Source organism: Ovis canadensis, chromosome 11 (assembly GCF_042477335.2).
Source record: "Ovis canadensis isolate MfBH-ARS-UI-01 breed Bighorn chromosome 11, ARS-UI_OviCan_v2, whole genome shotgun sequence".
Classification (NCBI taxonomy): domain Eukaryota; kingdom Metazoa; phylum Chordata; class Mammalia; order Artiodactyla; family Bovidae; genus Ovis; species Ovis canadensis.
Window position 1 is genome coordinate 40,128,227 of NC_091255.1, and position 144,179 is coordinate 40,272,405.

At 44.2% G+C, this 144,179-nt stretch overlaps 1 protein-coding gene across 1 annotated transcript; it reads right to left on the reverse strand.

The window, feature by feature from the left end:
- Window positions 1–29,858: 29,858 nt before the first annotated feature.
- HS3ST3A1 (heparan sulfate-glucosamine 3-sulfotransferase 3A1) lies at window positions 29,859–114,674 on the reverse strand. The gene is made up of 2 exons (XM_069603585.1): window positions 113,259–114,674; window positions 29,859–32,593 (listed from the first exon to the last, which is right to left on the reverse strand). The coding sequence occupies exons 1-2, from the start codon at window positions 113,855–113,857 to the stop codon at window positions 31,972–31,974; spliced, it is 1,221 nt and encodes a 406-aa protein (XP_069459686.1). The 5' UTR covers window positions 113,858–114,674; the 3' UTR covers window positions 29,859–31,971.
- Window positions 114,675–144,179: the final 29,505 nt, after the last annotated feature.

Consider the following 144,179-nt stretch of genomic DNA (forward strand, 5'->3'; position numbering starts at 1 on the left):
TGAAGTTATTCATGAAACAGAAGTAGAGTCATGGATGTAGAAAACAAATGTATGGTCACCAAGGGGGAAATTGGGGGGAGGGATAAACTGGGAGATATTGGGGCTGACATATACACACTACTATGTATAGAATAGATGACTGATAAAAAGCTACTGTACAGCATGGGGAACTCTACTCAATACTCTGTAATGACCTCTATGGGAAAAGAATCTGAAAAAGAGTGAATCTATGCATATATGTAACTAATTCACTTTGCTGTACAGCAGAAACTAATGCAACATTGTAAATCAACTATATTCCGATAAAAATTAATTTTAAAAAAACAGAAAGATTTCCAAACAAACATGCAAAAATACACAATGCAGAAAAATCTGTGGTGCTGTCAAAATCTGAATTGTTGATCAGATTAATTCCAAATACACTTTCGCATCTTCTGAATCTGTTTCTTAGGAAACTCTAGCCTTATCTTGACTGTTTCCTACGAATGTTTTCATCTATAACCTCATCTTGTACTGTTGGTGGATACAAAGGTAATTCTTGCAAATTTAGAGTTGATTTTTTCATTTTGTTCATTTGGCCCCTAAGAGAAAGAGCTTCAGTGGAATGTGAGATTTCTCTCCTTTTGACAGAACTCCACATGTCAAAGTGGAATCAAACTTTTGACCCCAGAATCAGAAAGCGAGGGCAGATGGTAACCAGTTCCGTCCCTGGTAGCTTATGAAAACCAGCTTCTTCTTTGCATTACTTTTGGGAGGTAGGGCATCAAAGAGGAAGTTAAGTGGACTCCCGGACAAACGAGTGTGATAGGATGGAGGCCTTGAGGGGCATTTGGTGTTCATTAGTGGGAATTCGGTAGCTGCTTTGTCATTTTTCTTGTTTGTCATAAAAAATAAATAGAGTTTAATAGATGATCTAACCTAGCAGGTTTTGGCAACAAAGTGGACTGTGTCCCGTTATGAGCTTGATGTGTATAATTTAAAGTAAGATGGAACATAAAACCATTTCCAGCATGCACAGGGCGGGTGAGTGACATAGATTTAAGTCCTGATTGTGCAGAAATGAAAACCAGTGCTGTCTTGGATGGGGTATTAAATCATGAATCCTCTTTTATGGAGTTTGTGCTGTAAACAGCATTTTTCAGAATAATTAACCCTGTCATTTTTTACTTAAAAGTTTGTTTTTAAAAATTGGAGTGTTTTATGTAGAAGGCAGAAGCTTAAGTGCCTTAATAGATTGCACGGAGGCCAGAAGAAATTCAGAGGGCAGTTCCTGTTAACTCACGGGTCAGAAGTACCATCTCTTAGCAGAAATGAAGACAGCTCAGCCCACCCAGGGGGAATCCTGCGCTTGGTGGAAAAGACCTGGGCCTGGGGACCTGGGCCTCTTGCCTGGCCAGGCGGTGAGGTGAGCGGCCTGGCCTGCAGGAGCCATGCCTTCAGCAGGACACATTGGATAATTGTCTGCTTTTCCACCGAACAGCATCAGGAACGGATTAACCTCTGTGGTGACTTGGGGGGATCTTATCAGTGAGCTGCTCAGATTTTCCGCCTGGTGGGTGAAGCGACCCGATCATAGTCACCCCCGGGGGATTTTCCTTGAGATCTGTTTCTTGATTTGTTCTCAGATTTGTGGCATACACTTGGTTTTCTTTGTTCTCAAAATACGGAAATTCTCTCCAGGCAAGTTAAAGAAGCCGGTGCTTAGCTGTGTCTCCGAAGCCCCTGAAATTCTCCCCAAGACCAGGACTCAGAAGAGCCTTCCACTTCTGTCTCCCCAACTTCTTCCTCCGGTCACACATGGAGAGATACTTCCTCCTCCTCTGTCTTAAGAAAAACTCCGGGTGATAAATGCCTAGTCAATAATACATCTGGACAATGTTTATAAATGCACTGTTTTCTTAAAAATTTTACCAAAGTGTAGCTGTTTTACGATGTTGTGTTAGTTTCTGCTGTACAACAAACTAAATCAGCTATAAGTATACAAATATTCCCTCTTTTTTTGGATTCCCTTCCCATTTAGGTCACCGTGGAACACCAAGTAGAGTTCCCTGTGCTGTGCACTAGGTTTTCATTTGTTGTCATTCAGTCACTAAATCGTGTCTGATTCTTTGCAACCCCATGGACTGCCCCATACCAGCCTCCCCTGTCCTCCACTATCTCTCAGAGTTTGCTCAAAATCATGTCCATTGAGGCCGCGATGCTATCTAACCATCTCATTCTCTATCACCCCCTTCTTTTCCTGCCCTCAATCTTTCCCAGCATCAGGGTCTTTTCCAAAGAGTTGGCTCTTTGCATCAGGTGGTCAAAGTATCAGAGCTTCAGCTTCAGCTTCAGCATCAGTCCTTCCAATGAATATTCAGGGTTGATTTCCTTTAGGATTGACTGGTTTGATCTCCTTGCTGTCCAAGGAACTTTCCAGAGTCTTCTCCAGCACCATAATTCAAAAGAATCAATTCTTCAGTGCCCAGCCTTGTTCATGGTCCAACTCTCACATCCATACACGACCTCTGGAAAGACCACAGCTTTGACTAGGTTCTCATTAGTTACCTATTTTATACATAGTATCAATAGTGTATATATGTCAATCCCAATCTTCCAATTCATTCCACTTCCCTCTTTCCCCCCTTGGTGTTCATATGTTTGTTCTCAAAAACAAGACACAAACAAAAAAAGTCAACTAGACCTTCAGAATGTATTCAAAATTCTTTTTAAACACACCTTGTATAAAACTTTGTCTTAAAAAGACATGCCTTGTGTTAGTGTTGATGCAAATATCCTCAAGGTCTTGCAAGAAGAGGTATACCTAGCCAGCCTCATTCGTGCATCAGATCAAAAGACTGGATGACGGGCTGAAGGGTCCCAAAGGGAGGGGCAATCTTGAAAAATGGGACGCCAACATCCCTCTCTTGAGGACTGTGTTTGGGAAACTTCTCATGGCATTTTTTCCCTTTCAGTTTCCGTGATTCTGTCCTGCTTACCTTTCCACATCATAACCCCAGTCATTCCATCAGTCAAGCCCAAACATTCATAAAATTTATTTCATTAGGTGTTTATGAATATGACCAGTATTTACTCTCTTACAAATGGTCTCTTATGAAATGGAGAGTTTTTCTTGGGAGTTCAGTGAGCCAGCAAGAAAAATCAATATTTGTGCTGGAAAAAAAAAAAAAGGCATACATACAAACACTGACCAAACAGCAACATTCACTCTTCCAAAGAAAACTCAGAGGACAAAAATTAGGAAAGTTCGTCCAGGGCCATCCTCCCAAGCCACTCAGACAACCAGGGGCATCTCTTATCTGACCTGTTGATTGAGTAAAAATAGATTTCACTCAAACTGGGGCTCTGTAACACCTAGAAGGGTGGGAAAGGGTGGAAGGTGGCAGGGATGTTCAAGAGGGAGGGGAGATATGTATACTTATGGCTGATTCATGTTGATGTTTGGCAGAAATCAAACCATTATTGTAAAGCAATTATCCTTCAATTAAAAATAAATATTAAACATGAAAAAATAGGTTTTGTCCTTTCTATACAATCTTAACACATTCCTGTGACAGAGACAGTTGTTCTTATTTTATAGGTGAGGCAACCATGGTTTGAGAGGTAGTCATTTGTCCAAGGTCTCACGGCCAGGGAGGAGCAGGGCTGGGACTTCTGCTCAGACCAAAGGCAGCCCCTCACTTTCCACTACAGTAGGGAAGATGCTAAACAGTCATTGTTGGTTGGTTGCTAAGTCATATCAGACTCATTTGAGACCCCCTGGACTGTAGCCCGCCAGGCTCTTCTGTCCATAGAATTTTTTTCTGGGCAAGAATACTGAAGTGGATTGCCGTTTCCCTCTTCAAAGGATCTTTCTGACCCAGAGATTGAGCCCGGTCTCCCAGGCTGGCAGTTGGGCTTTTTACCACTGAGCCACCTACCTGGAAAGCCCTTAATGTCTATTAAATTACTCAACTCTGCCACTGTATCATGAAAGCAGCCATATGCAATGGCACACACGTGATTGTGACTGTGTTCCAATAAAACTTTATTTATAAAATAAAAGGGCTGCTGATGTTTAGTTTAAAAGACAATTGTATGTCAGTTGCTTCATTTGCTATTATTTTCTCCCATTCAGAAGGCTGTCTTTTCACCTTGCTTATATTTTCCTTTGTTGTGCAGAAGCTTTTAATTTTAATTAGATCCCATTTGTTTATTTTTGCTTTTATTTCCAGAATTCTGGGAGGTGGATCATAGAGGATCCTGCTGTGATTTATGTCTGAGAGTGTTTTGCCTATGTTCTCTTACTAATCTCAAAAATATACAAGCAACTTACGCAGCTCAATTCCAGAAAAATAAACGACCCAATCAAAAAATGGGCCAAAGAACTAAATAGACATTTCTCCAAAGAAGACATACGGATGGCTAACAAACACATGAAAAGATGCTCAACATCACTCATTATTAGAGAAATGCAAATCAAAACCACAATGAGGTACCTCTTCACACCAGTCAGAATGGCTGCGATCCAAAAATCTGCAAGCAATAAATTCTGGACAGGGTGTGGAGAAAAGGGAACCCTCCTACACTGTTGGTGGGAATGCAAACTAGTACAGCCACTATGGAGAACAGTGTGGAGATTCCTTAAAAAATTGCAAATAGAGCTACCTTATGACCCAGCAATCCCACTGCTGGGCATACACACCAAGGAAACCAGAATTGAAAGAGACACATGTACCCCAATGTTCATCGCAGCACTGTTTATAATAGCCAGGACATGGAAACAACCTAGATGTCCATCAGCAGATGAATGGATAAGCAAGCTGTGGTACATATACACAATGGAGTATTACTCAGCCGTTAAAAAGAATTCATTTGAATCAGTTCTGATGAGATGGATGAAACTGGAGCCAATTATACAGAGTGAAGTAAGCCAGAAAGAAAAACACCAATACAGTATACTAACACATATATATGGAATTTAGGAAGATGGCAATGACGACCCTGTATGCAAGACAGCAAAAAAGACACAGATGTGTATAACGGACTTTTGGACTCAGAGGGAGAGGGAGAGGGTGGGATGATTTGGGAGAATGGGAATTCTAACATGTATACTATCATGTAAGAATTGAATCGCCAGTCCATGTCTGACGTAGGGTACAGCATGCTTGGGGCTGGTGCATGGGGATGACCCAGAGAGATGTTGTGGGGAGGGAGGTGGGAGGGGGGTCATGTTTGGGAACGCATGTAAGAATTAAAGATTTTAAAATTTAAAAAATTAAAAATTAAAAAAATTTAAAAAAAAGACAATTGTAAATATGTTTTAGGATCTAAAGGAGGAAGACCAGCTGTCCTCTTTCCTTTTTTTATCAGAGTTGTAAGTTTCTTGTTTATGTTGGAAGAATAGAAAATCTGATGGGGAATAGAGAAAAAGCCAACAGCCCAGCTCTGGGTGGCCAGGACTCTACCCACACAGGCAGAGGTACCAAGCACAGAGGCAGGTTCCCTTCTTCCCCTCTGTTCTCCCATCACTGTGAAAGTCACTCAGTCACGTCTGACTCTTTGTGACCCCATGGAACAGTCCATGGAATTCTCCAGGCCAGAATACTGGAGTGGGTCGCCTTTCCCATCTCCAGGGGATCTTCCTAGCCCAGGTCTCCTATATTGCAGGCAGATTCTTTACCAGCTGAGCCACCACTAGAGGGACTGAATTACAGGCCTTTGGACAATGTTTTTGATGCTGAGTTTGTGCAACAACTCCAGCACAATCCTAGCCTCACACCATCTCCCCGTCCCACCCTCTAGGTCATCGCAGAGCACGGAGCTGTGTTCCCCATGCTATACAACAGGTTCCTGCTGGTGATCTGCTTTACCCGTGGCAGGGTATATATGTCAGACCTACTCTCCCAATTCATCCCACCCTCCCCGTCCCCGAGGCTTCCAGCGTGGTTCAGACAGTAAAGAATCTGCCTGCAATGTAGGAGACCTGGGGGTGATTCCTGGATTGAGAAGATCCCCTGGAGAAGTGAAAGGCAACCCACTCCAGTTTTCTTGGCTGGAGAATTCCAGGGACAGAGGAGCCTGGGGGGCTACAGTCCATGGGGTTTGGAAAGAAACAGATATGACTTAGGGACTGTACAACAACAATAAGACACGGAGTGAGTCGTTAAGGCAGGGGATTGGCACTGGCCTGCTGAAGTGAAGCCTCAATCTGTTCCTTGTTTCCAGCTATGAGGGTCCCCAACACTCTTCCCAGAAAATCGTTGACAAAAATTTCTCTTCATTTCTGTTTCATCTGTGATCCACAGCATGCGAGCTGGAGTGATCAGTTACATGGATGAGGCTCAAAAAGGCAATTGAGCCGACCGCAGTGTCCGAATTCCTCCGGGATTCCTTCAGGAGCTCAAAGGTTGCAGGCAGAAATAATAACTAAATGCTCTCTGCCCCTCGGCCCCATGGCGTTTTTCCATCCTGGCTGGGTAATTTGCCAAAGTAAACTCTGGTGGATGAATGGGGCTTCTCCCCGTCACCCGTCACTTTCCCTGCAGCTTTAGCCCATAACGTAATTGTCGGACAGATCACAGAGATCCAACCCCTCCAAGGAAGAAGTCCTTAACTGAGTCCAGGATCAGCCTGTATTGTTCGAGTTGCACGGTATGTATTGAGTGTGTGCTCTGTCGCTCAGTAATGTCCGACTCTCTGCAAGAGAGTAATAGCCCAGTGGGCTCCTCTGTCCATGGAACTTTCCAGGCAAGGATACTGGAGTGGGTTGTCATTTCCTTTTCCAGGGGATCTTCCTGACTCAGGGATCAAACTGGCATCTCTTGTGTCCTGCATTGGCAGGCAGATTCTTTACCCCTAGAGCCACCTGGATAATACAACCCAATACAGAGCAGTCTTCTCATTCCCATCACGACGTGGGCCTGATATTCCACATGGCTTCCAGTTTCCATGAAGCATCGACTGTGTTTTTTCAATCTTACTAAGGGTTGGAGGGTTGCGCAGAAAGGAGTCTCCACCTTTGCTGACTTTTGCTTAATAAATTGAAGTGATACTGTGTAGAACTCTGAAGAGAAGAGAGCTGTCTCTTCTAAATCTATCTGGAGGAAATTGTTCCCCAGGTTCCAATGATACCCAAAAAACTGCCTAATTAGACCCAAATGGAAATAGCCTCCTGAGTGCTTGCCATTTGATTTTGCTTCCAAAAATCAATGATTTTACACATGGCATCTCCTGCCTCTGTGGTTATTATGGCTTCCAAGAAATTCTTCAGTGTTTGGTTATGAGTTCCTTGATGTTTATAATAACCTGCTTCTTGCATGTTTTGTCAACAAAACATTGTCTGGGTTTTGAATCTAGAGAATGGGGGTTTTATCAGGGTGAAATCTCCCCAGACAGTCTAATGAAAAACCTTTCCCACCAAATCAAATTTGCCAGATGATTGACTCTATTATTTAAATTTCATGTGGCTTTTGATACATGAGGAAGGGTGCTCCGAGAAACATAAACTGATGATTATCGTATCAGATTTAAATATCCTTGTGCTGAGCAGACGCTGGCTGTTTTCCATCTATTTCCATAACTGCATTGAAAAGGCATTAAGTGTTGTGATCGTGGGTGATTTTTGTTTGGCTCTCGTCATCAACTCGATATATAGTGTCATAAATTTCAAAAATACGTTTTATAGCATTGCATTTGGGAACGAGAAAGTTATTGTTTGACGTGAGACTCGCGGAAAGGATGATGTCGTGTTAATGATAACGACCGTTCGAAATGTTCCGCCTTCAAGAACATTCCCATCCAAAGCTGTGTGTTTGTCATCTCTCTTTCTCAGCTTGCATCCTTGTTTTAGGAAAGCCATGCATTCGTCTCTGTGACTGTTACGGTCACTGGTCTCATTTTCTCTGAGACTCTCCCATACTCATTTAGAATTCACGAAGCCCAGGAGGCAGAATGACAACAGTGTTGAGTCTCACTTTCTTAGCCAGTTTACAGGGGCTTCCATGACCTGCTAGGTGAACACTCCTTTAGTCCTGGGCTCTGAGTAGAAATTCCTGAATTGGGCTGCGAGACTCTGTGTCTTCATTATACAGAAACACCAAATAGAGCTTGAAGTCTTCAAGCCTTTCCACTGTGGGGCCAATCAGTTCTGTGGAAAGGATAGGGTATCTAGAACAGTTGTTTTTACTAAGGAAGCAACAGACACAGTGCAAAAAGCCCTACTTCCCCTCCCGCCCAAGCCTTGAAAGACCCACAGAAATGGAAACATGCTTTTTTCCCCCTCAGCTCTATATCTAGAATCCACACTTTAAAAACTCACCAAGAATGATTCTTTTAATTTTTGGTGGGAATGTGAAATGGTGTAGCCACGTTGGAAAACACATGGAGGTTCCTAAAAAAGCTTAAACATAGAACTACCATGGGATCCAGCCATCCCACCTCTGGGTGTTCATCCTGAGGAAACAAAAAACAGTAACTCAAAACGACATATGCTCCCCTTTGTTCACTGCAGCGTTATTTTTGTTTTGTTTTAAAATGTGTTTATTGTAATTGGAGAATGATTACTTTACAATATTGTGGTGGTTTTTGTCATACATCAACATGAATTGGTCATGGCTGCACACACGTGCCCCCCCCCCATCCCTGCAATGTTATTTACACTAGCCAAGAGAGAGAAGGGAAGGAAGGGAAGAGAAAGTCGCTCAGTTGTGTCCGACTCTTTGCGACCCCATGGACTGTAGCCTACCAGGCTTCTCAGTCCATGGGATTTTCCAGGCAAGAGTACTGGAGTGGGTTGCCATTTCCTTCTCCAGGGGATCTTCCTGACCCAGGGATCGAACACAGGTCTCCCGCATTGTAGGCAGATGCTTTAACCACTGAGCCACCAGGAAGCAACCTAAAAGCAAACCAACTTTTAAGAATTCCTTTTTTTTGGAGTTTGGGAACAGAATTCAAAAAAAGTGTTTCAGTAAGTAAGTGATAAGTTCTTCAGAGAGTCCTGAGTTAAATTTGAGTCCACCCCACATCCAGAACCTCAATCTTTAGGATCAATAGAATCTGATTTCAGAGTGTGCTCAGTCACCCAGTTGTGTGTGACTCTTTTGCGACCCCACAGACTGTAGCCCACCAGGCTCCTCTTTCCATGGGATTCTCCAGGCAAGAATACCGGTGTGGGTTGCCATTTCCTCCTCCAGGGGATCTTCCTGACCCAAGGACCACATCCGCATCTCCTGCATTGGCAGGTGGATTCCTTACTACTGAGCCACCTGGGAAGCCCCTTTGAATTCAGAAGATAATATTTAAATGATGCTAAATCTCAGATTCTTATTTTGTATATCTGTCATGTGTCTCCCTTGAATGTGGTAAAAACCTCTTAGGAGCTGAGATCAGGTCTTTTCTTTGGGTTCATACATCCCTGATACTCAGGGTGGTGGTACCTGGTATGGTATTGACACTCGGTGAGTAACTGTTGAGGGAGTGAATAAGCGTGTAGCCTGGGGGACTGACTATTAGCGGCTTAGCAGAGTCACAAATACTGAAGTTCAGGGGCTTGTGAGGAAGACAGAAATTTCAAGCCTAGGTACATCGGGTCACCCCTGCTCTTTCTAGATGTGTTGACACTGGGGCTTGGCAGCAGAGCATCGTCAGTCATTGAGGTCAGGGAGTCAGCAAGTGCACACTTGAAGGGCTGCTTGGTATTAACACAAAAGGCAGCTACTTGTAATAAAGGAGCTGCAAGCAGCCAAATAGAACAGAGAAAATTCACAAAACCAACAAACAAAACCATGTTCCATCCAGCCATTCCCTCCAGGCAGATTCCAGCTTCAGCTCTGGTAAGACTTCTTATATTCTAGTTTAAATTCGCTGCTCCCTGACCTCTCAAATCAATGATTAAAATTAGACACATGTCTAATATTTCTTAATACGTGCACATTGTCCTGCCTGTTTAGTTCGATGCATGCATGCTAAGTCGTTTCAGTAGTGTCCGACTCTTTGCAACCCTATGGACTGTAGCCCTCCAGGCTCCTCTGTTTCTGGGATTCTCCAGGCAAGAATCCTGCAGTGTGTTGCCATGCCCTCCTCCAGGGGATCTGCCTGACCCAGGTGGCAAAGAGTTGGACATAGCTTAGCAACTGAACAAGAACACATATTATGTACTAGATTAATTACTTAAGAAATAATCCCTCCTTTTCCAGGAGTATATCAGAAGGATTATCCACCATCACCAAGTGGGACTTATTTCAGGAATGCAGTGCTTCTTGGTCCACACTGGTTCTCTCCCTCAGATCCAGTGGACCCGCCCCATGCTCTTCTCCCCTCAAGAATACCCAGCAGAAAGGACAACTTAGAACAGACATCCTTTGATTCAGCTATTTATATCACCTCATATGAGAGACTCCAGCCATTCCAAGGGCTTTTCGTCTTATTTCCAACATGCTCTTTCTTTTAGACCACAATAACCCCGGCTTGTTATTTGTCTTTCAAAGGCCTTGGGAGAACCTATTTGATAGCTTCAAGTTTCGCAGAGAGTCTTATTTTATTTTTAATTGGAGGATGATTACTTTACAGTATTGTAATGGTTTCTGCCATACATCAACATGAATCAGTCTCAGGTATACATACGTTCCTTCCCTCTTAAACTTCCCTCCCACCTCCCTCCCCCTCCCACCCCTCTAGGTTGTCACCAGAGGGTGTTTTAATTTCAGTCTCTGCATCTTAGAGAGGATGTGTTGGCAAGGAAAAAATTTCATCACTTCCATTTGCTTCACTTTATCCAACTAGTAAGCTTCCCAGGTGGCGTTAGTGGTAAAGAACCCACCTGCCAATGCAGGAGACATAGAGACATGAGCTAAAGCAAAACTGTGCACTCAGCAATGAGCAGAACACCGGGGAGCAAATGATGACCTTCTTGAGTCCTGCATTTGCAACCCACATAATACAAAGTGAGAATTTCACAAAACAAGATGACTCCCAATATAAGTATATAAAACCCATCTCCCAGAAAACAATGTTCCACTTTTCTTTGTGTGAAGTTTAAGAAAATGCCATAAAACATCATCTGATTGAGGCCCCTGCAGTACCTGTGGCTGACACATACTTGCTGTTATCATTTGTTTGAACCATTTCTCCCATCCCACAGAGCAGAGAGCAAACAGCTGGTTAGCCCTTAAATGAACATGATGGTGTAAGAATGATGTTTCGTGTGCACCCAAGGAAGTCTCACCGGATAAATAAAAGGTTGCTCATTTATTTATGATGCAAAAAATCCATTGTGCATTCAGCGAAAAGAAGCATCAATTATTTATTCAGAACTCCCATCTCCAAGAACAACTTTTTGTGTTCATGAGGCATGACTGCTTTTATTCCTCTAAAACATGCAATTTTCTTTCTGACAGTACTGGGTGGTACTCTCAGAAAGCACGTGGCATTGTGGCAACTTGTGCATTTGATAAAGGATTTCTAGCTGGTCATACCCTTTTTATCTGATTCCCCCCATTGCCCTCAGACACCCAGGAGTCCCAAACAGATGCATAGAGTTCATTCATTCATTCATTCACTAGCAACCTTGTTTCTTCTCTCACCCTGAGACAGACCTACCGCATCACTAAATCATTCATTAAACTCTGGGGTCAAATATCTTCCCATGCAACACTACTTACCCTAACCCTAGTGAGGGCGTGATTAAAGTGACATCATTTCTCAAAGGCATTTAAAAAACAGTTCCTTGGAATTGTATTATTTGTTTTTGTGTGTGTGCTCAGTTGTGTCTGACTCTTTGCAACCCCAGAGACTGTAGCCTGCCAGGCTCCTCTGCCCATGGAATTTTCCAGGCAAGAATACTGGAGTGAGCTGACTTTTCCTACTCCAAGCTACACATATACATACACATATATCCTTATTTTTGGATTTCCTTCCCATTCAGGTCACCGCAGAGCCCTGAGTAGAGTTCCCTGTGCTATATAGTAGGTTCTCATTAGTTATCTCTTGTATACATAGTATCAAAACTGTATATGTGTCAATTCCAGTCCCCAGTTCACTCCATCACCACCCTTTCTCCCTTGGCATCTGCGTATTTGTTTTCTATGTCTTTGTCTCTATTTCTTCTTTGCAAATAATATCATGTTTACCATTTTTCTAGATTCCATGTAGATGTGTTCTGACAGATGTGTTATGAAACCTAATAAAGCAAAGAAAACAGTAAAAATCAAGTTGAACTCTGTAAAAGATAGCTGAAACACTCATATTCCACTACATCTGAATTTTACTTGATGGTGTCTTATTCATCTTTATATTCTTATCACCTATGCCTAGAGCAGTGCTCACATAGTTGTAATAACTGTTGAATAAAAAAACCCACAGAATTTATCTCTGCTATTTCCCCACTCATACTCTAGTACCTCCTAGTAGCCGGGGACTTTAAGCTTCCTTCTGGTATTTTCTACAGCCTTAACATTTACACCCAAATTAGAATTCTCACCACTCATATTCATTCCTGGTTCTCATGTAAAAGCCATATTAAAATGCTTATTCTATTAGCACCCATTATTCCAGCGACCAGAAATCTGATTAAACTCATTAAGTGGGAAACGGAATCTCCACAGACGTCAGTCTGCTGCTTTTCCCTAGCAGAACGTTTTGGATGAGTAAGTCCCTTTTCCTTGACTTCAGTTTTCTCACCCAGATTACCTGGTTTGTAATGTCTACTTTACATTCAAGGTATTTTCGGAGAAATGAGTTCAGACAACCATCTCACGCTCATGTTTAGCTGTGTCTGACTCTTTGCAACCCCATGGACTGTAGCCTGCCAGCCTCCTCTGTCCATGGGGATTCTCCAGGCGAGAATCCGGGAGGGGTTGCCATTTCCTTCTCCCATTAGAGGAGAGGAAGGAGGTTAGAGCCAGGTTAGGAGTGGCCCAGCTCTCCCCACCTGGTCCTTAGGCAGGTCAGCAGGATGACCACTCCAGTGGGGCTGGAGACGTACGGTGGTGACATCTGTGTCTGTCTTCCCTGTGGAGCTTGGGGAGGTTAAAACCCCTTTCCCTGATGCTCTAGGGAAGAAATGGCCATGATGGGTGTCTCGAGGACTCAGAGTCCTTAGGCTCAAGAAGGGCACCAGAGGGTTGCCTTACACGCTGTCCCCTGTCCAGAGAAACACAGAAAAGGCTAACTGGGAGTTAAACAGGTGTGTATGAAGAGACCTTTGTCTGCAGCAGGAAGGATGAAGCAACACACTGGATGGGCAAATAACTGCAGAAAACGGCGGGACAAGGAAGGAAAACCCAACAAATGCTGGCTCTACTGAGGACCAGACACTCCATCCCCCAACACACACACACGCATGCGCGCACCCTGCCTGGGCACTTGGCAAGACACTGAAACACAGCGCTATGCGAACTGAAAGATCTTAAAATTTACACACTCAAGAACTTATTTCTTGAGTTTCTATACATAGTGTTAAGTTCCTGGGGATAGGAAAAAAGAAAACAGTGGCATAGGATCTTAGAAGATAAAAGAAGATTAGCTGGAGAAAACAAGATGTCTGAGAAGGTGAGTTTGTGGCCTGAGATGAGTAATCATTCCTCAGGGATCTCAAGGGTAGGGCAGGAGTCGGGAGACACAAAGAGAGAAACGTTGATGTTTTGCTCTGGTTTCTTAGCCCAGTGGCCTGCCTTTGCCAATGTGATGTAGAGTATGCTTCACCTCTCCTGGCTGGGCATCCACAACCAAATTTCTGGTAGTTTAAACAGGTCAGAGGACAGATAGTATCACCGACTTGATGGTCGTGAGTTTGAGCAAGCTCCAGGAGTTGGTGATGGACAGGGAGGCCTGGCATGCTGCAGTCCATGGGGTCACAAAGCACTGGACATGACTGAGCAACTGAACTGAACTGAACCTCAGGGCAAGGAAGAAGCATTTTGATAGGTGACTCGGGATCGAAGCAAAAGCTGAGGGACTAAATCAGCTTTCTCTCAGCCCTAGACTCTCCTTTTGGGGAATTAAAAAAAATTATTGGCGTATAGTTGATTTGCAACATTGTGTTAATTTCAGGTTCACAGCAAAGTGAATCAGTTATACATATACATATATCCTCTTTTTTCAGCTTCTTTTTCCATAGAGGCCATTACAGACCATTAAGCAGAGTGTCCTCTGCTATACAGTAGGTCCTTGTTAGTTACCTATTTTATATATGGAGCTTCCCTGGAGGCTCAGTAAAGAATCTACCTGCAGTGATGCAGGGGATGCAGGTTCAATCCCTGGGTCAGGAAGATCCCCTTGAGAAGGAAATGACAACCGACTCCAGTATTCTTCCTTGGAGCATTCCAGGACAGGGGAGCCTGGTGGGCTACAGTCCAGGGGATCGCAAAGAGTCAGACACAACAGCAACTAACCCACACACGTCTTATATATAGTAGTATGTATATGTCAATCAGAATCTCCCAATTTATCCTTCCTCCTACCTTACCCCCTGGTAACAGTAAATTTGTTTTCTACATTTGTGACTCTCTGTGTTGTAAATCAGTTCATTTGTACCATTTTTTTTTTTTTTTAGATTCCATATGTAAGTGACATCATATTTTGTCTTTCTGTGTCTGACTTACTTCAGCCAGTATGACAATCTCTAGGTTGGTCAGTGTTGCTACAAATGGCAGTATTTCATTCTTTCATATTCTCTTGATCTTGCCACCTTGGCCCATGCTCACTCTCTTGGAGCTTGTGCATTGGTTCTTCCAAAAGGACTCAACTCCTGGCCCCGAGGCCCAGACACCTTCCAAGTGCCCAACCTCTCACTATGAGAGCCCACACCCCCACCTAGTTTCTAAGTCCCTGGATCCCAGAGGCTGATGGAATAGAGCCAACTCTGTTTTGATGGAAACCATATGTTTGTAACTTCACGTCAGTGTCAGATGGCAAGACTCAGAGTAGAAGCTCTGGCTTCTTGTTCCAAGGGGTGGCTGCTTGCCTTAGGCTGGTAAAGATCTGTCTACAGTTTGCTGGAATAACCCAGTGTCCCCAAACTCCACACAAAAAGCCCTTTGGCTGGACATGCATTCGCTCTTGGTTCTTCCAGACGAGGAGTCAGAATAGCCATCTTGGATTTGAAGCATCGTGTTGCCCACCCGACATGGCTCCCTGCAGAGATGTGGTTCACCTAGGAGGCAGTGAGGACAAATCCCAGCTTTGTTGCACAGGGTGGTGGAAAACATGAGTCACTGAACTCGAAAGTCACACTAGTGCCTGCTGCTGATTACAAACCAAGATGAGAGCCTGAGATGGGCAGAGTCCAGGGCCAGGACCACCCTCTCAGGCTTAAACTCAAGACAGAGGGGTGGGACACAAAGACTCCTATTATTTACACTGGGGCTGTGTGATGCCCTGTCAGGAAGCCCCCTTCACAAACTGAGTTGCCTCTGCCAGCCCTTAGAGACCTGGGGAATACACTCGCCCGGCCTTTGGTCTGCATGTTTAGACTCATGCCACACTGAATTTCATCTGGGAGGAAAAGCTGTTTCAGATTACCATGAATAGCAGCTTTCATCAGCTGTCACTCCCCATTAGGGCCGGCATGACGTGGAAATGTACAAGAGGCTGGGGTGGAAGCAGCTCCTTCTATCCTAAGCATTCACTGACTTCATTTGAACTGTGGTGCTGGAGAAGACTCTTGAGAGTCCCTTGGACTGCAAGGAGATCAAATCAGTCAATCCTAAAGGAAATCAACCCTGAATATTCATTGGAAGTTGAATACTAAGGCTGAAGCTGAAGCTCTAAAACGTAGGCCATCTAATGTGAAGAGCCTACTCACTGGAAAAGACCCCGATGCTGGGAAAAGATTGAAGCCAAAAGAAGGGGGCAGAAGAGTATAAGATGGTATCACCAACTAAATGGACATGAATCTGAACAAACTCCAGGAGACAGTAGAGGACGGAGGAGCCTGACGTGCTGCAATCCATAGGGTCACAAAAAGTCAGACAGGACTTAGAAACAGAAAAACAACAACAAAATCATTTTTAAAAGTTAAACAGTCCATTTGACTTTCCCCCCTCATCTTGCTTAGCCTCATCTGACTCTGGGGCAGAAAAAATGTGGTACCTTAAGGCCAGACCCGGGTGGAACTAAGATGCTGATCTGGATGGGGGCTCCATTCAGTGTTCTTTCCCTTGGAGAAGTCAGCTGCAAGCCCCAGCTTCCTCATATGGACTTGGCCTCGAAGAGATAGGATACAGTTTCTGTTTCAGGAGAAATGGGATAACATCCCTGTGGGCAGGTTTCCTGTCTTATATTTGTCTTTAGGAGTAGAGATGGACTTGCTTCAGTGGAACTTGGTAAACTAGCTCTCTTAGGAAACAAAGAAAAGAAAGGCCATATTTGTAGTGTTTGCTAATTTCCACAGTGTAAATACTTTCATCATGGTTGAGTTCAAGCTACCAACATTGTAACCGAATGTGGGGTCTGACTGCTTGCCTCTCAAAAGCCAGTAAAAAAGACCAGGTGGATGGAAAAGAGAGTTTGCTTTATTTTGGATGCTGGCAACAGGAGGGGATGTGGGGGGAGGGTGGACTCCTGTGCAAAGATCATCTCCCCCATCCCTAACAATCAGAGGGCAAGATCAACATCAAAAGAATATATTAAAAAAGAGAGAGAGATTGTCAGGTGTCAGTCAGAAGAGGCTCACTGAAGAGCTCAGAGAAGGGTAGTAGCTGAAGTCATGGAGTGATTGGAGGAAGAATTATGAAAAAAAAAAAGCATTGCAACAGGGTCATGAAAGGGTCAGAGTGTGACGACCTGCAGAGAAATTAGGAGGAAGGAGAACAAGAGTAGAATATTCCAAAAGGCATGAGCCAGACACTTGGACTGTCAGATGGGTAGCAGGAAAGGAAGAAAGGAATCACAAAAAATAGCAACTGAAAAAAAAAATCCAGACCAATTATGGGAAGATTAATAGTGGATTAATAAAATTTTTTGAACAGGAAGTTTCTAGAACATTACTATAGTGGTCGGGTGAAGTCAGGGACATAAAAGAAACAGGATCCTTTTCGTTGATCTGTCCTTGGACATCAAGGAGATCAAACCAGTCAATCCTAAAAGAAATAAACCCTAAATATTCACTGGAAGAACTGATGTTGAAGCTGAAGCGCCAATACTTTGGCCACCTGATGCCAACAGCCAACACATTATAAAAGACCTTGATGCTGGGAAAGACTGAGGACAGGAGGAGAAGGGGGCGACAGGATGAGACGGTTGGATGGCACCATTGACTCAATGGGCATGAGCTTGAGCAAACTCCAGGAGATAGTAAAGGACAGGGAAGCCTGGAGTGCTAAAGTCCATGGGGTCACAAAGAGCTGAACATGAGTGAGCAACTGAACAACTCTCCAGAAAAAATCTGACATTGAAACTTCTGACCAGGATGCTGTGTGCATTAAAAGATGACAGTGGATGGACATCTGGCATGGATGAAAAGGATACACGAGTTGTACAACACTAGCTTTGGAGGTCAGTTGACTTGGCCCAGACAGCCTGCCAGCGCCCCAGTACTTGCCACAGAGAAAGGTGGTCCCCATAGCTGTATGAATGAGGGATGAACAACCAGAGAAAGAGGAGACAATAGGATTCACTCATGAAACTTTCTTCGTGGTTTTCTTTACAAAAGTGTGGTCTCTAGGGAGCTTCCCAGGAGGTCCAATGATTAAGACTTCTAATGCAGGAAGTATAGGTTCGATCCCTGGTCAGGGAGCTAAGATCCTACATGCCTCTTGGCCAAAAACCCAAAACATAAAACAGAAGCAATGTTGTGACAAATTCAGTGAAGCCTTTTAAAATGGTCTACATTAAAAACACTTTTTTTAAGTTCTTTTAAAATGGTCCATATCAAAGCATGCATGCTCAGTCATGTCCTACTCTTTATGACCCCATGGACTGTGGCCTGCCAGGCTCCTCTACCCATGGGATTCTCCAGGCAAGAATACTGGAGTGAGTTGCCATTTCCTCCTCCAGGGGATCTTCCCAAACCAGGGATAGAACCCTCATCTCCTGCATTGGCAGCTGGGTTCTTTACCACTGAGCCACCAGGGAAGCTTGACTGTAGCCTACTAGGCTGCTCTGAGAGATACAGACCAAGAGGCTTTGACAATGGCCTTCATTATCTTCATCCAGAAAATGTGATAGAAACCCCTGACCCCCCCCTTTTTTTTTTGCCTCATGGCTACAGCTTTACCCACTGAAAGGGCATTCATGGCCAAGCCTGTGATGACAACATGGCTTTTCTTGGTTGCTCTCGAACATAATGAAGCAGAGAAGAAAAAGCAGGCCTTTGGATTCCTAGCTTCACCAGTGGCTAATGAATCAAGCATGGCATCCCAGGATTCCACGGGTATTAATGAGCAGTACGTGCAGGATTTATGGGGGCATATGGTGGTGAGAAGGGACTCAGCTATGAACTGTTCCCCTGGAGTCGGGGTGCTGCGTGCCCAACGGGGCAGTTGGGTGCCAAGGAACAGATGTCTTCCTGCCCTGGTTACTCACCTGGGTTCTGTAATGAAGGAGGTCCTGGCTGACAAGTTCCTCCAACACTTTTAAAACCACATTTCCTGTGAAAGTCTCTTAGAGGAGAAGTAAGTTAATGGAAAGCATAGTGAGGGGCCAGGATCAGGTTGCCTTGGGGAAATATATTCAAATTCACTCAAGACTATAGACCCGGCTGATGTAGCTATTCTGACATGACGTGGTAAACTTAGAGGGAGTTTTTCACTTCTTTCACATGCCTTGTCCCTATAGCAGGGGTGATGTTCCCCCGAGCCCACACAAGAGAGGCCCCCCAGACCTCACTAGGAGGGGAACTGTTTCGTCCTGAGTGATGTGAATATCAGCGACAGCTGCCATTTATCAAGTACCCATCACTCGCCAAGCCCTGCTCTCAGAACCTGATGCACACAACTTTACAGAATCTTTACAAGGATTCTAAGGATCTGATGTCATTGATATCTCCATTAACATAGGAAAGAGAAGCAAATTAAAAGCACCATCATCTGACTCTGTGCTCTTTGGAAACCCAGATGGAATACCCTCTGGGCTCTGGTATTCCAGATGTAGGTCTGAGGAGCTGAAATGTGATGAAGCTGAACATACTATCAAAGAGGTCTCATACTCTTTGAGACCCCAGGGATCTTGTCCAGCTTTCTTTCTAAGCCCCATTTCCCCATTTGACCCCTTGAGCTCATGCCCTGAGGTCTACAACAGGGATGCAGACAGAGTCATCATGTGCAGCAGCTTTGGCCACTTGGTAGCAGGTTCTCTAAGCATGTCCCTGGGGAGGATTTTCCAGGGATTCAGGGTTCGATACATCATTGCACTATGAACAGAGAATGGCATCTTCTGTGAGTGTGGGAGGCAGTGGACAACACAGGGGAGCCAGGTAACGTCCATTCCCCCACAGTGGTGCCGTTGGGCCTCCACTGACCCTCAGTAGAGACCTGGAACAATAAACCGGCTCATTAACTCCGGCGCTCTGAGACGCTGCTCTGTGGCGGCACTGTGCTGTCTCGCACCTTCACATAGCCAGCAACAATCCCATCCATCCTGGGAGGCTCGGGTCAGACATACTGCCCTGAGAGATGGTCCACGGTGATGAGGCTGGAGACTCAGAGAGGAGTTTCGCCAAATACTGGCCCTTGGTCAGAAGTAATTTACTTGAATCTCCACGTAAAATAAGACAGACTGTCCCATAAGTAAGCGCCAGTGAATGCCAGCAACAGACCTTGTATTGTATGAAATGGGTGCCGTTTGTTACACACAATATAAAACACAAACAAAATCTATTTTGTTTTTAAACAGGAATAACACGGAACAGAAAGTGGCCAACAAAGTACATACAAACAGATGGTTTTAAACTCTTTAAAGCTCTATCACAGAAGACATACACATTTCATGTTACTAGAAAGAGATAGGAAACCTGGTATAGTGATGCAACTTAATAAATATATTTAAAATGGGATTTTCCAGTTTTAAGCTTAATTTTATTTATTTATTTTTTTGCCATTCCCAGCAGCATTCAGGATCTTAGTTCCCTGACCAGGGATCAAACTCGTGCCCCTTGTAGTGGAAAGATGGACTCCTAACCACTGGACCATCAAGGAAGTCCCTTAAGCTTAAAATTTCAATTTATTATTATTGCCTATAATATTCTTTTTTTAACTTTATGACATCAAATGTACACTTAATACATTAAATGTAATTAACACATTAAACATTAGTGTCTAGTTTAAATTACCAGAGTAGATAAGTTAAAGAATTAAGAAAATTCTCAGAGAAACATTTTGAATAAAAGACCTCAGCAGCTTTGTAAGAACTAATCAAAAATTATGGACTGAAAACAGAAGAAAAATTGTATTTGCTCAGAGAAAAAGAAAAGGTCAATTGTCTCAGATGAAGCAAAATTTGCAATACTGAAAAGAAAATTCAAAGCACATAAAAGCTACCTTTTTGATGATTTAGTTATAGAAAAATATTTTTAAGGATCTTTGAAAGGTTTTTTTTTCTTTGTTAATGGTCATCAAATACAACCAAACAACTTGGAACTTCAAATAGAGTGCCCTCTTAATAGCATATATGTAAATATAATTTCTACTCCAACAAATATGAGAAAATAAATTACATTGAACCAACATCCACTACCACCAATGGTCTCCTTTCAGTTGCCTTTGCAATCCAGGGGGAATAAAGTAAATAAACATGTGCCATCGGCTTTAATAAAACCCAACCATCAAGGCAAACGATTAATTTGCTTGTTTTTTATGAACCTTGATACATTTACAAAAATCCCTAGGAAGCCTAGACGTACCCTTGAAAAATTACAACTTTTTATTTCAGAAAAGGCAGCGAAGCTAAAACTCTTTAACCAGTTTGATAGATATATAAAATGCTAATAGTTCTAGTCTGTAAAGCTGGGAGCCTTGTAAAGTTTTATTTCATAGCACATAAGTCCTATTTCATGGTAAATATCTTCATTTTATAGAAGTGCTACTAAAGAGCACTTGCGTCATGCTGAGGTTTTGCAATTGTAATCATGAATTAATTCCATGCCCTCAAAACAGTCTGATAAATACAACTTCTCAGTTTGATTAACCTAGTTTATATTTGGAGAAGTTGAACAATACCCTTGCCACTATATGAGTTATCTTCTCTCATCAGGCTTTTTTTCCCTAAAGTTATCACTTGAAGAATCAATATATTCTAAACTTGCAAACCATCATCTTTCTTCCTCTCCTTTTTTTCCCCTTTTGACCACAGTGTGCAGTAAGTAGGATCTTACCTCCCTGACCAGGGATCAAACCAGAGACCCCTGCATTAAAAGCGCAAAGTCTTAACCACTGGACCCCTAAGTAAGTCCCTTCTGCTTCTAATAAAAATAGGAAATGTGAACTTATATTGTCTCCATACCTGATGATTACAGAAGTGGGATGTGGTATACACTGGTATTAAGTCTGCTCAATCCCTGTGCCAGTGACAAGAATTCTTAAAATAAAGACAATACTCTGCCATGTGGTTGCAAAGGTCTTAGAAAGGATGTGCCACTGAACTTAGGGGCTCCAAGGAATAGTCTGTGATGAACATGGAAAGATCCACCTTCAGGGGTGCTGATGAAAAAAAAGTTAATATTTGGCATCAAAAGGCTTGAGCAAACTTTAACATGGACACAATTAAAATGTGTCATCATTAGGGTTCACCAAGCCATCCTATTTTCAAGTTTGACAAAAACAAGTGTTTATCCTTATTGAGAGCTTATGGGAACATTTAAGACCATCTCACCTACTCTCTGAGGAGCCAGGTGAGCCTCTAAGAACTTTAAGGATTTATGGAAAGTCACAAGAGAGAATGGGGACATGAGGCCATGGGGGCTGCTCCTTGTGGCTTCTGACAGCCCTTCTCTGGCGAGACCCATGGTCCCTCCACCACGTAACTCTGAGGGTTTTCTTCCTGCTGGATGATTTAGAGTCAGCAAGCCTAGGTGGACTCCCCGCTGCCCGTGATTTGTTTCTGCAAAATAGGGGGTTGTGACTGTGGACTCTCAAACACGAACTCCGTCAGTGGGTTTATGCTACTCCTCTCGCCTTCCATCTCTGCTTTGAGAACTTCAGGATTCAGAAGTTTCCAGTGTGTGTTTGAGCAGTCTTCTAATTTCAGAGTGAAATAATCTTAAAATGGAGAGCAGTTATCCCAAGTTGCATAATCTGTGTGGAGAGGCCAGGAAATGCATAGGAAGATAAGGATATACCTGTGTAAAATTATTCATACAAACAGTCATGTCCTAAAAGATAGAGAGGGAGTCTGTAAGGCTTCTAAACAATAGCTACTAGAAACGCTGAAACTTACATCGTATTTGCTATGTGCCAGGCTGTGGGCTTCCCTGGTGGCTCATATAGTAAAGAATCCACGTGCAATGTGGGAGACCTGAGTTCAATCCCTGGTTTAGGAAGATCCCCTGGAGAAGGGATGGCAACCCACTCCAGCATTCTTGCCTGAAGAATTCCATGGGCTGAGGAGCCTGGTGGGCTACAGTCTGTGGGGTTGCAAAGAGTCGGACACGACTGAGTGACTGGGCACACACGCACTATGAGGTGCCATGAGGAGCCAAATTTACAGAGACAGAGGGTAGAACAGAGGCTACCCGGGGTGAGGGAGGGGAGACGGGGAGTTATTGTGTAGAGTTTTAGGTTTAGAGTTTCTGTCTGGGAGGATGACTTTCTGGAGATGGATGGTGGTGATGCTTGCCCAACAACATTGTGAATATGTTTAATGACACCAGATTATACACTTCATGGTTTAAGATGGTAGATTTTAAGTGTATTTTATCAAAGTATTTTTTAAAGATCCCTTTTTAAAAAGAGAGTTCCAAAGATCCCTTGGAAACTAAGTAAATTCCCACGAAATTTAAGCCAAGTGGATTCAACTATTAAGACCTTAGATGTCAGGACATGAAATAATAGATATTGTCTTTTTGGGTCACTCAATTGTGATCTTTGGGCAAGCAAGAGGCAAGAAGCAGAGTCCTCATTTCTAAAAGGTTATCAATGGTGATTCTCTCAGCAGTAAAGGATTCACAGAGTGAGGTTCTATCTCTTTCTCAAGCAGGGAATGGATGGTGCAGTTGGTAGAAAAAGTCAGAGTAAAAAAATCCACAGAAAATAGCATATGTCAGTGGAAAAACATGGTCTGTCTGGACCAGATCAAAGTGATGATGGAGGCAATGATTAACACAAGAATGAATAAGTTTCTTCATAGCTATATTTTACTGTTCAAGGTGGGAGGTAGTCTGTAAATTAAAGGGCCAAAAATGGATGGATTAAGAAAGTCTCAGTTTAGAAACTGTTATTAAGGACTTTTTTTAAACAGATTTTTTTCCCCCCAGAATCCAGAAAAGATATGGCCGTAGAGTCAAGGATTGAGAACACCAGGGCAGCAGGAAAAAATGGGAAGTAACTCACAGCTCAAGGGTAGTCGTGGCTCCTCTGACATTGACACATGTGGCCAAGCAAGAGAGGAAGGAAATGTCTGGTGGCCAAGCTAGCACTGATTCTTATTAATAAAAGCAAATTTCAGTCACAATTTTTAAAAAATGTTTGGTGAGTTGGACAAATGATTGGACAGATATAGAAACTGTATTTTATTTTTTATTATTTTTTGACAGTGCTGCGCAGCATGTGGGATCTAAGTTCCCTAGCCAGGGATTGAACCCATGCCCCTTGCAGTGGTAGCCCAGAGTTTTAACCCCTGGACTTCCAATAAGTCCAATTGGTGACAGTCTTCAGTGGACTATGGCAAATAGTTAAAGTGATGGAAATGATACTCATTTTAAGAGACAGAAGAAAAATCGTTGTGACAGCCCCAGCCATAAAATGCTTCCAGACATTTCAGTTGGAATAAACTTGACAGTACAGTTTATCCTGTGCATTTAAAGAGAAAATGAGAAAAATTGAGGTTTAGTGGTACTGAATGATTCATGCAAGATTTCATCCTTTCTGGTCAAATCAAGACTATTCACAAAATTATCCACAAGTCCTGGGGTTTCATCATGAAGGCACAGAAAGAGCTGATGAATTGGAACATCATTAAAAAAAATAGAGAGAGAGGAAGAAGATAGGGTTAAGAAAATGGATGGATTGGACAAACCACGGATTCCTTTCATGGTCTATTTAAGAAGGAAGTGTTCCTTAGAGAAGGAAATGGCAACCCACTCCAGTATTCTTGGCTGGGAAACCCTGTGGACAGAGGAGCCTGGTGAGTTAAGTAAATCTAATGACTCTAATGAAGTGTTAGTTAAATCTAATGAATGTATAATCCTATTATTTATCAGCATGGCTATATCCCTGACCTGAAGCAATGAATGGGGGAAAATTTAAATAATGTAGGAAATGAGAAAGACTGGTTAGAAAGGTGATAAAGAGTCAGACAAAGGTGGGCAGCACAGTTTTAGACACACAGCAGACATCATGGTAACAATACTAGAAAAAAAGCTGGTGGTAGTGGTTTAGTCATGCAGTCATGTCTGACTCTTTGCGACCCCATGGACTGTAGCCCACCAGGCTCCTCTTTCCATGGAATTTTCCAGGCAGGAATACTGAAGTGGGTTGCTATCTCCTTCTCCAGGGGATCTTCCCGACCTAGGGATTGAACCCTGAGTCTCCTGCATTGCAGGCAGATTCTTTATCAATCCACCAGGGAAGCCCAGAGAACAATTAAAATGATGACGATAAAGCTGGAGAAACTAGAGTGAGAGTCAGTTAAATAATGAAGGTGTCATTGGAACAAACTGGCCTGAAAAAGAGGGAAGAGACTGCGGAGAGAGCTAAGGACACACGCTGAAGGACTGATGAGGGAGACGGACTCTGGACATTTTGATCACGTGCGAGATTTGCAACTTGAGTTAGGAGACAGGATGAGGCTGGTCAAAAGAGATCTGCTTCCAATTTTTCTGTGTATTCATTATATATGGCTCAGGCTAGTCGAGTTTTCCATTCTGTTGATACAGAACTTTTTATTAATGGCCTCATCAAATAGCAGGGGCCAAACAGTCTGAAGAGGAGCTCATTATTTATGGCTGGGTGGAGGAAGAGCTGGATGTGTTGAGTGCAGAATAATTTTACAGTTGAAAGCCGAGGCTGCTTGGTGCTTTTGCATCTTTGTGGATAAGAAGGGATAAGAAAGCTGCATCCTCAAGAAAGGTTTCAATGCCAGATGCTTGGATACTGGAGGGAAGGGTGTTTTTCTCTAAAAAGAACTTTTCCTAAAATGAAAAGTGTTAGTTACTCAGTCATGTCTGACTCTTTGCAACCCTGCCAGGCTCCTCAGTCCATGGGATTCCCCAGGCAAGAATACTGGAGTGGGTTGCCATGCCCTCCTCCAGGAGATCTTCCTGACCCAGGTATCGAACCCATGTCTCCTGCATTGCAAGCAGATTCTTTACTGTCTTAGCCACCATGGAAGCCCAAAATGAAAAGACAATTTCTAATAAAAGGGGAAGAGCATCAAAGAAGGCAGAATAAAGGCCAAGTTTAGAAATAAAAAATAACATGATTTTGGGGCCAGGTGGTTACCAAAAGCAAAAAGTAACAGTAAAGAGTCTCAGTGAAAACAAAGGAATGAATCTAAAAAAAATAAGGATGAAAGATAACTTTTGGTATAGGATTTAGATGTAATAAAATGTTGAGGGGTAAGAGGTCACCTAGAAGAGAAATGATATGGAAGCAAGAAGGGTGGAGGGAGAAAAGGGTGCAAAGATATTTGTAAGTTATTCAGTTGATGGGACATGTGGAGTTTGTTGGAAATGCTGAAGAGCTATAACAGACTAAACTTTTTTTTTTAATTTAGAAATGAAAGAAACTATTCAGACCTAACTACAGTATAAATATGCTTTGAATCATTCTATATAAAGGTAAGTTATTATTATTCTAGAATATTTACTGGGAGTCTTTGTGACAAAGAACAATTGATCTGAGCTTTAAAGGGTAAGATCAAGTGGTCTGAAATAAGAACTAGGTTTGGCTCTAGAGGTATCAGTTGATGGTAACTCATCAAGAACTCTTGTTCCCTCTGAAAAACTGCAGGGAAATGACTGTCAAGTTTTCTCACTTCCTACTGTTCCTTGGTTGACCAGCTGTTGCAGGCTTGAAATAAAGAAATCCGAGCTTAGATAAGGATTTGTGGGAAAACAGGTGGGAGAAACATGCCTCTGCCCAGACCAGAGGCAGACGACCTTTCAGGAGTGGAATGCCAAGTCGCTGACCCTGGCCCTTGAGGTCAAGGATGAAGGGTGGGACCCTGGAGGCCTGGGAAGTGTCCTTCCAAGAACACCTCCAGCTCTAGTCAAAGGCGTGCCCCCAACGTTCACCTCTGTTTCATCCATCTTCCTGTGGGCCCTGTTTTTCCTAATGTAAATACCACTGGGGAAATTGAAATCCATCTGACCTTCATCTCTCCTGGTGTCTGTATCAGATAAACAGACTACTTTCCCTAGAGCTGAAGCTGAGAGCAGCTGCCTTAGGGGGACTGCAAGTATCTGAAGCGTGGAGTGGACAGCACGTAGCACGGTGCCTTTGAAGAGCGGGTAGAACTTAGACCAGCAGGTGAAGCCCATGAGGACACCAGGGATCCGTGGACACAGGTAGGTGAAGGCGGAGAGAAGGTACTTGGAAAGTGGAAGGGAGCAGGGAGCTTGGAGGTAAGAGGGGAAAACCTACATCACTTCTCTTTGCAATGAAAAGAAGCCCCCAAGGATGATAAATACTTGATGTTTACTATAAGAAACATGTGGACCATAGTTTAACAATGTGTGGACTAGACAGTAACCTTGACGCCTTAGAAAGCTAGAAATCTAGCCTCATCACATACCAGCCAGCCAGAGCTAGCAAAGGACGCCGTTTCATCCTGTCTGACCCTTTGTACCTAAAAGATCAGACCCAGGATGATGGGAATGAAAAGGGCTCAGAGCAGAATGTATGACCCTTCTTTCTTATTACCTTTTGACAGTGAAATTAGAGGAGAGTTAAGATGTTGAGCATATAGCTATTAAAAGAACACAGCCAACAGTTGGAAATTTAACTAGAAAATTAGGGTTATAGCCTGAAACATACTCACTAAATATCTGAAATGTCCCACAATGGATTCCTATATTAGAAGCTATTTCTATTTTCAGCTTTATTTCCTCCTGACTTAATAAAAATCCATTATTTTATTACTCTGTATTTGAGGTTGCACTGCTTTATAATTTTCCCCAATTCATTTTTTTTTTTAAGTTTTAAAGGTTCTAAAATGTCATGATGTGACAAACAGGTTTGTGCTTTTCCTATCCACTGTTCTTACCTGTGTAGCTGAGACTCTGAATGCAAATCTGTTTTCACATTGATGAAGGTATTTCAAGGACCATAAACTCCATGTAACACTGATGCTTCTTGATGTTTGGGTTTTGAAAGTCCCATTCTTCCACACAAGCATAGGTGGGGGTTTTTATTTCTATGCTAAGACATTTTAAAAGATTTTTTTCTGATGTGGACCATTCTTTACAGTCTTTACTGAATTTGCTACAATATTGCTTGTTTTATGTTTTGGGTTTTTGGCCATGAGGCATGTGGGATTTTAGCTCCCCGGTTAGGGATTGAACCCAAATCCCCTACATTGGAAGATGAATTCTTTAAAAAAAATTTTTTTTAATTTTTTATTTGGCTGCATTGTTTGTTAGCTGCGGTGCTCAGGCTTAGTTGCCCTGTGGCATGTGCAAACTTACTTCCCCGCACCAGGTACTGAATCATGTCCCCTGCATTGGAAGGTGGATTCTTAACTATTGGACTACCACGGAAGTCCCCGAAGGTGAATTCTTAACCAATGGACTGCCAGGAAAGCTCCTACACTAAGACTTTCACTGGGCTGAAAAACTCCATATTTTCCTAATTTGGGGAACCATACGTTCTCTGTAGAAAATGTAGCAGTAAGAATTCATCTTCCTTTGCTATTACTCATCCACTAGGGGTCAATTATAAACCATCGCAGGTCCATCTGAATTTAGCAGACTGACAGAAGCCTAGGCATTTACTTCTATTTCCTGACACTTGGTTGCATCAGGTGACAAGAAATACTGTCAAGGCACTCTCGTGGAGGAGGACTGAAGCTGTAAGCCTTGAACTTGAGAAATACTCTAGAAATGTTTAATGATATTTTTTCATGTGAAGCTGTTTCCACTTCTCAGAAATGCAGCCATCCGTTTGTTACAAGCTGCTTCTGTGTCTCAGTTGTAAAAACCCAGCTCAGTAAAGTTTCTCTTTAGTACTTCTCTTGACAAGGCACACCCTTAAACTCTTATCTGCTTACTATAATGGAGTCATTTATAGAGTGAGAGAGAGAAATGTTTTCAAGAGAAAACCTAGAGTGCTGAGTGAAAGAATTACCAGTCAAGCATTAATTAAAATCTGTCTTTTTAGATCTGGTTGGGACACACACTAGCTGTAACTGGTTTACTTCTTCAGCTGGGAACCATCATTGGAACATCACTGGACATTTTGGGTGTGATGATTCTCTGTGATGAAGGCTCTCATGTACATTATTAGATATTTGGCAGCATCCCTGGCACTGATTCACTAGGAGTACCCTATACCCTACCATGCTTATTTAGAACCCCGAAATATCTCCAGACATCACTTGGGATGAAAAATTGTTTTGAGAATCACTGTCTTCAATCTTAGTTTTCTTATCTGTACAGTGACAGAATGTGAGTGGAAATAGGTGTTGATTTAAGGAGAAAAGATGCCTTTATGGGTAATCTGCTACATTCACATAAACTATTATATTATTGCTTTACAGGCAGATTTTATTTATTCACATATTAAATGCTGTTTATCTTCATAGGTATCAGATTTGGCAGATCTCAGCTGACAGGATAGAAGTGTTTGGAAGAAACGTATCCTCTTTACCAGCCAGCTTCCCTGGTGGCTCAGATGGTAAAGTATCTGCCTGCAACACAGAAGACCTGGGTTCAATCCCTGGGTTGGGAAGATCCCCTGGAGAAGGAAATGGCAACCCACTCCAGTACTCTTGCCTGGAAAATTCCATGGACTGAGGAGCTTGATAGGCTACAGTCCATGGGGTTGCAAAGAGTTGGACACGATTGAGCAGCTTCACTTTCACTTATCCTCTTTACAACTGCAAAAATCAAGAGTTAATTGATAGACACATCAGTGTTTTAAACCCCTGCACAACCAGCAGAAGAAAGGATTCAAGTGTCAAATGGGGATTTAATCCTGATCACTGTCAAGGTTTACTCTAACTTTGAGGATCTTTGAAAATAAGATAATTGGAGTGGGATTAATACTCCAGGAATAATAAATATCCATTCTCTAGAAGCTTATTGATCTCTAGTCAATAGACTAAAATTTATTTCTCTTAGAATTTACTAATCAGAAGAATTTATACACTGTAGACATGGCCTCAAAAGCAAACAATTCAGAATGAAGCTGCAGACCTCTGGTTGTTCTCTACATCTGAGAGGAGAGCAGCAGGTCAGTGGACATGACTGTGGAGCAGACAGCTTGGAGGAGGGGTGACTAAGAGGCTCAAATCAAGAGCACAGCCTATGACTTAGGTGACGTAGCCAAATGGACATAAGAAATCTGAGTCCAAGTCCACACACAGCAAGGGGAAATATCACATAAAGGCAGAAATGCAAAATTCCTGTTCTGGGGTACACTGACCTGAGATATTCATACACTTGGTTAGGATAAAGAACTTCTACCATTCTTATGAAATCTTGGAAGGTTTTCCTGGAATGCTCTGTAGTCATCCATTTAAAAAGTCATATGAGAAAACAAACAAACAAAAAATCTACATTCAAGAAGAAGTTCTTTGCACTCAAATCTGTTCTTTTATTATTTCTCAACACAAATAGATGAAGGCTGCTGAATACAATGGTTAGATGTGCTTGTTTCCTTGTGCGAGCCACCTTTGGGTGAGGCCAAGCAAATGCTTATGAGAGAATCGGAAGCACAGACATAAGAGAAAAGATGAAAAGAGTGTAAAATGCATTTCTTGTTGCTGGTAGTGATGATTCAAGTAGAACAAAAAACAGGCTGTAGCGTCAGGAAGTTGAGGGCACAGAAGGGAAGGAGATCAGCTGGGAAAGGGGACCTGGATTTGGGGTCTACTTAACCCCCATAAAAGAGAATTAATAAATAAATCCAGAGATTTAAAGCAAGAATAGGATACCTAGAAACTTGTTTTTTTTTTCTTTCATTTTAATCCTGTGTTAGACTTCTCAAGAAATACATAGTTCACTCAAGAACAGCATCTCTGTCAAATGCACAATAAAACTTTATATTTCAAAACAACGTTATGTTCTTTTGATTGACAAAACTGAGAAGAAAAAAGAATACTGTTTTAGAGTACTGGAGTGTCTGGTCCTTTATGTTTTGGCAGACATGGAACACTTCCATGAGATTGGAGACATTTTCCTCTTGGGTTTAAACCTGTAGTAAAGTGTTGCTGACAGACTAATTATAAATGTTTTATATAGTTTGTGCATATGTGCTCTTCTCTAAACCAATTTAATTCCCATTAATGCTAATCTGGTTAATGCCCACTCAGAGAGGAAAGGAACACTCTTAATAAACTATTGATTTATTTGAGCTATTTAAATGGGGAACAGGCAGAAACAGATGGGAGAATAGAAAAAAAAATCAGTTTTACCCATATCTGCATTTCTTAGAGTATTTTCCAAATATTAATGAATATTATATTATAATTGGTATAAAGAGGAAATGGGGAAAAATAAAGTGACAAAGTGACAGCCCTCCCTCCACCCATAAAAAACTGAGGGCCTTGTAAATAAGATTTTTTTTTTTAGTTCTAGCTCCAAGGTTAGAAATAAGATGTTATAAACAGAGGCAGACTTTCTTTGTTACAAAAGAGGTTAAAAACTGAGGTTGACATTTGCAAACTCTTACTGAAGTGGGTTTTTCTTTAAGAAAAAAAAATAAGGTAATCAAAACAAGAATAGGTAAATTCTGCCCCTACCACAGCTTGTCCTGCTCCTAGTGTGGGTAGCCACCTTGTTCTCCATGCAACAATCCAGTAATTCCCCTCACTTCAATTCAGTCGGGATTTCCACCTCTTGGGGTGCTTTAGCAAGCCAAGACTGCCTCTTAAAAGACGTTGTGTCCAGGACAGAGCAGTTTCCTTGACCACAGCTGTGTAAGATGTCTGAAAGCCATAGGCTTGCCTAGAATTCAAAGCAACAGGAAACCCTCCCCAAACTAGCCAAGCATTTCTAAAGGATGTCTGTGCCTTTTCCATTCTTCCTGGGAAGAGTGGCACAAAACAGGGAATAAGTGGAAGATGGAGTTTTGTCAAGGGTCCACCATCTGGCAGTAAGATACATCACTTAACCTCCCTGATACTCAGTTTCTTTATCTGTAAAATGGGGAAAATAGCCTTCCTGATCTATGTTGTTAAATCACAGCTGAGTATAACGAACAAGAAAGCTGTAGTTGAAAACACTGTGATATCCGAGAAGTGATGGGTAACCATACAGAATTATTAATCGGGGAAAGGTTTAAGAAAAAGTGGCACAGGAACAAAATTAAAGGGAGGAAAAACATCAGGAGAGATATCAGTTTTATCTGGGCTGTGTTAAAAAAGAGAGTGAGCTATACTCTCAGGAATTTCTTGAAAGTTTTAACGGTAACTGACACTCATACTTCATAACTGTGCACGTAAAACATAAAATAAAGATGGAAAATGGAGATTCGTGCAGGTTTCCTTTTTTATCGAAACCTTTGCGGTTGGTTGTCCATGCCAATGAGGGTGGAGAGGAGAACAATCTCTTTAACATTCATGGGGAAAAAAAATACTGAAACAAAATATCGGCAGCGCAAATATTAAACTGCTTTTTCTCTACCGATTGGTAAAAAAATATATTATCTTCTGATATTTTCTTTTTCTTTTTAAATTATAAGTTCATCCGTCCCAGCCGAAGTCGTGGCCCGTCATCTGGTAGAACCTGCGGTTGAAGGGCCGGTAGAAATCCCGCAGCTGCCGCAGCACCTGCGCGTCGATCTCGGGGTGCGGTCTGCCCTTGGTCTTGCCCAGGCAGTGGGGGCGGCCGCTGCCCTCCGCCTTCTTGAGGCAGGGGAAGCCCTTGGTCTGGTTGAAGTAGAAGTGCTTGTCCGAGATGATGCGCTTGAGGCCCAGGAAGTCCTGCACGCGGCCCAGCTCGCCGGCCGGGTCGCGCACCAGGCGCTCGCCGCTCACGAAGAGCATCTGGCGGGCGGGGAAGTGGCGCAGCCAGCGCTCCAGGTGCTCCGCGTACAGGCCGATCTGGATGGCGCTCCACGAGCGGTCCACCAGGCCCGCCGAGCGGTTCCGGAAGGCCAGGCTCTCGAAGCTGGGGATGTCGGGCCGCTTGGAGAGCGTCTGCGTGTAGTCCGACACGGCCCGCGTCACCGGGTCCCGGACCACCACCAGGAGCCTGGTGTCCTTGGACATGGCCGAGATGCGCGCGGGCGCCTCGCGCGTCACGAAGTAGCTGGGCGTCTTCTCCATGGTGATCTGGCCGTCCAGGGTCCTCGGCATCAGGTCCCTGCGCGGAGCAAACAGACCAGGGCGGGTCAGAGGCCACAGCTCTTTGGCCACACGTCTCCAAGTCAACACTTATTTAAAAATTGATTGTTAATGGGAGGTTAATTGCTATACAATGTTGTGTAAATTCCTAGTGTACAACAACGTGAATCAGCTATAGATATACACATACCCACTCCCTCCACCCTCCCCTTCATCGCACCCATCGGTCCCATCCTACCCCTCTAGGTCATCACAGAGCATCAAGCTGCAATGTCAACACTTTTAATCCCGGCTCCATCTAATTACAGTTGTAGAAACATGAAAAAAAGCAAGCCGAATTTCAGAGCTGAGAGATACAGGAACGTCCCTCTGAAGCTTGGAGGTCAGATATTCTCTTTCCACCTAAGATGTGAAGGCACCTCAGTTCAGAGTACAAGGAGTAGGATTCGACCTTCCCTGAGATCCTCTCCTGGTGTCACCTCTCCCTTACTTTCTGCCGCCTCCAGCTTTTAGAGGGTCCTGAACATCTGACCTGAGAACCTCAGGTCCCTGGGTGGAGCAGAAAGGCACATTAGAGCCTGGAGCCTGAGTGCCTTCCCCAAATGGGCTCTGTAAGCTTCTTTCTAGGAGAGCAAAAGTCTTAGGCACCCAGAGCCAGGCAGCCTGAGTTGAGGTACCAATCGCTCCCCTTACTAAGTATGTGACTGTGGCCTCGGAGAAGCTGCACAGACACTCTGCACCCCTAGATCCTCATGGATGTACTTTACGGGAAATAATAATACTATTTTGACCTCCTACGGTTGTTGTGGTGTTGTATAATATTAAAGGTATTAATATACCTTGATAGGTTAGAAAAGTGCCTGGCACAAAATAAGTGCAATGTAATTTTTTTATAATCATCAATCCACAAGGCTGTAAGAAAATAACCTTGATCAAACTCTTTTAGGTGAATTAGAATATTGTAATAAACACAATTATACAGCAGTGAGATGGTGTTAAAATACCCTGAGCCCTTTTTGTGGTTTTCTTATAAACAAATAAATTATAATCAACATAATATCATTGTTAGTACACAAAATATTTCTCTTTATAATTTCTGAGCTTTCCTATAACAAACAAGACTTATCAAATAATCCATCTTTTATCATCTAATAATTTGAAATGCCACTGTTAGAATAGTTTAAATATCGTGGTCTCTCTCTATTGTCATGTTAAGTTACTATCATGTTATAGTAATATATTTTAATGTACATCAAAGTAAATTCTGACTCTGTTGTTCAAAACATTCTTGATGATTCTTGTCTGTTTATTCTTCCTGACAAATGTTAGAATCACTTGTCATGTGGGGGAAAAAAAATTCCTGTTGGAGTCCTGTTGGAGAGATTGCTACCTAGTTCAAGCATGAGAAAGGATGGGTTTCAGAGCCAGTCCAAAAGTGTAAGCAGGTGAAATAAAACCTATGTATTTTTTGAAAAGTGTACTGCCATTAAATCCACTATTTATCATAGATTTGAAATATGTATCTGTATGTTGTTGTTTAGTGGCTAAGTCATGTCCAACTCTTTTGTGACCCCATGGACTGTAGCCCACCAGGCTCCTCTGTCCAGGGGATTTTCCAGGCGAGAATCCTGGATCCCTGGGATCTTCCTGACCCAGGGATCAAATCCAAGTCTTGCGTCTCATGCACTGGCAGGCAGGGTCTTTACCACCAGCGCCACCTGGGAAGCCCCAAGTCATCTAATACTGGTGCTTTTGGGGGTTGAGGATAAGAAAGGGACTAGAATCTTCAAACACATTTACAGTGTCTTCTGTGGTCACTGTTTTTTTGTAATGATCTGCTTCATCTTTGGTGAATTTTGTCAATTAATACTTTTCTAAAAATCACCCAGTTGAGTAGTTGCAGTTCTATGCCCTGTCTCAACTATAATTTTGTGAAGTTTTTTCCTTCTTCCTTTCTAGTTTGGTAGATGACTTTTCAAATTTACTTATTTGCATTTTACTTTTTTAATGACATTTATTATTTTTCTATTCATGCTTTGCTCTTCCAATTTAATTAACTGAATGTTTAGTCATCTCAAGTAATAAAAACATTTTGAAGCTACTATTTTCCCTTTAAGCACAGACTTGATCAGATTCCCCAAACTTCGACATGTACTGCTGGCCATTTGCATAATTTCACAAACATTTAGTAATTGCACTTGATACTTTTCCCTTTTGGTCCAGGCATTAGAATTGCTTTTACTTTTATTAAATTCTGATGCTTGACTTGCTGGTTTCATTCATAATTTTATTATTAATTTCTATTTTACCTTTGTAATAAAAAATGCACTGTGTGTTACCTGAGTCTGCTTTTGTTTGATTTCCTGTAATTTTATTCCTCTTGTATACTTGCTAACTGTATATTATGAAAAATTTCAAATATACCCCAAAGTAGAGAGTACTATAACATACATCTCACATAACTTACATCCAACTTCAAAAAGCAACTGACTGCCAATTTCATTTCCTTCCTAACCCTCTGTGTCAACTCCCCCATCACCCCAAATGAATTACTTTGACATTTATCTCAGACATCATGTCAATTGCTTCACAAACAATCTGTTGCCATGTGCATTTATACCTGGCACAAATTCTTCAACATTCGTGGCAATAAGCCACTGATGCTGGCTTAGTTTAGTGATACAGATCTCCTCACCATTTGCTTTCTTTGATATTCTAGTCAGCTTATCTTTACTTTTCTTTTGGAGGAGAAATGATAATTAGATATCTGATTCCTGTTGCTTTTTTCCTTGTTGATTTAAGAAATCTGCAATTCCTTTTTCAGAACTTTTAACTGTGCCCCCATCCCCCATTTCTTAGACACAGCCGAAGGTCTGGGTAAGAAAAAGCAAAGACCAGGGAGGTCTGTGTTGACACAAGGGAGACACAGACGGTCAACTGCCTGTGTAATGCTGGGGCCACACAAAATCCAGATTTTGTCACTATGTACGTGTGTATATATGTGGATTCGTCACATATATACACACACATATGGGCTTCCGTCAAGGCTCAGCAGTAAAGAATCTGCCTCTAATGCAGGAGACTTGGGTTCAATCCCTGGGTCAGGAAGATCCCCTGGAGAGGGGAAGGGCAGCCCATTCCAGTGAAAGCCCAGTATTCTCGCCCAGAAAAGACTGGAGGGCTACAGTCCATAGGGTCACAAAAGAGTTGAACAGGACTTAACAACTAAACAATGACGACAACAACAACAACAACACCACCACACACACATATATATTCCCCTTCATGGAACTGAGAAGTCCCCTAGACCAACCTACTTTGGAAGCTAAGTTACACTTTTATAAGATGAGCCAGGAGATCTATACAGAAACTGTTGGACTATCTCAGGGAAGAAAATTGGATCAAATGTGTGAAAAAGTTCTGGACTGTAAAAAAGCACACATCAGACACCACTGAAATGATAAGGAGGAGTAGTCCATGATTTTTTTTAAGAGTCAGCATTCTTGCCTCCTTTCCTATCATCTCTGACTTTTAACCACTCGACCTCATATTTTGCCAGTAGAATAGAGATAACACCCTTCAGATGGGAGCTGCTGGTGGGCAATCTCAGTCTTCCTGCCCTCCGGCCCCGGGGAGAAGTAGACTCCCCAGCGGCCTGTCAGCAGAGATTACAGTCATAGATTGTGCCAGCCCAGAGGAAATATTATCCATATCCCTGAAAAAAAGAAATGCTATTTTAAATTATCTTGATAGGGTAGGAAAAAGAGCTATCCAAAGTAGGAGGAGTTTGAAGAGGAAACAGCTAAAATAGAATTTCAGAGGAAAAACACATTAATTACTGTCATCTTCAAGATGAGGAAAGTGGACGGGATGGGGAGTCCGAGGGAAGCAGGGGCTGCCTGCCACCTACTTTCTTCATAAAGGAAGAAATGCAAGTGCAAGTAAATCCTTGATGAGGCTTATATTGCACAGAATTGTTGCTTTGTAAAAGGACTCATTTCAGAATTCTTTAAATAGCCATCTCCCTTTTAAATTCTTAGATTTGTTTTCATATTGCAACTTGAATTTTAATGCTCAGAAAAGAGCTCCTTTATCACACAAAGCAAAATGCACATATATGTTGGAATATAGTATTTCAAAATGTTTAGGTGAATTTAGACATCTTCCTTCCTTACCCAAGTGAAGCATGTACTACGACTGTTCTGTATCAGGGCTCAGCCTGGGACACACAATAGAAGAGCCACTCAAGCATGATGAGAGCTTCTCAGAAACACTGGGCAAGTGAGGGGAGCAGAGAGGTGAGTGCAATGAGAAGACATGTGGGTTTGTCCAAAGACCAGAAAAGCTGGGGTGCAGGGTGAGAAATTCCAGTGAACAATGAACAGGGTGGGTCCTCAGTTCAGTTCAGTTCAGTTCAGTCCCTCAGTCATGTCCGACTCTTTGCGACCCCATGAATCGCAGCATGCCAGGCCTCCCTGTTCATCACCAACTCCAGGAGTTCACTCAGATTCATGTCCATCGAGTCAGTGATGCCATCAGCCATCTCATCCTCTGTCGTCCCCTTCTCCTCCTGCCCCCAATCCCTCTCAGCATCTAAGTCTTTTACAATGAGTCAACTCTTCACATGAGGTGGTCAAAGTGCTGGAGTTTCAGCTTTAGCATCATTCCTTCCAAAGAAATCCCAGGGTTGACCTCCTTCAGAATGGATTGGTTGGATCTCCTGGCAGTCCAAGGGACTCTCAAGAGTCTTCTCCAACACCACAGTTCAAAAGCAGCAATTCTTCGGTGCTCAGCTTTTTTTATAGTCCAACTCTCACATCCATACATGACCACTGGAAAAACCATAACCTTGACTAGACGGACCTTAGTCGGCAAAGTAATGTCTCTGCTTTTGAATACGCTATCTAGGTTGGTCATAACTTTTCTTCCAAGGAGTAAGCGTCTTTTAATTTCATGGCTGCAGTCACCATCTGCAGTGATTTTGGAGCCCAAATAAATAAAGTTTGATGCTGTTTCCCCATCTATTTGCCATGAAGTGATGGGACCAGATGCCATGACCTTCGTTTTCTGAATGTTGAGCTTTAAGCCAACTTTTTCACTCTCCTCTTTCACTTTCATCAAGAAGCTTTTTAGTTCCTCTTCACTTTCTGCCATAAGGGTGGTGTCATCTGCATATCTGAGGTTATTGATATTTCTCCCGGCAATCTTGATTCCAGCTTGTGTTTCTTCCAGCCCAGCATTTCTCATGATGTACTCTGCATACAGGGTGGGTCCTAGGATGCCTTAATGTCCAGGCAAACAGGATTGGCTATTCCATTCACTTTGCAGGAGTGAAAATAATTTGGAGACATTTTATAGTAGAAATGGGTAGGATAAAAGGGTAGAAACTAGAATTATAAAGAAAAATTAGAGATGCTTATTTGTTTTCTCCTGAAGATGTCAAGGAGAAGGAGTTTCACAAGGAGTTTCACAAGCAAATGAAGAATTATTACCAGGTGCGTGGCACACTTTCGTTCTTTGTCCCCAAAGAAAAAAAGAAGAATTCACCATAGCCAAAGAGTAGAAGCAACTCAAGTGTCCACAGAAGGCTGAATGGGCAGACAAAACGCAATCTAGCCATACTGTGGAATATTATGCAGCCTTAAAAGGGAACAAAATTCTGACACCTGCTGCAACATGGATGGGCCTTGAGGCCTTTATGCTGAGTGAAATAAGCCAGGCTCGGAAGGATACAGACTGAGTGATCCCACTTGTGTGAAGTTCCTAGAGGAGCTGAATTCACAGAGACAAAGTAAAATAGTGATTGCCAGGGCTGGGGACAGGGGGAGGGGGAGTTTGTATTTGATGGGGATTTTAGTTTTGCAAGATGAAAGGAGTTCAGGAGAGTGATCACTTAGCAATGTAAATGTACTTACTGCTACTGACCTGGGAAATGGTCAGTTAAAAATAGCTAAGATGGCAAATATTATGTCTATTTTAGCCTTATTTCTTTTAAAAAAAGAACTCACCCAGAAGACAAAGACATCAAATAGTATCGATAGAGATGAATCAGATGGCCAGTTACAAAAACGTATACACTAGATGATTTCTCCTACGAAAAGCTCAAAAACAGGCAAAACCCACCTCTAGTGTTAGATGTCAGCTCAGCTGTTTGCCTTTGGTCGAGGGGCAGGGGCAGGATTAGTGACTGAAAGAGGCCACAGGGGCTTCTGGAACATCAGGAATACCCCAGTGCAGGATCTGGGTGCTGGCGACATGAGTGTACCCATGCTGTGAAACATCACCGAGTCAGATCCTAGGATCTGAGTCCTTCACTGAACGGTGTTATACTTCAATAAAAACTTAGAGCACATATAAAAATAAATGGACCAGTTTTCTACAATTCTCCGAGGAACACATGGATTTCAAGAAGGGCATTTGCGAGACTTCTTTGGTGGCTCATTGGTAAAGAATCTGCCTGCCAATGCAGACGACAGGGGTTCAGTCCCTGGTCTGGGAAGATCCCTCATCCAACTACTCTGGCCTGTACCCTGGAGCCCATGCTCCACAATAAGAGAAGCCACTGTAATGAGAAGTCCATGCATTGCAACTAGAGAGTAGCCCTTGCTCGCTGCAACTAGAGAAAAGCCAGTCAGCAGTGAAGACCCAGCACAGCCAAAAATAAGTAAATAATTTATAAAGAAGGGCATTTGCTAAACCAACTACATCTCCAATGAGTGGAAGTTCAGTAAATAAAGGGACAAGGTTTGAGCTCCCATCTCTAGGAACCAGTGGTCCTCCCAGGGACCCCTTGCCCCTCACTCTGGGTAAGTTATCAGAACAGGAGCTGCCTTGCCTCTGTCCCAGATGAGATTCTCCCAGCACTTATAAGCACCTCGGAGTTCACAGTGTCACGGAGGATGTGTCTCTACAGTGTGGACACAAGCACAGAGATAGCTGAAGAATGTGGTATGCTTGCAAAACATTTATCAATGGTTTTCTCCTGTAAGATAAGCTAGACATTATGCTCCAGTTTTTCGGAGGAAGAAACTGAGATTTAGGCAGGAGAAGCAGCAGGTCCAAGCTACCATGGTTGTCTATGGGAGATGATGGATGGTCCTCCCAGTGCCCGTGGCCAGGTTATCCCTGTCGCACAGGATGAGAGAAAAGTCAGCAGACAAGAGCGACAGGAAAAGGACACGCAGAAGGTGACTTGGATGGAGCCAGTTCGATGGATGCAGACCCAGAAAACGTGAGAAAGTTACCCCATAGGGTGGCTGTGAAGAGGCTGAAAGGCCCAAATTGAACACAGATGAAGGAATTTGTCTGTTTGAAACAGGGGAGCTGCGTGAAATTAGACTGAAAAGGGGAGGGTGTGATTAACGTCAGTGAGAGATTAAATCTGAGTCAGCGTACAAGTCGGGATGGATCAGGAAAGCCCTGCAGGTAGTTAGATATATCTGGGGAGGCTCTTCCAGTGTGATCCCAGCTTGAGGAGCTGAGGACCTGGGTTAGGGGCTGATCGCGAGGAAGGAAAAGGTGGTGAGAAAGGGAGGAATACTGATGGGGGGACGTAGGGGGCCACACAACTGACTTATGGAACGAACAGAGGAGATGTTTTCAAGGAAGATCCCGAAGTTTTACAGGTGGAAAATGATAGAAACTTTACTTTTAAAAAGCCCCCCAAACAGATAGCAAAAAAAAAAAAAAAATGCAGTTGTGCTGCATAGCCAAAGGAACTCTGCTCAATGTTATGTGGCCTCCTGGATGGGAGGGTTTAGGGGAGAATGCATGTGTATGGATGGCTGAGTCCCTTTGAGGGTCACCTGAAACTGTCACAATATTGTTTGTTAATTGGCTATACTAAAAAAAATTTAAAAAACGAGACCATTGCTACACTCATTTTTATTTAAAAAATAACTAATGGAAGAAATACATCGCTTAATTTATATAATGAATAAATAGAAGATACTAAAGAATCTTTCACATGAGGAAAAAAAAAAGATTTCTGCCTAAGAATTCTAATGGAGTCAAAAGACAACACATGATTGCTTTTATCCTAAAACATGGCTCAGATGGATCATACATCTCCATGAAGAAAATGGAGTTTCATAGGAAACTCAAAACTGGGAGTAGAAGTGTGGATTCAGCTTGGATTCTGATGTTAAAAGCTATGTGACCTTAAGTGGATCACTTCTCTGGGCCTTGGTTTCTTCATCAGTAAAATAAGACCACCGTCTCCCATGTCTCAGAGGCCATCCCAGCTCTAAGGTTCCATGTATGTTCAGGGCTTCAACTCATTAGTAACCTGTCAGATTGAAAGTTCCGCCCAGCCTCACACTTGCTGATCTCTTCTGAAGTGTGACTACCAATCAAATAAAGAGATTTTTGCAAATCATTAAGCAGGGCAACTTGGCATCAACAGAAGTGATTTCAGAATCAATGAGGTTGAAGAGAATGCAGCTCCAGTAACAGACACCAAGGCAAAGTGCTGAGGCTGGTTCAGATGGAGGCTGTCCTGGCATCTCCCTGGTGCCTGGAGGCAGCAGAAAGACCAACTAGTCCAGCCACCAGCTGAGTAATCTTTCTGCCTTCAGGAAGACAGGGACAAAGGAGACCCACCTCTGTACCTGCTTTTTTCTTTTGTTGGCCGTACCATGCAGCATGTAGAATCTTAGTTCCCTGACCAGGGACCAAACCCTGGGAACCAAGGGAAACCCATCTCTGCACCTGTCATCCTCTGTGGCCAAAACAGCAAAACAAGATGTCACTGCTAGAAAGTCAGATCCACAGAAAAGGACAGTCAGGAATGACCAATAACAGACCAATAACAGGCACAGGACAGTCAGGAATTCAATTCCAAGTGTCTTAGGAAGAATATGATGAAGACAGAAGCAAAGGAACCCATACTTAGCATTTACTGTAGACCAAGATCTGATATATTCTTTCTTGCAACTCACAACAGCTAGAATTACTGGTGTAATTTCTCAGAGGAGGAAATGGGCTCAGAGAGGTAACAGGAGTTGTCCAAAGACAGACAGTAATGAGTGAAAGGAACAGAATGAAAATCCAGGTCCAGTCTGCCCCAAAGCACACACTCCTTCCACCTTCCTGGACCTGGGCAGCCGACCTGGGCAGGGGTCTGCTGGCAGATGGCAGATCCATCGCTGACCTTAAGTCACAATGAGGGAATATTACAGGCACTACTTCCCTATCCACCTCAAGAGCGTGAATCATTCTGCCTGGAATCTTGCGAACAGGTTGCAGACACTGCCTGTTTTTCAAAGGCTTTCTTCTGTAGGGGAAGGACCCGAGCTGTAAGGCAAAGGCAATTTACCTTGAGAAATAAATAAATCTGGCCCATGTACACATACATTTTTTTTTTCCCCTTTTAGTCTCTGCAACCAAACAGAACTGTGTGTCTGTTTCTGGAAACCTCCGGCAGCAGGAAATTCTAGGGAAAACATGCTCTTTTCATGGCAATGGAGTGAAGGTGATTCCCAGGGGACCCCCGATGGCGTGAGCCAGGAGCAGAGGAAGCAGAGTAACCCCCGTGCCGCCGGGCCTGTGTCCCCCGGGCCAAGGGCAGCTATGGCAATATTTCTTTTCCTGCTGGCATTATGTGGGACCTCCACTCCAAACGTGCCTTCTGAGGCTGGAAAGAAAACTCTTGCTGATTTTTTTGAGTTGGCTTCTGTAGGAAAGGAAGATGTATGGTTTTGGAACCGGCTCCCACAATGATTGAATCTCGATGTGCAAATCTGATAAGCAAACTGTCGTCGAGATATCCAAGCATCAGACTTAAAGGCGGATACATTTCCCAGTGCCCTGAAAGCCAGTGTTCCTTCTAAATATCTGAACAATCAAGTAAAGAGACAGAAAGAGATGGTTCTCATCCTCCATGGGCTTATGGACAAAGGAAACCAGCTTATTTCAAGAAAGCAACACAATGTTCCTTGGCACTACAGGGGAGGAGAGCGAAGTCAAGGATTCTTGGTTGATAATGTGGGGGAGCCTCGTGAAAGGGCAGAAAATACATCTGGATCCAGGTCATGGAGAAGGGCAGTCCTGAAGGGGAAGAGGCAAGGGTTATCTGGGATCATAAATTAAATCCATAATCCTTGATGTCTGTGTGGGATCTCAGAGTTTCCCAAGCAATTCTATAATTTTTCTCATTTATGGACTCATAGGAAATACAAAAATAGACCAGATTTTACAAGGCTCATTGCTTCACCCTCTTATTTTCTCCTTCTAAGTTTACTTCATTGGGAAACTCATGTGTTCATAAGATTGAAAATATCCTTTCTAACCTCGTTTACAGCATCCTAAACTCTGTTTTATTTCTTTTTAAAGTTTTTTGTATGTGACCCATTTCCAAAGTCTTTACTGAATGTTACAACATTGCTCCTGTTTTACATTTTGGTTTTTTGGCCACGAGGCATGTGGGATCTCAGCTACGGGACCAGGGATTGAACTCACACTCCTGCATTGGAAGACGAAGTCTTAACCACTGGACACCAGGGAAGTCCCCTAAACTCTGTTTTAAAATGGTGTCTGGCTCTTGGGAACTGATGTACCTCTTCCAAAGTCCTCTCAAAATATCAAAGAATACCCAGAAAGAAAGCCCTAACGCCATTAAAAGCTAGACTTAACAGACCACCTAATAATAGTGGCAGAATCTATAAAGACAACCAGAGTCTAAGAGAGGACCTGGAAAAAGATAGGGACTTTCCGCCTGTCCACAGTGGGTCTATCTCTGAATATCTGGTGTTCTTTATGCATCAGGCTAGGAAGGGATGATCATTATTCTGTCCAGGTACACAGGTTTCAACACTAAGGGAGACAGTAAAGGAAGGGAAGCCTGGCATGCTGCAGTCCATGGGGTCACAAGGAGTTGGACATGATTTAGTGACTGAACAACAGAAATGTCTTAACGTTTCTAAATCTAGTTATAAAAAATGACCATAGAAAACAGTATTGGAGCTGGAGTTATTGCAAAGAACTGACTCACTGGAAAAGAACCTGATGCTGGGAAAGATTGAAGGCAAGAGGAGAAAGGGACGGCAGAGGATGAGATGGTTGGATGGCATCACTGATTTGATGGACGTGAGTTTGAGCAAGCTCTGGGAGTTGGTGATGGACAGGGAAGCCTGGCGTGCTGCAGTCCATGCGGTCGCAAAGAGTTGGACACGACTGAGCCACTGAACTAAACTGAACTGAAATTAAATTAGGATCTAGAGCCTAAATAATATTTATAAACTCTTAGAAGTGTGTGTGTGTGTGAGAGAGAGAGAGATTACAGAGAGACAGAGAGATCAAGAATAAGCTGAAGAAAGTCAGAAAAAGACAAAGACAATGACAATTTGATATCACTTATAGGTGGACTCTAAAAAAAGGACACAGATGAACTTATTTACAAACAGAAGCATACTCACAGACATAGAAAACAAACTTACGGCTACCAAAGGGGAAAGGCTGGGGGAAGAGGGATAAATTAGGTGTTTGGGAGTAACATCCAACGCCTACTATATATAAAATAATCAGCAAGGACCTACTGTAGAGCACAGGGGAACTATACTCAATATTCTGTAATAACCTACATGGGAAAAGAATTTGAAAATGAATAGATATATGTATATGACTCATTTTGCTGTACACCTGAAATGAACACAGTATTGTAAATCAGCGATACTCTGAGTGCTCAGTTGCGTCAGTCGTGTCCAGCTCTTTGCTACCCTTTGGGACTGTAACCCAGGGGAAACATGCCTGCAAGAAGAGAGTCAAAATACAATCTCTCCAAGTGGATGGACAGCAAGGTCCTGCTGTATAGCACAGGGACTGTATTCAGTACCCATGATAAAGCATAATGGAAAAGAATACATGTATGTATAACTGAGTCTCTCTGCTGTATCGCAGAAAGTAGTACAACATTGTGAATCAACTATATATCAATACAGACTTTTAGATATATACAGATGCATCTGTATATCTTAGCCCTGAAGCATACTAACTTGCTTCAGTTGTGTCCGTCTCTTTGGGACCCTCTGGACTATAGCCCACCAGGCTCCTCTGTCCACTGGATTCTCCAGGCAAAAATACTGGAATGGGTTTCCATGCCCTCCTCCAGGGGATCTTCCTCACCCAGGGATTGAGGCCAGGTCTCCTGCGTCTCCTGCATTGTAGGCGGATTCTTTACCTCTTGAATCACCAGGGAAGCCCCCAACCATATTCCAATATACAGTAAAAACCAAAAAAAAAAAAAAAAGCTGGAGAAAAGGAAGTAAATAGACTGTGCTCTTGTGGGGGCAGCATCACTGAGGGATAACTGGAGGGAGTCTCAAAGCAACCCCCCGACCCAGCCTCGTGGTTTCACAGAGGCAGGAACCTCTGAAAAAACCCAAAGCTAGACAGACCCAAGACTTGGCTTAGACCCTGCTCACCTGAGCCCTGGTTCACTGTTGTCTCCACGATTCAAAATTCTTCTCAAATTCTAGAAATACAACGAGCTCTGGGTTTGGCCATGCTGAGGTTTCAACTCCCTAAACAATAAAGTTCATCCCTGCAGGGGAAAGTCCCTTGTGGTCCTTTTGAGGCGGGAATGATGCATTAAATATGAGCCTCGATCAAAGGAAGGGCTGTTCTTCATCCTATCTGGTACTTTTAACCATGTTCCAAGATCAACCATCCAGAGGAGATGTGGAATTCCTCATGGGGTGGGCAGGGCCGGGGCTGAGGGTGGGGGCAGCTCTCCTAACTCTATAGCCACAGCCAGGGCTGCAGCCACGGCCAGAGGCACACGCACCCCCAGTTCAGCTCATTTTGGCTCCAGACAGGCTTTTATAAACGACTTGTCTGAGGGCTGTCAGCTTCTGTGCGGCTGCAGACAGATCCTCTCATCAGCCTGGAATTATCAGCCCTTCGCATACGTGCCACTACAGATAAGGCAAGAAATGTGCTTTCGTGGCTTGAAATTGACAATCTAAGGACAGTAGAGCAGCGAAGACACGTGGGGGCAGGATGAGAAAAACCTTGACATTTTAGAAAGCCTCTTTGTTACATTTCGATAAGGATGCATTTTTTTTGTTGTTGTTGGTTTTGGTTTCCTTGATTTCTGTTTGTTGGGTTCTGGATACAGAGAGGGTGCTCCGCAATATGCCTGCCAAGTTTATTTATTTGTATGTATTTTTGGCTGCTCGGGGTCTCCACTGCTGTGCATGGGCTTTCTCTAGTTGCGGCGAGCAGGCTTCTCACTGCAATGACTTCTCTTGTTGTGGAGCACGAGGGCACTCGGACTTCAGGAGTTGCAGCACATGGGCCCAGTAGTTGTGGCATGTGGGCTCTCGAGCACAGGTTCAGTGGTCACGGCACATGGGCTTAGTTACTCCTTGGCATGTGGGATCTTCCCAGACCAGGGATCAAACCTGTGTTTCCTCCATTGGCAGGTAGATTCTTTACCACTGAGCCACACCATAGAAAGTGAAAGTGAAAAGTGAAGTCGCTCAGTCGTGTCCGACTCTTTGCGACCCCATGGACTGCAGCCTCCCAGGCGCCTCTGTCCATGGGATTTTCCAGGCAAGAGTACTGGAGTGGGTTGCCACTTCCTTCTCCAGGGGATCTTCCTTACTCAGGGATTGAACCCAGGTCTCCCGCATTGCAGGAGGACGCTTTACCCTCTGAGCCACGAGGGAAGCCCACACTATAGAAGTCCCTGCCTTTAAAGTTCAAAGCAGGAAAATCAACGTGAAGCTGTAATTTTTCAGGGTCTGGGGCCCTGGCCTCCCTGGATGTTCTTTCTAAAGTGTGCCATCAGGACCTGCCATCTGCTTCCCTGGGTTTGAGCTGCAAAAAATGACCTACGTTCTGTCTCACTAAGAGAACTTCCAAAATAATCTCACTCTGGTGAGACGAGACCAATCTCCAAAATCATGGTATCATTGTGAAGTGAGGCAAATGGACAAAACCAAGTTCGGGAGAGCGATCAGTGAGGGTCCACAGATCCACTCCATTGACAAGGTTGCCACTTGTGCGGCCCAGGAGGAGAAAATCATGGCTCCAACAGGGACCAGGCAGCCCGCGGGTCAAATCCAGCTATTTGTCTCAGTAGCCAATAGTGAACACAGAGCCAGGTCCTTTGCTTATGAAGAGTCTGTGGCTGATTCTGAACTTGGACGGCAGGTTGAGTACTTGTGACAGAGACCAGATGGCCTGCAAAGTCTAAACTATTTATGATCTTGACCTTTTCAGAAAATGTCTGCTGACCCCTGCTTTAGGTCATTATTGCCACCAGAACAAAATTATCATAAAAATCTTGACGGTAATGTAATTAGTATTTTGCTGAAATGAAGCATGAGAAATGAATTGTACTGCAGAAGATGTAATTGCTCATGATGTGTGTGTGTTTCCATTCATTACTCACCCACACATCGCTGGTCCATCCATAGATCCAACTGAGCAATAACAATTAAATCGAGTTACCTCTGGTATTTTGCCTAAACTTTCAGACACATAAAAACAATAGATTTACGCATCATTGTTTTTTGTTTTGTTGTTATTAAGCAGTATTTCAAATTCAAATATTTCTTCTATCAAAATAGAAGAACAGAATATATTTTGTTTAACCGTTTATTAGCTTGGTTTATCACTTTAGGAATGTTTAGATGCATAGGATGTTTAGATGTTGTCTAGGGACCTGTTAAGCACACAAAGAGGATGTACCAGGCCTCAGAGAGGTCATCACAGAGAAAAAAGGCAGACAGACAAAGCTTTGACTCCAAACAAGCCTGAGGGTCCCCAGGAACTGGACTTTCGAAATGAAGTGACTCACAGGGAGGCTCTCCACGGCACAGATGCTGCAGGCGTGTCGCCACCACCTTCGTGTGATGGAGCAGGAAGGAATCTCCCTCCTATCAGTTCAGGGACACAAACCACCGCAGGTTGCAGGGTGCGATCCCAGAGGAAAACAGCAGCTTTTCAAAAGACTTTTTTTTTTTTTTGAACTGCACTGGGGTCTTAGTTGCAGCATTCAGGTTCTTTAGTTCTGGCATGTGGGAGCTACTTCCCTGACTAGAGATCAAATCTGGGCCTCCTGCTGTGGGAGCACAGAGTCTCAGCCACTGGACTGCCAGGGAAGTCCCCAAGGCCTTGTTTAAAAATTAAATTAAAAAAAAATTTTAATGTACACATTGAAAAGGTTCATTGTGGAAAACTTGGTTTAGAGAAGCCCCAAATTCTTCTACATTCAGATGTAGTATCTTGAAGTCTATCCATCCAAGGCTATTCTATGCAATTCTTTGTTTTTTAAATGCAATTCTTTATAACACTTGTGAAGTGAGATCATTATGTGTGTAAACCATTCTGAACTGCTTTTGTGCACTTAGAAATAGGAAATTCCTGACCTTAAATACATACTGACTTAATTTTAAATGACCGTGTAGTATGCTATGATATGAACTGCCACGAGGCATTCAGCGAATTCCTTACTGTTGGCTACTTAGGTTGTTTCCAAAGTTAAACATTTCATTCATGTTTAATTATTTCCTTGAAGTAGAAGGGAAGGTGTGTATATTTTAAAGATTTTTGAATCATACAGCAAACTGGCCTTCTATGAAAGCATTTAAACTTAATCTCTGAATTTTAATATATTATTTTAGATATCTCAGTTCTACTTCAATATATTAAAGTATGTCTTCTAATGCATTCATTTATACTGCATATTATGAATATTGTATAATTAATGCCAATAAATATATGGAAATAATTTTAAAATATTTAATACTTATGTTTTAAGCCAGTGAACATCTTCCCAGACATTTATTAAGAATGCTATTTCTAAAGACATTTCCTGGTTATGTATTTTGGCCTATTATTTTCTACTGAGATGCCTTTTTCTTAGATTTTATTTCCTTTATATTGATATAAGGGGTCTTTCAAACACCATCTGATGTCAAGAAATCACACTGACATTCTTGCCATCTTCCCATTTCAAACACATGTAATTCACTGCACATGTTCAAAAACTATTTGTTAAGTGAATGAACAAGTAAGTATCCATTGAATTATTATTGTATGGTTACCTTTAGTTTTGACCCCAAGTGTAAGATTTTTATTTCGCAAACCTTTGTCAAGTGTCCACTTGGGTCAAGCACCCCACCAGAAAACGAAACAATGAGAATCAGAAAGACAGCAGCCCTGCTCTCAAAGAGCTTACCCTCTTGACAGAAAGACAGAATAGCAAAGGGGTTTGGGACAATGACTGTAATAGGAGTGCTTAGATGTTCAGCAAAAGACCGGATCTGCCTAAGGGATTTAGAGAAGGCTTCACAAACACAGTGGTGCCTCAGTGAAGACTGGAGTAACAGCACAGTTGCACACAGTATGAACGTGAGACCCTGCAGGGTGGGGGTGAAGGCAGTCATCAGTGATGTTACATGCTGCTGCTGCTGCTGCTGCTGCTAAGTCGCTTCAGTCGTGTCCGATTCTGTGCGACCCCATAGACGGCAGCCCATCAGGCTCCTCCGTCCCTGGGATTCTCCAGGCAAGAACACTGGAGTGGGTTGCCATTTCCTTCTCCAATGCATGAAAGTGAAAAGTGAAAGAGAAGTCACTCAGTCATGCCTGACTCTTCGCAACCCCATGGACTGCAGCCCACCAGGCTCCTCCGTCCATGGGATTTCCCAGGCAAGAGTGCTGGAGTGGGGTGCCATTGCCTTCTCCAGATGTTACATGCAGATTCACTTTTTCATGGGTTTCCCTAGAGCTTATCAGTCAAGTGGACCAGGGAGCAGGATTTTAGAAGAAACAGGGTTTGAAGCATGGAGGCGCAGAAGGTGGTGATTCAGGGAATTACAAGTGGCTCAGTCTTGCTGGAGGATAAAACAGGAGGGATTCCATAGGTTCAATTTACTGAAACAGCAGTGTCAGTACAGAAAACTTTATGCAAATGTGTGTCTACGGCAGCACCATCTCAAAATACCCCAAACAAGAAACAATTTACATGTCCATCATTAGGGGACTAGGTAAAAACTCTGCATATGCTATCCAAAAAACACTGTGCAAGGTTAAAAAGATATAACTGTATGTTTCAAATGAAGAAAGATCTCCAGTGTCGTATAAGCCATAAAATGAAGATATTATCTCATATGTGTAAAAACAGATGATAAAAAAACACTCGTGTGTTAAAGGATGTTTCAGTGATTATTGGTCTGAGTGTGTTGATGGCCCCGATTCTTGGTCCCTCGAACTTTCCTCGCCAATTGCCATGACTTTTACAGCTTTTTCATCATGAACATGGAATCTATTTTCCCATGACTGGATACTGAGTTCAGCCAGGTGGCTTGCTTTGGTCAATGAGCATTAACATTGTATAGTTATAACATTATACAATGTTATAGTTATACAATGTATAACATTGTATAGTTATTTCAAGAAGAGGTTTGAAAAACCTCCTGCATATTCCACTCATTCGTCTGGCCACCACTGTGAGGTCATGTCTGGATGAGAGCCTTCTGGAGGGTGGACAATAAATAGAACAAAGTTCAGTCACCCAATTATCCTAGCTAAGCCTACCCAAGACCAGCCTTCAGCCAGCTGATTCCCAAGTCATGTGGGTAGACCCTGGCAAGATCAAGACAGTCATCTGGTCAACTCACAGCTGACCACAGACACGTGGACATGTGAACAAGGCCAGCTGCAATCTCAGGCCAGCCCAGACCAGAAGAACCCTGCAGCCTTGTCAATAAGCATCCATATGTCTCTGAGGTCTTGTGGTAATGTTATGAAACATAATTTTAGCCATAATAACTGACATGATATACTGGTATATAATATGGGCTTACCAAAAATCTGGACAGATGCTCACCAAACTATTAACAGGTTAGTGAGTGGAATTACTGATCAACGTACATGTCCCAACACGAAAAGTATTGCTGTACCCTCTAAGAAATACAATTGCTCCTTCTGTTTTGACTCATCTTCCTCAACTCATTCATTCTTAAAATACTTTTATTTATTTATGACTGTGCTGTGTCTTCACTGCTGCAAGGGCTTTTCTCCAGACGAGGGGCTACACTCTAGTTCCAGCGCAAGGTCTTCTCATTGGGGTGACTTTCCTTTTTGTGAAGCTCGAGCTCTAAGGTGTGTGAGCTTCAGTAGCTGTGGCTCCTGGGCTCTAGAGCGCAGACTCAGTAGTTGTGACGCACGGGCATGGTTGCTCCGCAGCATGTGGGATCTTCCCAGCCCAAGGATCGAACCCATGTCTCCTGCATTAGCAGATGGATTCTTTATCACTGAGCCACCAGAGAAGCCCTAACTCAGTCCTAAAATGCCAAAAGCAGAGTAAATAAGAAAATAGACCCCAATCCCAGATGTCTTAAAATGAAGTCTACATGGTGACAGCACTGGTTTGGTTTGCAAAATGTTTTGAATGGCCAGCATTGGTGCCTGTCTGCAACACTGATGGTCTGGACATGAGTGAAGGAGCCATTTAACCTTTATTTTAGCCTATTTTTTGGTAAGGATGTGTGTGGCTCCTGTTGGGGGTGGGTAAGGCCATCAAGATAATGCTTGTGTCTCCTAGGAATGGGAAAAGCCATGATGAGAAACTGTTAGAGCTGCCTAAGATGCTGCACGCACGAGCAAACAAGCTGAAGGCCTCGGCATGGGGAAGCTGATGATGTGATGCTGATGCGATGAGGCTACTTTTAGCCACAGAAATGGCCAACTGCTATATGATCCCTCAGTCCATCCTAAAGGAAATCAATCCTGAATATTCATTGGAAGGACTGACGCTAAAGCTGAAGCTCCAATACGTTTGCCACCGGATGCGAAGACCCGACTCATTGGAAAAAGACCCTGATGCTGGGAACGACTGAAGCAAAAGAAGAAGGGGATGACAGAGGATGAGATGGTTAGATAGCATCATCAACTCAATGGATAGGCATTTGGGCAAACTCCAGGATATAGTGAAGGACAGAGGAGCCTGGTGTGCTGCAGTCCATGGGGTCACAAAGAGTCAGAAATGACTTAGCGATTGAACAACAACAATAATATGATATCTCAAACTCCTTGAGCTTGATTTAGTTTGGACTTTCAGATGATGAAAATGAGAGAGATCTTTTGTAAACACCTAGATACTGATGTATATAGTTATTTCATTCCCTTCATGCTGACCGTCTGGGAGAAGATATTATTATTATTTAACCTTCATCAAGTCTAGAAAAAGAGCAAGTCACTAGACACTCATTGATTGGGCTGGACTGTTCTTCCTATTAAGCTTCAACAAATACTGTTAACTGCCTTCAAGGCATTTAAAATAACCATAAAATTCAAAGTATCAGAAGACCATCCCCTGGTATGAAGCACAGAACTCAGAGGTGGTTGGATGGAAAAATACTGTGAAAATGGGTCAAGTTTGGGACTAGAAGCATCTGGTTCCATTTCCTAATAATTATGTGATCCATAAGTGTCTTAATTTCTTGGTGTCTCAGCTTCCTCTTTCATTTAATGGAAATAATGAAATAACCCCATTATAAAAATCAAATTCAGTTACTTACTTGTCATCTCCCTACTTTTGCCTTCAAAATGCTAAGAAGCCAGCAAAAGACCTACGAAGAATTGACTAACATATCATTGCTGTTGGCACTCTCCATAGTTCTTATAATCAAGTTTTGACTTGTTATTAAGTCCCCTTTCCCTAATATGCCTTTAATTTCTAATTCAGCTTGGGTGAAGATGTAAAGAAATTATTCTAACAGGACAGTTCTGTTATCAACCAGTTCTCTTCAATCCATAGTAAGTTCAAGGAGAAACAAAGCTTTACATAAGATACCAGTCCAACTATGCATTTAAATATTACAAAAGCCTGGCTGGGAGACACACAATAATTTGCCCAACACTGGTGGCGCCAGTGGTAAAACACATGTTTGCCAATGCAGGAGACATAAGAGATGCAGGTTCGACCCCTGGGTTGGGAAGATCCTCCAGAGGAGGGCATGGCAACCCACTCCTGTATTCTTGCCTAGAAAATCCCCATGGATGGAGGAGCCTGGAGGGCTATGTCCGTATGGTCCCAAAAAGTCGGACACAACTGAAGTGACTGAACATTACTAATCAAATAGGATAAAGAAATCCAGGGTCCTATGCTCTGAGCCAGAGCAGCCTCTAAAATACTTCCTAACCAGTGCACATCTGTAGAACCAATCCATAGTGATTACAGCTAACAACGCTGGGTACTTCGCTGGTGGTTCAGTGGCTAAGACTCCAAGCTCCCAAGGCAGGGGGCCTGGGTTTGATCCCTGGGTCAGGGAACTAGATCCCACATGCCACAGTGAAGATCTAAAATCCCAAGTGCCACCACTAAGGCCTGGAAAAGCCAAAATAAATAAACAAACAAGAATGCTCAAGAATAGGCAACATATTTCCATTTAGATAAATAAAACGCATCACTTATTCATAGGAAAACTAGAACCACATTCCTCTAGGCTGAGTTTGCCGACAGCTTGGTGAGGCCCTCTCACACCTGCCACCCAAAAGCAACATCATCTGCTCCCTTCCAAATTCTCCACCACTTTCATGCATTCTGCTGAACCATTCCAGTCCCACTGGAATCTTTTCTTCCTACTCAGGAGCAGAGGGCACACCTCCCAGGCCTGGGCTTTGGTGTCTCCAGTCACAACCACCTCCTTCTTGGCCGAGTGGGTCTGCAGACTCTATTCCAAGTCTCTCCACTTCGTGTTCTGCTTTCAGAGTCTGCTAATCGCTCGTCTCTTTTGAGGGGCACACAACAGCCCTTGCTTCCTTGCCCCAGTAGGCAGGATATTCTCTGCTTTCAGATGTCTCAGCCCTTCCAAATACAGTCTTGATCTTGGGAAAAGAAGTAATTAGCCTGATGGGGAGGAAACTACCATTTCAGCAGTTTTCTCCCTCCTGGGTTTTCAAGTAATACAAGTCCAAGCCGGTCAGAATGAAGTTGAGGGCTTTTGGGTCTCAAAGCCCCACTAAGCTCCAATGGCTACAACTGGCACCCGGAGCTCATTAGTTCTAACCCGACCCTGCTAATCGCCCTGCGTGCTGAATCAGCCTCTGTGGACACTTGGAGGAGCATTCATTAGTGCTTTAACCTCCGAGTGGCCTTGGAGACCTAAGTCTCACTAGTTGACACACACTTGAAGAAAGGGGATGCCACGCAATAAAGGAAGGACAAATGAGACTAGCCAGAAAGACACAACTTGTCCTTGTTATTCCTCTTGGAAGAAACGTGGTGTGTTATTAGGGGCAGTGTTCCCTCTTCTTGGTAACCCTGGCAGAGAAGTGTTTTTAGGTCTGTGGACACACCCTTCAGAGAGGGGTTCCTCAATCTTGGCACTATGGGCATTTCAGGATGGATAATCCTTTGCGGTGGGCGACCCTGTGTTTTGTAGGATGTGAGCAGGTGACTTGAAGTCCCCAAACAATTGCAGCCAATAAGCCTCTACCTACTAGACACCAGAACCATCTCACCAGGCCCCTGGGGCATGACAACAACCAAACACGTCTCCAGACAAGTGTCCTCTGGGAAGCAAATTCATCCATGGTTGGGAAGCACTGCTTTAGAAAACTGCCACCTGCACTGAAAAGAATAGACTACAATAAAATACCAGATAAGAATTTATTAGACAGCATCACATAAAAGAAAGCATTCTTGTTTTTTTGAAAAGCACTTATTTTACTTTTTACTTTTAATTTATTTCTTTTTTGGCCATGCTGCATGGCATGGGGGGGGGGGGGGGGGTGGGTCTTAGCTCCCTGTGTGCACTTGTGCTCAGATGCTAAGTCATGTCCAGCTCTTTGTGATCCCAAGGACTGTAGCCCTCCAGGCTCCTCTGTCCATGGAATTCTCCAGGCAAGAATACTGGATTGGGTTGCCATTTCCATCTCCAGGGGATCTTCCTGACGCAGGGATCAAACCTGTGTCTCCTGCATTGGCAGACAGATTCTTTACCACTGAGCCACCAGGAAAGCCCAAACTGAAATAGACATCTGAAATGAGCTAGCAATGCTGAGTGTTTGAAAATGGATCAGAAGTAGGTCAAGACAGGAACTGGAGGCAAGAGGTAAAGTCAAAAGTGAGCTGTTACACAAGTGAGGAGGTTCATAGGGAGAAACTGAAGACTCTAGCATAAGGCAAAAGATCAAGTTTTATCCATTTTCCTCCAATACTTGATCCTTTCTAGGAAAAAAGTGATGTTAAGATCTGGCCATGTAGTTGTGCAGAAAATGGGTGAAAGAAAGAAAAGACAAAGAACCTTGTTAGTTTCTTGAGAAGGAAACAGGATCAGGTGGTTGAGTCTAGGATGCTAACAATTGATAAAACAAAGCAGGGAAGGAGAAGGCTGTTGTTGATGAAAGACAAAACAGGGGATGGAAAAAACTACCTTTTAAAAAGTGGTCCTGACCAACAATGTCAAAAATCAAATGCTGCAAAGATGTAAGGATGGTGAAGGCTGGTGGTTCTGACAACATGGTGGACCCTTGCTGCCCAAGTAGAGAATGCCCGCCCCAAACCCCCTGCCAATTTCCCAAGGTGAGGCAGGCTCTTTCAGTGTCTTGGATAATGATTACAAAGGACAGTGCTTTTCAGGAAAGGTCTGGACACCTTCCCCCACCTCTTGTGATGCTGGGCAAGGTGGCAACAGTTGCCTGACAGCCCCACAATCACAAGGGTGAACAATCCATATACTTACAGCCATCTCGGAGCCACACAACCTTCCTGATTTCCCACTTTCTTTGTATGTTTTCTTATTTCGCTGATATATTTTACCGTATTTATTCTCATTGTTTTATTTGCATTTTGCTCATTTTCTGGTTTTTGAATCTGAAGATTGATTTCATTCTTTGGTAATCTGATATTAAAACATGTGAGGGCTTGAATTCACCCTTTGTGTATCACTGACTGGACAAGTGCGACAGGTATCTAGTTCACTGTTTGTCCCTTTCCTAAGAGCCTTTTCCTGCCGATTTGACTTCCTCTTTTATTCAGGGATTCAGGAAAATGGCTTTGAATCTTGTGGTGGCTTCACTCGTTTTATTTGTCCTTCTACTCTTACTTTCCCCTTGTGGTCAAACTGTGAGTTTAACATTAAACATTTCAGGAAACCTATTATCCTTCTTGTGCCTAAGCAGATAAACATTTTATCAATGTTTCGTAGCCTTTTGAAAAGATGGCCTATTTTCTGTTTGTGGGATATGTAGCCTTCTAATGCCTAACACACTCTGCTTCTGGATGAAAGCTTCACTGTTCTGGGGACCAGGGCCCCCTCCCCATGGGCTTCCCTCCCCACAGTGTGTGCCGCCCCCAAAACAACCTGCCCTAGTTCCACTCCTCAAGCCCTAGGAGCTGTAAGGAGAGAGCGGAGACTGGACCGCCTGGGTCTGCACTCACCTACCACTGCTCACGTCCATCCTTTCCAAATGCTTGTTTCCCCCACCTCCCTTTTCTGCCTGGGCTTTATAAAAGCACAAAACAGAGACTTTCTGTGTCCACAAAACAATGCTTCAAGGGAAGGGAAGGGAGGGAATGGGGCATGATAAAATAGAATGCTCGAGGGGCACAGAGTTGATTTTGCCTGATTATACTTCGTAAATTCCCCCTAATTGATCTGTTTAATTATTGATGTGGAAAGTGTTTGCTTTGAGAGAACTGAGTCATCAAGGGCCCTCAGGACCAAGGAGACAGACATCACCTGCTATGGGGTTGGCAGTCAGGGCAAGACCGTCACCCCAGAGCAGAGCGGACCTCACAGGAGGGGAGGGAGGGCTGGTGCCCACGGCCAGCGTGTAGAGCTCTCCGCAAGTGTGTCTAAGACCCCAGAGCCCAGCAGCTCCTAGGAAGAGTGAGTGATAGCAGGATGGCAGGCAGACATTCCTGAGATGAACTCTCATTCTGCCATCGATCTTCCTTCTTCAACAAACAAAAATTTGTGCTCAGACTCCCAACCCTTGCCGCAGCTCATCTGCCTTTGCGGGTTCATCTCCCCTTATTGTCTGCAATTGTTTGGGGACTTCAAGCCACAAAAGCCTAATATTTAAAGTGTCAATGCAGTTTTCTGTAAAGGTGTCATTGAACCACTGGGCCAAGTGCTGATATCACAAATAATTCCCTCATTTTCTTCCCTGACATCCATCAGCATTCACTCTCTTGGCTCCAGGGAAAAGGTAGTGCCTCCTGGCGGGGTGGGAGGGGTGGTGAGATGGCTGGAAAAATGGATACTTGAATGTCATTGAAATGGAACAAGAATGGGAATGGTTGGATTGATCCAGCAGATTCTGATTTGAGAGTCAATTCAGAATGGATCCTAGAATGAAGGAAGGCAGTTTCTCTGCCTCTTTGTCTGTAAAATGTAGAGGCTCCACTGCATTCACATTGAAATTCCTTTGGGTATTCAGGTCAAAGAATAAAAAGACTGACCAGGGCTGCCCTGGTGGATCAGTGGTGAAGAATCTGCCTGCCAGGTTTGATCACTGATCCAGGAAGATCCCACATGCTGTGGAGCAAGTAAGTCTGTGTGCTACGATTACTGAGCCTGTGCTCTCGAGCCAGGGAGCCGCACCTACTGAAGCCCATGCACCCTAGAGCCCGGTGCTCCCCAGCAAGAGAAGGCACTGCAGAGAGGAGCCTGTGTACCGCACCCAGAGGGTAGCCCTCACTCGCTGCAACGAGAGAAAAGACCACGCAGCAGTGAAGACCCAGCACAGCCATAAACAAAGAAATAAAATTACGTTAAAAAAACTCTGTTCAGCAGCGAAAAGCATGGAAGGCTCAGAGATGAGTTAACACTGATCCCCCTTCACGAAAGGACCTGCAGGCTGCTCTGTGACCAGCAGAAAGGTCCCAGCTGTTGGAGCCCACAGGGTGCATCCCAGTGGGAAGCACAGACTTTGCTCCGGGCAGCTCTTGCTCAGTGACTGGACAAAGTGGTGACACAGAAGCTCAGCCCAAATCGGTAAGCCTCTGATGAGCGATCTTGGCTATGGGTGGACCACTGGGGCTGGCAGAGACTGTCTGGTCCACACTGGGTCTGCCCAATCTAGGTTCTTTCCCTTTTCCTCCACAGGCAGCCTCTTTCCAAGTCATCTTTTATACATGTAACCCCTCTTCAGGATCCACCTGTGGGAAAACCCAAAGAATGACAGAGAATGAGATGTAACAATATGGCATAAAACTCAGGAAAGGATGTGGTGAATCCAACCATGTGGGAAAACATGGTCAGGAAGGAAGTGGCATCTGAGGTTTCCTCTGAAGAATGAGCTTTCCAGGTGGCACTAGAAGAGTCTTCCTAGGCGCTTCCCGCCTGCCAATGCAAGAGACTTAAGAGACGAGGGTTCAGTCCCTGGGTTGGGAAGATCCCCTGGAGGAGGGTATGACAACCTACTTCAGTATTCTTGCCAGGAGAATCCCATAGACAGAGGAGCCTGGCGGGCTACGGTCCACAGGTTCGTAAAGAGTTGGACATGACCGAAGTGACTTAGCACATCTGAAGAATGAGTAGGGGGTTCAGTGGGTAGACAAAGAAGAAACTCAGCATTTCCAGCAGAGAAATGAATGAAAAGGCACACGATATAAAGATGCAGATGTGGGACTAAGCGCGCTGTGTGGGTACAGAGTATTCCACAACTGCAGCGGTGGAGGCAGGAGGGGGCACTGGAAACGTAAAGCTGGAAAACACAGGATCCGAGATACACCACCGTCACAGAAACCCTATAGGTACAGTCCTGTTAAAACGAAGCAGGACTCTATCATCCTTGCCCCCAATGTCCTCAGCCTGCCTTTAGTCTGTGAAAATACTTTAGCCAAAGAATAAGTTTAATCAGAGAGGTGAGAATATACAGAAACAAAGGAAAACAATCAAAGGAGACCAAATAATAATAGTTCAGTCATTAAACAAAGTCAGGGACCTTTAGTTCCCTCTCAAGGGTTGCAGACAGTATTCTGAGCCATATCCTGTGAGCTGTCTTATAGATACTGAAGCCTCCACCAGGTGGGAAAAGTCACCTACATGATGACCAGACTGTAGCCACGACATAAGCTGCCACAATTCCAAGAACTGACCTCAAAGAAGTGGAAACAAACCGATCCTGAAACTGAAGACTAACTGTATTTAAAACAATCAAGGTGACACTGGTGAGACCACTGATGACCAATTTCAAGATGACTGTCAGAGCTGACTGTGCTGTTTCTGCATGTAGCCCCCTCCCTCAGCCTATAAAAGCTCTTGCCCACCAGTTGGGGATGGGGTGGGGAACTGGCCTTTGGACTGGTGTATGCCCTTCCCCAACAGGTTGCCAGCATCCAAAATAAAGCAAACTTTCCTTTCCACCAGGGGCTTCCCGGGTGGCACCAGTGGTAAAGAATTCACCTGCCAATGCAGGAGACACAAGAGATGTGGGTTTGATCCCTGGGTCGGGAAGATCCCCTGGAGAAGGGAATGGCAACCCACTCCAGTAGTCTTGCCTGGAGAATCCCATGGACAGAGGAGCCTGGGGGGCTACAATCCATGGGGTCACAAAGAATCGGACACAACTGGGCATGCGCACACACACTCCTTTCCACCAGCCTGGCCTCTTTATTTGTTTTCAGGGGTGAGCAGCTGGTAACACTTTCAGTAACACTATTGGTTTGTAGACTATGGAAACGGTAACTCTGGGAGAATAAGCTACCCAAAGCAATAAAATATGGAAAGTTCCATAGCACGGTACTCCTGACAGCCCTAAAAAGAGATATTTTACGCCTATGTAGGTGGTTTCCTTGGACGAATACCACCTGCTATTTGTCAGGGAGAAAATGAATTACTTGTCCCATGTTACTGCAAAATCAATCATATCGTAACACCAATCTATCATGTAAAATTCAGCCTCCAGGCTCATGTTTTCAGGAAAGAAACTGGCACTTAATACTCCCATCCCCATTTACTTATTCAAAAGAAGAAAAAAAAAGATCTGCCCATTGAGATCCAAAATAACTTCCTTAAGACTGCTATCAAATTCTAACAATGAAGTTCATCCATCCTGACAAAGTTTTCATTTTACAAATTACAATTTGTTCCAATAAAACACAGAACAGCAGACGTCCCTGGTGGCACAGTGGATAAGAACCCACCTGCCAGTGCAGGGGACACAGGAAGATCCCACGTGCCATGGGCAACTAAAGCCCATGAGCTGCAGCTACTGAGCCCACATGCCTTGAGCCTATGCTCTGCGACGAGAGAAGCCACAGCAATGAGAAGGCCGAGCTCTGCAGCAAAGAGTAGCCCCCACTCGCCGCAACTAGACAAAGCTATTGCAGCAATGAAGATCCAGAGCAACCAAAATTAAATAATTTTAAAAAAACAACCCACGAAACAGCATTTGCCAAACTTCATTTGCGAAAACCCAAGAAACACACAGTCCTTTGGGTTTTCATTGTCGCAAGGGAAGCACTGTGCATGACAAATTTCACTTAATTTTCACAGCAAATCCTAGAAACATAACCCTTAAAAGTCCACCATTAAAGTCCATTTAAGTTGATTGAATCCATTTCCCACTCATATTTGACCACAAGATCCTCCTGCCGTCATAACACCCACAAACACTAGAGAAGAAACACTATAGGGAATATATTTTGCTGGCAGACTTCAAGGATTTCAAAAGCATTTCCTATCGAAATGTCATAGTAGCAAACAAAACCATTGCTTTCACAACATTCCATCTTTTATTTTTGAATTTGATGCCTTTGGACTCAAGGATAAAGTTAAATAGGCTTCATTCTCAGCTAGGTATGTGGAGGGTCCTTCCAGCTGGTCATGGTGTGGAAAGTCCAGGGAATGGTGGAGCCAGGAAATATTATATTTAGTATTTCTAGGGTCAAAAGAAAAGCTCCAAGCTGGAAGCACACATTGCAGGTATAATAAATGTCAGGCCTATGGTTTGTTGAGTTGCCAAGCAATCATCTATTGAATGAACTTTCTATTTTGCAAAACTAAAGAATGTTTGTATAGAGCTGTCTTGGTGTCTGTGACCCCATGGCAGTATTCCTGTGTCCATCTGAAGTTTTAGGGATATGAACAAAGTGGCACATTACTAAAAAAAAATGATGCAAATCCATCCCACACAGCTAGAGAAAATGTAAGCCAGTGAGTCATGCTTTCAAATTTGGCTGAATACAGTGCTAAAAGCTCTTTGGTAATGTGTTAGGGATGTCCTACTAAGTGATATGCTTACTAATTTGATGCTTTCAAATTGTGGTGTTGGAGAAGACTCTTGAGAGTCCCCTGGACTGCAAGGAGATCAAACCAGTTAATCCTAAAGGCAATAAACACTGAATATTCACTGGAAAGACTGACATTGAAGCTGAAGCTCCAACACTTTGGCCACCTTATTCGAAGAGCTGACTCCTTGGAAAAGACTGATGCTGGGAAAGATTGAAGGCAGGAGGAGAAGAGGATGAAAGAGGATGAGATGGTTAGATACCATCACTGACACAAATCCGAGCAGACTCCAGGAGATGGGGAAGGACAGGGGAGCCTGGCATGCTGCAGTCCATGGGGTTGCAAAGACTGAGCAACTGAACAACAGCTAAGTGAAAAAGGAGGTTAAGCAGGTGGGCTCTGGACACCCACCCTCCCTCATTAGTCAGCACAGATTCTATCACAGAGTAAGAGGTGCCATAGTTTTGTACAAACATTTGAAAACAGAGCTGTAATCTATCTGTCATTAGGAAAAGGGACATGACCAGGGGAAGAAATGTCCTCCTTCTCATTGCTCTAAGTAGATGCAACATGAAGTTCCCAGGGGATTCTCCTGGTTAAGTCCGATGTCTCCAGTCATTTTAAATGTACAGGATGTTTACAAATGAGTGGTCCAAAAACAATGGCTTCATGAGGTCATGGGTCAAATGCCAAAAATCACAATAATAACAAGATAATTCACATACACTATCTCTAAGGCTTCCACCTTTCTGGATGGTAAAACTGAAGTGCAGAGAGACTCAACAACTTGTCCCAAGTTACCCAAAGGGTAAGAGGGAGTGTTGGGACTTAAACCCAAGATGGGCATTGCTATTACAAAGTCATATTAAGTAATTCTAAAAACCTCTAAGTACAGCAACTTCCCATTAGCAATCTGTTTTACATATGGTAATGTATATATTTCAATGTTACTCTCTCAATTCATCTTCTTCTTCGTTCTCGGGGTCCACAAACCTGTTCTCTACATCTGCGTCTCTATTTTGCCCTGCAAATAGGTTCATCAATACAATTTTTCTAGATTCCATATATGTGTGTTAATATTCGATATTTGTCTTTCTCTTTCTGATTTACTTCACTTTGTATAAAAGGCCCTAGATTCATCCACCTCACTAGAACTGACTCAAATTCACTCCTTTCTGTGGCTGAGTAATATTTCATTGTGTATATGTACCACAACTTCTTTATCCATTCATCTATTGACGGACATCTAGCAATTATCCTCCAATTGAAAATAAATTGAAAAAATAGGAAAAAAAAAAAAACAACCCTAGGTAACACGTGTTGAGATACAGGACAAAGCAGATCAATCCCAATGAAACTCAAGGTGAGTTTGCTTTGCAAAACTTGGAGGAAACTGCTACCAACCAAAATTTAAACGGTACTTAAAAAAGCTTATATCCTCAAATGGCTTTCTCTACGTAATCTTCCCAACGGCTACAGTCAGCATCATGCAAAGTCACTGCATGTGGAAGCATGTTTAAAGGTTTGCAAATGTGACTTTTCATTTTGTTGGTGTCACACGTAAGGATGAGGGGGCATGACCTCTCTTCCATCCAGTGATTTTACAGCATTGAGTCAAGTCCTTCTCTCCCACCCCAAACCTCTTTGAAGAGGGGCGGTAAGTGTGTGCTCACTCTACTCTGCCCAGGAATGACCCCAGTGGCTTCATAGTTTGATAAACATAATTAAGACCCATTTCCATTTGATCTGCTCAAGCATCTATTCCCAAGGTCACCTTAGTGATATCCAGAATTCAAGAGAATCCATCTACTTCCCTGAATGTCTTGGTCCATTCAAACACTTAGAGAGAAAAGCATGAAAAGCTATCTGTGTACCTTTTACCATGGCTTCTCTCCAGAGTACATTCAAGGTGAAGACCCATGGATTGAGTCTGTTCAAAGAACAGTCAACTCCTTAGACATGCTTATTAGTAAATGCTCGCCTTCAACATCTAGAACCCTTTTCAACGTTCAACCAATTTTTGTCATCGTTGCAATTTTTGGGTGAGCAGCTGCTCCTAAACGTGACATACCCTCTCATCAGAACAAGGAATTTGCAAATGGCAGCTGCGTGCATGGGGGGGAGGTGGCTCAGAGGTGCTGATCTTACCACATCCCAATATCTGCGAGAGAAAACATTAAAAAGGTTTGATTCCCTTAAAATGTTGCCGGCAGGCAAGACTGCCTTGAATATTATAAACTTGAACAGAAAAAAAAAAATGTTCATTTCTTCTATCCCACCCCCCCCCTCTGTTCCCAGCATCTTTGTCTGAACGAGTCTCAAAAAACGTGTAAATCTTGGCCCAGACTAAGCAAATCACCTTAAAAAGGAAGGTTGGAGAACTGTTTATTATTTGAAATGTCTCTCCCTAGACCTTATTTTTGATAAATTGGCTTCAGCTCCATTACTTCATGATATATCTCCCTTGACATTTAATTATACTTACTCCAAACACATTAAGCGAATCAGTCTGAACAGCTTCTTATTAATATGCAAATTTCTCCTTTGAAAACCCATGAATCTGTGAAAAATCTCTTTAGGCTTCCATTAAACCCACTCAGGAAGTTGTATACCTCACACAGACACTCGCTTCATTCACTGACTCAATGATTCAGCATTTACTAATTGTCTGAGTTAACTATTCTGGCCACATCAAGGGGAGGGGGTGGGGGAAGGACAGGGAACCAAATGGGATTCAGAAGCTGAACACTTAAAAGATGAATGATCAGAAGGCCAGGGCTGAATTAGCGGCTGTAATTAGAGTTGAAATTCAAGCTTCTTTGCAAACACAATCAGCCAGATGAGTTGAGATGGCCACTCTTTGCCAGAGTACCCCAGTCCACCAGTTAGCGACTCCTCTCAAGACCAGAGTGGGGCAGCGGAAGGTGGGCTCCTGCATGCGGAGGGAATCTCCTTGCACGCACAAGTATTCTCTGTACACGTGTTTACTTACAATCGCATTTGCGAAAGACCTGGCTGTCCTGTAACAGGAGACAGGGATCGAGATGGACTCTCCTAGCTCCCAGAGGAGCAAGATGAAGACTGAGAGGGACCAATGAAAGTTCGGACTTCAAATTGGCAAAAGTGTGGTCCTGAGGCTGTCGAGGGTCAGAAGCAAGTTCCAGAAGAAGCCACTGTTCTCAAAATCAGGACAAGAAGGCTACACTTCAGGAGCAAACAGAAATCCTGGTGGGAGGGAGGCTTCCGGGAGGATCCAGAACCTGAGGACTCAGAATGCAAGATGAACAGAGTGGAGATCAAGGCAGAAAAGGAATCTGGAGATGCAGGGTTTAGGAGAGAATTAAGGAATTCTCTCTGCTCACAGGACACTTAAGATGGAGAAAGGCCACCACCCTCCATTGTCCTCAGATGAAAGGGTGGGATTTGGGACATCTAGGCAGAAGATGATAAGAACATGGAAAAGCGGCATGCTGGAATCAGATTCTGGTGGTTTTACAATCTTGGTGGCCTCGACTATTTCTAAGAAATATATGCAGTTAGTAAACCGTACAGTGACATACTGGTTTTGACTCAGGATGTAAAGGGAGAAAACATAACAGGCTATTTTCATGACATCTGCAAGGGCCACTTTGTAGCTATGTCAACCCGCGCCTTCGTTCCTGTAAATGCCTGATTTTCAGAATGCAAGGATGATGTATTTAAGATACTTGGAATGAGCAGGAGTCATGAATGATCAGTTCTGTCATGAAACACTCCTTAACGATGGGATGCATTCCATTGCCCTTCCGACCCTTCACCTGAACAGGTGGACTCTCAAACATGCAGTCTATTTTTGTAATTCCAGGCACTTTACAACCTCCTTCAACCACTGAATTAGCGAATACTGAATCATGCTGTGATACTGGGTTCCCATGAGTCTCTGATAATAAAATTCCCTTCAGTTAATCAGCATATCATCTTGTCTTATGTGTGTTTCTGTTTAAATACATCTCATTTAATATATCTTGTTGATTCATTAACATTGAACTTGCAGCTAATCACATACTAACTCAGGCCTGAACAAAGCTTATCTAACACACTGATTTTCTCCATAGAGCATATCACAGCCTTCCCGTGCTCAGGAACATCAAATAGCACTTCAGTCCCTTCCCCACTGCCCCCTTCCCAACTATGGCTAAAGCTGCCAAACATATCAGTTGGTTAAACCATATCATTAAACCAATCAGTTAGTTCAAGGCATGAAAACAGAACCCTCCACAGGAGAAGCAGCTTCTTGTCCAAAAGTCACAGAGTCACGATGGGCTTTGTGGACATCAGATCCGCAGTCTCTCAGGGTCCATGCTCAGAAGGGCTCCACCCTCCTTTCAGTGCTCTGCTGTTACAACTAAAATTTCATAATAATTTCTTAACAAGGACTCTTCCATTTTCACTCTGTGTCATGCTCCATAAAGGACACACCTGGTCCTGCATGGAGATAATTAATGACTGAGGGAGGACCCACCCCCAGATCCCTGGTCTAGTGCTTCTCACGTCTGCATATAGTGACCCCACCTCTGAGGGACAGCTCACGTTTGCAGCCCTGTGGCACATCACCTTTGTGCCCCAAGAATCCATCCATCCATCCATCCACCCACCCAACCATCCACCCACCCATCCATCCATACATCCACCCACCCAACCACCCATCCATCCACCTATCCACTCACACATCCACCCATCCGTTCACCTATCCACACACCCATCCATCCATTCATCCATCCACTCACCACCCATCCATCCACTCATCCACCCATCCATCCATCCATCCCCCCCTCCATCCATCCACCCCTCCATCCATCCACCCCTCCACCCATTTATCCACCCTTCTATCCATGCATCCACCCACCCACTCATCCATCCATCCACCACCCACCCATCCATCCATGCATCTAATCATTCATCTGCCTATCCACCCAACTATCCATCCACCCATCCATGCATCTGCCTCTCTTCCCACCCATCCACCCATTTATCTACCCATCCACACATCCACCCACCCATCCACACATCCATCCACCCATCCACACATCTATCCGCAGAGGGTGGGTGGGCTGTAAGTTGATCTCTCTGCACTCCTGGACTCGAACGCACTGGAATCACAGGCTATCTGGTTTAACTTTATGACACGAATGAGCTAACAGACAGGCAGGTTAGGGACACAATCATTTCCTGGATAAACAGCATGGCCTTGGCCCAAACGGCTGCATCAGTGGCATATTTTATGCATATGTATTTTTATAAAGTAGCTAGAGAAATAAAGTGACCCTATATCATCTAAGAACAACAATCTGACTTTCTGTTTGGCCGGCTGCCCTGTAGTCCTTCCCTCCACAGCTCCTGAAGCAGTCCCCCGCCTGTCCCTGCTACTTTGCACAAAGGTGAATAAATCAACGTAAAACTCTTACTATCTTATTTTTCTCTCTACTCCCCCCAGTTGTGTCCTCCCCGTCTTGAATGCTTTGAGAAAATTAATGCCCATGTCTCTGGCAAACGTATTGCACCTATAATTCAGCTTTAAAACAAGCACACCAGCAGTGGCCAAACCTTGGGGAGAAGGTTCATTTTTCACACGAGTAATTGAATCCTTCCCTTCAATTTCCTTTCAAGTATTAAAGACAACTGATGCCTCGCTAAAAAAACCTTATAAAATTTCCACCAGATACCTGTCAACTGAGGGTAGAGATGCCTCTTTTATAGGACAGGGATGAGGGGAGTGGGGAGAAGAGACTGGGAAAGCACACCCTGGGGTTCACAGGTAGAAGGTTATTCCAAGGTACTGAAAGTAATAAGGATCTTTTATTTCATCAGCCTCCACTTTATACCATCAATATTTCAAAAACATGAAAATCCATACGTCAGTGTTTTCTTAGGTGACAATCTCACTGAATTTAACCGAGTTTTCAACGAATGCAATAAACATTCTTTAGCAGATTGCTTTCCCCTACCACTCTTTTAAAAAGTGTTTTCTATCAAGAAATATCTCTTTTTTGTTAAGTGCCATATTTGTGTATTTTAAGTGACACATCAATTTTATAGTATTTTTCTACCCAACAGAAATGACATGTCTTACCCCTTAACTGTCAGACATCCAGCAGCTGTTTTCTGAAACAAAGCTCACTGTGGTACTGCACAGCTCAGTCACCTTTTGTGTTTACAAGGGCAATCCCACCATTTTTTCCAAAAATTTTTTACCATTCCCTGAAATGGCTCAGTGGTTCACTCCCAGTCATTCAGATTATCCACTGAGTAGCCCAGGTCCTCCAGCCCTCAATCCAGCCCCATTCTGGGGGAAGGGAAGTCCTGCAGGGTCTACCACTGAGAGGTCCCTGATGTTTTGTTTTTCCTTCACTTTTCTTCACCAAGAGTCTAGGCAGCATCCAAAGATACAAAAGCAGAAGAGTCTCTCAAGAGGAAGGAAAAGTGCCAGGGAAAATTCTACCAAACCAAATCCATCAGTAACCTCTTGGCATTGTCTCAGTTATCTCCTGCTGTGTAATGAGGTGCTCACAATGTAATGCTGAAAGCAATACAAAGCATTTTGTATTTTAGGAAGAGCTTGGCTAAGCGGTTCTTCTGCTCCATGTGATGTCAATCGGACTCATGTAGCTTCATTCATCTTGGATCTCAGCTGGGGCTAGAGTAACAACATAGCTTCCATCATAAGTACGGGTCCTCAGCCGAGGGGGACTGGAGCTGGACTGGCTGACCTCCTTCTCCAGAGGGTGGGCCTCCTTGCACTGTGGGTCAGAGTGCCAAGGGAGCAAAAGCAGAAGCTGTCAGGTCTCCGCATGGATAACTAAGTCTGGAACTGGCAGCTCTGCCTTTGTCTACTGGCTCCTGCAAGTCACACAGCCAGCTCAGATCCAAGGGAGAAGAACCACCTTTCAATGGGAGAAAGGGATGCACATATATGGATGGGAGGAACTGTTGGTGGGCATTGTTGGACACAATTCCAGATTATCACCCAGTGTTCCTCTAAACCAAGGTCCTAGCTCAGAGGAAGGTACTAAAGATCAGTGGGGGGATTTGTGGTCAGTCATCTCCATCATTCCACTTCAAAGGTTAGACCTGTTGCTGAGGAGTATCTTTTTCCTTAAACAACACTGCAAGTTTGCTATCACTGAGTCATTTCAAATTTGCTTGAGTTACAGATCAGTCCTATCACCAGAAGTCAAGTTGTGGATAAAGCAGGAAATTTGTACAGTGGAATCAGATCATGGGCAATTCCTCAACTACTTAGTGATCACGCTCAAAGAGAATGAAACATGTAATGTTTTTATGCTGCCCTGTTTGGTTCAAAAGAAACCTTGGCTTCCAACAATGCAGAAAAAGGAATCTCTCTTTGTTTTGGTTTGGTTTTTACCATACCCTAATACAAAATATTTTTGGTGTTAAAAAAATTAAGATTTAAAAAAAAAGAATCTCTTGGCCAAATTTCCAGGAACAAAAATAATATATGGGCTTCCATGGGTCTAAAAGATTCTTAGAGATCATTTTGCCTGTAGTTCAGTGATATTAAAAGCTCACCATGAACCCAGAAGATGAGATTCCATCTTATATGTTTCAAAACAAAGTCACCACAGAACTACAAAGAAAGGGTACATGCCCTGCCCTGCCCCCCAGGCTTAGGTGAGTAAGCCCTAATTCCCTCCATGGAAACATTTTAGACTTGCAGGTCCAGGTTGATAGACTTTTGAGTTCTAGCAAAAATTAATTCCTCGAGATACATCTAGTATAAATGACACGCAGTTTTATACAAAGAAAGTAAATGTTCTCTTTTTAATATCTGATGGACTCTGATTACAAAGCTTTTCTAATTGATCAAAATATTCTCAAGCAACAATCTATACTGTTCTGGTGTTATTGGTGTCACTAGCTTCTTGACACTGGGCAAGATGTTTTTCCATTCTCTGAGCTCCAATTAACCGATTCAGCAGTGCTCATCAAAGGAATGTTTTATGTCCAGTTAAAGTAAAGAAGTAAACATCATTGTCATCAGCGCTTATTCTTATAAAAGGCCTTACAGGTTACAAAGCACTTTTATGCAACAATTTCATTTGATTTCGATTTCTAGGGTCCTTTCCATCTTCAACACTGTAGATGTGATGGATTAAAAAATGCATGGTCAATTGATAAAATATACCTTGTTTTAGCAGTTTGCTTTAAACAGCCAAAGAGTTTTAAAAGCTCCTGCAGTGGGGAAAATCTGATTCCTTTCATCTCTACATTTGTGTTGGACAACCACATATCATTTTCAAAATATTTTTCAAAACTTAAGGAGAGGTGTGATTTACTATTTAATGATCAGCTTCCACTCACACATGCTCTGTGGTTCATCAGGAGAAAATCACTGTAGAATAAGAACCTCCCAGAGAAAATGCATTCAATTTATCTTCTTAGAAGATCTTGGCATTTATTTCCACTGGGGGCTACCCAAAAGAGGGAAATGGAAAGGGGGGTGGGTCTCTGAGACTCACATCCTTCTTTGAGCACAGCAACTTTCCTTTTACCAGCTTTGTTCCATTTTGCCTCAGTGTAAAATTTCAGTTGAACTGAGAGTTCTAAGGTCACCAAATATTTGAAATCTACTGCTTAAAGAAACATATGTGGATTTGTAAATCTTGCTAAATCTACTTGTATATTGTGATACAATTCTCCTTACTGATGGTGTAAAAGATTTTTTTTTTTTACTGAAATCTATGATATGAACTATTCAGACTGACCCTGAATATCCCCGAAGGCCTCCTTTATACTTCTACCCTGTGGTTTGAATGAGTGTTGAATGGATGCCAGACATTTCCTATCTCTGTGCTAAAGAGCCCAAGACTACAAAAGAAGTCAAGCCAGGGAAAAAAGAAAAAAGACCCAGCCATAAAGTTTGAAAGAATCCTCAGATGTTAATTCTGGCCTGAGTGCCAGAGTGATTCACTGGTGAGAGCTGCTGAGTAATCGTACTTTAGACTTCTTAATCCGTGTTCTATTAATGGATTTTAGCCACAGCTCGAAAGGTTAGGAATTAAAGACCACATTTCCACCTCTTCTTATTAAATTATTCTAACCTCATCCTCTGTAATTCATCACTGTCTCAACTCACTCTTGGTGTACATGTTGGGAATGGAAGAGCCAGTTTGTGTAATTACCCTCTCCACCTTCCCAAACATATTCTAAGAAATTCAGGCCTGAGTCCAGTTTCTTCGAGACTTGAGGGGCCAACTCTTCCAATTTTACATTCTGTGCTACAGAACAGCACCAGTTCCAAGAGACTCATGCTCCTTGAGAACTCTCCTCCTTTAGTGGAGGAGCTTGATTAGTTTCACTGTTGATTTAGGTTGAGCCTTCAAGCATCATGGCCGGGTGGCCATCTGTTGGCTGTTGACATAGTTCTCATTGGGTGGACACAAGTTCTGAAGGTTATTCCAACAAGGAAGATGCATGTCAGGTGTTTCTGCATCTGTGCAAAGTGCTGGTTTTCTCTAGTTTTTTTGTATGTATAATAAAGCATGGCTGAAGAAATGAAAGCTTTGATCTAACAGTACTTGTTATGGGATCAGTGTCTCTTTAAAGTCCATGTGTTGAAGCTTTAAACCCCAAAGTGACTGTATCCAGATAAGGTTAAACTAAGTCACAAGAGTGAACCTTAATCTAATAGGACTCACGTCCTTATAAGACAAGACCGAGACCCCTGGGATGCTCCTGCACAGCGGAGAGGCCACATGAGGACACAATGAGACGGAGGCCATCTGTCAGCCAGGCAGCGAGGTCCTGCCGCGATCTTGATGTCGGACTTGCAGCCTTCAGAACTGTGAGCAAACGAACTCCTTCCTGCTGTTGAGGCCGCCCAGTCTGTGGTCTTCTCTTGCAGCAGCCCTAGCAAACAAACTGTTTGTTGTTGTCATTTAGTTGATAAGTCATGCCCGACTCTCTGCAACCCCATGGACTGCAGCCCACCAGGCTCCTCTGTCCATGGGATTTCCCAGGCAAGAATACTGAAGTGGGTGGCCATTTCCTTCTCCAGGGGATCTTCCTGACCCAGGGATCGAACCCATGTCTCTTGCATAGGCAGGTGGATTCTTTACCACTGAGCCACTCAGCTGGGGGGGCAGCGAGGCGGGGGTGTTCCCAGAGGTGCGGGTTCAATCTCTGTGTTGGGAAGACCCCCTGGAGGAGGGCACAGCAACCCACTCCAATATTCTTGCCTGGAGAATCTCCATGGACAGAGGAGCCTGGCAGGCTACAGTCCACGGTGTCATAGAGTCGGATATGACTGAAGCAAGTTAGCACACACAGAGCCACCTGAGAAGCCCCAGCCAACTAATACAGAACCATCAAACCTTAAGATCTGGAATCATCATAAAAGAGATTATTTCCAGGAGTCATTAGGTCTTTATCTGAGGGGCTAGGACACGGAAAATCTAATTTTTTTTCTCTGTGCTCCTAGGAGGAAATCTAGAATCTGCTAGAACTATAAAGATAAAGATTTGGGCTCAATTATAAAAAAAGAAGTTTTAATGGTTAAAGTCATTCAAAAGAAGAATGAGCTCTACACAAAGGGAAATGAGATCCCTTCACAAAAATAACCGTTTGTCAGGATTTTGAAGCATCATGTAGAATGCTGGACTACTATGAGTCTAAGATGATTTTAAGTGATAAGAGTAGGACTCAGCAGACCTCTTATCAAAGATGACTGTTAACCAGATCATAATCTTGGCAAGTTGCATGGCATCTCTTAATCTCAGCTTCCAAAAAAAATTTAAACGTAGTCTTTCTTTTTAAAAAATGTTTATTTATTTGGCTGCATCAGGTCTTGGCTGTGGCCTGTAGATCTAGTTCCCTGATCAGGGATTGAAGACCGGCCCCCTGCATCGGCACCACAGCGTCTTAGTCACTCTAAAACCAGGGAAGTCCCCCAAAATCTCTTTTTAAAGCAAGTACAATTGTTGTGAAAATCAAGACTATTATGGAAGCTTTAGATGAATGGAAACAAATCATCACCATCAACATGTTGTTTGTGTCGTCACATGAAATGCCATCCTAACCCTAAACCCTAACCCTAACTAACCCATATATAAACATAGGCATACCTCATTATAGGGGATACAAGAAACACGGGTTCGATCCCTGGGTCAGAAAAATCCCCTGGAGTAGGAAATAGCAACTCACTCTAGTATTGCTGCCTGGAAAATTCCATGGAGAGAGGAGCCTGGTGGGCTATACAGTCCATGGGATCATAGAGTTGGACATGACTGAATAGGCATGCATTTTATTACACCTGGGAGGCTTCATCATCCTTGCATTTTTTACAAATTGAAGGTTTGTGGCCACTCTTCCTTGAGCAAGCCTATTGGCATCCTTTTTCCAACAGCATTTGCTTGCTTCATGTTTCTGTGTTACATTTTGGTAATCTCCATGCTATTTCCAACTTTTTGATTATTATTATATTTTTAGGGTGATCTGTGATCAGTGATCTTTGATGTTAGAATTACAAAAAGATGATCATTTGCTGAAGGCTCAGAGAATGATGAGCACTTTTAGCAACAAAGTGTTTTTTAATTAAAGCATGTACACTGATTTTTAGACTTAATGTTATTGCGCAGTTAATAGACCACAGTGTAAGCATAGTTTTTATATACCAAAAAACCCACATGACTTGCTTAATTGCAATATTCTTTATCTTGGTGATCTGGAACCAAACCTGCAGTATCTCTGAAGTATACTCATGTCAGCATCACCCAGAACATCCAGCACAAAGAGTATCAGATGAATCTTAAAGAGTACCGTTAAGATGATACTCATCTCTTAAAGATGAGTATCTCTTTAAGAAGATATTCATCTCTTAAAGATAAATCCTAAAGAGTATCAGATGAATCTTCATGTCCTGCCTGCATGTATATACAGCTGACCCTGAACAACATGGACTTCAATTGCGTGGATTCACAGGGAGTTTTTTTTTCAATATTAATATTACGCAATACTCAGCTTGTTGAATCCATAGATGTGGAAACGAGGATATGGAAGGCTGAGATGGAGCTTGGGCATCTTCAGATTTGGTACCCAAGGAGGGTCCTGGAATCAATCCCTCATGGATATTAATGGATGAATGTTTTTATTTCTTGTTCTAGGTTTGCTTTAAAAACATAAACAAGTGTTTATTGAAAAGGCGATCATCTAAGCTCCTTGACAGACCAAACCCTGGAACTTTGCATGACACCAAAAGAAAAAGCAGAGGGGAGGCAGGACAGGGGGTTCTGTCTCCCCTAGGTGTAACGGGATCTGTCTAAGCTGCAGGCGCACAGAAACAAACATCAGTCCTTCGTGACTAGGTCCAGGACGACCTTTGTAACTGAGGCAAAACTGCCTCTGCCATGAGTCACCCTTTGGAGGAAAGGGCCGTCTGCCCGGAAGCAGAGTTGCTGTCTCCCCTGATTCCATCCATCATTTCTCTGGCGCAGCCCCAGCCTCTTCACTGGCTCCGCTTGGCTCACGTTGCCGTGGAGAAGAGATGTCAGGAGACTCTGACTCAGGTGAGCGATAAGGAGCAGATGGTGCCTCCATCACTCCAGCCCTTCAGCACACCCTGCTCCTCGGAACACAAGTAATTATTATAAATGGGTGGGTGATCGGAGGAGCAAAGATGCAGGTTTTCCAAGGGGACCTGCAAAGCCTCATCTTCTGAAAGGAAACCCAGCCGCAGAGGCAGGCAACACAAAGGAACCCTGATTGGATATTGTTGTTTAACAAGACGCTCCCTCCGCGGGTTGTTGTCTTAATCTGATTAATGAAATGAGGGTGCTAGCAAGGCGGTCAGCTTGCTACATCTCGTGGCAGACCAGGTTGGGCAATTCCCCTCTGAGCACCAATTCTCAGCACTCTTGTCAGATAATTGTTTATGATGAGATGAATGCATGCGGCCACGTCGGGCAAAGGAGACTGATGGATGGGTTGTTAATGACGGAAATAATCAGTTTGGTAATAGCCGGCTCCCGTGTTTGTCAAGCGCCAGTGGGAGGATTAACATCCCAGAGACCCGGCGTCTTTATCTCCAGGCTGGAGTCTGACAACTGCCCAAGATCACCCATGAATAAACACCGTGCCTTCCCCAGACATCATTAAACTGCCCATGCAGATATGCCTACATCACGCTGATATCTTAATGACACCAGAGAGTGTCCAGGTAATGAGACCAGGGCACAATGAGTGAATGGAGACATGGACCCTGTGCCGGCTCCAGGGAGCACTTTCCCCAGTAACCCACCACCCATGGTTTGCTTATCATCAGGGCGGAGCTTTCATTTCTGGATTTTTCTTTCCCCTTGGTTTGCCGTCATGACCTGAGAAAGCTTTTCTTCCTTCTCTAGACTTGAGGGCTAAGCATCTCTCTTAACAGAAGAGGTTTTCATATTTTCTGTCCCACTCTAGTGGGCCCCATTTCTGTGGCTGAGTGGCCTCTGAAATATGCCAACCTGTGCTCAGGACATGGATGAATGTGGATTCTGGATCTGGGGTGGCATCACCTTGTCCATGAGGTCATGGAAGAGACCTCCGTCCTGGAAGGGACTGCCTCCTGCTTGATCTGCATCACCCAGGACATCCAACCCAGTAACTTAAAAAGTATCAGATGACTTGTTATTTCCAGCCTCTTATCAATTTTAGGGGGTGCTTTTGTATGAGATCCCCTGTGTGTATTTCTCTGCTTCGTTTCCACCACTCCTTCCACTCATTCTTGTGTCATCAAATGAGATGACTAGATAGCATCACTACCTCAATGGACATGAATCTGAGCAAACTCTGCGAGGTAGTGGAGGACAGAGAAGCCTGGTGTGCTGCAGTCCATGGGTTTGCAAAGAGTTGGACACAACTTTGCATCGGAACAACCATACAGACTCTCTCCTTGAAGCTAGGATATAGGTACTTCCATCTTGTCTCATTCCTTTATCATCACAGGGGCAGGGCGGGGGGGAAACGGATCTGCCTCCCTACTCTCTTCCTGCCAGCTCCCTGTCACTCTTCTCAGCTTTCATCATTCTGCAGAGAATATCCCCACTGACCTCCCCATGGAGACTGGACCTCCTCTTCAGCCGCTCCCTTTAACTCCTCCCTTTACTGACCATTCAGAGGCTTACTTTCCTCATCCGAAAAATAGAGTCTGGATGAGATCATCATTTTTCAAACTGCATTCTCTGAACAATTAACCTTTCTAGCACAGGGCCATGTAAGGATGTGCAATAAATAAGTGTTGAATAAATGAAAATATATGTGCATGAAAACATGGATTTCATAGACAGATAAGTTCAAAGAGAGTTGAGATACATGCGTTTAATGTTAAGGACTTTCAGACCCTGTGATGTTCTAAAAAGTACTATGAAGCTCCAAGACCCCATGGTATGCAACTTTTAGTGAACATCCCGCTGTGGAACTTGTGTTTTCCAGGTTGCCTAGGAACCTCACGGAACATACACCAGACTCCAAGATAACCAAACTTCCCACCATTATTCTATGACCTAGTAAATCATACGACCTTGTCTTTTACACAGAAACCTGCCCTCCACTCCCATCCATGTCAGGGAAGAGAAGGAGCCTTCATCTGAAGCTCTTTCCTCAGCATCTGACCCTATGCCTCACCTTTTAACACCTCGCTATTTAATGATACTAACAAGTCCAAGTCTCACTGTCTTCACTGACTTTGTCACTGTATTGCTCTTATATGCTGTCACAATCAGTTCAGGCTCCTGTAACTCAATAACACAGATTGAGTGGCTTGAACAACAAACATTCTCTTCTCACAGTTTGGAGGCCGTGAGGCCTAAAATCAAGGCAGTAGCAGATATGGTGTCTGCTGAGAGCTCTCTTCCTGGTTTGCAGATGGCCCCCTTCTCACTTCTCGCTCTTTTGTCCCCTCCCAGCTATGACAGTGCATCAGTCCTATTTTGCTATTCTCCATCTCGATATTTGTGAAGAATGCTGTTCAGGTATTTTGTGGCTTCCCCATCCATTCACGTTTTCTCAGGACTAGATGGGAGTCAAGAATTTGGGGGAAGAAAAGCCCGCCCATGAAGACCCCTCCCTGCATTACACCAGGGGATAGAAGATCTCAGGGGCTTCCTTAGTGGCCCAGACTGTAAAGAATCTGCCTGCAGTGTGGGAGACTTGGGTTCAATCCCTGGGTTGGGAAGATCCCCTGGAGAAGAGCAGGGCAACCCACTCCAGTATTCTTTCCTGGAGAATCTCATGGACAGAGGAGCCTGGCAGGCTACAGTCCATACGGTTGCAAAAGAGTCAGACGTGACTCAGCAACTAAAACAACAAACAACAAATATCACACATGAAAGCTGTTAAGAGAGTCAATCCTAAGTGAAAGGTTGGTTTTGGTTTAGGGAGAAATTCAAACTGAGGGATTTATTCAGGACCAGGGAGAGATGACTGAGATACTTTCCTCTGGTATAAAATTCCAAGGGCACCAAAAATTCAGTCATCAGAATAAATAAGATGTTCATGCAGTATTTTCAGAAATAAGAATCGATGCAAAAATATCAATCACGAAGGAGCAATCTTTTAAATAAAGGCAGGGTCACCATTTATTTGCTCAGGCAGCGTGTTCAGGTTCCCCTGACAGGCTTCCACCTTCTACCGAGCATACAGCACTGAACGGTCCTAAAGCCCAGTTTGGATCTCACCTCTGCCCTGTTCTAAGGACCACATGCCTGTGCGTTCAGTCTCTTCAGCTGCGTCCGACTCTTTGTGACCCAGTGGACTGTAGCCCCCCCAGGCTCCTCTGTCCATGGAAGTCTCTAGCAAGAATACTGGAGTGGGAAGCCATTCCCTTCTCCAGGGGGTCTTCCATCTCATCCTCTTTTTGTCCAGCTGATAAGCACTTACTGGTTTGATTTAGACCTGAGTTGATGGCTATCTGGCTGGCAATCCCTGGTTTTAGTTTCAAACACTTTAATTTTCCCTTGGCTGACCACGGTACTTATCATCTAAGTGCCAAGGTATGTCAGGGCAAAATATGATGGTGGCACTGATCAACACAACTTCCCTGTGAAGGTATGAATCCTCAAGGCCTGGAAAAGTAGACGTGAGGAGGGTGGAAGGGGCGTTCTTTCTACCTCTTCTTAGGTGGCCAGCTTTGGCTGTGTCAGCTCATTTGTAAATTGATTTATTAAAAAAGAGTCCCCATCTGTACTGAAATGTGTTTGTCTCCAGAACTCTGCCTACTGGCTGGGGAGAGAGTGATCCAACCAACTCCAGGATCAGGACCATTCAGTATTGCATTTGTTACTAACTTTTCACGGTGGTCTGGGGGATGGGGTAGGGGAGGGACTTCTCAAATGCACATTAAAGCAAAGAAAAAAGTGAAAGTGTTAGTTGCTCAGTCCTACCCAATTCTTTGCAACCGCATTAAATGTAACCTGTCAGGCTTGTCTGTCCATGGGATTCCCCAGGCAACAGTGGGTAGCCATTGCCTTTTCCAGGGGATCTTCCTGATCTGATGGTCAAACTCACCTCTCCTGCAATGAAGGCTGATTCTTTACCATTTGAGCCATCAGATAAAGAAAGGGATGGCTAAAACCTTCTCTCTTCCTGCCATGTCTGAGCCCTTGAACTTGAGAAGGGGAAATGGAAGCTGCAGATTGGGCTGAACAGCTTCCCACATCTAACCTTTCTGCAACAAGCTAAACATCAGAAACTTGAGTAACATGTGAAGGCCCGAGCCTCGGTCCTGCCCGGAGCAGATTCACCACTCAACAGAAAGTCTTAGAAACAAAGCAAAGCAAAGTAAACAAACAAGAAAACCCCCAAGAATAAGCCTGTGATCTGTCGAATGGATAAGATGTCTCATCTATGAGACAGAAAGGCCCCAACTCAGGTTACTTTATGAGAAGGTTCTTTTTCCTTTGAATCTTTGATTTTCCTTGGGGTCTCCAGCTCCCATATTTCTGTACCCTTGTCTTGTGTCTAATTTTCCTGTGGAATTCTGTCTGGAATTTTTATAGGGAAATTATTAAATCATCCCTTGCTCTGAAGTTCCTATCTGTAAGGGTTTCCAAACGAATAAGATTCCTCCTGGGTATCATTTTAAGGAAAATCTGATAACAATGAGGGTGGTTAGGCCAAGACGGTGACAATTTTAAAAGGAAGCACCTGAAAGGGTGCATATTAAAAAGCAGACACCACTTTGGTGACCAAGGTCCGTCTAGTCAAAGCTATGGTTTTTCCAGTAGTCATGTATGGATGCGAGAATTGGACCATAAAGAAGGCTAAGCATTGAAGAATTGATGCTTTTAAACTGTGGTGCTGGAGAAGACTCTTGAGAGTCCCTTGAATGGCAAAGAGATCAAACCAGTCAATCCTAAAGGAAATCAATCCTGAATATTCATTGGAAGGACTGATGCTGAAGCTGAAGTTCCAGTACTTTGGCCACCTGGTGCAAAAAGCTGACTCATCAGAAAAGACCCTGATCTGGGAAATACTGAAGGCAAAGGGAAAAGAGGGAAGACGGAGGATGAGATAGTTGGATGTCATCACCAACTCAACGGACAGGAGTTTGAGCAAACTCCTGGAGATGGTGAAGGACAGGGATGCCTGGCCTGCTGTAGTCCTTGGGTGGCAAAGAATCACAAATGACTTAGCAACTGAACAACAATAACAACTTGAAAGGGTAAGGGAATGAGGTTAGGAATGATGAACGTAAAAAGAGATATTTTTCTGAGAAATCAACACTATTTCATATTGTGCCTGGGAAAAAACTCTGGAGCATTCAGAAAAGAGTGTATCAGCTGACCAGAGGCACCTCAGACAAGAAAAATCTTTTTTGAAGCAAGGAGTGCTTCTTGATTGCTTCGAGATGTAGACTTTTGGTGTCATTTGGACTTTTGGTTCCCCTGGGACTTCCACTTCCTGGTTTTTCAGGATCAAGTAAATTTAAAATCCTTTTTTTATTTTTTCCCTTCCCATGGGGCAGAGTCAACTCATGAGCAAGCATCGCTGTGGCCCAAAGGCCAGCCCTGTGAACAAGAAGTCCATGTGTCGTCTATTGAGTGGCCAGCCTGTGCACCAAGCAGGACAGAGGCTTGGAGTTTCACGGGTCCAGCTGCAAAGCCCACAGCCTGAGTCCAGCAGTCTGAGCAGCTTGGAGCCTTCGCTGACTGCAGGAAAGTAGCAGGGAAATTCACAGTGCTCAAAGAGGTAATTGCCAGTTATTGCTCTACTGGTTCCAATTTTAGTAGTAAATGAGCAATGTATAATGTATCAGGCTTATTAAAAAATAAAAATGAGAAATAAAAGTGCTCCAAGGGGAACGGCAAACCCGCCAAGTTTTCCCAGACTCAGTCATGACCAGAGTGGCCATCTGAGCACTCAAGGTTCACGTGTGCTGGCGTTCCCGGGCTGCGGTCACCCGCGGGGCACTCGGGTCACTGCACGGCCCTGACCAGTGCGTGGCCTTCTTCACCCAGTGCTGGTGACTCAGGAATTGTCTTGTCCAAGCCCTCATTAGAAGCAAACTCGTTAGAAGCATGCTTAGCCTTCCTCCAAAAGAGAGAAAAGGCAAAGATTTCGTTTCTTAAGCAGGAAGATAAGAAGTTCATTGAGGTTTCTCTCATCTGCCTGGGTAGGTGGCGGGAAAGACACTATCCCTGGAACAGATGTCACCTCCCGCCAGCATCTGTCCACCCTCAGCTCCTCTCTGGCTTCTTATATGGATTAAACTACGTGATCTGTTCGTAAGTGAACTCCTTGTAGGCAAACCGCCATCATTCTAACCTATCCTGCACCCTCACCTTGCTGAATAGTTCTTCCTGAATTCCCCTTAAAACCATTCCAGGTACCTGGCTTCTTAGCAAATAATAAACCAACCCTTCAGCCCAGAAGTGACAGCTGTCCCCCAGGGACTCCCAGCCTACCTACCTCTCCTGGGCCATCACCCACTCCTCCCCAGCTTGCCACCCACATTCCTGCTGATCTGAAACACCCGACACTCTGAGCGCAGGTAGAAGCCTAAACACCTCTCTGTGGAGCCCGCTGTCTGCATGCAGTTTCCCCCCTCCCCAGCCACTCTGCTCCAGGGGCCTTCCCCAAACCCCTGCTCTCGTAAACCGACCCCAGGGTTCCTACAGTGTTAGACTAAGAATTCCCAATGGAGGTGCACGGTCCACCCTTGCTTAGAGGGCTGACGTATTCAACATTAAACACCCGTTTCACATACACAGATTCAGCTTGGCAACAGAGAGACAGGATGCCCTGAAATCCTACAGGCGATTTGTCCTGATATTCGGGAGGGGGGCTTCCTGAGAAAGTAAGGAGGGATGCTATACCTCTGCAGTCTCCCCCTCCCCTGGGGGACCCTCGGGGTGGAAGCTCGTCACCCTGCAGCAATCCAGACCCAATCAAAGGGTTTTCCAGGGCAATGTTTGAGTCTCTAAGAACTTGCCTTACATGTGGAGTTTAAGACCTCATATTCAGGGGACTTCCTGGTAGTCCAGTGGCTGAGAATCTGCCTTGCAATGCAGGGGACACAGTTTTGCTCCCTGGTCCCGGAAGGTCCCATATGCTTCGGGGCAACTAAGCCCATGCACCACAACCACTGAGCCAGGGTGTCCCATCAACTAACAGCCAATGCAGCCAAATAAATAAATGAATACCTTGTAAAAATGGATCTCACATTCAAACAAGACACAATCCACCTATGATACAAAGGTGGCCCTTTTGAGTGAAATCATGACAGTTAGAAAGATACTCAGCAGAAGGTGCCAGGACAATCTTAACTATTTGAGATAAAGTGCCTTCTGTACCTTAAACCACACACGAAAGGAAATTCCAGACGGGAAAAGACCTAAGTGTGCACAGGAAGATACTCTATTTTCTATGAGAACCTGAAAACAGAGCTGCACCTGCAATAACTCCTGGAGCAGGATTCTCTAAGTATAAAAGCAAAGGAACCCATCATGAAGGTAAAAGATACCTGTGACGTCATTAAAATCGCTCCCTCTCACAGCCTTCATCCAGGCTTAGACAAGTGACAGAAGGAGGATAAAGATCTGGAAACCTTGCTCAGCACTGAAAAACAGTGAAGGCGGCCCCCACCTTCAGCTTCAGGGTACTTCTGCAGCCAGGGTGCAAGTGGAATCATGGGAAGGGTGGGTACTGAAGGCCGTGACCCTTGGGCACCTTTCCTAAGTGAAGTGCAGATATGAGCAGTGGGTAGTGGCTTCCTTGGAGGAAATCCTCAACTCTCCCTAGAAGGAGAGAGGGTGAGACAGCAAGAAGAAGTCACAGAAAAAGCACAGACTTGCTCAGAAACTCAATGGCAACAGGGTTTGCACTCCGCAGAACCCTCAGGACAGCAGAAATTTCCCTGAAAGAGCACGTAGAGGCAGAGGAAGTATGTCAGACAGTCACGTCACCTACTTTAGAGACGACTAGGCCAAACTGAATGAAAACAGACAAAATCAGCAAACTCCCAAGTAGCTAAAGCCCATGCAGAAAGCAGCCATGGAGACCAGCAGGTTCACAGAAACAAACAGGGGGTCAGAGGACAGGCTGGAAATGTTTTTCTGGTAGGTCCTCTGAGATGCCACCTCTTCCCCCCACCTCCCAGCTGCTGAATCACTTAATTAGACTGGATTTTCATTAACTGAACCTCCTGTTTATCTGGGGTGAATCACACCCCCTATTTTTTGAGCAAATTAAAGGCCTGAATAAAACCTTGAATGTTCAAGTATGAGTCAACAGATAACAACAGACATCAGTTCTAGAAACAGAAGCCACAAAATTAAAGGAACAAAGCCTTAAATAGAAAGGAAGAGCAGAGGTACATTTTGAAGAGGAAAAAAAGATTTACAGTAAATAAACAAAACTTGAAGAAAGTTTTAAGTGATATCTGCCCCCTAAGTTCACCAAACTTAAATGTAGACTTTACAGAAATGGATAAATTGTGAAATACTAAGGATAAAGACAGGCTAAGAAAGAGCAAGAGTTGCCATATGATTCAACAATCCCATTCCTGGGCATATGTCCAGACTAAACCCTAATTCAATAAGATACACACACCCAGTGTTCACAGCATCGCTATTCACAATAGCCAAGACATGGAAGCAACCTAAGTGTCCACTGACAGGTGGAGAGAGAAGATGTGATATATATATATATATATATATATATATATATATATATATACAATGGAATATTCAGTTCAGTTCAGTTGCTCAGTTGTGTCTGACTCTTTGCGACCCCATGGACTGCAGCACACCAGGCTTCCCTGTCCATCACCAACTCCTGGACCTTGCTCAAACTCATGTCCATCGAGTCAGTGATGTCATCCAACCATCTCATCCTCTGTCATCCCCTTCTCCTCCTGCCTTCAATCTTTCCCAGCGTCAGAGTCTTTACCAATGAGTCAGTTCTTCACATCAGGTGGCCAAAGTACTGCAGTTACAGCTTCAGCAACAGTCTGTCCAATGAATATTCAGAACTGATTTCCTTCAGGACTGACTAGTTTGATCTCCTTGCAGTCCAAGGGACTCTCAAGGGTCTTCTCCAACACCACAGTTCAAAAGCATCAATTCTCCGGCGCTCAGCTTTCTTTCTAGTCCAACTCTCACATCCATACATGACCACAGGAAAAACCATAGCTTTGACTAGACGGACCTTTGTCGGCCAAGTAATGTCTCTGCTTTTTAATATGCTGTCTAGGTTTGTCATAGCTTTTCTTCCAAGGAGTAAATGAATAATGGAATATTACTAAGCCATAAAAAGAATGAAATAATGCCATTTGCAGCAACATGGATCTACCTAGAAATTATCATACTAAGTGAAGTAGGTCAAAGACAAATCTCATTTTAGAGAAGGTTTTTAAAAAAATTGGAAAGACTCATAATAAAATGCTGAAAATATTAAAGGACTACAATGACTATATGGATAAATGGGAATAACATGTTCAAATACCTTATAGAAATTAAAAAAAAAACTGGGCAGTTATTTATAGTATAAAGAGGTAATAAAAATAAAAATATGCAAGTGAATGATTAAAAAAAGCAATTCAGGATGGTGGTTGCCTCAAGGGAAGGGTGGGAGAGGCTGGAATCCAACAGGGACTCAGGGGACTTGCATTAACTTACATGACCAGCTTATGTCTTTGAAAACACCTCTATCCTTCTGTACCTATGTCTGCCGCAAATATGGCAAAATGTCAGGTCTGGTACATGAGAAATTACCAGTATTATTTTTATGCTTGATGTATCATATCTTTTAAAAATAGCTGGATAAAGGAGACACCAGAGAATAAAAGTCTTTAACATCAGACAAGCTAAATACTGAAGTCTGGTAACTGTCATAAAAATATTTACAAAATGCCAAGATCAAAAATAGCACTTGAAAAAAATGGCAAGGTTACTGAAAAGTAATTAGGGCTTCCCCAGTGCCTCAGCAGGTAAAGAATCTGCCTGCAATGTAGGAGACACAGGAGATGGGGGTTCAATCCCTGGTCCGGGAAGATCCCCTGGAGGCGGAAATGGTAACCCATTCCAGGATTCTTGCTTAGAGAATTCCGTGAACAGGGGGGCCTGGCGGGCTACAGTCCATAGGATCACAAAGGGGTAGGACACGACTGAGTGACTAAACAACAATAAAACAACTGCAGGAAAACTCTTTCCAATGTTTTCTCCTTTTAACTGAAAGAGACACCAAAGTTAGGGGAATTAAAGTGGCCTTCCTCACGTTTGTGGGCTGAGAACAGGTTGGTGAAATTCGAACAAATTCCAGCAGATCATGCAACAGAGCACAAAACCTGAAATGCTTCTAGCCCAAGGGGATGCTGGTGTAGAAGAGGCACAAAAGACCAGAAGCAAATGTCTGCATCACTCTCATTTCTGGTCCGAACACATCTAAGCAGGGCCGGCCCCCACCCTTCATGCACATGGTCCCAGAAGCTTTGGCCTCCACCTGGGACCACTCAGACAGGAGTCTCTGCAGGAGACCCAGGGCATCAGTATTACCAGCTCCCCAGGTGGCTCCAGGAAGCAGCCAACATGGGGACCCAGTGCCCTGGGTGGAAGGCAGCCCAGACTCAGGCTGCAGCTGAGTATTCTGGTCTACTGCCAAGAGTCAAGGAGTTTCTTGTCTCAGGAGGTGATGCTGGTCTGCACTTCTCTGTCCCTGCTGCTGACGTTCTCCCAAGCCTTCTTCACAAGGAGTTGCCAGACCAGGAGCATCCCTAAAGGCACTGGCCACAGACCCCCCAGGGCTGGAGACACTGGGGAATTCAAGCGGGAGATGGGCCCAGCCGCAAACAGCAGCCCTTTTGTGCACTGAAGCAGCCACAATGTTGTGTATTTTGCCAGCACGGAGGTCCCGATTAGGAGTGACCAGGAGAGACTCTCGCTGCTGCTCTCAGCCGCCAGCAGCTTCCTTGGAGGACAAGCTCTTTGCGTTGACAGGGTTCACACTGCACCAGGGGCCAGCGGGAGAAACACACCCACAGCTGCCAAAGCCCGCTGCAAATTCAACCCTACAGACAGCTAACTCCTCCAGCAAAGCCCAGCCTGTCAAACACCCTAGAAACGGGGACCAGTGATGGACTGGCCCCTGCCCCGTCTCCTCTACCAGGGCCTTCCCGGGCTGTCCTGCGTGGACCGGACCAGCAGTGTCTTTGGCTCTGTGTCCAGGGGAGGGGGTGCTGCAGCCTGCAGCCTGCCACATGTGCCAGAAGATGAGTCAGACACAGATTTGGCCCAGAGGAGTCCAGGGTGACTCTCTCCGACAGATCCATCTGCCTCCGACAGACAGATGGACAGGCTCCAGCCCCTTCTGTGAGCACTGTTACATCCTGTCACCAGCGCAGCGGCCGGGCACTCACGGACAAACAGCGGGCGAGGCCAGTAACCCTATCCTATTCCTGACATTGCCACCCCCTCCCGCCCCCTCTGATCTCCTTACATCCTGGGATTGAATGGCCCTATAAAAATGTCCAGCGTGAAAGACAGATTCAAAACCTGGAGAAACACTATCCGGATGGAGGGCCTTTAACACCCTCCCCCCAGGCCCCTCTGTACCTAACCCTAGCCCCCACCCCCGGCCGGGCAGAGAATTTATGGGCTGTAAGTCCTGTTTTTCTACGTTGATGGAAATCGCTGGCAAACATTTCCACCAGGGCCCAGCTCCATCCGTAGAGTCAAATATCAAGGCACCCAGCTGAGCTCTAGGAGGCAGGGTTTATGAAGCCAGCCGACGTGCCCTGTGACTGTAAACCATCTTATATTTACTATGACAGGACCGTATTCGAGTTCATAAAAAAGATGAGTTTTCTCTAACTTCGGGTGCCTGGAAGGCCCGAGCTTCTTTTACAAGGGGATTGTGTATCAGGAGTGGATACTGAGCCTGAGGAGCTGAATCGGCCAGCTGTTGTTTGCTCACTTTGCTGGGATAACACAGTCGAGTCAACCCGACAGGGGCTCTCAACCAGGTTCCTCAGGTTTTCAGGGCTGCACTGAATGTGGGAAAAATACCTATGCCTGTGATGCACACTGCAGACGGAAGGCAGTGGGGAGAGAACCCACTGATCCCAAACTAGTTCCAACCCTCCTCCCTCTGGGGATATTGCTGTCATCGTTGTTCAGTCACTAAGCCGAGTCCGACTCTTCGTGACCCCATGGACTGCAGCACGCCAGGCTTCCCTGTCCTTTACCATCTCCTGGAGTTTGCTTAAACTCATGTCCATTGATTTGGTGATGCCACCCAACCATCACATCCTCTGTCACTCCCTTCTCCTCCTGCCCTCAATCTTTCCCAGCATCAGAGTCTTTTCTGGGGATGGACGGACCCCACTTGGAAAGGAAATGATGAGCCCTTCAGATACGCCACTCGAACCTTGAGGATGGTTAGATCACAGGTCATCCGTTCAGGGGGACAACCGTTTTGAAAGAAACAAAAGTTGGAGCCCGGGGAAGTGGAGGGCTTAGAAGGGCCGTATGCTACAGAAGAGGATGGCGAATTCTCGGCTCTTGGAGGCACCTGAAGGGTCCGTGTGCTGGCCGGTACCCACGTCCAGTTCAGATTGAGATGCACAAGGATGTTACATCAGCTGGAATCAGGGCAACAGGAGGAGGATCTGTGTAGGTAATCTAGGAGTCGGAATCTGGACAAACTAAGTAAAGGTCACAGATGTCCAGCCATTCTGCGGTTCTAGCACAGGCTGGTAGGGGGAGGGATGCTGGGGGCATTTAGCTTCCTTCAGGCCTAGATGGATAGGTTGGAAATTCAAAAGGTTCTTTCCAGCTTTGCCTCTAGGAACGACTGATACAAAGACATTTAGCCCGGCAAAGCATCATGAAACAATCTTTTCTTGAGACATGGGTTCCCCGTGCTCGAGTTCTCTCGCTTTCTGGCTATGGAAATGTCACCTCAAAGAGCATGGCTGGAGTGCCTTCGTGTCTTGACTATATGTTTCTGAGCTCTTTAGATGCTTTTCATCAACTATGAGAGGGCAATTTAAAAAGCACAAAACTCTCTGTTTGAGAAAATGAATTCTTAGGGACTTCTCGGGAAATAAGCAATTTTTAGAAGATGTCTGCTCTCTTGAACCTCGGCTGCAACATTTCAGCCTCCAGCCAACCCTGCTGGCTTTGGACCGGGCCCCACAATCTGAACTGGCTCTGGCCAATATATCCTGTTACTGTTTGTTCTGAATTTATAGTTTCTGTGTACCGACAGACTCCCTCAGTTTGTCTCAAGTCTGAAGTCAAGGGGAGATTGTGTCAGCAGCCAACGGCCTCTGTGCAGTCCTAAATGGTGGGCTTTTTTCCCTCCAATTTCAGAGCTTTTCACTGTACTTGTGGTGTATAGTTACTTGTTGCTGTTTAGTCACTAGGTCGTGTCTGACTCTTTGTGACCCCACAGACTGAAGCACACCAGGCTTCCCTGTCCTTCACCACCGCCCAGAGCTTGCTCAAACTCACATCCATTGAGTCAGGGATGCCATCCAACCATCTCAACCTGTCGTCCCCTTCTCCTCCTGCCTTCAATCTTTGCCAGCATCAGGGGCTTTTCCGATGAGTCGGCTCTTCGTATCAGGTGGCCAAAGTATTGGAGCTTCAGCTTCAGCATCAGTCCTTTCAATGAATATTCAGGGATGATTTCCTTTAGGATGGACTGGTTTGATCTTCTTGCTGTCCAATTATACCATCCCCTAGATTGTCTAATTGCTAAATATATTGTGCAGTGACAAATACATTGCACCCTTAAAGCTGTCCATTTTATCTTCCTTTTAAAAATGTGAATGTGTGGCAGGCAGATACTTGAGCTCCCTCTTAGTGAAGATTAAATGTTAATAAAACAGTAAACCCATTTTAAAAAGTCACAAAATTGTAACTATTAGCACTGACGCTGGGCAGAGTTTTTGTCAATTAATTACTAATGAATGGCCCAAGATACTCTTATACAATGAAACATCTGGACTTGTCCCCCTGACCAAAATCAGCATCACCACTGCTCTGCAGAAAACTAAAAAGTTCAGGATTGATTTTAGGAAGCTTTTCATGTTAATCCAAGAAAACCCATTCTTCCATCAGCAGCACCTCAGGACATGTGTTAATGATAATTTTTCTACACTCTGATCTTTATTCAGTCTGTGCACAGCAACATGTATTTTTAATGCCTTGGTGTAGAAAACAGAAGTATGGAGGGAGTTTGAAAGAAGTAGAAATTTTCTCCAAAGATTCAGGTTCTTTGTGATGGAGGCTTCCCTTTCTGAGAAATGTATCCAATCGGAGAATCTTTAACGTCTGAGTTTAATCCATTTGTATTTAGCTTGATTACTTATAAATTTGGACTTATTTTATCCCATCTTATCTGCTGCTTTCTAGATTCTATGTCTATTGTATGCTCTACTGTTCCTATTCTATGGGGGGGGGGGGGGCGGGGTTGGCTCATTTTTTTTCCTTCTTTCGGGTTGACTGAGTTTATTACGTATTTTATTTTACTGTCCTACAGTTAGAAGTTATTCTTTCAGTGGTTACATGTAAATCGTTTGCCTGATGATTAACTTAAGAAAATCAAAAGTGAACATCACTGTCAACACGGCCCCCACTTCACCTCTTAGTCTCACTAATAATCCAACCCATTTATTACTTTTATTAAGTTTCTTTTAAATGCACTAGCATGTTTACCCAATCCTTGGCTCCACATGGCTTTTATTTTTAATACATCATGGTTCCTTATGGATTCAGTCTTTCTTGATAAAATATGTCATTTAATAGTTGTTTCAGCAAAAATCTGTGTGTAGTTAACTCTATCTGAAAGTTCTTCACGTTCTGTTCTCTGGACATCTTATTAAATGTACCTTGAACCTAGCAAGTCTATTATCTGTGGCTATAAACCATCCTCTTCCAGTCCCCCATCCTGTTATCGCTTTGGTAATTTCATCGAATCTTTTAGTTATCTATACGTTCTGGCTGTTTGGCTCTTGTGTTTGGTAAACCTATCAGATTGATCTCTTGGTTATTACTGCTTGTTTCTTCTGTTTTAATCTGCAGCTTAGCCTAGCCACTGAGTCTTTCGTTTCAACTCCAGTGTTCTTCCCACATTCTCTTTGGTCCTTTCCCAAATCTTTTTCTGCTATCACACTTTTTCATTGTAATTTTTACATATTTTAAAACGTCTTTAATAATTTAAAACAAGCTGTAAGCACCTTTCAGAGTGTTTTATCTTTGAGGTCTGCCTGGGGTTTGCCAGATTTCCTGTCTTTCATTCATGGTTGATTTCTTTTCTCAAGTGACTGAAATTGCTAATGGTGTCCACACCCTCTACTGTGGGGAATTCTCTTGGGAACCAAGCTGTAGAAAATCCAGAGCAGTTTCTGCCCCCATCCCACCCTGCTCAAGGCACCAGGGGTTTCAACAGTCCTGAGACCAGCTCTCGTGTCGGCTTCTCAGTGTGTACTTCTCACATTCACAGGAAGTATAAGCTCAGATCACATGCCAACATACAGAACTGTGGTTTGAGTTTTTTGTGGGTGGTTTTTTTCTTTTGCCCAAACCCCTGTTGAGAAGGCAAGGTTCTCTGCCACATTTTTCTGAGCCTGGGAGGTGAGCCATGAGGTCAAAGAGCAGGGGGTTTGTCAAGGCATTGGGCATAAGGAGGGGTCACTGTATTGTCTCTCCTGGCAAACACAGGCCGCATCCCAGAACCCCCACCTTCTGGCTGCAGGTCCCCCGTCCTGGGCAATCATCACGGTACCACAGCCTCAGTCTGCACTGCTCTGGCAGGCTGGAATTCCCAGTTTCTGGACTCTGGCTGGGTGCACGTGTTTTTGTTGTGTGCTTAATCGCTCACTCGTGTCTGATGCTTTTCGACCCCCATGGACTGCAGCCTGCTAGGCTCCTCGATCCATGGGGCTTCTCCAGGCAAGAATACTGGAGTGGGTTGCTATGCCCTCCTCCAGGGGGTCTTCTCAACCCAGGGATCAAACCCAGGCCTCCCACACTGTAGGCAGATTCTTTACCATCTGAGCCATTGTGGTGGTTGTTATATTTTAGGCAACATTCCTGTGTGTTTATTGTTGAAGGGTGGAGGGTAGGCCGAAAGGAAAGCATGTCTTTTCCCATCTTGGCTTGTCCCTTGCAAGTGTTTCTGAAATAATTACAGGCTGTTTTTATGAGACTATATTGGTCCCACATCTCATGAGTGAAGTCAGCATATGTTGTGGGAACACACGGCAGACGCACACAGCACAGAAGTCCCCCAAAGCCGACTCCTTGAAATGCCATTGTGTGCACAAAGCCTGATGCTCGCTTTGACTCTAGACTGAATCTGATGAGTCACCACTCCTGTTTCTGCCAGCTCATCCCATTCCCCTCTTTCTGTACAACCAGCCATGATCTATGCTTTATATTCCAGCTCAATTTTTTTTAATTTTTGATTTTGTATGGGAGTATAACTGATTAACAATGTTGAGGTAGTTGCAAGTGGACAGCAAAGGAACTCAGCCACTACATATACATGTACCCATTCTCCCCGAAACTCCCCTCCCATCCAGGCTGCCAGCTAACACTGAGCAGAGTTCCCTGTGCAACACAGTAGGTCCTTGCTGGTTATCCATTTTAAATACAGCAGTGTGTACATGTGCATCACAAACTCCCTAACTATCCCTTCCCCCCAGCAACCATAAGTTCATTCTCTAAGTCCATGAGCTTATTTCTGCTTCATAAGTAAGTTTATTTGTATCATTCCTTTTTAGATTGCACATATAGGGGATGTCATACGATATCTCTCCTTCTCCATCTGACTTACTTGACCAGTCAAGATTTTTAAGATGTTCATTTCACACAACTAGCAACTTCTGAAATTTTAATGCAGGAAACTAGACTGGAAGTAAAATTCTGATGTACATCCAATCCCCTGGGGTAAAGAAGGCAAAACAGAACTTCCAGAGAGCATACTCAAGACTCTCAAGGATGCCTGCCCTTGCCACCTGGCTGGTATCCACAGTCTCTGCTCTAAAATCCTAAAACGGGTCTTGGCCATCTCCCACTCCTCCCACCTTCCTGCTCACAGAAGCTGGGACCTGGGAATTCTATTCTGGGCACTGCTAATCCCCCCATGAAAGTGGCACAGCACAGAAGACAGGAGCTAGTGGGCTAACCTAACGGTTCATCTAACCTCTCAAAGTCTCTCAACAGCTCCAACATGATAAAACCTTCCAGAACTGACAGTCAAATATTCTCAACACATTTGTGAGACTCCAGCTGTTACCCAGGGATGCAAAGTAAACAAACGCTCGTAGGCTGCAGAAGGTATAAATCAGCAGTCAGGGCTACTAGCCGGCAAAGGAGGTTCATTTCTGGGATGTTCCAGTCTCTCCCCAAGAAGACTGATGGCTTCCCTCTTCCACTGGCTACTACAAAAGTCACTTCTTGCATTTTGTCCTAAGATGATGAGAACAACAGATGCGTAGTCCTAATACACTTTTTCATGATAAAGGTAGGAAGTCCCCTACATGTATGAATGAGTTCCATTCTGAGAATATGTTTTGAAGTCCAATTTGTTTGTAAGTCCAAACAAGCCAGCCTATGAACCAAACTAACACAATTGGCTACATAATACTATACTCTATTAGGTTTACAACATGTGTGTGTGTTAATCACTCAGTTGTGTCCAACTCTTTGTGGCCCCATGGACTATAACCCACCAGGCCCCTCTGTCCATGGAATTCTCCAGGCAAGAACACTGGGGTGGGTTGCCATTTCCTCCTTCAGAGGATTTTCCTGACCCAGGAATCAAACCCAAGTCTCCTGCATTGCGGGCACATTCTTTACTGTCTGAGTCACCAGGGAAGCTCTGGTTTATAATACTTCTCACACAAATAATACATTAGAAGCAAACAAACGAAAACTAAGACATTTTTATTTTTACCATACTTTGAAAAGGACAGCAGTAGCAGCTACATCACCACTGCTTTTACGCTTGCTTCTGTTTGGGAAGATTTCTCGCTTTGGTTGGGAAGTTTGGGACAGCCTGGGCTTGAAATGAAGATACTGCGCTACTGTACTTTACACAGCGCTGCACAGTGAAGGACACAAAGCACCACCACTTGCAGAGGATGCACGCACGTGACAACATGCTCCGGACACATCAACCAGCTGATGGGACTGGACATGGAAACGCACGTCCCCATCTTTGAAAGCCCACAGCTTGAAGCTTCCCCTGTAGGGTACTTACTATCTAAACAATTTTGGAAACAGGAAGAGAAATCATCACTGGTACCTAATTTCAGCATGCTAGCATTTAATGTATCTTCTTTTCATCTTTTGTGGTTTTATTGCCTTACTTTTATTTCAGTATCATGTGTGCTGTGCTAAGTTGCTTCAGGCATGTCTGATTGTGATCCCATGAGCCGTAGCCCTTCAGGCTCCTTTGTCCAGGGGATTCTCCAGGCAAGAACACTGAAGTGGGTTGCCAAGCCCTCCTTCGTCAGTATCACAAGCTGTTATTTAAAATCATTTTACCCCATGTACTTTTCATGTATTTATAGGAGTTTGGGATTCCCAAGTGTCTCATTTAAAAAAAAAAAATCACAGCAACCCTCTAACTCGAGCCAGGTAAAAATTCTTGGCCATGTTTTACAGAGAAGGCAAGGCTGACACGGGCATTTGATGGTGAGTTGCTCAGCAGCACAAAGAGCCAAGAGAAGCTCATTGTCATCAAGCTCTCTCCCAGATGTCTGCAAACCCAGGGAGCTAGGGTTCGTGACTTCAGCCCACACAAGCTCATGGGTCATGAGAACAAGAGCCACAGCTGGAGTTAACAGGAGAAAGTGGAGCCTGGGGGTGGCTTGGAGGACCAGCGTCACTAGTCTAACTAGCGTGTGCCTCCCAGAGCAATAAAGCCAGTGTTCTTGTGAGTTGTATGGTCCTCAGGGGAATTCCAAAAGAAAAAAATCCCACCCGCATACTCTGTGTGGTGGCAACTTCGGAATGTCTATAGTGAGATGGCCTTGATGACTTTGGCTCATGTGGATCTACAGATCCTGTGTTGTTTCTAATCCAGCCTCCTCAGTTTTACATTTTACACTCTGCAGCTGATGCATTATTTTAGCATAAGCACTTCTCTATGAAACTGCAGGGAGAAAATCTCCCTCAGAGGGCATCCAAGACGGCACTGGGTACCAGTATGCCAACTCCAATGGTTTCAGTGACTGCTAAAACTACTCCAACTTTCCCAGAGCCCCATGGTGTCTGAGGAGAGTCGCTGGGCCCTGAGGCATTATGAAAACAAAAGAGAATCCAGAGTCGTCGGAAAAATATGGGATAAAACAAGCACAGTGGGACTTTCCTGGCAGTCCAGTGGTTAAGACTTCACCTTCTACTGCAGGGGGGCACACATTTGATCCTTGGTTGGGGAACTAAGATCCAGGATGCTACATGGTGTGGCCAAAACAGTTTTTTTTAATTACTAGAAATATGTAAAAAAAGGTTAAAAGTAGACTCTAGGTAGTGAGTAGATGGACGCTTACTATAAAATCCTTTTAACTTTATACTGAAATGTTTCATAACAAAATGCTGTTCTGAAAATCAATCTTCCCTAAGTCATGGAAGGATAGATGTTTTCCATCTGCCTTCATCTCCCTTCTCCTCATCCTTCACCATTTCTTTCTTACTTCTGTGAATTCCTTGAGAACATGTCTCTAAAGATGGCCAAATATGTTCAGAAAACACTGAGTCGAACCCCCTTTTTAAGAAAACAAGGGGAATGGACTTGTCCCAGGTCATCACCTGAAGGGTTCAGGAGCAGTCTCCCAGGGGATGGACAGCTGGACCTCGGTCTCGAGGAGGTGACTCGAAAGGACTCGACAACACTCCTGAGCACTTTAGAATGAGATTTAAAAGAAGCCAGGATGCTAAGAACAAGGCAGGAGCCAGCAGAGGCAACGAGAGAGCAGTTTTGAGCATCTGATCCTGCAGGTGCAGGGATCATGTCTTCTTGTTCAAATGGAATTTTCTGTGTTTGAGAATCCTGGAAACAGACAAACTTGATCACATTTCTACCTGTACAACACTGCCAGGGGTATAAATACACACCATCATTTTGGAAATCAATTCAGCAATATGTATCAAATATTCATAGCCTTTGACCTTATGATTCTACTTCTCAGAGTTCATGCCAAACAAGCTGGATTCAATATAACAAAAAGCTCCACAAAGATATCCATCAAAGTACAAAATAGCCCCGAATTAAAAAGTGATTAACTGGGCTTCCCCAATGACTCAGTGGGTAAAGAACCCATCTGCAACACAGGAGACATGGGTTTGACCCCTGGGTGGGGAGGGTTCCCCGGAAGAGGAATTGGCAACTCACTCCAGTATTCTTGCCTGCAAAATCCCATGGACAGAGGAGCCTGGCAGGCTACAGTCCAGGGGTGTCGCAAAAAAGTTGGACACGAAGAAGCAGCAGAACAGGAGCAAAAAGTGATTAAAGGCTAAATGATAAGTAAATTATGACGAATTCTTAAAAGAGGACTTAGAAGTCATTACAATATTTATCAAAGGTCTAACAATGTAGTTAGAAAGTGTGTATATTAAACTTCTAAATGATAAAACTCCTAACAAATTGTACATATGCCCTGAGTCTAATTAGACCAACAAAATTTTTAAAATATGTGATACACAGTAGAATGCCTGAGAAAAAAATACATCAGATTGGTACAAAGCTTGTCTGTAGCACATCTGCTACATTTTCTGTGATGGTATATAATCAGCTGTGCTGTAACTCACGGTACACATTCCCAGATCCCCCACTATAGAAAATCACATCATAAAAACCACACAGCTTATGTGGAAAACAGAACAAGGGTACAACACTCTCAAACGTTATCAGGGGCACACTTTTTGGAAAGGCAGGAACCTAACAATAAGGGTAGCACAGTTTTCACACCTGAACTGGTTAAGAAATTCATACATACAACAATAAATATGACACTCAACCTTGAAAAAGCCCTGGTGTTTTCCATGGAAGTAGGCATTGGGAAGATTGCAGCTTGGGAGTTATTATGAAGTGTTGGAAGGAAGGTTGTCAAAAATGTGACAGAAAGTTGCTGACCAGACACGGATGAATGTAGGTCAGAACTGGAGCTGAGCCGAGGTGGCTGGTGGGTAGGAGAGGCAGGTATCTGCATGTGTACGTAGACTCACGTAGACTTACACGACTCAGTTCAGCTGAGCGTACGTTTCTGCATTCATCTAGTGTTTCTTTCCGGAGAAGGCAATGGCACCCCACTCCAGCACTCTTGCCTGGAAAATCCCATGGACGGAGGAGCCTGGTTCTGCAGTCCCTGGGGTCGCTGCGAGTTGGACACGACTGAGCGGCTTTGATTTCACTTTTCAATTTCATCACTGGAGAAGGAAATGGCAACCCACTCCAATGTTCTTGCCTGGAGAATCCCAGGGACGGGGGAGCCTGGTGGGCTGCCGTTTATGGGGTCACACAGAGTCGGACACGACTGAAGTGACTTAGCAGCAGCAGTGTTTCTTTAAGGCTTCCACAGTGGCTCAGTGGAAAAGAATCCGCCCACAATGCAGGAGATGAGGGTTTGATCCCTGGTCTGGGAAGATCCTCTGGAGAAGGAAAGGGCAACCCATGTGGCTCGGTGGTAAAGAACTTGCCTGCCAATGCAGGAGACACAGCTTCGATCCCTGAGTCAGGACAATCCACTGGAACTGGAACTGGCAACCCACTCCAGTATTCTTTGCCTAGAAAACTCCATAGACAGAGGAGCCAACGGGCTCCAGTTCAGGGGGTCGCAGAGTCGGACATGACTGAGAGACAGCACACACAAACATTATCAGTGTTTTAAGATGTATCAGGAGATGATTTGTTGACCAGAGTAGCTATGGGGCCGTTTTAATATTAATAAACTTCGGTCTATCAGATAAGTATTGGGCCAAATGACTCGGAGGTCATTTCCAATGCTAATATGAGATTTTACCATCACGTACTTATTTCTTAATAATTGATTTTGGGATAAGTACAAACAAGGTCAGTTTCTAGAGACAGCTTTAGTACAAACTCTGTGAAATTCAAACAGGAATTAAATACAGTAAAAGTAAATTCAGTCACACTGTTCTGAGCCTAAATTTTTCAAGTTTTCAAAAAATATTTACAACATATTTTTTATTTAGTTGCAGCTGTGTTGAACAAAGCTGCAACTATGCCTTATTTCCATCCTTTTTACATGATTGGGTGCTGTTAAACAGTCTGCATTATTTTTCTGTGATTATAGATTCCTCTTTAATTAATGTCTCAGCATGTCGGTGCCGACAGAATACAACTCATAGACTCAGATTCGTGAACATCGCCTGCGAACGATATGGAAGCCAACTTGAAATTTTCCTCTGATTTTCAACTTACCTTGACTTAAGAAAACAGACACATACACACGAAAAGGCCTTTCCTGGGAAACAGTTTGTCCTGCGGGACACTTCCCCTTCTGATGGATGTGATAAACTGGGAAACGACTTGTTTGGCAAAGTATAGGACATCATTACTCAAGTCTGAGTTCAACAGTTCAGATCTGTAAGGCCTTGGGGAGGAACGAAGAGTACTTTCTTTACGGAAAATGATTTTGCCCACGCTTTCAAAAACTGAGCTAGCATATTCTGCTAAGTTCTGATAAGAGGCAATCAGAAGTCAGACACCCACATCACTGTGTTGAAATTGTTTACATATCTAATGAGAATGCAATTTTTAAGAACTTCCTGTTTTGAACCATTTCACTTGAACCTTTAAAACTGTGCTAAGACTATAAGACTAGTTGCATGGAAGTCCCATGTTCAAGTCTATGTACTAACAGAGCTGTTAAAATGAACTATTATTTATTTGCTTTTTTTTTTGTATAAACAAAGGAGAAACATGCCTGCAAGAAGAGAGTCAAAATACAATCTATCCAAATAGACAGACAGCAAGGTCCTGCTGCATAGCACAGGGACTGTATTCAGTACCCATGATAAAGCATAATGGAAAAGAATACATGTTTGTATAACTGAGTCTCTCTGCTGTATCGCAGAAAGTAGTACAACATTGTGATCCAACTATGTATCAATACAGACTTTTAGATATATACGTATATATCTGTATATCTTAGCCCTGAAGCATACTAACTTGCTTCAGTTGTGTCCAACTCTTTGGGACCCTCTGGACTGTAGCCCACCAGGCTCTTCTGTCCATGGGATTCTCCAGGCAGGAATACTGGAGTGGGCTGCCATGCCCTCCTCCAGGGGATCTGCCCAACCCAGGGATCAAACTCACATCTCTTATGTCTCCTACATTAGCAGGCAGGTTCTTCACCACTAGCGCCAACTGGAAAGCCATATATATATATATATATTGTAGGGGCTGGTACAAACATCTCTACATCTGGGAGTTTCAGGATGCACAAGTATATATTTTATATATATATATATATATGCGCATATATATATATGCGCATATATATATGTATCTCCATTGATGTAGTTTGATAACAATCAGGGGATTGGTCATGGCATGATTCATGTCCAACAGATTTGTAAGTGAAGTGAAAGTCACTCAGTGGTGTCCCACTCTTTGTGACCCCCAAGGACTATACAGTGCATGGAATTCTCCAGGCCAGAATACTGGAGTGGGTAGCCTTTCCCTTTTCCAGGGGATCTTCCCAACCCAGGTCTCTCACATTGCAGGCGGATTCTTTACCAACTGAGCCACAAGGGAAGCCCAAGAATACTGGAGTGGGTAGCTTATCCCTTCTCCAGTGGATCTTCCTGACCCAGGAATCGAACTGGGGTCTCCTACATTGAAGGTGGATTCTTTATCAACTGAGCTATCAGGATTTGCAAGGACTTCATAATAATCACCTATGACATCTGTATATCTCTGTTCACACATCATATCATGCCACTCATGATTTTCCTGTTCCCTCTCCCCAAGAAATCAATAATCTGTTATAAGAAATCACATTTGACATTCTGTCATATTTTCCCCAAACCCTCTTTTTCAGCTATGCTGTCTCGGACAGTCATCCCAGCAGGCACGCTGACAGAGTGTGATTTTCACTTCACTTACAAATCTGTCGGACATGAATCACGCCGTGACACACAAAAATCCCCAGAGGAATCTGCCGAGAACAAGGGTGCCCACCAGCCGGACCTGAACCACCTTTCCCAGCTCATGCCCCTCCACGTGGGTTCCTAGGCCCCTGAGGCATTCGTTCCAAAGTGTTTCTCTTTCTCTTTCCCTCAAGCGTTCCACTTTCTCCACTGCTGCAATCACGTAGTAATCTGGCCACACACTGCAACGCTCTCCAGTTCTGTTGCACTAATGCAGATGGCTATGGGGTGACTGGTTTCATTTTAATCAGGATATTAGCTGAGCGAAGATTCCATGCAGTCATTTGCATACCCTTACTCCTTGGAAGAAAAGTTATGACCAACCTAGATAGTATATTCAAAAGCAGAGACATTACTTTGCTGACTAAGGTCCGTCTAGTCAAGGCTATGGTTTTTCCTGTGGTCATGTATGGATGTGAGAGTTGGACTGTGAAGAAGGCTGAGCGCCGAAGAATTGATGTTTTTGAACTGTGGTGTTGGAGAAGACTCTTGAGAGTCCCTTGGACTGCAAGGAGATCCAACCAGTCCATTCTGAAGGAGATCAGCCCTGGATGTTCTTTGGAAGGAATGATGTGAAAGCTGAAACTCCAGTACTTTGGCCACCTCGTGCGAAGAGCTGACTCATTGGAAAAGACTGTGATGCTGGGAGGGATTGGGGGCAGGAGGAGAAGGGGATGACAGAGGATGAGATGGCTGGATGGCATCACTGACTCAATGGACGTGAGTCTGAGTGAACTCCATGAGTTGGTGATGGACAGGGAGGCCTGGCATGCTGCAGTTCATGGGGTAGCAAAGAGTTGGACATGACTGAGCGACTGAACTGAACTGAACTGAAGCCCTCGAGGGCACCGTAGGCTCAGAATGGTGTGACTGGCTTCGGTTTTGTGATATTCAGTTCCTGTTTGAGTTTCACAGACTTTGTACTAAATCTCAACTTTCTAGGAACGGAATTTGTTTGTTCTTATTGTTTTTGTTTAGTTGCTAAGTTGTGTCTGACTCTTTGGGACCCCAGGGACTGTAGCCCTCCAGACTCCTCTGTCCACGGGATTTCCCAGGTGAGAACGTTGCGGGGGTTGCCATGGTTCTCTGCAAGTCTCACACACTCCCCTTCCCTCCTCTTTTCCAAACTGATCCCCTTGATCCATCACCATGCTTTTTAAAGGCCCCCCACCTCAATTTCTGAGTGACCTAGACAGGACCACCACAGTGAAATAGATTAGTTACAACATTCCAAGACTAAACCTAGAGAGATGCCATGAAAATAGCTTCTGAACTTTAGATACTCGAATATCCTTATTTTAAGCCATTTTCAACTTGCAATGTCCTCCAAGTTCTTTCTCCATGAGCCTCTAAATCAGACAGAAACGACTGCCATCAACTTACATGAGAAATGAACACTACAGAAATAATTTTTTCCCACAAGCAACAAATTTGTGAGTCAAACAGTAAGAATACGTTGGTTTGCTTTTCTCAGTTTTTTCTCCCCCTCCCTTTTTTTTAATGCTTTCTCATCATCACCAAAATTCCCAGCGAAAAGGAAAATATCAGAAGCATTACAATGTCCACTATTAGGCATTCATCGAGAAGAAATAAGATGTCAACAATGAAAGAATATCCATGGCTGCAACTTTGAATTTCAGTGTTGGTAAGAGGAAACACAAAGTATTCAAATATCTTCATTCTTTCAGGGAATTTTTGAGTGAGTTTTCAAAAATATAGGGATTCTTAAAGCAAGTTTATTTTGCTTTCTACCCTTGCAACGGAGTTTAGAATAGGCTCGTGCAACACTGCCTTGGAAATTAGCCACTGCATTTTTCCCAGAATGTTCAAAAAAATTAAATAGGAATATCAATCAGATGCTACTTGTGTGCAAAAACTAATGCAGGAAGCCTTAAGTATCCATCCAAAGAGCACAATCTGCAATTAAAAGAAAAAAAAGGGATTTCTCTGGTGGTGCAGTGGTTAGAAATTTGCCTTCCAATGCAGGGTGCATGGGTTCAATCCCTGGTCAGGGAACTAAAATCCACGTGCCATGTGGCACAACTAAAAAATGTAAAACTTAAAATTAAAAAATAAAGTGTTAAAAAATAAAATGCATCTGAGAGTTGGAAGATTTTGCATGAAAAATGCAAAATATCTCATTGATAATGTTTTACTGTTGATTATGCATTGAAATTGTAATATTTCAGGCATATTGGCTTCTATCAAAATATTATTAGTCTCCCTACACATGCCATGAAATAGTCTCAAAAATCCTTCCCGACACTTTGATCCCAGTTTGACGTCTCACTCCTCACCTGCAAACTCAAACTGTTGGCTGAAACCACAGGGTGGGAATGCATTTCAGGACAGAGGTCAAGTGACCCCATCACAGGATGCCCAGCCATCCAAATGGAGACGTGGAGGAAGATGTAAATTAAACACGTACTCAAGTACAAAGTCAAGGAAACAGCAAAATGCATTATTAAACTGTTTTTATATTTTAAAAAAAGACCAAAGATTGGATGTGTTTATATGATGGCTTTTCTAAAGTAAAATGTTTGTCATTGAGCACATGAATCACCTTTACATGAAATGCCATCGTCCTGCACAAGTCTGCATATGTCAAAAAGTTCCCACAGGTCACTCCCAGGATGGACTCTTCTAGCCTTATCTGGCCAAGAGGAGCTGTAATTTCTGAGTGATACCTTGTGGGGAGTCCATCAGCTACATCACGCATCCTCAGCACCTCCCATGAGTGTTCATGACGGATACTCACCTGAGAGTTACATGATAAGTAAAGTAAGGGAAGGTCCAGGGACATATATGAAGCTTTTAGCCTGTCCTAGAAGTCTGAAAAGCATGTCCAGTGCGCCAAAGGCTTGTTTTGGTCAATACAGTTTGACTGGGACATACCCAAGCCCATTCATTTACATATTGGGAGGTAGCCACATCCATCATTTACATAAGGAAGCTCCAATACTTTGGCCACCTGATGCAAAGAGCCCACTCACTGGGAAAGACCGTGATGCTGAGAAAGACTGAAGGCAAAAGGAGGGTGGCAGAGGATGAGATGGCTAGCATCACCAACTCATTGGACATGAATTTGAGCAAAGTCCAGGAGACAGTGGAGGACAGGGAAGCCTGGCATGCTGCAGTCCATGGGGTTGCAGAGAGTCAGACACGACTGAGTGACTGAAAAACAACAAGGCTGCTCTCCTGCTAAGAAACAGAGTTGAATACTTGTGATGGAGACCGTCTGACTAACAAAATCTAAAACATTTACTATTGGTCCTTTCCAGGAAAAAACCGCTGACCCATGACCTAAGGCATCATTTTTGTTTCATGAAACAAATAGTGAATCTCTCCTGTGACAGGTAAAGTTCCAGGGTCCAGAGTCAGAAGGTGGACAAACAGTGAGGTGAGTTTCTGGAGGGACACCCCCGGCATGTTCACTGCAGTCTTTTCACGCAGGACCTCTGCTCACACTGGCCAGTGTTTTTCAAAGTTTTTCCTAACAAGATCCACTACTGACAAGTACATTTGATCTCCAACCTTCCTGCACACACCTGATCTACTTATCTGTGTTCATACCTGAAGCAAGTTTGTCAAGGTATTATTTGCCTGGGTTACTACCTGGGATTCACTCTCCTATTTTATGCTATTATAACCCTTTCCATTAAAAAATAATGATTGGCTTTATTATACACCAATGTCTTGCAATTCGGAGTTTGAAAAACTCTTAGTACACACCAGATTTTTGCTGGTGACGCGAATCTTCACTTCAAGCCAAAGGTTAAAAACTAGCAGCCGCTCTGGGTCAGATGAGGTTGATTTACTCCATTCTCTGCAGAATTTTGGGTTTTCTGAGTTTTTGTTTTGAATATGTTAATTATTTCTCACTATGGTTTCTAAAAAATCAATATCCCAAGATTCTTTAGAGAAATCAGAGGGTATGTCAATTAGAAGTCTGCTGCTGCTGCTGCTAAGTCACTTCAGTCGTGCCCGACTCTTAGCGACCCCATGGACTACAGCCTACCAGGCTCCTCCATCCATGGGAGTTTCCAGGCAAGAGCACTAGAGTGGGTTGCCATTGCCTTCTCCGAATTAGAAGTCTACCTTCCTGTTAACTGTCAACTGGAGCCAAGAAGTGGTTTCTCCAATATTTGCTTCCAACTTGCCACCCTTTGCCACAGAGCAAGTGCACCTGAAAACCCCAAGAATTTTCATTACAAGCATTAGCTCCCCATGACCTCCCCAGGTATAAATATGAAACAGATTAAATGTATTTTCTTTCCATCATTAAACCTTAGCAGGGCATTTCAGCAGACCCTCTGGCTTTGGGGAAAGCCTTTATAACAGATACTGTTGTAATCTCAAGTCCTCCTATAGCAAGAAGAAAGAGAAAGACCTCATTAGAAAGAAAAACAAGCAGCCTTTATTTCTTAAAAAAGAAAAAAAAATCCCACAACATTTGATGAAAAAAACTACAAGAAGAATTAAAGTCCAGCAGAAAATTAAGAAAAAGAACCAGATGCCAGATGTTTACTCGACAGCTTTGTTTGTAAAACGAAATCGCTTCATCACTGCAGCCTGTTTGTAGGGCCAGAAATTTTCAAAGCATCCACTGGGAGCAAACATGGCTTCAGTTAAGGAAGGTGATGAGGGGAGGGGAGCAGTTAGCTCTGGGAATGTAACTTTCACTGCAGCTTAATCCAGCTCCCTTTTTAAAATACCTGAGCGTAATGAGTATCTGCAAAGATTTATGACCGTAACAAACATACCATTTTTGACTTTGTTACTCAAACCAGCCTGGCAACTTTGATATTTCCTATTGAAAGGAGAGCTCTAATCCAAACGAGAACTCTGAAAAAGGGAAAGGAATTTTATTCCTATAAGTTGATTGATTACTTCCTACTCCAAATGCTCAAGAGAGAAAAAGAAAACATTCTCCTGTCTGTACTTGGATTTCTCCCACTAATCTTTTACAAACAGGTAACAACCGTAAAACAAATTACTTACTAGGATCCATAGGCCAATGGTGCTAGCTGGGTTCCAAAATCTGTAAGCACCAAAATATTGGGTGAAAACATCTGACATGAAAGCCAGAAATGCAAAGATGAATTGATCACTGACTCAACTTGATTCACTGTTTTAATCACCAGTCTTGGAAGGAGAGAAAATAATGCTATCAATTGTTCCATTCTCTGGAATATTTTTGCCATTGATACAAATCCTCCAAAATAAAATTTATGTAATTCAGAGCCAGCAATGGTTTCCCAGTTGTAGTCTTCAGAATTTTACGATGAAAAACAGAAGTTCTGAGTGCTTGTCTTTGGTTTAATCTTAGGCAAGGCACCCTGTTTTTTCATAGGCAGAAGACAATCTCTGAGATACCCTCTAATTCCAATTTTCTTTACAGTTTCTGATTGTTAGAACCAAAGAAATGCAAATCGACAGTCATGTCTTATTTGGCAATGACCTGACCACTATAGTATAGAGCCTGGCACTACTAATGACCAATTGGCAGAATAATTAGATAAAAGTTATTAATAACAACAATAACGAAGGTCAACAAAAGAGTGCTGGGGGGGGTAAAAACTGGGCTATGGCCTGACTGGGAGTATTAACACTTCTAAAGAATAAAAGTGTCAATCTGAAATACTTCAGAAAAGAGTAAGGTGGACTTTGGCGATGACTCAGCCATGTTCAGGGCAGGAGGGTTGGGGGTTTCCCACAGTCAAAAGAGAGAGCAGGGTTGAAGATCTTAAAGAATGAGTACAGCCACCAACTCACCCTGCCCCCTACTTCCAGGAGCAGCCAGCCACCTTCTCATTATATTTCTGACAATATTTTGGCATCCCCATGCAGCCATTTAGAAGGAGGAAACTTGCTCATCTGGACCACTAAATAAAGAGGATTTTGTTTTCCTCCATGCTGATTGTTATATTTTAATGGATGGGTGATAAATCAATTGGATGGCTCAGGATTTCTGATATGCCTACAGAGGAACTCTGTGAACATCACAGAACATTCTCCTGGGTGGGTCATAGGCTGGACCACGAATCTAGTCTTAACACATTCAAGAAGCTTGAAATCATGATATGTGTCTTTTTGGACCACAGTGGTATGAAGCTAGAAATCAGTGACAAGAAGAAAAATAGAAAATCCACAAACATGTAGAGACTGAACAACACGATGAGTCGGAGAAGACATCAAAAAGTAAATTGTAAAAATAACTTGAGACAAATAAAAATGGAAAGGAAACACACCAAAACCTTAGGGGATGCAGTAAAAGCAGTTCTAAGAGGGAGGTTCATAGTGATAAATGCCTGCATTCAAGAAAGTCAAATGAACAACCTAACTTTACCCTGCAAGGAATCAGAAAAAGAAGAACCACCACAGTTATTAGAACGAAGAAAATAACAAAAATGAGAGTGAAAATAAATGAAATAGAAACTAAAATGACATTTCATCAAACGTACATTGCAGGCTCAAATATTTTGGTATATTTATAAGGTTCCAAACTGCATGAAGAAAAGTGTATGCCACCTAAGGTGGAAAAATGCCAAACAACCCAGAATAGCATTAAAGCATATAAATTATTTTTATCTACACAAGCATTTAATAACTTGTCCTTGGCACGACACAGGTTCATAAAACAGATTAAATCAAGGTAAATGAGTCAAGGATTAAGAGGAAATACTGTTATCTTCTTTGAGTCTCGAGATGTAGCCAGAGTTGTTTTCCTGTTTTGCTTTAGTAAAAATGTAATTTTTATTTGATATTTTGTTAAAAATATCAAAGGAGATGTTCTGAGGCAGATTTTCATAATTTTATTAAGTCAGAGCCTCCGATGCACAACTGTGGGCTTAAAAACAGAAGCAGAAAATGCCAGTATGCTGCCCAGACGGGAACCTGGAGTCTGATAACACTGGCATCCCAGGCTTAGTTGTTCCAGCAGAAAGAACCACCCCGACTGCCCAGGTCCAGCCCTCCAGCACTCCAGTTTATGGAAACTGGACTTTCTCCTTTCCTCCCTCGCCTTCACACCTGCAGCTGTTCCAGATCTGCATTGCTGCTGCAGTGGGTCTCACAAGCCAGGGTCTAAACCAAAGGTTAGAGCACAAGGTCAAGTAAAGAGATGCACTATTTAAACTGAGGGGACTTCCCTGGCGGTCCAGTGGCTAAGACGCCATGCTCCCAATGCAGGGGGCCGGGGTTGATCCCTGGTCAGGGAACTAGATCCCACATACTGCAATTAAAGAGCCCATTTGCCCCAACTAAGACCTGGTGCAGCCAAATAAATAAGTATTTTTAAAAAAGAATATTTAAGCTCACCCCTAAAATCTAGACTGTGTTGTCATCCTAGCTTAAGGCACATCCAACAGGCACGGGTCTGCCCATCCCTCTAACCTACATCGCCAGCTTCCCCACCTCTGACAACTCCTTCTCCTTGATTGGAAGCAACAACAGACAAAGCCAGATGCCCACGTCAGATTTTCCTCTGACTCCCACTTCAGCCCTTTGTGTCCTCAAAAACCCATCACCGACATCAAAGCTTTTGCTCTCCAGCCTGAGAGGGCTTCAGTCAGGGCTGGGTGACTTTATACCTTTGTGGCGTGACACTTGCCAGCCACAAAGAACAGAAAAAGAACACAAAACCATCTCTGCCCATGCTTCAGAGACAAGAGAGAAGGAAGGGGAGCCCTGAGCCAACTTTATTATGAAATAAGCTGAGGGAAAGATCAGCATGTCTAGAGCAACAGGTGCTGGCGTGGAGGGGAGCTGGCTAGCCGATGCTGGGGGGCGTGCGGGGGGTGGGGGGAGCTGGAAGGAGAGGAGCAAAGGGCTCACTTGGTAGAGGGTTTCAGAATAAGCCCTCATGCCCTCTGCCTTCTTTTTGTTTTTCTGTTCTTTTTTTCAAATTGGAGTATAACTGCTTTACAATGTTGGGTTAGTTTCTGCTATAGAACACACTGAATCAGCTATAAGTACATATAGAATCCCTCCCTCTCGAACCTTTCTTGAACCCTCATCCCACCCCTCTGCCTTCTTTGTTAATGATGCTTTTTCCCCCTTGGTTTTGGGATCATTCTAGACAAGAAAATTGTAAACAAAACAGTACAGAAACTTCTCAGAAACCCCCTTCACCCAGACAGCTTCCCCAGAGGTTATCATCTTCCCTGGTAAAGGATCAAACCAGGAAACTAACCTTGCTATGACACCATGAACTTAAACCACACACGCCAGTCACAGATCCTCAGTTTTTCATCAACGCCCTTTTCTATTCCCGGGACCCAGTGGACGGTACCAGATTCTACGTACTCATTAGTAATTAGTCTCTTTTGTCCGCTCCCTTACTTTGCTAGTCTCGATCTCGACGTTTGTGAAGAATGCTGCTCAGGTATTTTGTGGCTGCCCCATACGTCCATGTTTTCTCATGACCAGCCGGGGGTTGAGCATTTGGCGGGGGCAGACAACCCTGCACATGAAGTCTTTCATCCTGCACTGCACCAGGGGATACAAGATCTCAGGGGCTTCCTTGGTAGTTCAGATGGTAAAGAATCTGCCTGCAATGTGGGAGACTCAGGTTTGATTCCCTGGGTTGGGAAGATTCCCTGGAGAAGAAAATGGCAACCCACTCCAGTATTTTTGCCTGGAGAATCCCATGGACAGAGGAGCCTGGTGGGCTACAGTCTATGTGGTCGCAAAGAGTTGGACATGACTGACTGACTGACTCATACACACACACACACACACACACACACACACACAGATCTCAATAGGAAAACAAGGGGATGTCACTCACATCACCTGGATTGGGTGGGGTCTGCCAGGTTCCTCCACTGTAACATTCCTATAAGCCCCTTACCACCCATGCTTACTTTAAAAAAAAAAAAAGAAAAAAAACTGGAGTTGAGTTGATTTGCAATGTTGCATTAATTTCAAGTCTAGAACAACATGATTCAGATACACATACGTATCTGTTTTTTCAGGTATTTTACCCATATAGGTTATTACAAAATACTGAGTAGAGTTCTCTGTGCTATACAGTAGGTCCATGGCTGGTTATCTATTTTATATATAGTATTGTGTACCTGCCCACCCTGCTCCCCAGGCCCTGGACAGCTTCACAGGAAGCTGTCTCCTGCTGGAAACTCTGAAATGACCTTCCTATAAGACTGTCTCACACGGATAGATCTTCCAAAGTGTATCTCAGGCATGTCAAGGGTTAAACAGGCTTCTGGGTGCCACCCCTTAAGAATCCTGGGACCCCCCTCAAGATCCTGTCCAACAGGGTGGAAGAAATAAGACTGTATGACTGATGTTGAAATAAAAATCATCTGGAAGTATTTTCATGTGAAGCTGGTTTTCAGAAACAGAGGCAAAACACACTAACAAAACTAATCTGGGGCATATGGTGTTTCTTTCAGGCATGCACATTTCTAATACAAATCTCCTAATCACTTCTACCTTGTTTTTTAGGGTTATTGTCAAGGCAGGTCTTTTTTATTTCTCTCTAAAGGATAACCTCCCTGCCTGAAAAAGTGGGCTCAGGCAGAGAGGCTGTAAGTGCTACCCAACATGATTTTCCCTCCTTGTTTTTTGTTTTTTAAAAACAGGGAGACCAAATATACTCTGATCATGATGAAGTTTTCCAGGTTCAGCCCTTTGGGTTCCTTGCTGACTCTCCCTCCCACTAGGTGGCGCTAAATGTCACATTCAAAGTGGGCTGCTCTCAAGAGTCCCTGAACAGGATTTTTTTTCTTTTTTTAAATTTTGCAAGACTATCACAAGCCTAACGTCAAGTACTAAGTTTCCTTCTTACTAAATATTTCCTCTTTTCTTTTTTTAAATATTTACCGCCTTATGTGCGTGTTTGCTCATTAAGCCGTGTCCCACTCTTTAGGACTTCATTGACTGTAAACAGCCAGGGCTCCTCTGTCCGTGGGATTTTTCAGGCAATAATACTGGAGTGGGTTCCCATTCCCTTCTCCGGGGGATCTTCCCAACCCAGGGATGGAACCTGGGTCTCCTGCGTTGACATGTGGATTCTTTACCACTGAGCCACCTGGGAAGCCCACGTTTACAGCCATCTGACAGCAAATCTGAACTTCTGGAATACAGCTTTCAAAGGATCACAGATTAAATGTAACAGTCAAGACCACATGAGCGATATAAAAAAATCAGAAGTTGTACCACTGGAGGCAAGCAGCTGGGAGTATGCTTCAGGTCTCTGAACTTGGCATTTCCTCAATTTCTAGGTTCTGGTTTCACGTAAGTTTATTTCATATAGGCTTATTTATTAACTGTATCAATATCCCTATGCCCATAGAGACTTTTTAACTGTATCAAATTAGCAAAGATTTTAAAGTGCTGGCAAACATTTTAAAGACATTCTTACAAACGCAAAGACTAGGGAGCCAGAATATTACTGAAGTGCATTTCCTCTGGTTATAATATTAAAGGCATATGCCTTAATAAGAAACCTCATTTCCACAATAAGGATTCATCACTTAAGGAGAAACAAACTTTCTCAAAGCTTCAAGGCCAGTATTACTAGGAAGCACACGGAAAAATGAAGCTCTTTATCAGCTAAGTTCCTGTTCCTTGGTGAAGAAAGGGAAAGCTTTTCCCTAAGGAAAAGCGCTACCTCTATGAAGTTTCCGACCCAGCAACCTGATGGTAAGTGTGATGTTCAAACGCATCCCATAGAGACAGGCAAGCCTTCGTTGTTTATATCAAGTGGGTTTGTTTGCTCTGTGACACTCTCCTCCTAAGACGGGAGCTTCTGGCCTGTGTAAGGTCACTCCCTCTTGTCATTAACTGCAAAAGCTTATTTTGTTCTCATGACCCTTCCAGAACACAGATTTGGCATGTTCTCTTTCTGGGCCCATCCACAGACATTTCCATGAGACAAATATTTAGGCCAGAGCGTTTTTAGGTTGTTTTTTTTTAGGGAAGGCAGGAGATGACAAAAGGATTTTTGCTCCTAGATGGCCGTGCGCTTCACAGACGCTCTATCAGCATGTGATGAAGCTCATCGCTCCAAGTGAATACTCACTCACACCAGGCATTCCCACTCCAGGCTGTACCAAGCATGGCTTTGCTGTTGTTGTTTTAATGGCTGGACTCAATATCCTAGACCCTGTTTCACTTGAGTCTGATACTGCTCAGAAGTTTCCTAACCACTAGGTAACATTCCTGTTATCAGTTCTATCACTTTCTCCACCTACTGGGTGCCTGCTCTTGAATGTGGGTTCATGCACAAACCTGAGTGCGTGCGCGCGCACACACACGCACGCACACACACACACACACACACAGAAGAGACTGTTGAACTTTTCTTGCTGGGGAGGTCTACCAGGGCATGAACCCAAAACAAAATGGCAGCATGAGGCGTCTCGAAGGCACTGTTTGCAACCTCCCACTCGATGGAACGAGTCCCGTCACTGAGGACTCCTGGGAGCAAATGAATGAAAGACATGATGCCCTTTCCCCCTCGAAAGACACAGGACTCAGTGCCCAAAGCTGCTTCTCCCCTCTTCCCCCCTCAACCTTTCATCCCTTCCAAGGTCCTTCACTCCCCTCTGAGGACACAGGGCCTCTTTGGACGGCAGCCCCCAGGACCTTGCATGGGTGGCCAGACTCCTGTGGCTCAAATTTCATCCCCCACCCTTCCTGCAGAAGGGCTGGTGGCTCACAAGGGTGGGAAAGCGAACACGGGGGTGCTCTACAGCTGCTCCCAGCTGCTCTGAGACGCCCATCACCCCCGATACGAACCGAAAGTGCCTCTGCTCAGCCTGCCTCTCCCGGGGATGATAAACAAGGCCGTGATCGGGAAGAGCCAGAGAGTTTCACATTCTGAAGCCGTGGAAAGAACCATCTCCTGAACTCCAAGCTGAGTCACCTCTGATCTTCCTGGATACTACACGGGGGTCCCCAGACTCCAGGACCTAAAGCCTGATGATCAGAGGTGGAACCGATGTAACCATAACAGAAATAAAGTGCACAGTATATGTAATACGCTTGAATAATTCTGGAACCACCCCCTCACCCCAAGTCCGTGGAAAAATTGTCTTTTATGAAACCTGTGCCTGGTGCCAAAAAGGCTGGGGACCACTGCTACAGAGTAAAATAATATTGGCAACATTTTTCTCTGTGAAAATCATCCAGTCTCACTAAAAAAAAAAACTGAATCAAAATATAGGAATGAGATATGCTAGCATAAGAAATTAGACAACGAACACTTAACTATCTTGTCCCAAAGTAGAAGACTGAAGTGTTACAGAATGCAAACATATACATACATATATAAATACATAGTATGTATAAGCACACGTATCTTTAAATACTTTATAAATAGGTATCTTGTATCTTAGGAGGTAAGATAAAAGCTAAGGTATCTTTTTAGGAGAAAAATAACCATACATTATAATTGGTGCAAATATACAAACACAGTGGGCGAGGGGGTTCTTATTGAACTCCAAGTTCACCTGGTCTTGAACTACAGCAGAGGTGTCTGGTCTTAGCTTTCAGAAGAAATCTTAAAGTTTTGAAATTAATGAGATAATTCCCCACTTTTCTCGAGGAACCCGCCACACATCCGATGGACGAAGAGACACAGCATGGTGAAGACTGCTTTCCCGTGATGCGTGAGCCAGACATTTGTCGTCGTCCTTGATAGCATGTCGGCTAAATTAAGTCATGCGGAATGTTTTCTAAACCCCATCAGGGCGGAGTTTCATACCCAGAAAACTCCACTGAAGCTTCCTAAATTATCATTAACAAATTCCTTGGCATACTAAAATGTCCCTATGTTTCACTGATTTGAGAGTACTATTCGGACATTTTAAATCAATATGAATAATTTCCTTTTTAGAGATTTTGAATAAACTTGTTTTCTTAAGCTTTGCTACACACTTGTCCAAACGAAGAAACCATTGATTACACTATTTCTGGGATGTAGTTTAAAAAGTACCATTAATTTTCTTCCATAGAGAGAGAAATGTATTGAAACGTCCCAGCAACAAGCGTTTTAAACTATCAAACTCAATTTCCAAGAGATTTTTCTCCCAACTTCCCATCAGCAACAGACTTGTGCCATCATCAGGACGGTAGGGGGCGCTGCCACAACAAACTATTCTGGCAAATGGAGAGAAACTTCACTTGGTGAAAAAACAAGGCTAGATTTGGATGATTCTCCCATATCAATGAGCATCTAAAAAATAGTGTACAGATTATTATTATTTTTTTTTGCTTGGAATAACTCACTTCAGGGCTCAAATAATAGGGTTTTCTTTCTGTTCCTGTGTGTGTGGGGAGGGGGGTGGCATTTCATAGCTGTGTGTTAGAAATCCTATATTACAATTTTGGGACTGAATCAGGAAGGTCCAAAAGGAATCCCTTTACCTAAAATACTGGCTAAACACAAGAGCTAAAACGTGCCTAATAGATGGTGTTGTGTGTGATTTTCTTTTTCATGTTTAAGTCTTCAGTCTTTTCCACAAACATCTAAATTCAAATTCAGAATCAAGATGAAAGAGAACTGTGGCAAAATTTCATTAAATAATAGCATAATCCAGCCTCCATAGGTTGGACTTTTTTAATAAGAGTTTTCCATGTAATTGAGTTAAACTTAAATTTATGCATCCAATAAAAGACCATTGCAAATGGTAAAACAAAGACATTGCTCCAACACTTAGAAAATTAAATTCACCAAACCATGAAGTCTACTGTGCAGTTATGTTTGTAACCACCATAAATTGCTTTATAAAACTCCTCTACCCAAGTAAACAATCCAAGGAGATATTTACTCTACAGCATGCATCCAGTTTCCAAGCAAGAAAGCAGCCTAAAAGTTTATGACTTTTTCTTCTTTTTTTAAATTGCCTTTCCCTTCTAAAAAAAAAAAAAAAAACAACTTGTGTTTCTAGTTACCTTGAAACCTTCCTTCTCTTACACAAGCTCAGAAAGGTCCACGGAAAATAAGATCCAGCTCTCTGGATATACTGTACCCTCAGATACTCATCTCTGAAACGGGAAGAAACAATCCTACTTTGTGGAAAAAAAGTCTATGTGGCGAAACAAAAATATAGGGGGTTGGTACTAAATATTTCACTATACATAAAGCACCTCAGAGTCCAACATTGTCTTAGATGTTTTGGGGCAGTCGGCTTGAAATGTGTTCACTTACAGCCATGTACTGGGCCGCATTCAATGCAAACTGCTTTAGATAAGAGTTTTAGGGGGTCTTTAATCACTTCTTTCTTGTGTCCTTGATGGAAAAAACAGAGCTGCCTTTGTGCTAAGAAGAAGGACCTGTTGTTTCCAGATTCAACAGGTCATTTTTATAAGAACTTCCCAGAGGATACAACAGAAATGACAGAAACACAAGGGGATTTTTTTAAGTGGCTGATGATTTTAAATGATATATATCCCATAGCACAGGAAGGCTGTTTGTTTTTCTTTCCAACAAATGGAAAGTTACTGTTTGAAACATGTTTAATGTTCAAGTTTGACTTTTAGGACGAAACCGTTTTCTCCTGAGTTGGGTTACTGTAAATTTGCTTCCTGTGCTTGACTCTCAAGTAAATAAACTTGTCACATCATGTCCATTTCTCTTTGGGGGATGAATGGCTAATTGAGTGGGCTTTTGAAATATACTTAAATGGTGTTGTAACTTCTGTAATATCATTTCAGTTAAAATAATAAGGAGAAGGCACATTTAATGGACAAGATAAAACTTTAGAAAATGGGAAATTCCAGCATATTTTTCCTTATGCTCTGAGGAGAGAAAAAAAGCACCAATATTTTATGGCAAACAAAACCCAGGTGACACTAAGATTTATTAGAGTTTGGCTTATTCTGTTATTAAAGGTGGTCTGAATTTGAGAAGACTGGCAAATTTAAGATTAAGATCTAAATCAGCCTTGTTTCCTACACTGCATTAGGAGGGTTTTTTCATGGCGTTACCAAAATTCCTATTTTTCCTCCACTTTTCTTCCTTTAACAAAAATTTCGGCTACCTCATTTATAAAGGGAATTGTTTGAAGATCTTTAGAAAAGTTTCTGCCAGTCCAGAGACAAAAGGTACTCTTTTCCACAAATACAGAAGGCATTGTGTACAATTTCCTTGCCCTAAACAAAAGTTATTGCCAACAAAGCCTTTTTTAAAACACACTCACATACATACCCCCAAACCTAGAGTCTAGTTTCTGACACTTTAAGTGTCTGTATTACTTACCACTCGGAACAATTATCTATATCACTTACCACCCAGGACAATTCTCTGGCAAAGAGTTAACATAAGTAAATAAATAGGCGATGGCAAAGACTGCATTAACCCCAGGGAACCGCCCAGAAGATAAAGGAGAAACAAACAGGTTTCCTTGGGGAAAGGATCCACTCACTAGGTTACTTATCTAGTAATTGGTGAGCAGGTTTCTAACTTGGCAGGGACATTTTCTCTCTCTCTCCTTCCCACAGAGTAGGAGAAAATCAAGAGATGGGCTATTTGGGGAGAAAGGAATCCGAAAACCTGAAGAAAAATGTCTCTAAGGCCAAAATATCCACCGCCCCCCACCCCGGCCTCATCCACTTTACTGTGGAAATAATGTCTATATGGCAAATGGAAAATACAGGGGTTTAGTACTAAATATTTCTCCATATTTAGACAGAGGTAGGGTGGGGGAAAGACCTCTCGTCTTAAGGACAGCTACTGGTGACCCTCTGCCCACTGATGAAATCTGGGAGGGAGATGCACTCGGTGAGGGTCGCCACGGGCTCCTGGGGCCCCCACCGCGAGCCCCGGCCGCCCCCTCCCTGCCCCACGTCCGCTCACCGGTACCAGGCGAGGCCCTTGTCGTAGCTGCGGTCGAAGAAGTGGGGCTCTGCGCCCACGGCGCGCACGTCGGGGTGCACGCGCAGGAACTCCAGCAGCGCCCGCGTACCGCCCTTCTTCACGCCGATGATGATGGCCTGCGGCAGCTGCTTGCTCCCCTCGTCCAGCAGCAGGGCCAAGGTCCCCGGCGGAGTCTCGGCCACGCTGCTCCCGGCCCCGGAGCCGCCGAGACTCCCCGCCAGCCCGGGGGGCTCCTCTTCCCCGGCCGCCTCCTCGCGGTCGTCTCGCTGGGAGGGCGGCCGGCGCCTCGGCCGCGGCCGCACTTGCAGGAGGCGCTTCCTTCGCGCGGCCGTGGGCCACGCGGCCAGCTCCCCCGGGCCTCCGGCCAGGACGCCGCGGCCCGGGGTCCCTGCCTCCTCGCCGCTGCCCGACCGCCCCACGACGGGGCCCGATAGGGTCTGGCAGCGCTCGGCCAGGCAGTAGAAGACGTAGAGGGACGTGAGCAGAGAGCAGAGGGTCAGCAAGAACTTGCGGAAGACGCTGCGGGACAGCGGCTCGGCCGAGGTGGGGTGGGCGCCGGCCGGGCCCGGAGGGGCCATCCTAGCCGGAGGCAACGTCGGGCAGCGCGCGGGCCATGCTAGGCCGGGACTCCGCCAGGTGCCGGGACATCCTCCGGGGGCTCCTGCGCGCTGGACCGAGGCCACATCGCCCTGCGCCCCTGCGGCCGTGCGAGCTGCCCCGGCGGCAGCAGCCGGGGCTCCGCCGGGAGATGGAGGCCCCGGAGCCGCGCGCGGGATCCCAGCCTCCGGTCGGTCGAGGGGGGCGGGAAGGGGGACGTGATGCCGTGCTTAAGAAACCATCGTCTTAGACTCGCCCAAGTCCTCAGCCCGGGGCCGCGCTCGGCGCCCCAGGTCCCCGAGAGTTGCCGGAACGGGGATCTCGGCGGCGGGTGGCGAAGGAGTGCGTCTCAGCCCCGGGCCGGAGCAGCCTCTCAGCGCGCGTCCCAGCTCAGCGATCGTGCATCCCTCGCTCGGTCCTGGAGAGCGGACGCGCGGCTCCCGGGCCACTGGGCTTCGCGCGCTCCAGACCGCGGTGGGGACAGCGCCTCCAAGCCGCCGCTTGCTCGGTCCCCGGCCCGCCTGGGTGCGCGCTCCCGGCCCTGGGGCGAGGTCCCCCGAGTCCCTCTGCCGGAGCGGGAGCCAGAGGGGCCGCGCCCAGTCGTCCGCTCCTCTCCGTGCGGGCCCGGCCGCTCCGGCGGCTCTCGGCCCCACCTGGGAGCGGCGCGGCTGAACCGGGCTGCGCGGGACCCGTCTGCAGCCGCGGCCACTGCGCTCCCCGCCTCCCCGCCGCCTCCCGGGCAGTCGCCGCCGCCACACGTGGAGCTCCGAGGGCAGCAAACTTGTCGGTGACGTCAGCGGCCGGGGCCGGACCAGCCCCCGGAGGAGCGCAGGGGGGGCGGGCGGGTGCGCCGGGGAGAAGGTGGCGCGGACCCCGCGGCGGCCGCCCAATGACCGCGGAGAGGGCGGGGGCGACCGAGGCGACGCCCCTTCCCTACTCCGCCCACCCCGCCCCCTCCACCCCAGCCGGCTGCCTCGCCCCCTCGGAGCCAGGCCGGGTCTGCGGCGGCTCCTGGGACCTCTGACCGGCAGGCGCGGGGGCCGGATCCCCGGGACCTGACTTCCACCCCGCGAGGCCCGCGCTCCATCAGGGGCTCCCAAACCACTCCGACGCCACTCAGCCCAGCGCAGCCCCGACCCCTCCGATGACTGTCCTCGGGGTCCCTCCCACCAGGGTCGCTCCGTCCTGATCCCGGAGCCGCCAGCTCCCCACCTCCGCCAACCTTCGGAAGTTTCGTTGGCGGCGGTTCCCGGGACCGTGCCGCGCGCCGCGCCCCCGGCTGTCCGGGGCGAACTGGATTCCTTCGCTGCGGCTTCGCCTCCTACCTACCCTGCCGTCCACTGCGGACTCCTGGGCGAAGCCTTCTGCCCGCAGCAGCTTTTGGTGCTTTGTAGTTTTTTTCATTTCATTGTTTCCCGCATGTTACTTTAGGATGATCAAAGTTTCCCTGGACCTGGAAAGGACCAACCTCTTAGGAAATGAGCCAATAACTGAATCTAATGGAGAAATTCAGAATTTTTTTTTAAAGAAATCAACTCCGATTCCAAATCCATAGGCCCAGTTTTTGATGAAGGAATTCTTTTAGTGTTGTTTGTACGTGTGTGTGTGTGTGTGTGTGTGTGTGCTTTCGTGCGCGAGCGTGCGCGCGCCCCAGTGAGGAGTTAAATGTCTTCTCCCGCAGCGGTTTCCTGGTTCGCTGGCCCCCCCTGACCCTACATCCTCTCCCCGCGCTCCTCAGAGAGCGGGTCAGAAAGGCCTACAAATCGCCTTGCTGTTTAATGGAGGGAGGTGGCCCGTGGAACCTGCATGAGGTGGTTTTTAATTCCAATCCGATTTGTTCCTGATTTCTTGGTTTCCTGGTCTCAGCAGGATGCCCCGCAATGTGGGCGGTAGCCTGGCCACCCCACCCTCACCCTTGCAGGCCATGCGGGCGGCTTTCGGGGCGCCCGGTGGGTGCTGCCCAGGGCTGGCCGCGGCCGCCGAGCTGGGGTGCGGGGGGGGGGGGGGGCTCCTGCTACCCAGTGTGGGGACTTGGCCCGCTTGCCTTCCCGCGTTCCATCTGATGTGGAAGTGAAGTCTTTATAACCTTTCCAGGGCGATCTGGCGGTTTCTGACTCTGGGTGCCTGGGTGGAATTGCTGTATGTGTGCCAGCTGGATAAATACTCAGGGCTGGACGTGGTTTTCTGTTTATGAAGTGCCAATCCCAGCCTTTTCTGTCCACTGGTGAAGAGTTTGTTAGGTTCTGCTGCCATAAAGCAATGAGCTTTTACAAGGATGAGCAGTAAGTCCTGCCAAGCTTTAATGCCTCATTGTGTCCTAATACTGGATGTCAACAATCTAGTTGAGCTTTAATATATTTTAGTTTATCTCTAGGTGTTTCAGTCTGACTTGCAGAAGTAAGACCAGGAAAAAAAAAAAAAAAAAGAAGAAGATAATTTTAAACTTATTCTGAAAACATGTGCAATCCCATAAATGTTTACAAACATGGTTGGGTTTTCCCATCTGGAAATGGTGGTGGCCAAGCTCCCTTCTAGCTTCAGCTCCAACATGGCTTTCACATTCCAAGTACAGGTATTTCCTTTACGTGGGTATTAAACACACACCCTGTGTAGGAGACTGGGGTTCTCAGAACCACTCACACCATATCTAGCTCTAGGGCAGCCCTGTACCTTAGAAATAAAACATAAGCCGTGAATACAAGTCCCATAGGTCATTTTAAATGTCTAGTAGCCACCTTAAACACGGTAAAAAGAAACAGGTGAAGTTAATTTTAGTAATATATCCTGCTGCTGCTGCTGCTGAGTCGCTTCAGTCGTGTCTGACTCTGTGCGACCCCATAGACGGCAGCCCACCAGGCTCCCCGTCCCTGGGATCCTCCAGGCAAGAGTACTGGAGTGGGTTGCTGTTTCCTTCTCCAGTGCATGAAAGTGAAAAGGGAAAGTGAAGTCGCTCAGTTGTGTCTGACTCTCCGAGACCCCATGGACTGCAGCCCACCAGTTTCCTCCGTCCATGGGATTTTCCAGGCTAGAGTACTGGAGTGGGGTGCCGTTGCCTTCTCCTACATACCTAGAAATGAGATTTTAACATGTCAATACAAAAACGACTGAAGTCATTTATGTTCTTTCCTTTCATACGAAGTCTTCAAAGTCCAGCATGTGTTTGGCAGCACAGTGGCCAAACCATCAAGGAAGCCGGAGAGCTGGGAAGCCTGTTGATGTCAGCTCTCCAGGTGAGCCTCCTGGAGCAGAAGCAGGCGGTGACATGGATCTGGATGGGCAAGCAGCCGATGTCCTGCATGTGGGGAAACACAGGTCTTGCTGCTGAGTCGCTTTAGTCGTGTCTGACTCTGTGTGACCCCCGAACGCTGGAGTGGGTTGCCATTTCCTTCTCCAGTGCATGAAAGTGAAAAGTGAATGTAGTCGCTCAGTCGTGTCCGACTCCTAGTGACCCCATGGACTGCAGCCCACCAAGCTTCTCCGTCCATGGGATTTTCCAGACAAGAGTACTGGAGTGGGTTGCCATTGCCTTCTCTAACACAGGTCTTAGGGGCTTGTAATCTCAATGAGACAAAACATGCACACACTCTTTAGAATGCAGCAGTACACTGTTCCAGCAAATGACTGAGTGCTACCCACTCACCAGATTCATATCCAGCTCCTGGATGTGCCCTGAAAGATGGCCAAGATTTCCCAAAGCGGAATTGAAGAAGGACCTTGTTGAAGATCGAGTAAGATTGTTGCAGGTGGAGATGAGCATAGTGGCATTTCCAGACTGAGAAATGAGCAAAATTATTATAAGACCATATGAAGAAGTGTTTTTACCACTGTTTTTGTTGTTGCTTAGTCACTAAGTCGTGCCTGACTTGTTCGCGCCCCTGTGGTCTGTAGACTACCGTGCTTTTCTATCCATGGGATTTCCCAGGCAAGAATACTGGAGTGGATTGCTGTTTCCTTCTCCAGGGGATCTTCCTGACCCATGAACTGAACCTGTGTCTCCTGCATTGGCAGGCGAATTCTTCCCTGCTGAGCCACCAGGGAAGCTGTCTTACTGCTGTTAGTGGCCAGTATTAGTCTCTGAAGTTTGGAAAAGAAAGGATGATGAGGGAGAGAGACTAATGATATTTACTAAAGGCCAGGTAGGAGCTGGGGCTTGCTCCTAGCAGGTCTTACTCTGAGTGGATGCTCAAGCCTTTTCTTGCCATTTCCAGTGTTGAAAGAGGCCAGAGTTTCCCCAGCTACATCTCGAATCCTGGTGGGTATTCCATAGCAAAGTATTCTGCAATAGAATAAATTCGAAAGACTGTACCCTCTTGGGTATTCCCAATAGACATTAGCATGTTACAGTCTCTGAGATGACGTTTTAGTAAAGATACCAGTTAAATTTGCTTCATCCAATGTTTTCCAAGCCTCTTGGACCATGGACTCCTCTTACCCATGTCCTATCCCATAACATTAATTGTTCTCAGAACATGCCTCAAGAAATGTAATCCTAAACTTTATAAAGGCTTGCTGTTGTCAGGAACCTCAGAGGACAAATGTTTTCTGAACAGACAGGGGCCTCAGCTGCAGATAGTGAGGGCTGGCTTTACTTTGAGACCAGGTGGGGGACATTCCACCCATATATCTGGAATTTTCTTTGTTCTATTATTTCTCCAGGGATCCACCTCCCCTGAGGGACAGGACTTTAACTAAGGTCTTGACAAATGGTCATTTTCATGAATTACTGATTTGGAAAAAAAAAAAAAGTAACTGGAAAGGTTGATAATTACTCATGTATCTTGCTTCTGTTCTGAGTCAATTCTTTCTGATTCTGTGACATATGAAAGAAATGGGTGCAGGTTTGGAAATACACCTTATCAAGAGGTGAATTAACATGCGAAAGGATCAAGAGACATTTTCAGTAGACTGATCGCTCAGGTTCTCAAAATCGCCTGGGTACAATAAAAGCTAAGCATCAGAAGAATTAAGAACAGTTAATTGAAAAATGGTACCTATTTACATAAATTACAGGGAGCTAAAAGTTGAATCAAGGTGGGTTATGTGAGTTTTTTGTTTGTAATGTCTTCTCTGTTTCTTTTCTGAAAGTAGAGGATGCCCAGTTCAGTTCAGCAACTGAGTTCAGTTGCTCAGTCATGTCCGACTCTTTGCAACCCTGTGAACCGCAGCACACCAGGCCTCCCTGTCCATCATCAACTCCATAGTCCACCCAAATTCATGTCCATTGAGTCGGTGATGCCATCAAACCATTTTATCCTCTGTCGTCCCCTTCTCCTCCTGCCCTCAATCTTTCCCAGCATCAGGGTCTTTTCAAATGAGTCAGCTCTTTGCATCAGGTGGCCAAAGTATTGGAGTTTCAGCTTCAACATCAGTCCTTCCAATGAACACCCAGGACTGATCTCCTTTAGGCTCAGTACATAATTTTCTTTGTTTCACTATAATATTGGTGTTTCTTTTATTTAAAAGATATCATAGGGTCTTCCCTGGTGGTCCAGTGGTTAAAACTTTTCTTTCCAGTGCAGGGAGTGTGTGTTCGATCCCTGATCGGGGAGCTTAGGTCCCTCTCAGCCAAAAAAAAAAAACAACAAAACATAAAACAGCCAAAGCAATACCGTAACAAGCTCAATAAATATTTTAAAATTGGTCAACCTTAAAAAAAAAAAATAGTTTTTATGGTAGAAGATCCAAACCGAGTTAATCTTTTAGGTGAACTTTAGAAGGATGTGAGGCGTAAACAATAAACGTGAATGATAAGGTGATTCTGAGTGAGTTTCCTTAGTTTTCCACTTCTAGAGAAGATTTTTAACCTTTCCTGTATTGCAGGAGAAGATATGAGTCAGAAAAAAAGTAGAAGAGGAACAGGCTTAAGCTTCCTGTCCGCCCTCCTCCAGAGATTATGTCTGGCAGAAGCTAGACTCTCTAGATGAGCCGAGGGAATCTGAGAGCGAAGGAGACTTGTGCAACGGCCTCCAGGGAAACCCAGAGAAAGGGCAAGCCTCAACGATATCTCCCTCCTCAGAGCAAAGGAGAAGGGCTGTGGGATTCCTTAGCAGGAAGCACCAGCAACAACTCCCCCCCTCAAAACGCCAGAGTCATGCAAGAAGCAACAACCAGGAGGCAGTGGGGTCCAGATAAGGATGCAGGGTCTGGAGAAGCCTAGAGGTCAGGAACAAGGCATGATGCAACTGTGATAGGCATGCGCTGTGACCAAGGACAGGGAGGACAAAGTACAGCTCGTCAGATGCCCAGTGGACAGTAACAATGGCGCAAGCTCAGATTGTCTGTGATGTCTTAGCATCTCTAAGACCAAACAAGAGATAACAGAGTGGGAGCAGAGGGATTGGTAAGAGGATGGGAGCAGGGGAGACAGAAGGAGACCCCAAAGTTACCCAGAATGGACTATGATTACATTTTTGCCACTTGTTAAAGTGAAGTCGCTCAGTTGTGTCTGACTCTTTGCGACCCCATGGACAGTAGCCAACCAGGCTCCTCTGTCCGTGGGATTTTCCAGGCAAGAATACTGGAGTGGGTTGCCATTTCCTTCTCCAGGGGATCTTCCCGACCCAGGGATCGAACCCGGGTCTCCCGCATTGTAGGCAGATTTTACAGGCTGCCTCAAGCTTTACAGTCTGAGCCAATTTTTTTTTCATACTTGAGAAAGCTGAACTGAATTTCCATTTTTAGTGTGTATTTTAACAAATGGCAAAAATGTAATCATAGTCCAAGGGTACCCAGAATGGACTATGATTACATTTTTGCCACTTGTTAAAATAGGCACTAAAAATGGAAATTCAGTTCAGCTTTCAAAAGTATAAAAAATTTACTTTGTGAATACTTGATTTCCAACTTGAGATTTTTTTGTGCCCACTACATTCTCTTAACTACTACAAACCAGTCAATCCTAAAGGAAATCAGTTCTGAATATTCACTGGAAGGACTGATGCTGAAGCTGAAACTCTAATACTTTGGCCACCTGATGGAAGAACTGACTCATTGGAAAAGACACTGATGCTGGGAAAGATTGAAGGCAGGAGGAGAAGGGGATGACAGAGGATAAAATGGTTTGATGGCATCACCTATTCGGTGATGGACATGAGTTTGAGCAAGCTCCGGGAGTTGGTGATGGAGATGGAAGCCTGGCATGCTGCAGTCCATGGGGTCACAAAGGGTCGAACAAAACTGAGTGACTGAACTGAACTGAACTGAACTGAACACTGAGGGCTTCCCCAGTGGGGCAGTGGTAAAGAATCCACCCGCCAATGCAGGAGTTTCAGGTTCAATCCCTGGGTCTGGAAGAGCCCTTGGAAGAGAAAATGGCAAACCACTCCAGTATTCTTGCCTGGGAAATCCCATGGACAGAGGAGCCTGGTGGGCTATGGTCCATGGGGTCACAAAGAGTTGGACACAACTGAGCAACTAAACAACACACTCTCTGAAGTAGGTATGGACCACTAGGCTTAGCTCATTAGAACATGCCTTGACATACTGAGGCAAAGTACTTCTTTCAACAAATGGCTTTTATTTTACTTCTTAGTTCCAATTATTGTTTCTACACAATAGTATACCCTTTCCAGACATATTATTAAGCAACTGGGTGCAAGATTCATTCCTGCTGATAGTTTCTGCACATGGACTTGGTCGTTTTATCCATCTGATCACACCCCATCTCTTTAGCATTCTGCCTTTCAACTTCGGGCATAATATTAACTGGGGCTGCAAAGATAAAGCTTATCTTTACTAATTAAACACTAAAAGCCCAAGCTCATGTCTGAGCTTTTTACAGCTTAGCCTCTGACACAGCTCTCACCCTTCTAAAGAATGTGGGATAATTCAAATCCCGGACTGTATAAGAATGTGGTTTTTATAGACCCATTTGCCCAGAAAAAGAAATAACATTCTAGACATGGCTCTATAGTGATTTTAAAAAGTAGTTTCTTCTTTGTATATCATTAGATCTCTTTTTTCCCTTTATAAACAGGGAAATTCAATCTAGTGTACTAAATATCCTAAGAGATCATGAACAAGACAGAAAAATTACCTGGAAATGGGGTGTTCTGAGTATGTTTCTTACCTAAGCAATGTCTCTACTTATTGCAAGTTAACCTTCAAACTTTACCTTCTTAAAAGATGAACTAGTTTTCCTAATAATTATTCTTTCCTTGCTGGCTTGAAATGACATGCTTCTCGTGCATTCAACTTGAAAAGTGTTAGTCTCTCAGTCCTGTCCAACTCTTTGTGACCCCATGGACGATAGCCCACCAGGCTCCTCTGTCCATGGAATTCTCCAGGCAAGGATAATGGAGTGGATTGCCATTTCCTTCTTCAGGGGATCTTCCCAACCCTGGGATCGAACCCAGGTCTCCTGCATTGCAGGCAGACTCTTTACCATCTGAGCCACCTGGAAAGCCCACATTTAACTTGATCCATATTCATATCTGTCCTGGAACATTTTACTTTGTTCTATGATGGCTCAGTGGGCAAAAAATCCACTTGCAATGCAGGCAACACAGGAGATGCTGGTTCAGTTCCTGGGTTGGGAAGATCCCCTGGAGGAAGTCGTGGCACCCTACTGCAGCATTCTTGCCTAGAGAATCCCACGGACAAAGGAGCCTGGGCTACAGGCAGGGCTACAGTGTTACTTCTGTACTGTCACTTTGAGACTCTAAACCCTGGACTAGCATTTCAGAATGTGTTGACTATTCTCACATCTTTATTTTCCTAGAAATTTGAAGTTTGTTGTATCAATTACCACCCCCCTATATGCTGTTTTGGAAAAGCAATGGCACCCCACTCCAGTACTCTTGCCTGGAAAATCCCATGGACGGAGGAGCCTGGTAGGCTGCAGTCCACGGGGTCGCCAAGAGTCGGACACGACTGAGCGACTTCACTTTCACTTTTCACTTTCATACATTGGAGAAGGAAATGGCAGCCCACTCCAGTGTTCTTGCTTGGGGAATCCCAGGGATGGGGGAGCCTGGTGGGCTGCCGTCTATGGGGTCGCACAGAGTCGGACATGACTGAAGTGACTTAGCATATGCTGTTTACATTTTTATTGGACTTTAATTCAGTTTACTGAGCTTGAGAGGAAATTCACACACACAAACACACATATATATGTATATACATACATATAAATGTAATCCCTTCCAAGAACACTGTAGCACCACAATTATTCTGTTCTGTTGAATTATATTGCATGGCCACAGGATGAATTTTTCATTGTCTTCATAACATTCCTGTGTCTTTTGTTATGGTTATTCCTATGTTAGTTAGATGTATGATCATTTTGTAAATAAATCTTTCTTCAAGATATTGTCAGGATTTCCCCCTGATATGTAAGCGAGCTATTGCCTTTTCCACATATGTTCAATAACTAGCACCCTTAGTGGGCACTCCTACTAGCTTCATGGTTTTTCAGTTGACAATCATTTAATGTCTAATAGACAAAAATTTTAAATCTGCTTTCCAAATTGTCCACCTCATTCATTTTCCTTGCCACACTGAATTGGTTAGAACTGTAATAACAAGGCAAAATAATAATAAAATATCAGATGTCCTTCTGTTTGTGTTATTTATGGAATAATTCTGTATTTTGACCATTAAAATGTAATATTTGTTCTTTTTCCATTATGGATTTTTTTTTATCTTATCAAAGAACTAGATAACTTCATTTCAAATGTAGAAGTGCATATTAACTGGGGTTTTGTTTAATATGTTTTACAGATACTGAGATACCTGTTCTCTTTTATTTATTTTCTGTAATGTTTCATGTTACATCAGTGTGTGTCGACATGGAAGTGTGTGCACATTCACCTTCTTAGCAATGTACTATTGTTATTATTATTATTTTATTTTGCTATTGTATGTGTTTAGCTAAAATTTTATTTGGGATGCTTATATCAATATTCATTCAAAAGGCTAAACTTTTATTGTATTCAATTTTGTCATTTTTTAATTATGACTAATCTGGATTTCTAAAATGATCCCCCAAATCTATATTTTTCCAAATAGTCTATATTTTTCTCCACACTCTGCAAGAATACAAATAATTTATATGAGAGCAATATAAAAATTATTCACAAAGCAATTTGGATCTGGAGCCCTAATGGGAAAGGGTATGCATTGACAATTTTAAAAAATCATGGTTGCTATATTCAGATTTTCCACCATTTCTTGATTCAGTAATTATTCCTTAAAATTATTCATGAAAATTTAGATCAATGTGGTAATCTGAGCACTCATTACCTTTGAGGGGAAAGGCAAAAGTGTAATGAGTAGACCAGAATTGTTGCTGAGTGTGTGAAAGGAAGCCAGGAGAATGCAGTAGACACAGGGATCCAAGTGCTACCCAACATGCTGTAAGATGAGTATGCTGCGGTGTGGTCCCAAGGCCACAGTCACAGGTGGGTTTAAAGTGGAGGAGTAATTCCTCAGGGTGACGAGACAGGAAGAGATGCTCAGCCTTCTTCCTCTGCCCCTCCCACCCACACTGCTTGCAGTCTGGTCCAGCAAGGCGAAGCTCTCAGAGGCTCTGGGTCTCAAGGGGCCAGCCCACCTCAGCTAGTAACCCTATCTGTGCCCAAACTACATAGAAAAGCATATGCAGAGAAACAGAGGATCTTACAAGACTTGAAAGATATGAATTCACTGTGTTCATAGGCTACAAAATAGCCAAACATCAGTGATGACATTTGGTTAACCTTTGAACCACCAGGAAAGATCGATACTAAATTGCATTAAAAGAAGAAACAATATCTGTAGGTAAATTGTAGAAAAGAAAAAAACAACAACAAAAGCACTTTCCAATAACAAAATTAATTCATCAGTGAGGATCAAGAGAATATTGTATTCCTAAGAAAGATTCAACTCCATCTCTCCCTTGAGATGGAAAATTCTTCACAGAAAATCTCTTTCCCAGAAAATCTTCACAGTAATTTCTTTTACTCATTACCTAAAGAAAAGGGTAAAAATTGAGAAACAAGCTACTTTTCTCCCATTACAAAATTTACTAGAAGGAAAGAAAGGAAAGAAAAAGAGGAAAACGAATTGGAATAGAGCTGGGCAGTAATGTTTGATTCTGCGCCTATGTTTGTTTCAATCCTTAGAGACCATTCTGGTGAATGGACATAAGCCTGAGAAATTTTACTAATATTCCCAAGTCTGGAGAGATGAAAACTGAGGAAGCAGTTTTATCTTTTGACTGTTCTGATCAATATGTAATAGAAGTTACCGCTGGGGAGCAGTGAAAGCCTGAGATAAATTACCGAGTGTCCTCATCCCATTGGCAGAGTAAAAACATCGATGACAAAGAATATTTTCAAGAATAAACAAAAAGAAAATTCAAAAGAGTTAGTTGTTGACCTTTAGGAAGACAGGTTGCCACCCTCCATCAGAATAAAAACCTTCCAGAAATTTATTCCAAAGAAATACTTGCTCTGAGCCCAAAGATGCAGAGATGCTCATTTTTCATGTTTATAAGAGGAAAGTTGCTAACATCCTAAATGTCCATCAACAGAGAAGTGGTTTAAGTCATATAAAAGGCTACCTTCCTAAGGAACATGCTGAAGCTGTAAAATCAGATGAGACAGATCTACATGTCAACACTAGATTTATCATCAACTCATTTGCTTAAGTGAAAAAGTAAGTCCCAGAGCAGTGCGGATAATATTATCTCACAGGTAGATTTTCCCATATGACACCAAAGACATAAATGCATACATACATGAAAGTACCAGTGGAAGAAAAAATGAACTCTTGACTCTTGATGGTGGTTATTTTTAAGAAGAGTGCTAGAGAGACAGAAAAGGGAGTGTTCTTGTTTTTTGCTGTATGTAATTGATTTTTTTCTACGACAATATGCTTATGTTTCCTTTGTATAATATTTGCTCAATGAACGTTAAAAACATGCTAAAATCATTCTCTTCATCAAAGTATTCAAATGGTGGATAGTATTCAATAATAATTTTTAAAATATTGTACCTGTTTATTCATGATTCTAATTCTTATTTAGTACACTTGTGTTTAGCCTCCCTTTAGGTGGCTCATTGGTAAAGAATCTGCCTACCAATGCAGGAGGTGCAGGTGACGTGGGTTGGATCCCTGGGTTTGATGTCTGGGTGAGGAAGATCCCCTGGAGTAGGAAATGCCAACCCGTTCCAGTATTCCTGCCTGGAAAGTTCCACGGACAGAGGAGTCTGGTGGCCACAGTCCAGGGGATCCCAAAGAGCTGGACATGACTCAACACACACACATCACTTTTAACTAAGCTTGCCAGAGTTATATATGTTCATTTACTTTATACATAAAAAAAGAGAAAACAACTGAGGAGTAAACTACTGTTTTCTATTTTCTGATTCATTGATTTTTGCTTGAAACTCTATTGTTTCCTTTTTTCTTCTTTCCTTAGATGTATTTTGTTGTCTGTTCTAGAATCTTGAGCAAGAATAGAGATCATATTTTATTTCTTTTCTTTTTTTTTTTTTTTGTCGTTCAGTGATGCAAGTTTTTAGTTTTTAGCTTTTTATCTAAGTAGAACTTTGTCTACGTCCCGAAGCTTTTCTGTGTGTTGTTTGCATCGAGCTACTGTTTCTTTGCTGCGTGCTGGGCATTGTGTTATGAACCTCATATGCAAAGCAAGAACAGTCTGTCTCATTTTACATTGCAGGTACCCCAAATATCTCTTTGGGAAAAGAGCACCCCCTCATTCTTGGTCCACGTGGCCTGGAAAGCCTGGATCCAGCATGATTTAGAGGGGTGAGCACAAAAGCCAGAACTTGGCCATAGTAATTGGCTCATGAACAGGCAAAGGACCCAAACCCAGTTAATTAAAACCTTTCATGAGACCTTTACTAAGTGTCAGAAAATATATACTGTTTATCAGTCTTTAGCTGGAGTCTTTAGCTATGTAACAAAACGAAGGCAGGTACCTTAGCCTCCTTGTGGATAGAAGTTGCCTGAGAGTGAAAAGAAACACAAAGGTGTGAAATGGGGTCGCCCTAGAGTAGGAGAGTGAGTTTATCGGGAAACGCAGCAAGCACAGCAGCCCGCTTGGCACTTGTCATGAACAGCAGATCAGCACAGTTGTGTTTTCTTGAGTTGTGTTCAGTCAGCTGCCTCGGTGCAGCTGAAATGCGTCAAGATTAGGGACTCCGAAGTAGAGGTTGTCAAATACTCTGAAGTCCAAGAAGAAAAGGGAGTTAAGGGAGGGATTGTAGGAAAACCATTCCATGGAAAACTGTAGAATCTAAGCTGAGTGGGAGAAAAGGGAAGGTATGAGTGGGCATCAATGAGAAATAGTAAAAACCAATGAATTTGAAGTGAGTGACTAGAAAAATAACATGTGCTGATGCAGGGCTTTTGGAGATGGTGCAATTGTTGGTCACGAGATGACCTAAGGGAGTACTTTTAAAACTGATTTTGACCTTGAAAGTGAAAGTGAAGTCGCTCAGTCGTGTCCGACTCTTTGCGACCCGTGGACTGTAGCCCACCAAGCTCCTCTGTCCATGGGATTCTCCAGGCAAGAATACTGGAGTGGGTTGCTATTTCCTTCTCCAGGGGATCTTCCTGACCCAGGGATCGAACCCAGGTCTCCCACACTGCAGGCAGACGCTTTAACCTCTGCACCACCAGGTTTTGACCTTGGCCTAGAGTAAAAGATACATTTTTAAAAGTCACAACCCCACACACATATGCGTATATGCATCTTTACATCCATTTTTCTCTCCATGTATTTTATTTATTCATTCATCTATTTATTTAAAGGAATTGGCTTTTGTGAGTATAGAGGCTGCTTTTTTGGTACTGTTTGTGTTAGTCACTCAGTTGAGTCTGACTCTTTGTGACTCCATGGTCTGTAGGCCACCAGGCTCCTCTGTCCGTGGGATTCTCCAGGCAGGAATACTGGAGTGGGTTGCCATTTCCTTCTCCAGGAGATCTTCCTGACCCAGGGATTGAATCTGGGTCTCCTGCATTGCAGGCAGACTCTTTACCAATTGGCAAGTCTAAAATACTAGCTATATGAGACTTCCCTGGTGGTCCAGTGGCTAAGACTCCACCCTCCCAATGCAGGGGGCCCAGGATGGATTCCTGGTCAGGGAGCCAGATCCTACATTCTGCAACTAAGAGCTCACATGCCACAACTAAAGATCCCACGTGCCACAGCTGAGACCCAGTGCAGCCTAGTAAATAGATATTTTAAAAACAAACAACCCCACACCAAATACTAGCAAGATGCTTTACCTGTATCCACTCTAAACCTTACAGGTCTCCTTTAGCATCTTCAATGCTGGACCATGCTTTAAATGCTGAGCAGGTATCAGTAAGGATGCCCTGCTGATCAGCCTGGCTGTGCGCTCCTCTACCCCCACTGCTCTTGTGTGACCTGGGGGCCAACAGTGTGTCCCAGAGGCTTGTTACCAAAAGTTCTCTATCACTTGAGCCAACACATGTGACCTCACAGGACAGCAAGTATTTACCACCAGTCTCACTGGTTCTTTTGCAGAAGTAACCTTGCTAGGTATACCTCTAGCATTCTGGGATCGAGTGCCAATTATAACTGAAGTGCAATGTCGTTAGTCACACAGTTTTGAACCGCTGAACTTTCACTTCATTAAATTGACATCACCAAACTGACATAATGAAGGACTGCTGACAAAAAGAAAATCAGTTCAGTTCAGTTCAGTTCAGTCGCTCAGTCGTGTCCGACTCTTTGCGACCCCATGAATCGCCGCATGCCAGGCCTCCCTGTCCATCACCATCTCCCGGAGATCACTCAGACTCATGTCCATCGAGTCAGTGATGCCATCCAGCCATCCCGTCCTCGGTTGTCCCCTTCTCCTACTGCCCCCAATCCCTCCCAGCATCAGAGTCTTTTCCAATGAGTCAACTCTTCGCATGAGGTGGCCAAAGTACTGGAGTTTCGGCTTCAGCATCATTCCCTCCAAAGAAATCCCAGGGTGATCTCCTTCAGAATGGACTGGTTGGATCTCCTGGCAGTCCAAGGGACTCTCAAGAGTCTTCTCCAACACCACAGTTCAAAAGCATCAATTCTTCGGTGCTCAGCCTTCTTCACAGTCCAACTCTCACATCCATACATGACCACAGGAAAAACCATAGCCTTGACTAGATGGACCTTAGTCGGCAAAGTAATGTCCCTGCTTTTGAATATGCTATCTAGGTTGGTCATAACTTTTCTTCCAAGGAGTAAGCGTCTTTTAATTTCATGGCTGCAGTCACCATCTGCGGTGATTTTGGAGACCCCAAAAATAAAGTCTGACACTGTTTCCTCTATTTCCCCATCTATTTCCCATGAAGTGATGGGACCGGATGCCATGATCTTCGTTTTCTGAATGTTGAGCTTTAAGACAACTTTTTCACTCTCCTCTTTCACTTTCATCAATAGGCTTTTTAGCTCCTCCTTTTTAGCTCCTCTTCACTTTCTGCCATAAGGGTGGTGTCATCTGCATATTTGAGGTTATTGATATTTCTCCTGGCAATCTTGATTCCAGCTTGTGTTTCTTCCAGCCCAGCATTTCTCATGATGTACTCTGCATGTAAGTTAAATAAGCAGGGTGACAATATACAGTCTTGACATACACCTTTTCCTATTTGGAACCAGTCTGTTGTTCCATAGGTCTACAATATACCCCCTGTCCATTTGAATCACAGTGGAGTCACATCTCAAAATCACTAAATGTAGACATTCTTCATTCAGTAAAAGTTATTGTTAAATCCTTGGAATTTATACAGAGATGAATTTCTGATCATATACCCATTATAGAAATAAACTTGGTTACATCAGATCAAATCTAACACTCCCATTTTACAGATGAGGAACTGAGGGATTATATGAAAGGGTAACTGATGTGCATATTATGCTGAGTTCTGGAGTTGAACTACCTGGGTTTAACCCTGAGTCCACCTCCTGTCAGCTGCCTGATCTTGGGCAAGTTACCTAATCTCTTCTGGCTTCAGTTTCCTTATCTATGTCAGGAGGATAACAGTAATATGATTATCTATGATGACTGAGTTGACACGAACAGTAAATGAGTTAATACGTATAAAAGGTTTTATAGAGTGACTGACTCAGAGAAAATGCTCCTGCGTTCACAGTCGTATCCAGCTCTTTGCGACCCCGTGGACTGTGCCCGCCAGGCTCCTCAGTCCACGGGATTCTCCAGGCAAGAATACTGGAGTGGGTTGCCATTCCTTCTCCAGGGCATCTTCCTGACCCAGGGGTCAAAACTGTGCCACTTGTGTCTCCTGCCTTGGCAAGCGGATTCTTTACCACTGTATCGCCTAAAGGGAGGCTAAACACAAGTGTACTAAAGAATTAGATCATGTAAGAAACAGGTGCACTATCTTAAAAATTACAATTAAATACTATACGCTTACTGTCTGTCTGTGTGTGTTAGTCAGTCAGTTGTGTCGGGCTCTTTGTCACCCCATGGACTGTAACCCACCAGGTTCCTCTGTCCATGGGATTTCCCAGGCAAGGATGCTGGAGTGGGTTGCCCTTCCCTTCTCCAGGGGATCTTTCCGACCCAAGGATTGAACCCGGGTCTCCTGCACTGTGGGCAGATTCTCTACTGTCCGGGCCACCGGGGAAGCCCATACACTTGCTGGACTGTATATTTCATCACCAAATGTCCCCGTGCCCATCGTTCTACAAGACACAGACCGAGGACCAGGTACCAGGAGACAAAAGCCCCAGGTAATGGCAGTACAGTGAAAACAGGCATGCCAGGTATCAGAAGTCACAGGTAGCTAAACACAAGTGTACTGAAGAATTAGATCATGAAAGAAACAGGTGTACTATTTTAAAAATTACAACTAAACACTATACACCCAAACACCTGCCCAACAAAAGAGGACAGCATTCGCAGAGAAGGGGCAGAGGGCATGCAGCTCAGGTTACATGCAAGACCCCTGCTCACCCCACGATTGTCGCAAACATGCTCTTTTGGACAATGTGATCCAGAGATGTCTGCTGATCAGAGTCACCTGGGACTCTTGGCAGGTGTACTAGGACCCTTGCCTGCTCTCATCTACTGAATAAGGATCTGTAGTGGAGGGCCCTCTAGAGAGGTCTTTGTGTAACAAGCATTCCAGGTTCTTCTCACCCCTAGGGAAGTCTAGACAACTCTGACTTCAGAGACTTCTTGAAAGATTCAAGTGTGGAAGGCAGCAGTCTGGTCACTTAGCATGAAGAGGCTATTGACATGGCAGAGCCGTTAACGTGAGTGATGCTAGCTGGTGGCCTGGGGAGGACATCTGGGGGAGAGTTGTAAACAATTTTGAGTTGGCATGCTTTGCAGACGTCAGCCTGTGTCCGTGGCGTGCATTAAATAGGTCACAAATTCTGGGCAAGAGGGACAGTCCACCATCAGCAAATGCATCATAAGTCTTTCTCCTTAAGAATTGTCCTGATGACAGTGTAGGAAACAAATCTAGATTTTCCACAGAATCGATGTTGTCATTAACAGATTTACAATGTAATCAATAATATAGGCACTTTAGTCAAATGAACCACACAGGAATAACAGTATTAAATGCCTGACAGCTTTGAAAGTTATTTATCTGTCCTTCTCTCTATAAATCTATACATATCTTTTTATTGATAGAAAAAAGGAAATGCATATAAAAATAGAGACATAGTTCTTTGAACAACTACCAGCTTCCCCTTTAACTTATCTCAATTTTCAAATGGCATTCTAACTATAAAATGAAGGGTGCCATGAGTTTGTCAAGCAATCTGTGTGTGCGTGTGTACACTCAGTCATGTCTGACTCTTTTGTGACCCTGTGGACTGTAGCCCACCAGGCTTCTCCATCCATTGTATTTCCCAGGCAATAATACTGGAGTGGGTTGCCATGCCTTCCTCCAGGGGATTTTCCTGTGTTGGCAGGCATTGGTTGGTGGATTCTTTACCACTGCGCCACCTGTAATTGTTAGTGGCTGGAATAAAGTTTCCATGCCCCAGAAGATAAAGTTTTTGCACAAGAGAGAGAGAAAAAGACTCATGAGAGCTTACTGGGAGAGAAACTTCTATGCCTTTCTGCCTTTGCATTCTATGAATATTGTCCACTTTGCAAGCTGGAGGTGTCCCACAGCTTTAATAATCACATTTCCTGTCCTATACTTCTTTGGTTAGAGTTTGCATGAACTGCGTGCAGTGCTTTGCCCACCAAGAGAGAAAGTCGTTCAAGTAAACTCTTTCTTTCTGGAATTCACGCCGGTCCCCTCCTTTTCCCTCTCCCCCTTCACCTTCACCCTTCTCTTAGCCCAACCCTGCCCTTCCCTTTTCAAAAAGTTGCATTCGTTCTTTACAAGCGCGCAAGAACAGAACCAAACGCCTCGCATCTGCTCTCGAGTTCACGGATTAGCATGAGAATAAGTAGCCAGTGTTTCAATGATGCACAGTCCACTGGGTGAGAATGGGGGCTCAAGCCCGCTATCAGAGGACTCGCTGGCTCCTGCCAGATGTCCAAGGCCCAGGACACAAAGGCGGTGAACCCAGGGCTTTAACAAATCACCTTTCTCTGGGGCTAATCACTCAAGAAAAGGTTTTGTTGTGGGTTTGGAGAGGGTCAGGTTGGTCTTTCTCCAGTGATCTGCAGCCTCGCCCGGCCCCTCCAGCCTTCACCCTCTGGCCTTTCTAAAGAGACCTCTCATTTCTTTCCCCCTCGAATGCAGGGCTCTGAGGGCAAAAGCCGCATGCCAGGGTCTCCCGAAGATGCAAGGGCTGCAGGAGGCTCATTAATCAGTGGTGGCCACGTCACTGGCCTGGCACTCACTCGCTCTCTCTGAACAATAAAGACTTTAGCAAGAATAAAATGGCTCAGTGGGCACGTAGAAGGTCAGACCTAGTGGCAAGATGGTTCCAGTGTAATCACAGTCGGAGGAATCCTGTACTTTCTGGAGGGGAGATCTGTAAACCTCTCCGGTTTTCAAAGTGTGGTCCCTGGACCAGGAGGAGCAGCATCACATGGGACCTTGCCAGGAATGCAGATTCCCCACTCTACCCTGACATCCGCAGCAGAAACTAGGGTGGGCGTGGTTGTTGCTCAGGCACTAACTCCTGCCCGACTCTTTGCAACCCCATGGACTGCAGCATGCCAGGCTTCCCTGTCCTTCAACATCTCTCCAAGCTTGCTCAAACTCATGTCCATGGAGTCAGTGATGCCATCCAACAATCTCGTCCTCTACCGTCCCCTTCTTCTCCTGCCCTCAATCTCTCCCAGCATCAGGGTCTTTTCCAGTGAATCAGCTCTTCGCATCAGGGGGCCAAAGCCTCGGTTTTAGCATCAGTCCTTCCAAAGAATATTCAGGGTTGATTTCCCTTAGGATTGACTGGTTTGATCTCCTTGCAGTCCAGTGGACTCTCAAGAGTCTTCTCCAACACCACAGTGTGAAAGCATCAATCCGTGTTTTTAGCACATCTTCCAGGGGATTGCCATCTCTAGAAAGTCTCCTTAGCTCCAAGGAGAAGAAACTCTAGGAAAAGCTTTTTCACACTAATTTTACATCTTTACCCCTCTCTATTCTCATCTTAGAAAGATAGAGTGACTGACCCTCCTGATTTGTCCATGACTGTGGGGTTTCTCATTATGTAGGACTTTCAGTTCTAAGGCTAAGAAAGTCCCCAGGCAAACTGGAACAGTCGGTCTCCCCACCTGAGGAGCAGAGTCTGGCTGACCATTCCTGGACTGACCTGCCTGCCTTTCCACCTGCCTGCTGCTGCACTGCTGTTCCATCACCTTTTGGATTGGATAAGATACTAGAAAACCATCAAAGGAGAGAGTTTTAATAATGCAAACACAACAGAGGGTCACAACTCGAGAAAAGCTTACACACAGCAGTGAAGATCCAGCATAGCCAAAAATAAACATATAAATCAAATTATACACACACACACACATATGAAGGTGACAATCATGCAGAGGCTGTGGATTTTATATCAGAAAAAAAAAGGCTTCTTTGAGAAATAGGGTTTTGCTGCCTTTACAGAGAAAAGGCTCAGAAGCTTCTTCCTGGACTCAGAATGAGAAGGGATATTTTTGTCACCTTTCCATAATCTGGAAAATCATTAAACCAGTTGGTTCTCTATACTGCCCATTCTGCATGCTATCTATTTCAGTTAGGATGCTCTGCTAGTTTGTCCTGATATCTCCTCTGCTGCTCTTTAGAAATTATGTATCTGGCACCTGAGGTCAATGGAGAGATTTGAAAGAGAGATGTAGTCTGAGGGGTTCCCTGAATTTGAGGAAGTCTGTGGAAAGGTGGAGCCTGGCTTTGAACATCAGGGATCTGATAACTGATGGAATGCAGGACGCAGGTAGAAGGAAGTGTTACGGGTGGTCCCTTTGGATTACGGGGGGCAGGTGGCATGCTTATGGGTTAAGTACGCAAAGGTCACAACACAGCTGCTTGACCTAGATGTCTTCCATCACAGGAAGTGATTGGACCTGGCAGGTATGTAGGGCTTGAGAGGTAATATTTGGTCCCTGAAATAAGGAGAGAAGGTCTGGTAGGGATGGTGAGGATTATGCTCACTTGCAGCAATCGCAGCCTATTGTCAAACTCCTGATGGAATTTGGGAATGTTTTGTTTAAAACTTACAGGGAAAAAGAGAGAGAGAGAAAGGGGAAAATGAGGGTGTAGTTGAAGGAGCATAGTTTTGGAGCTCCACAAATCTTGTTCAAATCTTGCTTTTTGTCCTGCTGATGTGACCGTGGGCAAGTTACTAGAGCTTCCTTTTGCTAGCAATTGGGATTAATATTATCTGTCTCCCAAGGGTTCTGTGAGGATTAAATAAGCTAATATGTGCAACATGTTTTGCAGAGTACCTGGTACAGAGTAGATACTCCATAAACGCTGAGAAACAATGTGAGATAGTAGCAAGGCCGTGGATTTTTGCTTCCATAGTTAGATCCCAACATCTAACTCTGACCTTTTGAGTACGTGACTTTTGTCATTGAAGCTCCACCTGCAAAACTAAGTTCATCTCTGAGAAAGACATTTACATACACAAAGCGCTCAACGTTTCACTTCCCCAAACCGCATTAACCACATCCTTCTTAGAATTCCCACACTGTGTGCTTAAACGGCACCCCCAACCATGCACGGTAACCAGGTGCTCTCCAGGTTTCCCATTTCTAAGTTCCCCGTGTACTTCTGTGTATCTCCAGCGGGGCACCCGGCGATGAACTCTGAAATGAACTGAACCTTAGAGAATGGACATCTAGTAACTAGGAAGAGGACCAATTTAACCTGAGCCCTGGATCTGGGAAGGGGAGGTCAGGGCACGCCTAGAGGGTCACTGGCTTCTCTGGCGCAGAGCCAGGCCAATGGGTGAGGGGCGGGGCTTGGACTCATTACTCCTCGCCCTGTCAATGCTCCTCCCATAGGCAGGCCCTCTTTTTTCTTTTTTTAATTGAAGTATAGTTGATTTATAATGCTGTGATAATTTTGAGGTGATTCAGTTATACATATATATGTGTGTGTGTGTGTGTATTCATTTCATATTCCTTTTCTTTCTGATTTATCACAGGACATTGAATACAGTTCCTTGTGTTATACAGTATGACCTTATTGTTTACCCATCCGATATATACCAGTTTGCATCCGCGAATCCCAAACTCCCTGTCCATCTTTCTCCCACCCTCATCCCCTTGGCAACCACAAGCCTGATCTCTGTCTGGGAGTCCATTTCTGTTCCACATGTACATATGCTAAGCTGTCTCAGTCATGTCCAACTCTGAGTGACTATATGGACTACCTAGCTCCCCTGTGAGATTTCCCAAGCAAGAATACTGGAGTGGGTTGCCATTTCCTCAGGTCCCTCTATCCACAGATAAGTGATGTATGGTATTTCTCTTTCTCTGTCTGATTCACTTCACTTAGTATTATCATCTTTAGTTGCATCCATGTTGCTGAAAATGGTATTATTTTGTTCTTTTTTATGGCTAAATAGTATTCAGTTGCATACACATACCGCATCTTTATCCATTCCTTGGTCAACAGACATATAGATTGCTCCATGTCTTGGCTATTGTGAACAGTACTGGTATGAACATTGGGGTTCATGGATCTTTTTGAATTATAGTTTTGTCTGGATACATACCCAGAAGTGGGATTGCTGGATCATATGATAGTTCTATTTTTAGTTTTTTGAGGAACTTTCATGCCCTTTACCATAGTGGCAGCCCCAAGTTCCATTGGCAGCCCCTTTTCTTGTTGCCCCCATTCCTGTGACCCACCCTGGCTCTCAGGGTTTGGAAACCATGTTGGGTGAAGTCCAGGCAGGGGGCTTCACTAGACTTCTGCCTTTATTTTTCATTTCTGTTCTCCAGACAGCATACAGCAGGGGAAGGCCTCCTGGAGCTGGAGTTAGTCTTCAGGTCAGACTTCTGGACTCCACCGCTTCAACTGTATGAAACTGGGTAAGAACAGCTGCCCCACCTCTGCCCAGGGAGCACTCACCATGCCCAGCACATCACCCAGGGGGTCTTCCCTGCACCTTGTGAGGCAGGCAGGAGGCAGGACCCTAGCTGTGGGAATCTAAACCTAGGTGTGATTTAGTGATTAGTGAGCCCTCTGAAGTCAGGGGCTGTTTTGTGGCACAATTAGAACTCTCAGCAACCTCTCTGATTCAGGCTGCCCTACTACATGGCACCAACCAAAACTGTCTCTTCACCCCTAGTTCCTGCCTCTGCAAAATGAAGGAGTTCAATGCAACTAGTCTGTAGAAGGTTGAGCCCAGCTCAGACCGTCTGGCCCCAGGACTGTCCACCTCCATGACTCTGAGTGGTGGAGGGTGGTGTGGTTGAAATCACATACTGCAAGCCAGTAGGGCAGGCATAGGATCCAAGGTGACCTGAGGAGTTTCCTTAATGTCCACAAGGCATTAGCCTCCCCATTAGAGAAATGAGGGAAATGATACACATAGTTACAACCTCCCAGGGCTGTGATGAAATTGGCAAGCAGTTAATATATGTGACCTGCATGGAGCCACGCCAGGCACCGAGGGCCACCATGTGTTAGCCGGGGCCCCCTTGTCAGGGCGTGGGTCCACCTTGCACTGATTTCAGTGGGGGCTGGCACACAAGTACTGGCCTTAAGCCCACTGCTGGGACTTTGTGCCCTGGATTTGCTTGACCCTCCTGTTGCAATCTGGCTCGCTCACGGTGGTCAGAGTGGAACCCCACCTGGGGATGATAACTAACATCTCCTGCTTCTGCTACGTGTGCACCGTTTAATGCAGTCCATCATTCTGGGCACAGCCACAACAGGTGCAGCACAAAGATGAGGAAACAGAGGCACAGGATGCTGAGTGAGGAGTCCATGGTGACAAGGGAGTGGCCGAGTCTAATGTGAGACCTGAGAGACAGAGCAAGTGAGGGGTTACCAGTGGCTTTTCTAGAAGGCATTGATGGGAAGGGAGGCCACTTGACTTGAGCTAGTTTCCTAGCAGACTTCCTGCTCCCCAGAGCTGCAAACAGTACCTTTGTCCTGGAAGAGGAAGAAGGAAAGAGGTGGGCTGATGGCTGCTCTCTCAGCAGAGGTTGCTTTATGATTATTTCCGCTTGTTCATAAATCATGAGCGGAAGTTGATGCCTTTGTATTCCCAACAGTGAAATCTTCGGGCTGGCCTCTGGCTCTGCCTGGGTTCAGGATAATGCTGGCCAGCTGGTGTGAAGCCTCTCTGGCTTGCTGGGTGCGTCTCCAGGGCAGAGTGGACCCAGCAGTCTCACTGAGGGAAACAAAATGTTGGGTTTTTGTTGCAGTGTTGCAAGCAGATGGCAGCATGTGTCCTGACGTGGATGGGTCCAGTGGAGTGATCTTTAGTACCAGCTCACCTGGGGCTCCCTCCCCACTGCAAACCAGGGCAGAAAGAAGCCCAGGGCCCCATCACCCATCTAAATGCCCCCAAGCCCAGGACCAAGAGGAAGTGGAACAAAAGGAGGCTCCTTGCAGAACGAGCCCAGAAGAGGAGCAGCTCAGGCAGACTTTCACTGGCCTCTAAATCTTGAATCGCGTTTCAAATGCTATTTAGCATCAGTGAATTGGGACTTGAAGCAGAATTAATTGCCTCCAAATTGTGTCTTTCCTCCCAGCCATCCATTAGTTGCTCTGGCAGAAGGATAATGACACTTCATGAAATACAGCCGCAGAATCGAGCCGTGTTCATCGCATCCTTGGAATGAGCTCAAAAAAGTAAAAACTTTCCAAGAATATATTTTTCCCCAGGGTGAGAATGAATATAAAACACTTAGGTCACCGCTGCCTTCTCTTAAAAGAAAAACATGTTTGTCTGTTTGCAAATGATGAAACTTCGGGACCTTTCAGATTTTACGGTAGAGGAATGTTTCAGTTTCAAATCATAGTAAAAGAGTCTGATCTTTATTTCTGTGGCAGTTTGCTTTAACCCAAGGTGCATTTCATTCTTGGTGACTCTCGCTGCACAGAGAGAGGGAACTGGAGACAACTGAGGTCAACACTGTGCTTCAGGAGTCGTTTCAGTCATTTTTGGAAATTGGTGTTGATGTCAGAGCTGAAAGCTGGGTCCAGTAGAGGCTGAGAGTTACACTACTCCAGTAGAGCTAGTTACACTGGCTCTGCTAGGGAAAGAGTGATGCCCACAGAATTTTAAATCCCCTTGAAGATATTTAGGGTTCAGAATGAGTACCAGGAAGATGCTAGTGAGGTATTTAACGCCTATATTCCAACTGGCAATGGACTAAAAGCTGAAATACTATAGAATCAGTGATGCTCAAGTGCAGAAAAGAAGGGCTGAAAAGATCTAACTACTAGTGCCTGTGTGAGGGTGTGTGTATGTGTGCATGTGTGTGTATGTGTGTGTATATATATGTGAGTTCTACTATGACCAGGTCTAGTGGGAGCAAATATTGCCATCAACTGGCGATAAAGAAATCTAATTTTAAAGCTGTTTTTTTTTTTTTTTTTAATTTCAGGGCATGCTGTAGTTGTAAGCAGAAAACAATATTATGTAATTCATGTCATTTTTTTAAGCAAGGGCCACCAGGTCAATTGTCCACCGAGGAGACAAGTAATGTGAGTGAGTGAAGCAGTGGAGGAGAGAAACTGAGTTAATTCAGCTGTCACCAAGTCACAATGCAAGGCCTGTATCGCTGCGTATATTCACTTCTCAGAAAAACATGGACGCCCTATTTTTTTTTTTCCCAATGTGAAACTTCTTTTCTTTAATTGGCTTAACCGTTAAACACATATACCTACCATCCCATCTATAGGCCTCAAAGTGAAGTTGCTCAGTCATGTACGACTCTTTGAGATCCCATAAACTGTAGCCTGCCAGGCTCCTCCATCCATGGCATTTTCCAGGCAAGAGTACTGGAGTGGGTGGCCATTTCCTTCTCCATGGGATCTTCTCGACCCGAGGATCGAACCCAGGTCTCCTGCATTGCAGGCTTTACCCTCTGAGCCACCAGGGAAGCCCTCATCCCATTTACAATTTGACCTCTCATCTGAAACAATGCTTCTGCTTGAAGAAGTGATAAAGCAAGTGTTTTGCTGATATTCATGGAGTCTTCTTACTCATGCCTGGAGGCAATGGGAGCAGCGGGCACACGGGTGAGCTAACGCTGTCATTGTTTCCAGTCACTTGGTCGTGTCTGACTCTTTGTGACCCCATGGACTACAACATGCCAGGGTTCCCTGTCTTTCACCATCTCCTGGAGCTTGTTCAAACTCACATCCATTGAGTCAGAGATGCCATCCAACCATCTCATCCTCTTGTCATCCCCTTCTCCTCCTGCCTTCAGTCTTTCCCAGCATCAGGGTCTTTTCTAATGCGACGAATCTTTGCATCAGGTGGCCAAAGTATTGGAGCTTCAGCTTCAGCATCTTCTCCAAGACTCTCAAGAGCTAACATGGGAGGAATCAAAAGCCCTTTCCAAAATTGGTCCTAAGCCTGAAAGCCCTGAAGCCAAGGCAGTGTTGCCTAAAGTCGGTGATTTTTCTCTTCCTCTCTGTTCTCTGCACCTGCCCCACCCACTCTGATACCAAGTTTATGTTGTTTCAATATCATAAGATCAGCTCTTGGTACTAATAATTCAAGAGAGGAAAATAAGAGCCACATAACTTTTCTGCTTACATGTTGAGTCCAACAGTAAAAGAGTCTCATGGCTGAAACTAAGGTGGGGTCTTTACAACCCTCCTCTGCATTTTCCAGGAGGCTGTGAGATGTGGGAAGGGTCTGTAAACAGGAGGGTAGGAGTCTTGAGAGTCCCTTGGACAACAAGGAGATCAAACCAGTCAAGCCTAAAGGAAATCAACCCTGAATATTCATTGGAAGGACTGATGCTGAAGCTGAAGCTCCAATCCTTTGGCCCCCTGATGCAAAGAGCCAACTCATTGGAAAAGACCCTGATGCTGGGAAAGATTGAGAGCAGGAGGAGAAGGGGATGACAGAGGGTGAGATGATTGGATGGCATCACCAACTCAATGGACATGAGTTTGGGCAAACTCTGGGAAATAATGAAGGACTGAAAAGCCTGGCGTGGTGCAGTCCATGGGGTTGCAAAGAATCAGATACCACTGAGAAACCAAACAACAAGGAGTCCTGGGGTCCAGTTCTGGCCCTGCCACTAACTAGATGTGTGACCCAGGTGAGTCTCATCTTGATTATAGCCTCCACATCTCCCCTGATTTCCAAAGAGCAGGTCCAAACAGTAGCAACTGTTTAGCAAATCAGGGAAGGGAGGGGAAGTGGAGACAAGGGAGGAGTGGTCAAGAAACCACAGTGAAGCCTCGAGGCAGGTCCTGGTTCCACCTCAAGATATGCACAGAGCCCTTTTGTAGATAAACCCTCTCCAGGAGGGGGAAGTTAACTGTGTGCAGCCCACAAACACAGACTGTCTGGAACAAGAAGGTTGATGATGCTGACCTCACATCAACCAATCAGAAGAATGTCCACGAGCTGATCACACGCTCCTCTTTCAGCCATTACTATTGATGTAAATCTCCTCAGTACCCTCTCCAGGTTGGGATGCTCAATTTTGAGGACATTAAGACACTATGGATAAAGCTATTCTTTTCTGCTAAGCTGCTAAGTCACTTCAGTCGTGTCCGACTCTGTGCGACCCCACAGACGACAGCCCACCAGGCTCCCCGTCCCTGGGATTCTCCAGGCAAGAACACTGGAGTGGGGTGCCATTTCCTTCTCCAATGCATGAAAGTGAAAAATGAAATCACTCAGTTGTGTCTGACTCTTAGCAACCCCATGGACTGTAGCCTTCCAGGCTCCTCCGTCCATGGGATTTTTCCAGGCAAGAGTGCTGGAGTGGGGTGCCATTGCCTTCTACTTCACCCAAAACTCTGTCTCCGAGATTCCTCTGGGTACGCGTGTATAGAGGCTGAGTTTTGGCTACAGCTCTGCTGCTCTGTGGGAGTCTTGATCAGCCCTTTAGTTTACATGGGAGTGTGTACAGAGAACATTGATGAGCAGACTGCAGCTCTGTGACTTACAACCATCACAGAGCAGGTATCATCATGAACTGTCAGAAAGAAGAATGGTTCAAATCAGCCTATTACCTTCTACCATGTTTTACTACCCATTTGGCATGATTGATGTTATAGAGAGCTCTTAAGATGACACTCAAGAGATCTGGTCTAGATAAGTGATGCAGAAATCACAAAATGAAAGAATTTTCCCCAAAGAACCATGCTTCCAAGATCAGCCACTGGAACCTCATCATTCGGTTACACAAATGATTCCTTCTTTTTACAAAAAGAGCCCATATATTCTACGTGTGAAAGGCTATTTCCTATTTTATGTTTATAAAGATGTAAATAGGAATATACATTAATATTACTATGTGTTACAAATAAATATATTAGCAACATCACATGGTATATTTGCACTACAGCCCTTATGAACAGGCACAGGTTTCTGAATCACTGTTATCAGTTATTGACTATCCTTAAATTGGAAATTTTTATTATTGAAATGCCTTCTGTCTTAGCTTGGGCTGCCATAACAAAACACCTTCTCCTGGGTGGCTTAAGCAACAGAATTAATTGTTTAGAGTTCTTCAGGCGAGAAGTCTGGGATCAAGGTGTGGTCACGATTCAGTTCCTGATGAAATTTCTCTTCTTGGCTTGAACATAACCACCTTCCTGCTGTGTCTTCAAATGGTCCTTCCTTCACCTGTGCAGGTGTGTGGAGAGTGAGAGAGCTCTAGTCTTGGCTTCCTCTTCTTATAAAGACATTAACCCTATCAGGACAGTGTCCTATACTTATGACCTTCAGTTCAGTTCAGTCCAGTTCAGTCCAGTTCAGTCCAGTTCAGTCACTCAGTCGTGTCCGACTCTTTGGGACCCCATGAATTGCAGCATGCCAGCCCTCCCTGTCCATCACCAACTCCCAGAGTTTACTCAAACTCATGTCCATCAAGTGGGTGATGCCATCCAGCCATCTCATCCTCTGTCATCCCCTTCTCCTGCCCCCAATCCCTCCCAGCATCAGGGTCTTTTCCAATGAGTCAACTCTTCGCATCAGGTGGCCAAAGTACCGGAGTTTCAGCCCCAGCATCAGTCCTTCCAATGAACATCCAGGACTGATCTCCTTTAGGATGAACTGGTTGTATCTCCTTGCAGTCCAGGGAACTCTCAAGAGTCTTCTCCAACATGACAGTTCAAAAACATCAATTCTTTGGCGCTCAGCTTTCTTCACAGTCAAACTCTCACATCCATACATGACCACTGGAAAAACCATAGCCTTGACTAGACAGACCTTTGTTGGCAAAGTAATATCTCTGTTTTTGAATATGCTATATAGGTTGGTCATAACTTTCCTTTCAGGGAGTAAGCATCTTTTAATTTCATGGCTGCAGTCACCATCTGCAGTGATTTTAGAGCCCCCTAAAATAAAGTCTGACACTGTTTCCACTGTTTCCCCATCTACTTCCCATGAAGTGATGGGACCGGATGCCATGATCTTCATTTTCTGAATGTTGAGCTTTAAGTCAACTTTTTCACTCTCCTCTTTTACTTTCATTAAGAGGCTTTTTAGTTCCTTTTCACTTTCTGCCATAAGGGTGGTGTCATCTGCATATCTGAGGTTATTGATATTTCTCCCGGCAATCTTGATTCCAGCTTGTGCTTCTTCTAGCCCAGCGTTTCTCATGTTGTACTCTGCATATAAGTTAAATAAGCAGGCTGACAGTATACAGCCTTGATGTACTCCTTTTCCTATTTGGAACCAGTCTGTTGTTCCATGTCCAGTTCTAACTGTTGCTTCCTGACCTGCATATAGGTTTCTCAAGAGGCTTATTTAAACTTAATTAATTTCAAAATGGCCCTGTCTCCAAATACGGTCACCTTGGGAGTTAAAGCTTTAGTATATGAATTTGGTGGAGAAGGCAATGGCACCCCACTCCAGTACTCTTGCCTGGAAAATCCCATGGACGAGGAGCCTGGTAGGCTGCAGTCCATGGGGTCACTAAGAGTCAGACACAACTGAATGACTTCACTTTCACTTTTCACTTTCATGCACTGGAGAAGGAAATGGCACCCCACTCCAGTGTTCTTGCCTGGAGAATCGCAGGGACAAGGGAGCCTGGTGGGCTGCAGTTTATGGGGTTGCACAGAGTTGGACACGACTGAAGCGACTTAGCAGCAGCAGTATATGAATTTGGTGGGAGAACACAGTGGAGTCGGCTGACACAAGGTCTGAGTATCAGTTCAGCTCAGTCGCTCAGTCGTGTCCGACTCTTTGGGACCCCATGGACTGCAGCATGCCATCACCTTGTCCAACACCAACTCCCAGAGCTTGCCCAAACTCATGTCCATTGAGTCAGTGATGCCATCCAACCATCTCATCCTCTGTCATCCCCCTTCTCCTCCTGCCCTCAGTCTTTCCCAGCATCAGGGTCTTTTCAAATGAGCCAGTTCTTCGCATGAGGTGGCCAAAGTATTGGAGTTTCAGCTTCAGCATCAGTCTTTCCAATGAATATTCAGGACTGATTTCCTTTAGGACTGACTGGTTGGATCTCCTTGCTTTCCAAGGGACTCTCAAGTCTTCTCCAGCAATATAAAGGCATCCATTCTTCAGCAGTAGGCTTTCTTTATAGTCCAACTCTCACATCTATACATGGCTACTGGATAAACCATAGCTTTGACTAGACGGATATTTGTTGGCAAAGTACTGATATGCAGGCTATCTATGGAAACCTCTTTTCCATAATGGATGTTTGTACGATTCTGCTGTAAAAAATACAAAGACATTTTTCCCCCTTAAATCTGTATTGCATAAATAAAGTAATT

What these genes read in the sequence shown, in the direction of transcription:
- HS3ST3A1 (XM_069603585.1), bottom strand. Translation starts at nt 113,857, where the DNA reads ATGGCCCCTCCGGGCCCGGCCGGCGCCCACCCCACCTCGGCCGAGCCG. An exon ending in AAGGGCCTCGCCTGGTACCG is followed by an intron (nt 32,594 to 113,258) that starts GTGAGCGGACGT and finishes TGCTCCGCGCAG; the next exon opens with GGACCTGATGCCGAGGACCC.